We start from the raw sequence: 132,773 nt of genomic DNA on the forward strand, positions 1-132,773 counted from the left end.
AAAACTTTTCGTCCTTGCAAGCAAGAGCTGGCAGGCTGTTTTGTTTTGTTTTTTCTTTTAAAGCGCTGCGTTGCGCTTTATCGTAGAGCCGGGATAGTTGGCTATATTGACCAGGAGGGGTGGAGATGATTATGAATTTTGTTTTGAAATTTTGCATGGTTTTAAATTGTCTTTCTAATCGTTTTTACTTGTGGTATTGGTTTGCTGTTTTTCATATTGATTTTTTAAAAATTATTTTTGAACCAGCCAGAGTCTTGTAGGGAGATAGACAGCTATATTAGATAGATAGATAGATAGATAGATAGATAGATAGATAGATAGATAGATAGATAGATAGATAGATAGATAGATAGATAGATAGATAGATAGATACATACATACATACATACATACATACATACATACATACATACATACACACTGTGCTCCAGGTGCTTAATCTCATGAGGCCAGTGACCCTCCCACAGCCTTTCCTACTTCACAGACATGCTATACATCAGCAGCTCCCAACCTTTTTCTATACCCCGCATCCCAAGAACGCTTCTGATATATTCTCACACCCCTTAACAAAGGTTTGAAATAGCATATACACTATAATTTTGAAAACCCACGTTTTCCCACCCTCTGGAATATCATCTCGCACCCCGAGTTGGGAACCCCTGCTGTACATAATACTTGAATTCCTGGAGGAAAGTCAGGATATATGTTTCACAAATAAAATAAAATACAATTCAGTTGCAATCCACTTCCAACTGGGTTGCTAAGTACTGCTTACCTTAAAAGCCTTTTATTGCCAGATACTAAGAAACTTGAAACGGTGGACTCCATATTGTCTGCTGTAGATCCCTTAAGAATTCCATTCTGGTGGAAATACCACAACAAAGAAAGAACGTTTCATCATATATGGTGATCATGTAAAAAAAAAAAAAAAAACACTAGAAAGAAATGCATCAAAATATTCAGAAAATTCTAAAATTAAAAAATAAATTGAAATATTTCTGTTAGGTATAATTTCAGAAATTGAAATGGTTCCCTTATGTCAGTGGTTCTCAACCTTTTCTTCACCATGGACCCCCTTTAATTTTTGTGACCGTGAACCATAGCCATGGACCCCGGAGACATAAGTCAAGATTTTAACCATAACATTTCTTCAAGCTTGGTAAACCCCCTCTGATGACAATGCACTCTCCCAGGAGTCCGCAGACCATACACTGAGAACCACTGCCCTATGTATTACATGTTATATAGCAAGGTAGACATTTGGATTGTAATATTAAGGAAAAGATTTAGGAATCCAGTCAAAAATAACCAGTGAAACAACATGAACTGATATCAACAATAGCCTCAATGTGCAATATAAAGTACAAGTATTTAGATCAGCAGTTGGGAAACAATGAACGGGAGAAAGCATCACTAAAAATCTTTCTACAATGTTTTTTTACTTGTTTTTTTTAATCCAATAGCTGTCTTTTTCTTAATGTTTTATATTTTTAACACTGTAAAAACTTAAATTTTAAAAAATGATAAAAAGCGTTTCTCTCTGAATCTGATCTATTTTATGTTCAAGGTACAGTAGTACATAAATAACCATTGCCCTATGTTAGTGGCATAAATTCCATCAGTTACCATGATGCAGGAGTGGGGGAACACATTTATTTTAGATTATAAGAGGGCACGATTCCCAGTAGGAAACCTGTTTGGATTTCCTTCTCATGGAAGTGTTTTAGGCAATTTGGAATGAACGCTTGGACATCAGACTGAGCTTTTAGTTACATATTTATTTCAAAAACCTTCACAAGCTTCTAGCTGCACCTTGATCCTTCTTCCTTGCTTCCTTCCCAATGGTGCTTTTAAATTTTGTTTTACTGCATTAATTCATGGCTATTTCAATGTGATTATGGACCCCATGTATAAATTCATAGGTTATGGTGAAATAAGTCCAAGAGTTTTCCTCTGGAAGACATTACAATAAAATAAAATGGGCTTCTCCCAGTATTGGAGCATCTGTGACTTTTCAGATGTACCCTGAATTGTAAGGGCCAGCTTGACAACCTCACTCATAGTTAGCAAAGCTGACAGTTCCACTAAAGTTGTCAAAATGGAGCACAATCTCTTCAACTACCCTTCCAAATGTGAGGTAAAATCCTTTGTCTTTCTCTGAAGTACCTGCATTTGGGATCAGTGCAGGAGCATTTAATGAAGGCTCTTCCTAAATAATGAGGACACATGAAACTCAATACACTCTCAACAACCTCAAGTAGCATGGATATGCATATAAATGCTGGGAGTTGTAGTTCAACAACACATAGAGAACCACAGGTCCCCTCCTCTGACCGATCCTATAGCTCTGGCAGTGGATGGCCTAGGCCAGGGAAAGGCAACCTTGGCTCTTTTCTGACTCGTGGAATTCTGGGAGCTGAAGTCCACGAGCCATAAAAGAGCCAAGGTTGCCTACCCCTGACCTAGGCCCTAGGCAAAGCTTCTGAAGGAAGAGAATAGTTCTCCCATTCTGCCCTAAGGCAGGCATAAGGAATGAGTGAGAACAGGAATAGAGAAACGTAAACAATTCATTACCTCATGGAAAAATTTAATGGTGTAAAGGTGTATTTTGTGCATAGCCTGATGTATTCTAAGAAGATGATCATCAACAATCAACATTTTATCCATGGACAGTGATAGGATGCTATCTGGTTATTTCTCAGTTTTCAAATGTCTTTTTTGTCAGAGCTTAAGAAACATGGTAGGGTTTAACAGTAGGGAAGAAGAGAAACAGGAAAAGAGGAGGGAGGGAGGAAAGGAAGGAAGGAAGGCAGGCAGGCTGATTTTAGAATTGCAATTTGGTTGAAAGGATTTGCTGTGTCCATTTGCTTTCACTATTATATTTGCAAGCCCATATCACAATATCATCATAAGCCTTCAAAGTTGTGTCATTCAAAGAATCCAAACATAATAGCATTTCTTCTATATTATTTGCAAATAATGCAAATCTTGTTGTGGTGCAAGGCTTTCAGTCTTTCCTCCCTACCCTACCCCACCCCAACTTTTTGTATCTCTGAAAAGCATGCAGACATACACATTCACAGGCTATTTTTTTTTCCTGCTGGGTCCCCACAATCTTGACTGCATCTCATTTTAGCACCAATGTGTGCGTAAGGGACAGGCCACCGATAAACATCCACTTCTAAACATAGCGATACCAAAACAATGTGTGCTGTTATCATGTGGGACGTTAGGGCACAAGCTGCACAAATACATAATGAGTGGAGTTGGCATTGCAAGGTATGTTTTTTCATTTGTTCCCCCCCCCCCAAGAATGCCTATGAGTAACCGGTGACTATATTGATGTGATAGCAGGATTTTCTTCTTCATTCAGACATTGTTCAAGATTGCTCAAGGTATATAAAAGCTGTTAGGCTTTTGTTGCCAATTAACTGTGGGGGAGAGGAGTTAAGTGACTGCAGTAAAATAAAACAGAGGCAATAGAAAAATTATTGTATTAGGTAATTAAAATAAGGGGTTTAGTGGCTTTCATGTTATCTCAGCTAGTTTTAAATATTCCACTACTTCCATTTAGAGCTCTGTTCCCAAGTAAAACAGTGTTTAGCTTTTGCAATCAACCTCGCCCAGACCTCTAACCATCCTGTGGCAAACTTCTGTCCAATTTCCAAGCCAAAAAAGGTTTCCAGAACAAACCTCCAAAATGTCTGAGGTTTCCCCATCTCTGCAAACGCCTCTTTCCAAGAGCACACTCCCAGTAATTTTGCATGCAGCCTTATAAATTAACCATCGTGTAGTCTGAAACATGTCTGGTTATTATATTTTATAATTAACTTCTGTGTTTTTGGGAAGTATTAAAACTGTGATGGGCAAAGCTTCAAACACATTCAGGGGCTTTTTTTTCCCTGCCCTGATCTGAAAAATTCACAAAATGGCAGTTAGGTGGTGATTTCTTGCATGCAACATGGTTTTTCAGTTGGTAAAACTGAAATACTATATTCAGGAGAGGCTGTCAACGAGTCCTTTCCACATCTGGCTAGTGCCATCCCTTAAAACAGTGCAGGAGCACAAAATGCTTTCCCAGATAGATGTTTTTTAAAGATGTGAGTGTGTTTTTATGTGACTTTCCATAGAATGCTCTTCCTGTAACTTCCAAGCATGATTTTGTGCATACCCTGCCAGGCATTGTTATTTGACCTTTGACCTTGCGGAGCAACCTAACTTTTGTTCCTGAAGAGTCCTCCATTTCAAATGTCAAAAGGTTGTCAAGAATGTGAGTAAAAAAAGAGATTTTATTTGAAAATAAGATTCATTGGAGCACGGAAAGCCATATTCAACATCCAATTATGAATATCTATCCAGGACCTGTACATTCGTGTGTCTGAATCTTTGTTGGAGATGAATGAACAGATCTATCTTGATTGTTCATGATTACGTACCCTGTGGTTTGTTTTGATATTAAGCCATTAATAAAATGTACTGGTGACACTCATGAAAAGTCAGTTGTTTTCAGATTGAAGTGAATGAAGGTTAGGACTTAGAAGTTGTTCTACTGCTTTGCAAATGCAGTTTAAATGCAATAAAGAGATTTTTCAAAAAGAAGAAAAGTAAATATCGCAAAATCAGACCAAACTCTTTGCTGAGGACCCAGGTTGTTGGGAGCAATATGTTGACCCTGTAAACTGCGTAGAGAGAGCTGTAAAGCACTATGAAGCTGTATATAAGTCTAAGTGCTATTGCTATTAGAAAAGTCTTGATGCCTCCAAGAATTTGCCTTCCCTCCAATACAGCTCTGACATTCCGTAGTTGCCGCTATGGTTGGAAATGAAAATGGGCCATTATCCTCAGAAAGGATGATCAAGATTTATTTAAATTTACCCCTTCTGGTATACTTTTATTCTTCTCTAGGGTTGACAGAGAGGCCTGTGGCTAATTATTTTCTTATTTTAGCTTCTTCACCAAACCTAGTTATAGCAACTGCTGGCTTAGGCATAAATTCAGCCACTAACAGTCTCGTTAAAGGACTGTAAGAGGATTACAAATCCCATTGTTCCTTGTCATTGGTCATGTTGACTGGTGTTGGTGGAATCTGCAGTGCCAAACTTCTATTACCATATAAAGCAGATCAGGATTTAACAACTTACCCAAGAGTGCCTGTTAAATTAAATAGAAGGAGGAGCTTCTTTGATAATGACTTCTTCTTACAATTCTGCCAAAAATGTATCCCAAGTCTCAGGTACCAAATCTTGGCACATGTGAGACCATTCATTTCAGTTGTAACGTTTCCAAGGAACATTCTGAGTTCAGAGCACAGATATTCTTGCTGTATCTACACATAAGTGTTTTTTTTCAAGCACAAACTAATCTACAGATAGATATTCTTCATATTCTTATGAAGTCCAGCTGAGCAATATATGGTTTAACATCCATACTGTTAGGACTGATCTGGATGGACTGATATTGGCCCAAAACTGTTGGTGGTAACATTAATATGTGAGGAATTCAGGTGGCATTCCACAGCCTTCTGAAGCTGGTGAGGATTTATTGTTTCTCAGTGAACTCGCTCTTCTCCTGTCTGTCTCCAAAGATGGCCTAAAGGAAGGTGAAAGACAGGAGGCTTCCAAGGTCAACAGGTGGCACATTATGGAATGAATGTTGTTATGCATGTCTCTTCAGGTGAAGTTGAGGTCAGTACAGAATGTTGTTAAATGGGTAGTGTCATATTGTTTATTTTTTTTTGCCAGAAGTCAGGCAAATGTTATTTGAAATTTTACAGAACTCATACTGAACTTCTCTCTAGGGAGGTGAAATATAAGACCAGAGATGGAAAGATTCCACTATTTTATTGAAAAATACCAAGTTACAATTATACCACCCATATTCTTGAGCTAAATTCAAGAACTGTTTACCTTCCCTACTTTGTTGCTCTGCAGATACATTATGAAATGTTGTTGTCTGACCTACCTATAGGGAATCAATGTGGAGAAAGCTGCATAGATTATGATTTTGCTGTATGAAATTAATACACAGGATAATTGTGATAGGAAACCCCAACCAAATGAAGAAGAATTAAATGAACAAATATTTACAGATGTGATAATTGCCACAGGAGATATTAACTCTCAGTGATCAAACTTCAGAATGATTCAACTGGATTATGCATCACTATGAATACCTTCTTTCTCATCATAGTAATTTCCTCTACTTTTATTCCTATTCTAACTTCATCTCTACCCCTACCAAGAGGGATATTACCAGGGCTGAGGGTGTTGTATTCTGGCTTTAAGACAAAGAGGTAAGATATATCGGCAGGGATATGTCTTTTAAAAACTCTGCTTCTCTTCAAGGTGATGTGAATATCAATATTTAAAATGCAATTCTAATAATTGTTAGGACTTAAATGCGAGGCAGTATCTGCTCTTCGGTTGTGAGCCCAAACCTGTAAAAATTTTTAGATCAATGAGTCCTTCCAAATACTAATCTGATTGTTTTATGCTACCTAGTCCCCCAAGTGTTAAATATGCAATCTGTCTAAAAAAGATTACCACTACTTTCTTTGGACTGAGGATCAATTTATTGTTGGCCATTCAATTTATCCCTGCATCCACACACTGATTTGGAGAGTATCTATTGCATCTCCTAGATCAGTGGTTCTCAACCTTTTTAATGCCACGACCCCAACCGGTTGTAAGTTGAGGACTACCCAACCGGTCGTAAGTCGAGGACTACCTAACTGGTCGTAAGTCGAGGACTACCCAACCGGTCGTAAGTTGAGGACTTTCCCTGCCCGGGAGCGCCATGCATGTGTGGTGCCGCCCCCTGCGCCGGCCGAGGTGTAGCTGGCAAGCGGCAGAGACGGAGCAGGCCGACCACCGGCTGGGCACCAGCTGGCCCAGCCCAAGGGAGGTAAGGCACCCGCCAGGCCCCACACGCGCCAGCAACCCTCCCTGCACCCGCCGGCTTCCCACCTCCCACCCCTGGCCCTCTTTTACTTACATTTTTAGTAGTTGCTCAGCAGGGAGGGGTGGAAACTTCCAGACAGCTCGCCTTCGCTGCAGACAGCTTGCAGCACCATTTTCAGAATGGGACTTTTGGCGGGCTCAGCAGGGCAGAGACAGCCCCCTGGACAATTCCTATTGGCTTTTGAAAGCCAATAGAAGTAGACTCTATTCAAGAGAGTCTATTCTATTGGCTTTCAAAATCCAATAGAATACAAGGAAGTAGCACAACTAAGGAAAAGGGGAAAAAAATGGCGGACTGCATTTGGCGACTCCCGTGAAATGGTCGTTCGACCCCAAATGGGGTCGCGACCCACAGGTTGAGAACCGCTGTCCTAGATTCAGTGCAAAAAGTTAACCTTTGGAATCATCTAATGGTGGTATCTTTTTCCAAGTTGCTGGATAATCTCATCCAATGCAATGCTTTAATGCAGATGCTAAATGACATAGAAAAGAGAGCTGTGGGATCTTGAAGTACAATTGCTTGGAATGAAGCAATAATTCACTCCAACACAGCCATATGCCCATAGCTAGTAAAATGAGAGTGAAACAGGGAAACCACTTCCAAGAAATAATCCAAGCTCAGAACTGGGATAGCTTGTCCAGAAAGACATTATAATTTATCAAAGGCAGCAAAAGCTGTTGAAAAGTCTAAGAGAATCAAAGGAGCCATACTTCCCTGACTTCTTCTCTGTTCCAGAGTCAAACCTGGATCCAGATTGAAATGTGAATAGAAAATCAGCTTCCAAGCATATTTGAATTTTCCCAGAATAACCAACACAAACACCTTGCCTAAGAAGAAAAAGTAAGCAACTGACCCTAATTAAGTAGGAAGAAATACATAAAATAGATCATAGCAGAATGTTGAAAATCCAAAGCTTTGGGTGACTTTTGATCAAACAATATTTCAAGCTTCCTTTCACATGATTCAATGTTCAATCACTAGCATCTCAATACTTAGGACTTCTGTCCCTCCCCATGAAATATTCCCTCACTTGCTTTCCAAAATTCAGCAACCCCAATGTAGCTTCTGTTGTAAAGTTTGCAATTATTTATGTGGGAAGTGCACATATTTGCACAATAAACATTTAACAAAATGGTCTTGAAAATGACCAAGACTTAAAGTTGACTCTGACACATTGGGGTGGGAAGATCTGTGTGATGGTCATTACCAACCTCTAGCTGACACCTCTTTCCTAGCATGGGCAGGGTTAGATCTAAAATCTCAGATTGTCATTTTCAGCTGGCGGATATTACAGCTCCTCCCTTGAAATGAAAACTCTGCTAAAATAGAGAGGAACAAGCATAAAAACATGAAAGAGGGCAGAAAAGTGGTTGTGCAGGTGAATTATCAAGAAGAGGAAGGTGAATGATTTTCGGGGGGGGGGGATGGAGACATGGGAGAAAGCCAAGAAGTGCCTCCAAGACTAGTTTCTTGTATGTGTCTTTCCAAGTTTATCTTGTGATAGTTTATCCACCATTAGCATAGTTCTGGAAAGGAATCTGAAGCTGAGAGGTCATTAGAGATCCAGGAAATATTAAATCCAGCTACTGAGGAGAAACTGTTTAATCAACAAGGGAAAAAATCCATTTGATTTATCATGTAGACGGAGCCCAGACTAAGGCAGTGAGCAGTGCTATCATCTTATGTGGTCAGACATGGCCTTCTGTCTGGGCAATTACTTACAATGTTTGCTTTTCCTCCTTTGCTGCCTTACTCATTTGACCCCTCCCTTGTCATGATTGCTTTCGTCTCCTTGATAGACCATAATTGATGTATTGTAGGGCAAGGCTTTCATGCTTTTGTCTGTAACCTGAACTAAGGAACTGGGTTATTTTTGCCGGCTGCTTCTTGCTCATTTGGTGCTCACATCAGCTGGAATCTCACCTACGTATAGAATTTACAACTACAAAGCCATAGCTGGTAACTAAGCAGGGGTCATTTATCACTTTGCTCAGCTTCCTTCCTTCGACTTAATATGAGTATTGTGGGCACTGGAATCTTTTCATCGGACTGGCTTTTTAACTTTCTTCCACAATGAAAGGCAAACATTCGCATTTAGCTTTTCTTCTCCTCTTGCCAGGGAGTTGCATCCAGATTTATCTGCAAATATAGAACCAAATTGTAAAAGGCGTCAGAGTAGAAAACAGAAGACCGTGAGTTCTAGTCCTGCCATAGGTATGAAGCCAACTAGATGGATTTGACCTAGTCTCTCAGTCCAGAAAACAGGCAATGGCCAACTACTTTGGAAAATGTTACCAAGAAAACTGCAAGGACTTTTCCAGGCAGCCACCAGGAGCCACTGACCCAAATATATTTATGTACATGACATATGACTGAATTATGTCCTCTTACCCAGAGAGCACAATGTAATGGCATCATCTTCCATAAACTGGATCAACATATACCTTAACCCCTCCTACTTTATGAGCATTTAGGATCTCACTACAGAGCCATCAGTGCCCAAGGATAAAAATGTATTCCTGCCCTGTATACAAATCCATTCTCCCATTATTTTGTATACAAGAAAGTATCCACTTTGCTGACTTTCCTAGTAAGCGCCATTAAGAATGTTTATTCCAACGTTTAAGTTCAGTCTTAAGCTCAAGTGTGCCAAAAAAGTGAAGCCCAAAGATATATCTGAAGATATCAGTTAAAAAGATCTAGAAAGAAATACAGTAAATTTACTTAAGATTTATGTACTTGATAAACAAGACAAAACTTTGGAAATTCAGGAAAGTTATAGGGTAAATTCTGCAACACAAAGAAGTCAGCCACAGGTCATACTTGAAAAATACATGTATCTTATTCATAGATGGAGTTTTTACATATGCAGATCATAACCCAATATTTGTCAGACTAAAAATGAATTCCTAGATCAAGTAAGTGGAGACTTAATGAACAGCTAATACTACAAGAGGATATTAAACTAAAGTATCTTCAGGAATCAAAGTGTTTCTTTTGGACTAATTTTACTTCTGAAACTTCTTCGCTAGCGTATGGGAGGCTAGTAAAACAAGTTATGAGAGATTTCTTTATCTCTTTAGCAACAAACAGAACAAAAACTGGGCAAAAGCAGAGAGACATATTGAATTATCTGAAACAATTTAAGCTATAAACGTGAACCACTTTTAGAGCAAAATATAAAAGCAATACAAAACCAGTTTGAGAGTCTCTCAAAGAGAGAAGAAAGAATGGAATCTTCTAGGTGACGCCTTTTTATGTTAGATGGCCAAGATATCATTTCTTATTCTGCATTTTGATCTTTTAATCGACACAAAGGCAGCACAGGGTGTGCGTGAATGTGTTCCATATCACTCTCCAAGGCTAAGGGGTGGACACACCAGAAGAGGCAATTCCTGGAAAAAAATAGGTGGTGAAAGCAGAAATGACTAAGTTGATATTCCAACATAGGAGTTAAAACCAGAAAATGAAATGCTGGAAGGCTTTTGAGAGAGGTGTTTCAGGACATCCAGGCCTTAGCATTTACTACAGGTTTCTGGCCATGTTTTCCATTTCTACTGTATGAGTTTTAGCCAAGATATATTGTATCTGCAAATGTTAAGAGTTTCCTTGAGCCTGCTGGTATCTCCTTCATTCTGTAGACAGGACTATGTGGACAACCTGAAATGAATGTGTTTGTGATTGACGTGCCCGATGCAGAGTAACGCAATGGTTCTAAACAAGCAAACGTGATTATCATTGGGTGAGTTATCTAACGTTACACACAGAAAGTATTTTGTCCTGCTTAACTGGATTGAATAGCTAGTTGGTTAATCATTAAGGCTAGGAAAAATTAGTTGACCAATGACAAATGGCCAAGATGGTATCTTTAACAGTTACAACTGAACAATAGATACACTAAAATTTCAAAAAGATTATGGAATTATATCCCTTAACTTTTAAACTGCACTTTTTTTCAGCCGTTTTTAATTCTCCACTTAAGGATAAATGGTTGTGTGTGTGTGTGTGTGTGTGTGTGTGTGTGTGTGTTGTTTCAGTGCAACTATTTGAAGACTTTTAGGTCCATATTACCTGTGTATTATTTGGAAGATGAGGGTGAAGCCTTTCTACTGCAGGTGGATAGAAAGATGGTAAAACAGTATAGTACTGGAGATTTATTTATTTGTTTATTTTATGCACAGAGAAAGAAAGAAGCTTGGAGGCAAACAGCACTTTAAACAAAAGCCCTTTTGCTGGGTTTCACCAGAGGTTATAGCCACTGTGCTCGTATAGCAGTCATGGGAAATTTACTCTTTGGATGGTTCTTGTATATTTCTGCTAGCTTAGAAAGAAATTGCAGAAGAAAACTTAACATCTTCATATCCAGCTTCTTTGACTACAAATAGAAACAGAAGGTTAGACTGAATGGACCCTCAATTGTGATCCAACAGAACCTGAATTTAGCTTTGAACTCAACCTTCCTGCATTCATTCATTTTTGCAATATGGTTTCACATCGGCAATATTTTATTTAATTATTTTATGCTGTTTGGGGGAGGGGGAGTCTGAACATTTTAAAAAAAGAATGCTATATACACATTGGTTAATTTGTTGGAACATTTCACTTTTAAGAGTGAAAGCCTGGTATGTGTTCTTAAAAATATTTCCATATGCTAAAAGTATGCAAGCTTATGCCAAAAATACTGGCTATTAGAGCCCCAGGCCAATGGCTTTTTTTTTTTTAAAGATCTGAGGAGGGGGCAACTGCTGCAGAAACTAGGTATTCACAGAGGAACTAAACTATCCTTAACTACAGTCACCCCGAGATGACCTACAACTCCTCAAATTACAAGAATGAAAAAAAGGTTATTAGTAAATCTGAGGCCAATTATGGCTTTTTTTTTTCCTGGAGACATGATGAAATTTCCTGAAACAAAACACTTTTGCAACCTCTCTAACATATTTCTAACTTTGGTGGAAAAATAAATAATCTCTCTTTTTTTAAATCTTCTCATTCCTGAGGTGCAAAGCTAACCCTTTTCTGTTTATGCAGATGGAGGGGAAACACCCCAAGAAACAGCCAAGCAGTAGGAGTCCTGGCATAAGCAAATTGAAATGGAAAGTTATTTTCAGGGCTGCTGATCGAAGGAGAAAGAGGATGGGGGCATTGGGAGTAATGACAACTAAAAGAAAGCTGTTTTTTTAAAAAATAATAATAAAATAAACTGGATAGTTATCCACACAAACTATTTGTTGTATTTACTTTTTATTTTGCCCCATCTCCACCCCCCAATAATTATGTAAGGGTACTTGAAGTGTCATATAATTGCTGTGAAAATGGCACTGTCCTTATTTGCCATTATTTCAAAAATAAAATTGTCAATACTGTAATCATCTTGCACAAGAGTACGGGGTGATGGAGTTGGCATGCTATGTACAATTCCACTCATGGCATCATTTAAGAATTTGGGGAGCATGGGAGGAAATGCAGAGAAGGGATTTTAAAATGACCAGGAGTCATTGTGAAAAGTGGTGTTCAAGGGTTGAGAGATGTTATAGAGTAATGTATGCTATAGAGAAAATTGATTGTTTTCCTTCATCCCCAAATACTAAAATCCATGATCATCCATTAGGTGAAACGATAGAATGAGTGATTTCAATCCAATTCTACAATCCTTCAGTTGCTTAGTAAAAGTACTCCCAGATGTTGGAGGGATATGGATTCTGGGATTCCCCCCCCCCCATCAACTCATATGTAGTTTGCATTCAGTATGACCAAACATATTCTGCAATATGCAGAGGCCATTAGCTCTTCACCATGGTCTAGCTCAGTGGTTCTCAACCTTTTTAATGCCGCAACCCCCAACCGGTCGTAAGTCGAGGACTACTCAACCGGTCGTAAGTCAAGGACTACTCAACTGGTGCAGCACCGTTTGCAGAATGGGACTTTTGGCGGGCTTAGCAGGGCAGAGACAGCCTGGACAATTCCTATTGGCTTTTGAAAGCCAATAGAATTAGACTCTATTCAAGAGAGTCTATTCTACTGGCTTTCAAAAGCCAATAGAATAAAAGGGCACAGCTAAGGAAAAGGGGGAAAAAATGGCAGACTGCATGGTTTGGCGACCCCCGTGAAATGATCGTTCGACCCCAAATGGGGTCGCGACCCACAGGTTGAGAACCACTGGTCTAGCTGGAAATGTACGTTCTCTGAATGTAATACATTTATTTACCTTTCACCTAATAGCTGGTTGCCATATGATGCTGATCTGAATTCAGTTTTTATTTTAGTTTCAGTGAAGCCTGGTTAAGAAAGTTCTTGATTTCTTGTTCACCAATGTCAACAGAGCTGCTGCTACTGCTTGGTTTTCTTCAATTCCCGTTTCTTATTGCATCCATCCACAAACCAATTCTGCCTTACAAGTCCCACTGCCCATCAATTTCGTTATCAAAATTATGATAATGAGCAAATGTAGCAAAATAATATTAACTATAGAATGTAAAGGTCAGAAGGGACCAGACATCCCACTCTCCAGTGCTGCTATCTACCACTACAGCATCCCTGACAAATAGCTATCCAGCCTGTGCTGAACAGCTCTTATTGTTAGAAACTTTTGCTGAAACCAAAGCTAATTTAAAACAATTTTCAATTGATTCTGGAATAATTCTGCCCAAAATTCTACATACGATAGCAGCTCTTCAAATACAATGATACCTTGGTACTCGTTAATTGGTTCTGGGTGTATGTGTGCGATGAGTTCCAAGCAAATGTGAGAACCGGGACAAAGATCTCATGTCAAAATGTGTTTCAAAGCAGTTGAGCACCAAGGTGCCACTGTGCTTGAAGATAGCTGTCATGCCTCCGTACAGTCTTCTCCAGGCTAAACATCTTTAATGTATGCAATCACTTCTCACAGGTTTTTCCTTGTAAGCTCATTGTCTTGTTTTTCCCTGGACATGCTTGTTTGTCAATCTCCTTCCTAAATCTGTGCCCAGAACTAAAACCCAATATTCTAGATTATGATCTAACTAATGCAGAAAAAAACTTTTCTTGATGCAGCCTAGGATAGGCAACCTTGGCTCTTTTATGACTCGTGGACTTCAACTCCCAGAATTCCTGAGCCAGCATGGCTCAGCTTGGAAACCTCTCCCTTTCCCCTCAGCATGGCTGGCTCAGGAATTCTGGGAGTTGAAGTCCACAAGTCATAAAAGAGCCAAGGTTGCCTACCCCTGGCTTAGGGTTTGGTTTTTTTTTTTTTTTTTGCTTCATTACACTGTTGGCTTGTGTTCAGTTTGGGGATCACCAAGACGTCGTTTCCTTTTGTATGAGTTTTTGCTGTTCTCTAAGCTATATGTCATTTGTAAATTTGACAACTGTGTTTGGAAACCTCTTATCTAAGTCCTTTACAAATATGTTCAATAGCATTGGTTACATGTATAGAAAGATGTAAATTTAGAGGGTTTTTTTATTAAGCACATTCCACAGTACAAAGCCTTATATCATCAACAATATCTGTACATTTTAACAGTTGTCCGATAAGCTGTTCATACACAAACTTTCCAAACAGGTAACTGGCAAACATAATTACAAGTTAGAATAAGACTATCCCAGTGCTTTGAAACATTAATCTAGCAGTAACATACAGCTGTTCAGCAATGATTAGCAAAACAAAGTCCAGAGTACAGCCGGTACTATCATTCATCCCAGGAGTCAAGCTCCTCGGGTGTCAGTTACGAATTCCACGGCTACGTTACACCAAGCACAATCAAAAGTAGTTTAGGCTGCATCTTCAAATACCATCATTTCCCATGGGAAAACATGAATTTCATCTTACACATGCATTAAAAATGGATGGTTGTCCGTAAATACCTTTTATTTTCAGGGCTGCAATATCAAGTCTTTCGTGTTGCAGCTGTTAGGTGACATGGGGATGGGGGGAAGAGGCAAAACCATTTCTGTAACTGTGGCCCATCTCAACATCTGATATGGGAAAGTGTCCTCTTAAGGGTTTTGTAGATTGGATCAGATCCATGTAGTATCTTTTTTTCCGTGTTCAGAAGAAGTTAGGAGCTCAACAGAGGTGAAGAGTGGAAACCAGAAGCAGCTCAAGTTGTACCTTCTCACATCCGGCATGTGCTTTCATTTTTTATTTGACAGACAAACTAGGTGGTGTGCAAGTGAAATAGCCAACCGTAAGCTGTTCCACTAAATAAGCAAAATTCATTCATTGGTCATTTATATTGGTATCAATATTCCTTGACCCCTCAACCAAAAAAGGGGGCAGGGATAAGAGAGGGGGGGATCAGCAGTGGCAGTAAAAGGAAAGCAGATAGACTACCATATGATATCACCCACATCCATGCCAACAATTGCTCCTGGACCAACCAGTATTTTTATTTATTAATAACTTCTAAAGAACATTAAGAGAAGCTATTGAACAATCTTGCAGAGCAATAATTTAAAAACATGGAGACAATAATTTCAAAGGAGTATGTTTTTTGTATAGGGAGATACTGAATTAATAGTCATGGCCAGTCATACTTAGAAAAAAACCCACTGTGCCATTTCCTGCTAGGTCACTCCAAATAAATGGTAAGGTACACCAATCATCTCCTCTAAGGTCTCAATTGAATAACAATTCATCTTCCAATTCAGCATACTGGCATGGAAATCACGGACAATTCAAACAGATATTTATAGGGTTGATGTCTCTTCAACTTTAGACAGTGGTTTCAAGATGATTTGCAAATATTGTATTGTGGAATAGTGAAAGAAATTTTAGCTTTTTTTAAAAAATAAAAAGGTCTTATGTTTAGAAGTTAATATTAAGATATGTCCTCCCAATTAAAAAAAGAAAATCCTAATGAATGCCAACGCTCTCCCTTTCACAGAAGAATGTTTCTAATACATCCCAACTCCATATGGCGCCAGTAGTAAGAATGCCTGGGTACTTAAAAGCATCTCCCTTGGCATCTGTATACAGCATCAGAAGGCCCCAACTCCCAGCCCTTGGAGGTTACAATGTTTTATGTACATTATATCTACATGCTTATACAGGTACAGTATTGGTAAGAATGAGGCAAGCGCACAGGAAAGATCTGACTATACCAAACATTAGAGGAAGAGAAAGACAGTTGTAGTACAGAGTACAAGTTAAAGAAAAGACAATGCTGTACATCTAGTTTTGATAATCTAGCCCAATTTACAATCTTTAAATTAAAGCAAATTACAGGTGCAGAAATAAGTAAATTATTGTCCAAAAGGTTACTGAACCATTCCGAAGTATTTCTACCAGTCCAACTGAGACTCTGAGCAAACACAGCAGGATCCGCATTAATCGTGAAATGTAAAAGCTGCGGGATGAGGTGATTTTTGAAAACAAAGCTCTGTACATTCTGGGTTATGCGTTTGGCACCCACATTTCACTGAGAATGTTTTTCTTCTTCAGAGTCAGACAAAAGTGCAAAGCAAATATAAATTAGGTCAAGTCCATCCTTGACATCTGATTTACTCCTGGAAAAACAAGCCATGGGTTCAGTGTATATGGGCAATTTACTCATGAAGCTTTGGATCTTGCACTGAGGTGAGGGAGGGGCTGAACTCAGTGAATTCCTAGTCAATTCCTTAAGAGACCACTGAGTGGAGGAGGACTGGAAAAAGTTACATTGAGAGAAAGACTTGTGCTGCTTTACATCTACACAGCACCTAAAACCACTTCCAACTTTAGCTGCGGCTATTGTCTTCAGATGTGTGATAGCCAAATGTCCCGTAGTTCAAAGACTGTAGAATCCTACAAAAAATGAAAATCACGGGTTTAAAATTAAGTCAAAACAATTATGTCTTATTGGGAGATAGAAGGCTATGATCTACAGATCTATTAACAATGGAGGACAGAGTTTATTAGTTTTTGTAATTAAGTTGAGTCAGCAGGATCACCTGCACTAGAGATTTCTTTGACGCAATCATTGTTTATAAGCAATGATTTTAAATTCAATTTGGCTTACTCTGCTATTCTGACCACTTATAACAAATAAGACTGTTTGGTTCCCTTAAATCTTGATTGAAATTGTTAACTGCTGTAGGATGCCAGGTCCAACACAAAAAGACTTGGATCAAACAAAATAAAGTGCCTAGCAAAAATGTTACAATAAGATCAGTACTGATGAATGTTTGACCATACCAGGGTTGCGTTACACCTAATATGTAATTGGAGACACAAAGTTCCATACAAATAAATAAATATTTTCTCTACCAAGATGCTCAGTTTCTACTCTGACCATGGAGTAGGAAAGTCAGCCCTGCCCATATCATGCCAGAGCATTTGGATCGGAAAGCAATTAGTTTCTTTATTAGCCTATTTTCACCTAAATATTTTCCTCACCCATGTAGAAACACAAGGAACTAGCAGTGTATAAAATTGTCCCTCTATCATTAGTCTTATTTATTGCTATTTCATATGATGTGTTATTTTACAAGTTTATAATGCCTGGCTATAAGAATAACGGTATGATATCAGTGCATCCTTCTGACAACACTTCTGAACATTCCTTCAATGAAAAGAATTTGAATTTTTTTACATTTAGCCAATACTCTTGCCATTTTTATAATAATAACAGTAAAGATTTTATGAACAATTTAATTGTGATTAAAGAAGTCAAGCATTAGACTGTCTTAGGTCTGATCTATCTGGGCTGCAAAAATCACCAGATGGTGGAAAACATCAACTCTTTGCTGCCATCTAGTAGTCATCTGGATGTCTGCACTCCAGATATTTTTAGACCTAAAATAAAACCCAATATAATCCTTCAAAATTACTTAGGGTCTATGTAGGTAATAAGATGTACTGGATCGCCACTTCTATAATGCTTGATTGTTGTTTACATTGATCGAACTGCTAGGAATGGTATTCCTAAAATATCTGAGGAGTATCAATTTGCTTCATTTTGTGCACGTAAAACAGCATCCCTTTAAGGCCTTCCTTCAGAAATATTTTGATGCTGCTAAATTGAGATCGACACCATGGTTACAAACCTGGAACATCCTGTTTCAAAATATATGCATATATATTAAAATTTGCCAATTATTGGTTTTACAATAATAGAAAAGTTCACATCTATTTTTTCTTTTCTTTTCTTTGAGAAGTGAATTCACAAGTATCAATGACAATTCTTTGGGAGTGCAAGGGCCATGGTCAAAAATGGAAATAGCAGCCCACAAAAGTGCAAAGATAAATGCTTACCTTGGAGAACCGTAAATTACAGAGTGTTATCTGGAGATGTAGGTGTACGTTCTGGATGGAGAGCGGGTTTCATTTTGTGCATTGGGAGGCACATTTAAAAAATCCCAAATCAAAATGGTGTCATCGTGGGAACTACTAATAATTTGAAATTCATCAAATTGGAGTCTAAACACGCGTCCAGAGTGTTCCTGAAACATGCAGAGGTTTATAGTTAATAGGGCAGATACTCAAGTTAAACATTACTTTTAGGAGTAGCTCAAAGTTTATTTTGGGGGGGGGGGAGAAACCATATTTGCTGTAATATAATAGTTTACTTCACAGAAAAAGTATATATAAAGTGCAGATGACATAAAGTACATTTCCTTAAGCAAACGAAACTATTTGGAAGACAGAATGCCTGGAGTAATGTTCCATAACAATAACACTTTAGAACATTAAAAGTTCATAGGCACAGGGATATTGGGGTATCCTACCTCCTTAACACACACACACACACGCACAATTCTCAGGCTCTTTACCACAGCAGTTTCAAAAGAAAAGGCTCACAATTTCCATTTATATCGGGTACTTTTATAACAAAAAATATCCTGTACATAAATACTATTGTTATAGAACCGTAAATTAAGGATTTATCAAAATCTACGTACCACCAATGTACGTAAGCATAGTGTGCTTGCTGGAGCTCGAGGATCAAGAGCAGCTTGCAGGTCCCAAACTTTGATTTTGCTACAAATTAAAGAAAATTTATAAGGCGCCTTTCTAACATGTAGATACAGTTGCAAACACAAAACAAAAAACAGCCTTGGAAAAAAGCTTTGAAACACATACCCATCATAAGCTCCGCTTACAATCCTTTTGTTATCAAATCGTATACATCTAACCAGCTCTTCATGTCCTTCTAGCACTCTTAAACATGCTCCACATTCAATGTCCCAAAGTCTGGAAAAAACACAATACAGTTTGTTTAAATAACAGAGTGGACGTATATATTAAGTATTTACTTTTCTCTCTGCTACCAGCTCTAGCACACTGCTACAAGGCTAACTGCCACTTGATCAAGATGAACAAGCTACCAGCAAACAGCAAATGTTAATTCATAAAGTCCCACTGTACTAAAAGTCTGCAAAAGAAACAGGCAAATTCATTTCAATTCAGTTTAATATAATCCCAGCCTTTCCCTTCACTCATTCAAACACAGCGTAATATCTGAATCAATGGATTAATTTGGTAGACATCAACTTATTTTGAAACACTATATTTTTACTCCTATGTTTTAGTATTTAATCAGCTAAGTTGCTTGGGTATCAACATTTTGACTTGTTTCTAGTGCATTGTTTTTCCATATCCTTTCCACCAAGCTTCCCTTCTCTGTAGACAAACCAATAAGATTACCTAAGATTTTTCACTAAGACGGCCAAGGATTTATGGTAGCATAAGGGTGGACATCTAGGGAAGCATGTAGGAATTACCTTGGAAGTGAGTAAAGAGCATTTGGAGGAATTGGGCTTAGAAATATGAAGGAATGAGGGTTAACTCTGCCCCTTCCCCAAAACACTGGAGAATGGCCATTTCTCTCAAGACTGTTCTTCATTTTTTTTCTACTAGGAGAACTGGAAAATTTGGGAAGCACTGAAATGTAACTTATGAAGTATATAGATTAATCTGAATTCAGTATTGGCATAACTCTATAAAATGTCTGATTTATCACAAAGATAAATCTGCTCTTTAAAATCTCCTCCAATTATTTTCCCACTCCCACTGTGCAGACCCACAAATCTGATCCTGATTTGTCTCCAGACATCTAAGGTAAATAGCTGTGAGGGAGAGATTGGAATGTCACGGGACAGGGGAAAATTCTCAGTCCTATTGTCAGAAGTCCTATCAACAAAGAATGAACTGGGTACCATCTACACTTCTCTAAAAACACGCAATTGCTATTTTCTCTTTTATTTTTTCCTCCTTTCTACATGGCTCCCCCTCCCCCTCCCCCAGCTCTCAGATATTTAGCATGTGCAAAACTAAGGCTGCTCTCATACATCAGAACATGTCCCACTGATCTTGTTCAAATAAAAGCAATTTTACTACCTACCTAATGGTATTATCTGATGATCCACTCACAACAAGTCGATCCCTATACTGGAGGCAGGCAATACCCCTTTTGTGCCCATTAAGAGTGCGAACAAATTCACATGTGCTTGTACTCCAGACCTGTGTACAAAATAAGAGTGAGGGAATTTGGAAATTCTGTCATTTAAGGATGAAAGGCCATGGCTCAAAAATTTTGGAGAGCATAACATGAATCCTGATGAAATTTTCATTCTATGAATCTAATTCTCAATGCTGAAAAACTTTCCTTAGTATATATAACTCACAAGTGCATTTTTTCTTATATTAACAACAGCATTGGACAACATCCTGCATTAAATGAGGAAGAGTATTTCCTGTTCTTCGCCACAGCATATGCCTCCAATCTGCTAAATACACCTTCCCAGGTATCAACCAGCATTAAAGTCCATTCGTATGACAACTCTGGGTTGGACATCATCATCATCATCATCATTACTACTACTAATAATAATAATAAAAAGTTGGAAAGCACCTTGGAGGTCATGTAGTCCAATCCTCTGCTCAGGCAGGAAACCCTATACCATTTCAGACAAATAGCTGTCCAGTCTCATGTCCCCCCTCGTCCTTCTCTTCATTAAACTAGACATACCCAATTCCAGCAACCATTCCTTATATGTTTTAGCCTCCAGTCCCCTAATCATCTTTGTTGTTCTTCTCTGTACTCTTTCTAGGGTCTCAGCATCTTTTTTACATCGTGGTGACCAAAACTGGATGCAGTATTCCAAGTGTGGCCTTACCAAGGCATTGAAGAGTGGTATTAATACTTCATGTGATCTTGATTCTGTCCCTCTGTTAATGCAGCCTAGCACTGTGTTGGCTTTTTTGGCAGCTGCAGCACACTGCTGGCTCATATTTAAGTGATTGTCCACTAGGACTCCGAGATCCCTCTCAGTTACTACTATTGAGCAAGGTCCCCCCTATACTATACCTTACATTTGGTTTTTCTTGCCTAATGTAGAACCTTGCTTTTTTCACCACTGAATTTCATTTTGTTAGATAGCGCTCAGTGTTCAAGACTTTCCAGATCCTTCTGTATCTTAAGCCTGTCTTCTGGAGTGTTGGCTATTCCTGCCAGCTTGGTTTTTATTGCACCCATAGATGCTGTCTTACTGGTGAAACAGAACCTTAATGTTCTTCACCACCAACCCATAATAACCATTCTCCCCACCGTCATATCCAATATTTTGCTGGTTTGGAAGACTTTGCAAAGCATATTTGGTGGTGAAGATACTGTAACTATGGGAATCTGTGCAAGCAGAAATATGTTTGCTTAACATTGTGAAACATTTGCTGTCTTTCTGAAGTTTATCCCACTGCCACCATCATTTTCAAGCTTTTCAGGGATTATCATTTGGAGAAGACAATGAATCTTGACTGCACAACATTATATTACCTATAGTTTGGAAATACTCATTTGCCAGTGGTCTTTAGCCAACTGAAGTGTGGCTAAAACAGACCGTTTGTTTAAAATTATAATCACAGATTAACTGCTGCTGCTGCTGCTACTACATTTGTGTCAGGAGCATGCAAGTACTTCTGGGTTGAAAGGATTGAATAGTGACATCATCATCACCATCATCATCACAATAACTTTATAATGACATCACTGTTCTCTGGGAGACGCCCAGTTGGGGGCTCCTTTCATTTCCCCGTTAAGTTGCCCATCAAAGTGGTACCCATGTATCTATTTGTGGTCACCAGTTTTCAAACTGCTGGGTTGGCGGGAGCTGGAGGTGTGGTGGGAGCTCACTCCATCCCGTGGAAACAACTAGGTCTGGAATGTGAGCCTACAAATTGTCAGCCCAATATCCTAAACATGTGAGCCACCACAATCCTCAAACAAATTAACTAATCCAAATGTGCTGTATTTAATCAGCTGCAAATATCAAAGTATCTTCCAAGGACATTATGAGAATAGTATTATAGAAGTCACAAGCCATAAAAATGAATTTAAAAATCTGGATAATGTTTTAAAAGCAAAAGTAATTGAGCGTATAGCTATAGAAATTAATTTAGAGAGATTTCAGACGTTAGATGTGTGCTAAATAGATTCATCACTGCTTTAGAAACTTATTGCCAACTTACTTTAATGGTCCTATCTCCAGAAGCAGATACAATATATTTATCATCAAAGTCCACAACATTAACAGCAGCCCGATGGCCAACTAATACTCGGCGCAAAGTGATGTCAGTTGCTGAAGCCATGTCCCAAACAGCAATAGACCGGTCCTTTGAACAGGTCACCATTAAACCATTACTAAAGCGCAAGTGAAGCACTGCTTCATTATGATGAATTAAAGTGTTCAAGACTTCGCCTGTATTCACATCCCAGACTCTGAGGAAAGAAAACTTGGTCAGGTGTTATGAAGCTGACAATTAGTGGAGAGTTTTTCTCTCTTTTAGGCTATACCAATTTTCAGAGTGCTATGATTACGCAACTGATTAAATGCTGACTGATGTACACAAGTTATACAAAATGTATCTATGAAATCATATGCTACCGGCATTGGAAACTAACTTCTTGTACATCGATAGTGCTTCCACATTCATACCCAGACATTGAATGAAACCATTTAAATTTAACAGAAAAGCCATTCTTTGTATAATTTTATTTTTAGGATTAATTCTGGCACAAGTCAGCTTTGTATCGGGCAGAATAGATTTCTGCCTACAACAGTAACTAAAGAAGTTAAATTAATTGAAATAAAATACTAAAGTGTTTCTTAAATAGGAAAAGGCATTCCCGCATTTTCTTTACTCCATTTCTCTTTCTGCCATATTCATGACTATAAAATGCTCACCTGACAGTAGAGTCAGACGATCCAGTTACAATTACTCTTTCATCATATTGTAGACAAAGAACGGAGCCAGTATGTCCTGTTAATACTTTCAAACATTCCAATCCGGTTTTATCCCATATCTACCATACAACAACAACAAAAAAAGAATTATTTAAATGCTGAGTTGGTGTGACGAAGATCGCAGGGCAGGACACAGACTTTTCTGGGGTTTTTTTTCCTGTACTTGTGCAATTTTGCAAGAACATAAAAAAATACTTGAGTAAAGATTAAAAACATATATTCAAGTATTTTGTTTTTTTTTTTAATGTTGTTCCAAAATGCCTTTTGTTTCTTCCCCTCCTTTTCTTCACAACTTTTTTGTTTTCCTTTTTCTACTGCTATTTGATTTTGTATTTTTTATTTTATATTATAAATGAATAAAATGAAATAAAAAAGATTTAAAAACATATATTTAGATGCCTCGGTGCCACAGTCTGGCATTTAACCGAATAATTATCCTGAATTTACGGTTATAGATCTATAAAAAATGCTTAAATAAAAATAACACATCTCCCTTTATTGTCATGTCTCCATTAATTTAAGCCCCTCCCAGTTGGGGAGGGACACCTTAATGTTTCAATTAAACATATAGGTTCTAAGATTATTTTTTTTATTAGTTCGGTGCTGCATATGTTTTTGGAGGGATACAGGTAGATTCTACAATAGGATAGCACCCTAGATAAAATGATAAAAAATGATCTCCCTGCGAATGTCCAAAAATCCCTTTACCTTAATGGAGTTATCCCTTAGGCCGCTTATAATCTTCTCATCGTCATATTGTAAACAGTAAACACCTTTACTATTTTCAGAGCGGCACTGGATTCTTTGTAAGTTGTGCCTTCCACATCGCCAGTTAGATTCTATTGTCTGCAAGAGAACGGAACATGTTCGGGTGATACACAATCCTACCAGATACCACTGAAATTTCATCACAATGGTACTCTGAGGAAGCCTTTGCCAGCCAGTTTGCGCTTCAATTGTGGCCACAGTTACCCTGGTTCATTCTTGCCTCGTTAGAATCCTCTAAAGCAGAGATCCCCAACCTTTTGAGCACGAAGGACCAGTTCCGTGGAGAGAGATTTTTTTGTATAATGGAGGGTGGGGGGCATAGTTTCATCTACTGCCTGCATCCCGCAGATGGAGCTTTGCTTGTTTGCGTGGACTTGTTTCTGGCATGCCGCGGACCGGTGCCGGTCCACGGACCCGGGGTTGGGGACCCTTGCTTTAAAGTGGCTCCTTCTGAAGCTGGTTTTGGAACAAAATAGAATAGCCTACGTGTTAATATGGGGGACCCAGTACTCAGAGATAACTTTTGCATCTGTAGGTTTCCCGATACAATTCAAAGAACTGGTATCATCCTATGAGCTTACAATGCTTGGTGCCTGCAGGAAGGTTTTTTCAAAGGGCCATGCTAATAATAATTATCATAATAATAATTATAGAGTTGGAAGGGACCTTGGAGGTCTTCTAGTCCAACACCCTGCTCAGGCAGGAAACCCTATACCATTTCAGACAAATGGTTGTCCAGTCTCCTCTTAAAAGCTTCCAGTGTCACTTCTAGCATACTCTTCTAGTGCACTTGTCCCAGGCACACCTGTTGCAGTTCCTGTTCTATGAAAGAGGCACGATTCACAGTGACAGCCTCCCCCCTTAGGAACTCCACAGGAGAGCTGGCTGTGCCTTTGCTTTCAAATTTTAGATAAGGTCTTGAAAACAGAACCATTCAGAAGGACATGGATGCTTATTACCAGGCTTTTAATGCTGATGTACAGCAAGGTTTCTATAATTTAATGTTTTATAAAAAAATATTTGCTTTAACATTTACTTTGTTCAGTTTGGAGGTTTTATATTTCTTGCTGTTAAGTTAAACAGAATAGAGGGAACAACAAACCTTGGCTATGGCGTTTTTCCATAGAGAGTCCGGTGCTCATTTTTGAACCAAATGATATATTCGAGGACACAATTAATAATAAAGCTTCCCAAATTTTTCTGTGCACAGGACAGACGATTTTAGATGACCCAGGCCAAACACGGTTTTACTTCATACATGGAACAAAATGAAGCTGTTTTGATTCGGGCAGAATGATTTTGGGCAGGGGTAGGCAACCTCGGCTCTTTTATGACTCATGGACTTCAACTCCCAGAATTCCTGAATCAACATAGCTGACTCAGGAATTCTGGAAGTTGAAGTCCATGAAGTCATAAAAGAGCCGAGGTTGCTTACCCGATTTTGGGGATGATTATAGAGAAAAACCAAGACCATAAATGACTAAAGGTGGTCAAGGAAACAAGATACTGTGGATTGGGGGGGGGGCAGGGGGTCAGCAACTATGTTGTGCCCGGACATCAGTTGAAGGGAGGGAAGGGAGGTACTGGAAAGAATGGGAGCAAGGACTGATGGGTTATGCTGGGTGAAAGCTGCTCCAGGGAGAAAGTAAGAGGCACCGACTAGTCTTGCTCTATTCCCCTGAACAGTTCAACGGAAACCCAGCACAACCAAGCTATCTACATTTTGTTTCTGCCTGATGGCGGCTGATCCGAAATGATTCAGCAGAACATGACAATTTGATTTGGATTTGAAAGGGAAACTTTTTTATGGGTAGATATATAATTTCTTTCGAGAGCAGGCAAGAGAATTTCATTTTTAACGTGGGCCACTGTGCTCATATTTTTTTAAAAAATGACAATAAAGGTTATCTCTTCTCTCTTTCCCCCCCTTTTGGGTACACCTTATTTACTACTGTAGCAAATTAACATGATTTGTCATTTCAAACACTAGGGCCACTATTTTCCTCATTTATAGTTATTGCTCACAACTGCAGATTAAGCATACCTAAATCCGTAAAGCAGAGCTGAGGAATGTGTAGTTTGCTAACTGTTTTTTTTCCAATTTCAATCACTATCATGCCTGTTTGCCGTACTAGCTTGTTTTCATTCTTAATGTACAGGGTATGAACACAGAATTAAACAGCACTTTCACAGCATGAAGTATTACAGGCGTTATACTCTTAAAGTTAAAAAAAAAATCTGAATTTGGGAAACCTCATTTAATTTGATTCCCCTCACCCCAACATTTAAACTGATTAGTATCACATACATTATATGGGTCCTCCAGGCCCCAATTATTTAATTTTTAATTAATTAAAATTCCTGTTTATAGTACTTCACACTGGTCATGTGGGCAATAGTTGAAGTGATCCAAATATTTTGGAAGTTCACTAATTCTTGAGGTGCAACATGTAAGAGGACACTCGTTAATCCTAGTCAAATCAATTCTATCGAAGTGTTTAGAAAGAATTTGCTTTCCATGTGTATATTGAAGATCAAAGCAACAGGAACGTGCTATTTCTCTTTAAACCAGAGAGCTAGGAATAAAGTCCAGGCAGGTGCACCATTCCATTCTCTGGGTAGATGAGATTTCAGACACACAGCAATGTGGTACTGCTACTGTGGAGGAAAACATTTCGTATTTTTGAGAATTTCTAAAATCCTTTTCACTGTGACAGTTGCCAATATACTGGGAATGTAGCCACAATCTACAGAAACATTATAGCTGCAAAGAAATTGGCAGGAATAAATACGTATGAAAATGCAAAGAGAAAAACATCTGAAAGAATTAAATAGTAGTCAGGTGGGTAGATAGATACACGGATGACCAGGTATTCGGGGTTCTATTTGCTATCAGGATTCATCTATACCAGTGGTTCTCAACAAGTGGGTCGGGACCCCATTTGGGGTCGAATGACCATTTCACGGGGGTCGCCAAACAATGCAGTCCGCCATTTTTCCCCCCTTTTCCTTAGCTGTGCTACTCCCTTTTATTTTATTGGCTTTTGAAAGCCAATAGAATAAAATCTCTTGAATAGAGTCTAATTCTATTGGCTTTCAAAAGCCAATAGGAATTGTCCAGGCTGTCTCTGCCCTGCTGAGCCCGCCAAAAGTCCCATTCTGCAAACGGTGCTGCACCAGTTGAGTAGTCCTCGACTTACGATTAGTTGGGGGGTCGCGGCATTAAAAAGGTTGAGAACCACTGATCTATACCCAATATGAAATATTTGATGATACAACAGAGACCATGTAAAACTGCCCAATACAGAATCCAGGCTTGGGAATCAGAGCACTGGCTATTTCAAGCACTTCTTGCCTCTTACGTAAGCTACCACTATTTTCCTAATTCAAAGGATAACTACAATTGCTCTGTTACATCTGCTTTGCTAATCAGAGCATGAAAACCAAACCCTGAGCAAAGTTTCCTCCCTGCTGACGATGCTAGTTACTCATCCAATTGTAGTTCTTCAACAAATGGCTATCTGTGAATTCACACAGGCTAGTTATGCACCAGTTAAATAAAGCCCTATCTGGAATCTTCCACAACTGTTGTTTAGCAGGAGTTCCATACTCGTGCCTACCACAAAATTTAATCTAATTTCTGATTGGCAAGGTAGATCCAAAAGAACAGTCATGAACTGCAGATTGTATGAATTTACAGACAACCAAAGAAGTGAAGCTACACATAATTAACCAGGTCTTTGTTGTGTTCTCTGGGATTCACATAAATAGGTGAGTTATGCTGACCAAACCGAATATGGCTTTTCCAAAGGCTGCAACTCTCTGGGAATGGAGATAAAAGTGCAGGATGAAAGTGGACAGCTTAGCCCATAAAGTCATCAAGCAGATGGTGTTGCGTTTGTAGAGAGAGCATGAATCAGAAAAGGGAATGGCAATTTGGCCATCTCATAGTTGTTCTGTCCCAGCCTACATGAGTCCTTGTTATGCTCACAAGGAGAAACCCCTCTTCCAAGAAACAGGCAGGAACTTCAAGAAAAAACCAACCCCTTTTATTCTCACAGACCTGAGTCAATGTCCAAGGCAAACAAACAGTCTACAGAAACTCGATCCTCAACATGAACGGTTGCCTTCAGCAACCAGCACCTCCCACACCTTCGCTTTTCTTGCCTGCGCTTTCGTGCATCCTGGATCTGTCCCAACTGTTCTTCATCACTGTCCAACTCAGGCTTCCAGCACAGCTGTGTCTCATCCTGAGAGTGAATAGAGGGGCTAGGCTCCTCGTCCAACTCTAAGTCTTGGAGCTACTCAGAGCCTTCTTCTGACTCTAATGTCACTCCACGGCCCTCCTTCTCATCTGATTCCTCAGACTCAGCTGCTGGATCCACTGACTGGCGAGGAATCACAACACTAGTCCGCACCGCAGGACCCTTCCCCCGGGTCTGCTGGGCCAGATGCGGTCGTGAAGGGAACTGTTCGTGGAACGCTGTCACCAAGGCAGGAGCATGGACAGTGGTCGCATCTTCCCAGGTGAACTCCTCCGGTCCATAGCCCTTCCACTCAATCAAATATTGAAATCGCCCTTTCAGCCAACGGGAGTCTCGAATACTGGTGTCCTCATACTCGGGAGCGCTGTCTCCGTTATGTTGTTCCGGTGGGGGATGTTTTGATTGTCGGAGTGGACATGCCAGCTGTTCTGGGACCAACAGAGACCGGATGTACCCGTAGCGACCGTGGCAAAGTTAACTGATAAGCGACCGGGTTGATGACAGTTTTGATAGGGAATGGTTCTAAGTACCAGTGGTCTAGTTTCTTGGCAGGCCAGTTTGATGGCAGGTTCCTGGTTGACAGCCATACCCGATCTCTCACCGTTAATGTAGGCATATCTTGCCTCGACCAATCGGCAACCTTCTTGTAATCCACCTTGGCCTTATCTAATTGTCGCTGTACCAATTGATGGATAGTACGTAACTTGGTTAGATATTTGTTAGCTGCAGGAACTGGTGTGTCGAGCTGCGAGAGGGGAAAAAGCTGGGGATGATACTCCACATTGGCCAGAAACAGTGTCATATGCATGGAGGTGTGCTGTGAGTTGTTGAACACGAACTTGGCTACCACAAGATAGTCCAACCAATTATCCTGTTGCTGATTCACATAACAGCGCAGGTATTGTTCTAGGATTCCGATTACTTTCTCAGTCCTGATTGGCAGATTTTTACATCTAGGGCCTTCATCAACCTCTTCCAGAAACGGGCCGTAAATTGAGCCTCTCTATCTGAAACAGCAGCCGGAAAACCTGCTGGACAAACATGCGAATGGTGGCACAGGCTGACAGCAAGCCACGGCAAGGAATGAAATGCGCCATCTTGGTCAGCATGTCTACCACAAATACCGTTGTGAAGCCAGAAGATGGGGACAAGTCATGGACACTGCCCCTCAGGGTCTTTCAGGCATCGGCAAGGGCTGAAGTAGACCTGGTGGGGCCCCCGTCGCTGACTTGGCCTGCCTACACTGTACACAAGATGTGATGTAGGCCTGGACGTATTCGGGGCCACCAGAATGTACGGGAGACCAAGTTCAGTGTCTTGAACAGACCAAAATACCCCACTGCCAGATTATCATGACATTGGCTGAGAATGAGCTCTCTGAGTGGCCCTCCTGGAACATAGAGCTGATCACGATATTTTAGAAGTCCATCTGTGACGGTCCATGGGGAGTCTGGCTCCAAATCCTCCCTTTGCTGAGCCACCCACGGATCATGTTGTTGTGCTGCCCGAATCCGAGCCCATATATCTATTGGCTCCCAAGCTGCAGAGAAAGACTCTATGGGGAGAAATGTCCTGAGCAGAAGCTTGTTTTCTGTACGGGAATATTCTGGCTTCCTTGACAGACCGCTTGGTATGTAGGTAATATAGAAATTGAACCTAGCGAAGAAGAGAGACCACCGAATCTGTCATTGGTTCAATTTCCGGGCGGTCTGCAAGCTTTCCAGATTCTTGTGGTCCGTCCGGACTTCAATTTGATGCTGAGCCCCTTCCAAATGATGCCTCCAGGACTCAAATGCCACTTTGATGGCCAGCAGCTCCTCCTCCCAGATGGTGTAGTTGCGCTCAACCGGATTCAGTTTCTGTGCATAGTATGTGCAAGGGAAGAGGGCACTGCCGGGCGCATTAGCCTGGAGTAACACCGCTCCAATGGCAATGTCGGAGGCATCTGCCTCCATGACAAACGGCCGTTGCGGGTCAGGATGTTTCAAGATGGGTTCTTCATGAAGGCTTCCTTTAAAGCCTGGAAAGCCTATTGCTCCAGGATATCCCAATGAAACCAGGTCTTTTTCTGCAGGAGCCGAGTGAGGGGCGTAGTCATGGAAGCAAAACCGGGGATGAAGGTTCTATAGTAGTTGGCCAACCCAAGGAGTCGCTAGACATCTTTAATGCAACGTGGGGGTTGCCAACCACGCAGAGACTCGACCTTGCTCGGCTCCATGGCAATGCCCTCAGGAGAAATGCGATGACCTAGGAAATCAATGGTCATTTGATAGAATTGGCATTTCTTCAGTTTGGCATACAAACGATGATCTTGGAGCCGTTGCAGGACCTGACGGAGATGCTGGTGCGTCTCCCGCGAAAGGGAGTAGATCAGAATGTCATCCAAATAGATCATGACAAACTGATCTAACAGATCTCGGAATATGTCGTTCATGAAGTGTTGAAAAACTGCAGGGGCACTGGTCAGCCCAAACGGCATCACTGTATACTCAAAGTGCCCGCACCGGATGCCAAACGCTGTCTTCCACTCATCACTCAACCGAATCCTAATGAGATTGTAGGCTCCTCTCAAGTCCAATTTTGTGAAGATTTTTGCCTCCTGGAGCCGTTTTAGAAGTTCGGAGATGAGGGGCAGCGGGTATCGATTACATACCATAATGACGTTTAATTTTCAATAGTCACAGCAAAGCCTCAATTCTCCTGACTTCTTTTTTACAAAGAGCACTGGTGCAGACAATGGTGAAGACGAGGGCCGAATAAAACCCCCAAGTCAAATTTTTGTCCAGAAAGTCCCACAACGCAGCCTACTCAGGGTCCCACTGGGAAAGGCGCATCAGGAACTAAGTCGATGGGGGGGGAGACAATTTATCCGCCTCAGTCTCGTTGAACACATCAGCATAAGTTGCCAGTTCGGAGGGCAGGGAGACCCCTGGGGGACTCACTACCTGGCCGGCATAGACTTGGTGGGTGTGGTCCACACACTGTAAAGTTGGAAAGGTGACCAAGTTCTGGGACCAATAAATCTGCGGATCATGCGCCTGGAGCCACGCTAATCCCAAGACCACGGGGAAATGCAGGTCAGAGGTTATGTAAAACTGAATAGCCTCCTCATGCGAGCTGATGGCCATACCAAACAGTTGCGTGGCAGCCTTAATTGGCCCGGATAGGAGTACTTGGCCATCAATAGTCTCTACTAACAGAGGCAGTTCCACTGGGCATTGGGGAACAGCCCATATGGCCACAAATTCTGCGTCCATAAAGTTTGTGGTGGCCCCAGAGTTGACCAGAGCATGTACCGGAATCCCCTGTGGCTTCCCGGGGAGGATCAAGCGTGCTGCCAGTATCAAATGCCATGGAGGTCCGAGTGCAGCATCCGAAGGATGGACATTGCTCGGTGCTGGGGGAAGCCCAACCCAAAACGTCTTTTAGGTTGGGCTCAGGGCATTTCCCGACAGATAAGGTTGCTTTTGCGGGGCAGGGCTTGGTAGCTGACGCCGCTTGTCACTTCTTGGGGCAGAAGGCGGCCAAATGTCCAGGGTCCCCACAGTAGAAACACAACCCCCCCAAACGTTGTCTATTCATTTCTGCCACTGATAAGCGAGGTCTGGCAGCACCTAACTGCATAGGCTCCTCCCGCAGAACCGGAGTCTCACGCACAACTGGGGCTGCCTGGGTCTCTGGGGTGGCACGACAACTCCTACGCTGCTGCAGCCAAGTGTCGATCTGCAAACAGAGATGGATCAACCCATTGAGATCTAGGGGAACATCGACACGGGCCAGCTCGTCCAACAGCTTCTCTGACAAGCATCTATGAGTGCAGCTTCGTTCCAGATTGAATCAGCTGAAACTGGCTAAGCAGCTGAAACTCATTGATATATCCCTGTAAAGGGTGTCAGCCCTGCCTCAGAGCTTTCAGGCGTCAGGTAGCGGTCTGCATCTTAATGGGGGTCCTCATACATAAGACGCATATAGTCAAAAAAAACCCAAAAGTATCCAACCATGGACTAGGCTGGGCTAGCAGGGGTGTGCCCCATGAGCTGCAGCACCAGAGAGGAGGCTGATCATAAACCCCACTTTATCATGGTCAGTGGGGAAGACAGCCGCTCTTAGGCTGATAAAGGGCTGGCATTGGCCCAACAAAGCTGGAAACATCTCTGGAGTATCATCGAATTTGTCAGGCACTACGAATGGACACTTCCTTCAGGGTTGTGGAGCAGCAGGAGCGGAGGCTTGAAGCTGAGCAACTTGCCAGCAAAGCCAGTGCTGGGAGAGCTGGGCATTCTCCGCATGTAACTGCTCCATGGTAATAGGGGATAGAAGGCCGAAGGAAACTGTTCTGTCCCAGCCTATGTGAGTCCTTGTTATGCTCATAAGGAGAAACCCCTCTTCCAAGAAACAGGAAGGAACCGCAAGAAAAAAACCAACCCCTTTTATTCTTACAGACCTGAGTCAATGTCCAAGGCAAACAAACACAGTCCACAGAAAGTCGATCCTCGACACGAACGGTTGCCTTTGGCAACCAGCACCTCCCACACCTTCCCTTTCATAATTCAGCCAAGGCGTGGCTTCCTAATGCCTTCTCCTTTGCCCTTGGAGCCGCCTCACTGCATTCCTCTGTCCTACTCGCTTTTCTTGCCTGCGCTTTCGTGCATCCTGGATTTGTCCCAACTGTTCTTCATCACTGTCCAACTCAGGCTCCCAGCACAGCTGTGTCTCAGCCTAAGTGCGAGTAGAGGGGCCAGGCTCCTTGTCCAACTGTAAGTCTTGGAGCTCCTCAGAGCCTTCCTCTGACTCTAATGTCACTCCAGGCCCCTCCTCCTCCTCTGATTCCTCAGACTCAGCTGCCGGATCCACTGGCTGGCGAGGAATCACAACATTAGCTTCCCAAAATGTTTATGACAATACAGGGGGGCCGGGGGGGAGGGAGAAAGAGATATCAAACAAACAACCAAGGTAGGATCTGTAGACACCTACAGTGCATTCAGAAAGTATTCAGACCCTCTTCACTTTTATCAATTTTGTTATGCTGCAGCCTGATTCTACAGTTGCTGAAATTTATTTATTTATTTCTCATTAATCTACATTCAATACCCCATAATGACAAAGTGAAAGCAGAATTTTAGAAATGTCTGTACATTTTTAAAAAGAAAAAAAAAACCTGAAATATCACATTGGCATAAGTATTCAGACCGTTCACTCAATACTTTGTTGAAGCATCTCTGGCAGCAATTACAGCCTTGAGTCTTTTTGGGGTATGATGCGACAAGCTTTGCACACCTGCATTGGGGGATGTTCTGCCATTCTTCCTTGCAAATCCTCTGAAGCTCAGGTTGGATGGCGTGAAAATTCTTTTTCGCTTTGTTATTATGGTAATAATAGCAAATAATAATAAGTGTAGATTAATGAGAAAAAATGAATTTCAACCTGTAGAATCAGGCTGCAACATAACATAATTGACAAAAGCGAAGGGGGTCTCAATACTTTCTGAATGTATTGTATGTCTGATTATTTGCATCCCTCATTTCCTCTTCAGGGAATCTAAATTTTAATTTTCAAAAATTCCTTTAAATTGTAACTTCCAGAAACAAGATTTCTATATTTTTCCTCTTGCCTTTTACAGTATCAAGTACATTTTAAACAAAGTAATGTTTTTTAAAAAACATACCTCTATATCTTGTATTATCTTTGGATACAGTGACCTATAAAATGAATTAGGAGGGCCATCGGTGGGTCTGTTTTTAAACAGGTACTGATCCCTGTAAAACAGTAAGAAGAAAGAGAGGTTTATATTTTCCATGCAGAAATAAAAAATGTTTGAATTGATTCTATGGATATCAGTGACATACTGACATTGTAAAGCCATCTCCGAATTCTGAATACCACTAACTTAATTAATTCTGTTACGCTGCTTGAAAAATTAGTCACACTGATTGCCCTCCAATGAACCTACCACCAAGTTTAACATTCTTACCTTATTCTGTGTTTTTTATTCTTATTTTATAAAATCTCCATTCTAAAAAGCAACACCCAAAGAGCCGAACTGAGAATTCAATTGTCCACATTTTTCTTTTAGTTAAATCCGCACATAGAATTAAAACTTTAAAAAGTTCTCCTTTTGATTCTGTTCCCACACCTGTAAAACTATTATTGCCCTAGGGCAGGGGTAGGCAACCTTGGTTCTTTTATGACTCCTGGACTTCAACTCCCAGAATTCCTGAGCCAGCATGGAAACCTCTCCCTTTCCCCTCAGCATGGCTGGCTCAGGAATTCTGGGAGTTGAAGTCCACGAGTCATAAAAGAGCCAAGGTTGCCTACCCCTGCCCTAGAGAGAAATTGGCTTGGGTAGCTGAATGCAATTGGAGATGTATTCTCAGCTCCCTGAGGCTTAGACACTGCTTTCCATGTCGTTAACACAGAGGGCAGCATGGAAGGCTATGCATGTTCTTTCTGTAATTAAATACTAATAGTTCTGTTGCCTACAAAATACAAAGCCCCCTCCCCGCATTGACTTTATTAGCAGACCTCAATGAAATACGCACTCAAAGAAGACGATCAAAGCCAAATCAAGAAGCAAAAAGACAGAGAAAAAAACTGGAGTACATACTTCTTAACTAAGAATTGCATTGCATTGTCTTCTACCTTTACCACCATTACTGCCCAATCAGACCAGGTGTGCTCAATACATTAGAGAGGTATTTCCGTTCCTAAGGAGGAAGAATTGTTTATTCCTTTTGCACAGATACGTACCAGCACCTCCTTTCTGAGAGCCCCTTCCAGAGTGGATCAGTTCGTACCATTCTCTCAATAAGCTTCTTCCAAAGCATTCCTTCTGAAATAACCCGCTGCCATTCCTTACAAACCAATTCAGCTGCACAGAGTGATCTGGCATCTAGGTAGGAGAGGATATTTTCTGCTATGTGATCTAAGCCTTGTTCTATAGAGAGAGACAGAGAGAGAGAAGAATTGCCAATCCTTGTGAAACAAACACTTTAAAATCTGCAATGCTTTTCAAACCGTGAAACTGTTGGAATTTGGGGTTGCAGATAAATGCCATGTCATGCACATAAAGTACTCCACAGAATGCTATGATTCAATATTATAAAGAACTGACGGTGCCTCCACCCCCAAATAAGATCTTTTTGGACCCCTGCGTGTTACCTGAAATATATGTGTGGCTGGGAACCAGAGAGCTGCTTTAAACACGATTAAAGGAAAAAAATGTTCATTATTTTTTTTCTGATGATATTTGGCTCACAATTTTCAGCCACTTTTTTAACATGTGATTTGTTGAATGAATATAGTAGCTGGACTGGAGTACCACATTAAAATACCAGTGCATAAAATGAAAAGTCACACTGGGCTTTGTTTAGCATGCTGGGAAATGCTCTCCAAAGCTGATCAAGGCCAACTCCCAAAATAGGCCTGATTTTTTGGGGGGGAGGGGGGAGTAATTAAGGATTGGGTATCTTAGACTCCCCAAAGTCTCCCCACCTTTTTTTTTTTTTTTTTGGCCTGCTGATTCTTGGGAGAGCTGGGATTACCCTCCAAAAGCTGCCGATGACTGCACCTTTTCTACCCTATGCGCTAAGCTGTAATAAAATAGTTGATATATTATACTAAGCCAAAAGCAAAGAACATAACACATGGAGCACCACTGCACAGTTCTCTGAATCTTGGCCTTTTATTTTTTAAGCACATGGGTTTTACCAAGTAGGGGAAAAGTTATTATCAAAAATGAACCCAATTGTTTATTATTTAAAAAAACCTTACATCCTTTATTTATAACTAGAATAATCTGTGATACAGATTCTTAATTTGTTATAAAAATATGTTTTGCTACATCATGGTTTTCCTACAGAAATGACAAAGATAACAAGCATTTAGGTCAAAAGTCAAGGAATCTCTGTTAGAAGGGCTTGCATTGCAAAATTAACATTTCAGAGCACGCACGCGCAAACACACACACACACACACACTGCAACCAAGTAATCACATTTTGAATTGCTGTGTGGTTCAATCCAATACTAAACATGCCAATCTCAAACATTAATTGGGCAAGGGCACTGATCAAACAAAAAGCAGCTCCTAAAGTGCTCTCAGAATCCATTCCTAGAAATACTGTAATAAGGCGTGATCCCAACACTATTCAATGAAGATACAGGTGAATGTTTGCCTTACAGCAGTAGTGGCAAACCTATGGCACACATGCCAAAGGCGGCACTCGGAGCCCTCTCTGTGGGTACATGTGCCGTTGTTTCTGCCTTGCCTCCCCCCACGACCCCCTCAACAGCAACCCCCCTGGAGGAGAGTCGGCCCCGAGCGTGGCCCACACGGAGGAGGGCAGCCAAGGACATGGCAGCCAGGCAGCGTAGACAAGACTCTGCCCTCATGTCCCATCCCGCACAGTTGATACTGCGGGGTGCGGGCAGAGGGCATGGCCGCCATGGTGCTGCTGGGCTGCCTGGGCAATCTGCGGTGGGCCCTGGAGGTGGTGAGTGGGGGTGGGGTGGGGCGGGGGGTGGAATGGGGACGGGGCCAGTTTTTGGGCACTCGGCCTCTAAAAGGTTCGCCCTCACTGCCTTTTAGAGCATTATTCCTTGCCCAAATTTGCCAGGACAAATAAATCCTGCATTAATCTTGGCCAGCATAAAACAGCTCTTGGGAGCTTTGCTTCTTTTCATCTGACTAAGGAGATCATTTAAAGCAGATCAATTTGGCTGCTAGTTCAAAAGGGATTTATAGCTTTAGCTGCATGAACGTTAGAATTCATGTTTATTACCCTGGGCTCCAAAACAAGCATTTGATCAAAGAATTATATATCCCTTTAAAAAAGGCGGGCAATTTATGATCCATAGGACCCCACAAAAACCTTAGATCACAGAGTCAATATCTGGCAGCAAAATGTCAAATTTTCAGCAATGCCATTCTCTCTCTACCATCTATATAGGCTGAGAAGGGGCGTTGTCTTACCTGAACGCCTTTTCTCAGCAGGATGATGTAGAGTCCAATGGATGGGTTCTATGACAGTCTTCCTGCCCGGCAGACTGGGTAAAAACTTTGGCCACACCCTTCCTTTGGGCGTGACCCCAGTTTTGACTTAGGCGAGAAACTTTGTTGGAATTAATACTGTAGCTCTTTATCTTATACCTGCCTAGACCTAATAGCTGGGTGGGCTTGGACTCTACATCATCCTGCTGAGAAAAGGCATTCAGGTAAGACAACGCCCCTTCTCCAGCAGGATGGCTGTAGAGTCCAATGGATGGGACATACCAAAGCCCTCATGTCCCCCTGGGAGGGAATGTCTAGGCCACCGAATCCTGAGCAGATACGACTTGCTGTAGCACTCTTCTACCAAAGGCAGCATCTGCTGCGGCAAAGGAGTCTAAACGGTAATGCCGAATGAAGACAGAAGGCGAAGACCAAGTTGCGGCCTTGCAAATTTTTTCTACCGACGCTTGTGTCAGCCACGCTGCAGATGTGGCTGCGCTCCGTGTTGAATGGGCAGTCACATGTGTGGGTACTGGCAGTTCCTGCGAGACGTAGGCTTGGGCTATGCAGGCTCTGATCCACCTACCTATGATAGAAGAAGACACCTTCTTTCCCATAGTTGATGGTTGAAAGGAAACAAATAACGCTTCCGTCTTGCGGAAGGCCGAAGTGCGTTTCACGTAGAAACACAGCGCTCTACGCACGTCCAGCTTGTGCCATCTCTGCTCTAGCCTATGTTTGAGTTTTGGGCAGAAATCAGGAAGAGTCAGTTCCTGAGATCTGTGGAAGATGCTGTTTACCTTCGGAATGAAAGCCGGATCTGGTCTAAGAACGACCTTGTCCTTGAAGAAGGTACACAGATCCTTCCTTACTGACAGTGCTGCTAGTTCTGAAATTCTCCTTGCTGAAGTAATTGCCATAAGGAAGGCTACCTTCAGCGATAGGTGATGAAGAGAACATGATTCAAGAGGCTCAAAGGGTGCTGATGTCAAGGCTAGAAGAACTTTAGGCAAGTTCCAAGACGGGTACCTGTGTATGACGGGAGGTTTTGTGTTGGTCGCCCCTTTTAAAAAGGCGCTAATCGCTGGATGCTGCGCTAGGGAGGTTAAGTTGTTACAGGAGAGTACAGTTGAGAGGGCCGATACCTGTCTGCGAATAGTGTTGACTGATAGGCCTTTATTAAGACCCTCCAAGAGATAATCTAGGATATTGGGGATAGATACTGCGGCTGGATCTAGGCGAAGAGGGACGCACCACCTGCAAAAACCTTTCCATGTAGCATCGTAAATCCTGTTAGTGGACGATCGTCGTGACGCTTGTATGATCGATATCACCCCTGCCAAGTAAGATTGCTTGGCTAAACTTTGCCGCTCAAACGGCTAGTTGTAGCCACTGGGGATCTGGGTGCAAGAACTTGCCCTGGCTGAGACTTACTCTGTCCGGGGGAATCCTCCATGGGGGTGATATCGAAAGGTCCACAAGGTCGGCAAACCACGGGCGCTGTGGCCAATGCGGGGCAATGCAGATTACCTCTGCGCCTTCCAGGATCAACTTGCGTATGGTTGCCGGTATTAAGGGCAGCGGTGGAAAGGCGTACAGGAGTTGCGCCGGCCACCGATACCTGAGAGCATCTGTTCCCTCCGACCCCGGAGACGGGAATCTGGAGAAGAACCTGGGGAGTTGTGTGTTCTTGGGGTTGGCAAATAGGTCCAGATGCGATTGTCCGAACCTCCTGGAGATCTCCTCGAACAGAGCCGGATCCAGACGCCATTCCGACTGGTCCATCTTGGCTCTGCTCAGGGAGTCTGCCTGGGTATTTGTCTCCCCTGAGATGTGTTCCGCTCTGATGGAACTCACGTTGGTTTCTGCCCACCGAGCCAGAGCTAATGCCTCCTTCATTAGTTCCGCTGATCGCGTTCCCCCCTCCTTGTTTACATGTGCCTTGGCTGCTACATTGTCTGTTAATACGAGGACGTGTCTTCTTGTTACTAGGTGGGAGAAATGACGTAGAGCCAGGTGGATGGCCCGAAGCTCTAGCCAGTTGATGCTGTGTGAAAGGTCCTTCTGGTCCCACTGGCCCTGTGCTATCTGGGTTCCCAGATGGGCTCCCCATCCGAACAGGCTCGCGTCTGTCGTGAGCGTGACCCTGTTCGGCTCCCTGAATATACTCCCCTTGAGTATCATGGGGGATATCCACCATTTCAGTGATCTCCTCACCTGTACTGGTACCAAGACCTTCCTGTTGGAGGTACTGAGATTCCTCCTCTGGTAGGGTAGGAGGAACCACTGCAACTCCCTCGAGTGGAGCCTTGCCCATGGGACAATGCCCATGCAAGATATCATCTTTCCCAGGAGTTTCGAGAGCTGTATCAAGGGCACTCTCCTGATTCTCTGAATTTGGTGAATTAGCTTGGCAATGCTAGTCTGCCGCTCCTGGGAAAGGTATACCCTGCACTGCGACGAGTCTATCACTGCGCCTAGGTGCTGCAGTCTCCTTGAGGGAGTGAGATGGCTCTTGTCTATATTGACCGAGAATCCATGCCCTTGTAGGGTTCGGATTGTGGTCTTGAGGTCTGCCTTTGCTTGCTCCTGCGATCTGGACTGAATCAAGATGTCGTCCAGATAAAACTGTACGCGTACCGGCATCAGCCTGAGATGGGCCGCTATTACAGCTAGGATCTTGGTAAATACCCTTGGGGCTGAGGATAGCCCGAAGGGTAGGGCCCTGTATTGGTAATGCCGGCCCGCGTACGTAAATCTGAGGAATTTCCGGTAACTGGGGTGAATGGGGATGTGTAGGTACGCCTCCGTGAGATCTATTGAGGACAGGAGGTCGCCCTTCCTGACGCTGGCTAGGATGGATTTCAAGGACTGCATCTTGAACCTCCTGTAATTTACATAATGATTCAGGCCCTTCAGGTCCAATATTGCTCTCCACCCTCCGGATGTCTTCGGGATCACAAAGAGGATGGAATAGAATCCTCTTCCTTCTTCTCCCTTTGTTACTCTCTATGGCCTGGATTGACAGGAGGTGAGCTATGGCCGAGGTTACCAACCTTGCCTTGTGTACCTTTCTGGAGATGGGACATCTGATGAACCGGTTTGGTGGGGGAGAACAAAAGTCTAAGGTCAGGCCATGTCTGATCGTCTCCAAGACCCAGGCGTCGGTAGTGGTCTGCTCCCAGACCTCGGTGAAATTCCCTAACCGACCCCCTATGGGTGTGTCCTGTCTGGCGTCACTTGGTGCGCTTAAAGGATCTGCCTCCTGATCCCCTATATGGACGTCTGGACTGGAACTGGCCTCTGGCTCCCATGTTTTGGCGATCCTGGAGCCGATCCTGCCTCGGGTAGAAGGATCGTGAGCCTCTGGGCCAGTCCCAGGATTGCCCTGACCGAAAGGGCTGTCTCCAGTCCCAGGGGCTTCCTGGACGGAAGCCCTGCCTCCGGAACTCTTGATTGCCTCTCCTATCTAACTTCTTTGATGGGTGTACTAGAATCTTTCTCTTATCTCTGCCTTCACTGACATGTGGGTCCAGTATGGATCCAAATAATGCTCCACTGTATTTGGACGTTGAGAGACGCCACTTGGACCTCAGGTCTGTCTTCCAATTTTTGAGCCACAGTAGTCTACGCGAGGCCACTGTGGCCGCGATGGATCTTGCCGCGTACTTTGTTGCGTACAGCGAAGCGTCAGCCATGAATTGAGAGGCCGCGAGGATCTTGGCCAAGGTTTGTTGTATTCTGACCTGATCTGGAGGCACGGTGTTTTGCAGTTCCCTCAGCCACATAATACAGGCCCTCGCGAAGAATGATGATGAAGTAGCTGCTTTGGCCGCCCAGGCTGCAGCCATGTGTGAACGACGGAGGGAGTGTTCAAATTTCTTTTCTTCAGGTTTCAAGGCCTCCGCCATGTCTCCTGGAATCGCGGAGGTAGAAAATAATGAGATCAAGGGGTTATCTACCGTAGGAACCTCTAACATATCCGAGAAGGAGGGAGAGAGATTGAACAGCTTTCTTTCCAGGCTGTTGGGTGCCGGTGGGCTTGCAAGGGAAGACCATTGTTCCTCTACCGTGGTCAGGAAGACCTCAGGACAGGGAATGTACTTGTCCTGTGGGACTTTTTTGGCAAATAGAGGATTGGCCTCCTTGCTTGTAGAAGGCTTCTCTTTCTGTACTGATGTCAGGCTGACCGTAGAGACTGCCTTTATCAGAAGTGATTTGAGGAGCACTGGATCAAAGAGGCCAGAGCTCGTCGCCTGCTCAGGTGCGGTGCCCTCATCCTCCGAAAGGGGCATGTCTGACATATCCAGGTCTAATGAGTCGCCCTCTCCTATTTGAGAGGAAGTCTCAGAAATGTTAGTAGGGGGCGGCCTACTTCGTCCCTTATGGGGTGTGTGAAAGGCCACTTGCCCCTTAGAAGCCATGAACTGGGAAAAGGCATCCTGCATGAATGCCTGAAATTGTGCCGACCATATGTCCTCCTGCGCTCTGTCACTGGACGTGGCAACAGTGGGAGTATGGTCGGGTGAAGATGCTGGTGAGGAGGGATTGGAGGAATCCAACTGTTCAGTTTCCCCGGGAGGAGACCAAGTTTTGAGAACCTCCTGGGCAGTAGGTTCTGGGGTGGGTGCCACCAAAGGGACAGGGAAAACCATACTTGTCCCATTGGAACTGGACCTCTGTGCCCTGGTAAATTGTCGTTCTAGAGCCAAATGTCTCCTCAAGGCCTCTCGCTCAGCCATTTTAGATTGTCCCTTTTGAGTAAGGTGCTTTGTTTTAGCCTTCTTCTTCCCCCCCCACCTCCGGCTCAGAGGATCTGCGTTTTTGTTGTTGTTGTGGGGGGGGACAATTGGGGGACCTGCATGGCTGAATACGAGACATTGTCTGCCATTGTGCCAGGTACCCAGAGTAGGCAATACCTGGAGTGGGGAATTAGGGTACGCAGATCAGTCGCAGATAATTGGGACTGAAAGTCCTCCTCTGCACAGACAAACAATGGCCGGACAGACAGGATCCTTTGGACAAGAAGATCCTGTAAGGCGGTGACTAAAGGTCACAATAGGAACAGTTAGATAAAAATTATTCCTCCTCACCTCCTTACTTAGGTCCAGACCCAATATAGTCAATATTTCTCCCCAATCTGTGGCTGTGGCAACAGACCACGATCAGAAAAGGCAGTTCGTCTTTTTTCCCCTCTTCCTTCCTCTTGCCACAATGTATTGTAGGTAACCTCCGTCAGGCAATTTGTACAAAGGGATTCTTTCTTTATGAGCAAGGGAAACAGCTCCGGATGGTAGGCCCACCCACAAAGGAAAACGGCGGGTTAATCCGCTCGTTTAAAATGGCGAATGGGAGGAAGCCACGCCTCCCAATAGTAGCCGGTGGAAGCCACGAGGCTCAAAAAAATGGCGGATCCTAACTGCCGCTCTGAACTCCTTAATATCCTTCCAGCAAGAAGGGGATCGCCGGTTAGGTTGCTCTTTCGGCCTTAAAGGGGCTGGGCCTCTCCGCTCAGGAGAAGAACGGCGCCGTGGCTCTGCCGGCCGGTCAGAACTTCTCGCGCCGCTCAGCTGCTTCAATGCCGAGCGGCGCCGCGGCTCTGTTGGCCAATGGGGCTGTTATTTCCCGTGCCGCTCGGCTGTTTAGCGCCGAGCGGCGCCTCCGTCGGCCGAATGGAATCAAACCATCAAGCAATCAAACATCAATCAGCTGTTTGGCGGGCCGGAGATCGGCGAGCGATCCGGTGGCCGACCCGAGCCCCCCTGGCTAGCCGCCCTGCGGATACTCTCACCACTCCGACGATCCTGAATGGGTGTCCGGTAATGGCTCCGAGTTAGTTGCCAGTGATCCTAGCTTGCCAATTTAGAATGTGGAAGAGGAGATTGTCTTTTTTGGGTGAAATTCTTTCTTTTTCTAAGAGCTGATTCTCGCACTTCTACCAGGCTTCGAGACTGAGTCAAAACTGGGGTCACGCCCAAAGGAAGGGTGTGGCCAAAGTTTTTACCCAGTCTGCCGGGCAGGAAGGCTGTCATAGAACCCATCCATTGGACTCTACAGCCATCCTGCTGGAGAACTGAAGCCTCTACCTCCCATTCCCATTCTCAACCACTCTCCACATTACAGTCCTGATGCTTCAGGAGATGCCTTCACAGACTACTGTGATCCTCAAAACGTTTGGCTCCGATTTCCTCAAATAACTCAAATACCTAGGGTGGGGAGAAGGCATCAAAAATACCTTCGTAAACTTTAGTCAAGAAGTGTCATGGGATGAGTAGGGCAAGGCTAAAGTACTGTGAGAGTTAAATCTTATATAGTTATTGAAAAACAAGATCAGCACAAATCCAGCTATTGTTAAAACAAAGAAGAAAAGATAACTGGGCATAAGTATATTCTTATACAAAATCATTTTCTCATGTTTCCACAAAACATGGTCCTCAAAACAGACCATATGCTAAGCACTTTCTTTGTACCCGCATTTGCATGTATTAAAGTTTCTCCATCCACTTTCTCTCTCTCTCTTTTTTTTAGTAAACATCCCATCAAGCAACAAACGGTTATATACCTGCTCTAGGTTTTTTTTTGCCATTCATATTTAACATGCCGTCATTGATTCCATATTCTCTATCAAACACAATTGCCTTAGTCTTTGATATAGAGTTCAGATACCTATTACCTGCTGCATTGAAGGAATCATCGATTATTCATAAATAAAGTATCCATAAAGTATCCCATATAAAGATACATTGGGAATGTTCCTAGCATGTATTTTATTTATATACATGTAGTCCTTGTTTAGCAACTGCTTTTGATAGTGACTGTTCACAAATATGACAATAATAAACGATAGTAAAAAAAGTTATTCTGACATGCCCAAATTTCTGCGCCTGACAACATGCATGCCAGGGTGTTGCTAAATGAGATAACTTTGAATGCGATAGACAGCAGCAACTAACAATGTTCACAGTCTGTCTCTCTCTCTCTCTCTCTCTCTCTCTCTCTCTCTCTCTCTCTCTCTCTCTCTCTCTCTCTCTCTCCCTCCCTCCCTCCCTCCCTGTGTGTTTGTGTGTAAGAGAGAAAGAGACAGACAGACAATTCACAAGGACTGCTGTATTCAATTTATAAGCCGCTTCAATCATCTAAACCAGGGATGTCAAACTGCCGGCCCGCGTGCCAATTGCATCATACGGAGGCCGCGCCCACCCCAACAATGTAAAAAAAAGTTGCGATTCGCGAGTTTGATACCTGTGATCTAAAGCTACTCTAGGTGATGTACAACATAGGGCTCTGAAGCCTGATTACCCTTTTATATCTATAAGAAGGAAGATATAAACAGAAAGAGACAGATAGTCAGGTTCTGAGCTACCATCTTTTCTATACCTTCCCCCAAAGGGAAGAGTGAAGACCAGAACATTCAATGGCAACTTCTTGATGGGAGGGGGGGGGGAAATCACCACCAGTAGGACCATCTTGAATAGTAGTCCTCATTTAACGACCGTCATTGGAACTAGAATTTCTATTGTTAAGTGATATTTTCATTAGGCAAAACTTCATATAACCGCTTCACTTAGAGACAGCAGTTTCACCAGTCCTGGTAGAAGTTGTTAGGCCAGGGCTGTGCCACGTTTAGATGAGGACCTCATGCTTCTCCTGCCCTACCACACTTGCCTCTGCTTCAACTCCTCCCCCACCAATTTATCTCTCCCTATCTCTGCCCTTCTGGCCACCCTGAACTCCACTGCCTCCAACTGACTTTGCATCTTCTTCCTCCTGCTACAGATGAAACATGCTTAGCTTGGCCTGGCCTCTTGCAAGGCTTGCAAGACCTTCCAAAATAGACCATACCAACTTTAACTCCACATTACTGGAAAATTCTATAATTCAGGCCTATTCATTTTATCATGCTTCCCCCCCCCCTAAATCAACAATATGCTTTCTCACATTCATCGTTCATTCAGTCTTGGGGTCTGAATGGCCCCGTTACTTACCTTTATTTATTAAATTCATTATTTTATGCTAGATCCACAAGGAAGAATATCAGGGATCCGTTAAAACATATGACTTGATGCAAAATAACTACAAATTAAACAGCCCACACAAACATTTACATCCATTTATAGCTTTCTGATTATATAGGAAAAGACTGGGTGGAGGAAATCTGTGACTGTATTCTAAGATACTGGGAAAAATATGTTTGGTAACCCCCCCCCTCCTCTTTCTCTGTAACCAGCAGGCCAAACCCAAACTTGACACTTATGAGTCTAGGAACAGCCACAACTCTAGCAACATCATCTAAATCATGTGACACTATAGCTTGCCTGAAGTTTGAAACAAATGCCTTCGCCACTAACATGCTAACTGCAACTAACTTGACAAGAACAGTCTATGCAGACTAAACATTCTACTACAATTTTTTTTTGAAAAGTTCATATTGTAATTATCACTTTTTCCATTAAAAAGAAGCCAGAAACCACAAATATTTTCCATTTTATGTGTATGTAGACAGGTGCACTTTTCAGGAAGGATGGTAGCACGAGGAAACTAGCTGAACTATTCTCAGTTTATATAAAACTATCTTTTTTCAGAACGTTTTGTTTTTATGTTACAGTGAGTAGCCAATTATAAGATTAATTCAGAACAGCTGAGAGAATGAACTGTCACGGCCGTTTATATGTCCTTCAGGATTATGCAAACACCATCCCCCCCCCCACCCCACCTTCCCCATTTCTTTACCGGTAAGATTTTAAAAATTACAATTGAACATAATTTTTTCTAGGACGATTAGTGCTTGTTATTGGGGCTAGTAACATAATGCTTAAGATTACAAAATTAACCAAGTAAGCCAGAGAAGATGGAAACAGCTCTTCGAGCATAATGCATCTTTGTTTTGCACTGCAAATGGTTCCCCAAACAATGCACCCTTCTATAATTGCTCTAGAACACAGAAAGCAAAGCTTCTGTGGAATGGCTACGGGGGTGCCTATTTATTCAAAATATTTTCTATCTCCTTCCTGAAAAAACCACCTAGGACAGGGGTAGGCAATCTTGGCTCTTTTATGACTCGTGGACTTCAATTCCCAGAATTCCTGGATCAGGAATTGTGGGAGTTGAAGTCCACGAGCCATAAAAGAGCCAAGGTTGCCTACCCCTGTCCTAGGAGGTGGTATGGTGTGCAGGAATCCAAAAATAAAATGGTAACAAGAAAAATATCAAGGCTTGGACTTCTATTAATAGCAGCACTATTGGGGGGGGGGGAAATCTTTCACGTAAAACCTGACTTTAGCATTTTTCTAGGTAGCTTCCTTAGCAGCAATACGTAAGTAGTTTGGTATAGCTTTCTATCGCCTGGTCTTCCATCCTAATCAAGTATTAAAGAGGCCTGACCCAGCTTAGCTTCTGAGCCCAATAAGAGAGTTCTGTGCTGCAATTGGTTTTAGTCAAAAACAGCATTCAAACCTTAAAAAAATAGATATGTTCTACAGTTCGGAAGTAACATCGAGGAGACAATTTCCTGTGTTTCCAGTAAAGAAGTTTATACTTGCCACAAAGCCCACCCACCCCCCCAAAATTGAGAGTTAATAATAGAAAATGCTTGCGATCAATGTGTTCCAAATACTTTAATAGGGAATTAAATGTTTGAATAACTAAAAATTAAATAATACTAATGGCAACATGGGCAAAGTAGCCCCCAAACTATCAAGAGTTAGTGTGTGTGTGTGTGTGTGTGTGTGTGTGTGTGTGTGTTCATTGCCTGAACAAATGAGTTCTCCTGATGTAGGGAGAAAATCACAAAGAAGGACTTTTTAGAAAAAAGAAATACCACTAAAATAGCACTGAAATATTGACAGTAACAGGTCAGTTAAGTAAGCCCCCAGGAAGCCATGTTCTACAGCAGTGTTTCCCAAACTTGACAATTTTAAGGCATGAGGACTTCAACTCCCAGAATTCCACAGCCAGCAACGCTGGCTGTGGAATTCTGGGAGTTGAAGTCCACATGCCTTAAAATTGTCAAGTTTGGGAAACACTGTTCTACAGCCTCTGTGGAACGAGGAGGGACTGTAGGAGACCTGTAGGTTTGCCCATCAGAGGCTTGGCGACAAATATGGCACGAGATGTAATTCTTGACTTCTACTCCGACCCAAGGCCAGCAGAAGTCACGAGGAGGATTGTAAAAACATAGTTCCCAAGGCACAATTAGAGACCTCAGTCTGTAAAGTGGTAGGCAGAAAATGGATGGAGACAGACTGAAATGGATTGTCAGTTTGGATTGAAAGCTCACTTAAAGGGGATATCCTTCTTCATGAACAAGCCAACAGTAGGGTCAAAACCAGGGTGGATTTTAAATCACTAGTAAAGAGGCTTGATTTAAATCAGTGATTCTCAACCTTTTTAATGCCGCGACCCCCAACCGGTCGTAAGTCGAGGACTACTCAACCAGTCGTAAGTCGAGGACTACTCAACTGGTGCAGCACAGTTTGCAGAATGGGACTTTTGGCGGGTTCAGTAGGGCAGAGACAGCCTGGACAATTCCTATTAGCTTTTGAAAGCCAATAGAATTAGACTCTATTCAAGACAGTCTATTCTATTGGCTTTCAAAAGCCAATAGAATAAAAGGGAGTAGCACAGCTAAGGAAAAGGGGAAAAAAATGGTGGACTGCGTTGTTTGGCGACCCTTGTGAAATGGTCGTTCGACCCCAAATGGGGTCCCGACCCACAGGTTGAGAACCACTGATTTAAATCGACTCAATTTAAATCATAATTTTAAAAGAGCAACTGTCATCTCTGTCCCACGGCGGCTCCTCCTCTGGCCCACTGAGGACTCACTGACAGTCCCATTCGCTTTAATGCAGTGATTCTCAACCTTTCTAATGCCGTGACCCCATAATACAGTTCTCCACGTTGTGGTGACCCCCAAGTGGATGTGGCCACCAATAAAAGGGAGTAGGACAGCTAGGGAAAAGGGAAAAAAATGGCAGACAGCATGGTTTGGCGACCCCCGTGAAATGGTCATTCGACCCCAAATGGGGTCCAACCCACAAATTGAGAACCACTGCTTTAATGGGATGGCTGGAGATTCGGCAGTTGACACAACAGGCGCTGCCATGATGCATCTGAAATGACAGGTGCTCTTTAAATGTATGGACTCATTCCTGCTGGTAATTGGAATCTTTAATATTATTATTTGCAAACAAAATGAAGGTTTCCTATTTAGAATAATAAGCTGTCAAGGTTAGTAAAACAGCGATATCAGAACTGATTTTAGGTTAATGGGTTAATCACACGTAGTTGGAGAACTACTCAAATTCTTTTATTTAATTAAAATACTTAAGAGCCTGGTACAGATTCATTTCTCTAGATTTGCAAAACAATGGGATAAAGGAATATTCCTGAACTTTGTTTTATGATTTATCTCATGATTACCATGAAATTGTATGAATGCATCAATGCAGTGCATGTTATCTCAGCTTGCAGAGCTTGGATTCACTGAATATGTTCACAAAAAATGTAAATATTGCAAATAAATTTGATAAAAATAAAAAAAATCCAATTTAAATTTAAAAAATCCATTTTTTAAAAAATCATTATTATCCAACCTTGTCGAAACCATAAAGTCATGAATTAGCTTATGGTAAATGTGGGAAAATCTCAGGAAATGCTATATATGTCTTTGATAGTGTAAAGAGTCACTGCCAAGATAACATTGAGTATATTTTAATCAGCTACATCCAAAAACTCTAACAGCTTTAATAAATCTAATATAGTTAAATGTAAGGCATATTTCTCTGGCTTAGCATAGAGATTGTTGCCATGAAGGCATTAAAGAACTGCTCAAGCTTGATTATGGAGAGAATGAGCCTCTAACTAAGTCCACAAATCATCTAAATAGGCTATCAACAATTCGTCCAGAAAATCATAGCAAGCATGATTCATATGTCTTTCAAAGACTGACAGATTGTTTACCAATCCCAGGGGTAGGCAACCTTGGCTCTTTTATGACTTGTGGACTTCAACTCCCAGAATTCCTGAGCCAGCATGGCTCAGCTTGGAAACCTCTCCTTTTCCCCTCAGCATGGCTGGCTCAGGAATTCTGGGAGTTGAAGTCCACGAGTCAGAAAAGAGCCAAGGTTGCCTACCCCTGACCAATCCTAAAGGCATTACCGAATATTCAAACTTTCACCGGACATTTTTGTATAAACCAAACTGTAAGCTTTTCTGAAACACTCCATAGTAAAAATTAATACTTTTCAAGAGTTCAGAAATTTGGAGAAAGAGATAATAACCTCCATGGATTATCTTAAGGAACTATCCTACTTCTTTTGTCAAGAAAAGGTGAGTGCACAACCAAGGAAATCAGAAGGAGAGATAAAACCTTCTTGTTAAGTCTTAATATTTTAAGAAACATAACTCTGTATTTGACAACAATTATAGGTGTTTCATAGGAATTTGGGCTCCAGGAATAAGATTGAAGCTATCATAAATAAATATGTGGTATGGGTGGTGGACAGCCCATTCTCAGGACAACCAGTGAATATCAGGAGTTGTAGGAGTTCCTGATGTTAGCCAATAGTGAGATGGAAAAATTGCATATAACATGTGATAGGAACTGAGCATAGATGCCAATCATCAATTGTCTCCACTATAATAAGAAGGTCGACAAAGTAAACTGGAAGCATGCTCACGTGACCTGCCAGAATTGTTAAAAAGTATGAGAGCTGGGTATCACATTGGTAAAAGGCTACTTCACACAGCTAGCAGGTGCAATCTGCCTCTCCTCCATTAAAAAGGATAAACCTTATCCCCTTTATACAGCAACTGTGTAAAGAAAAATAGCACAATCTTCCTCTCTTAATCACCGTGTGTGTGTCTGTGTGTATGTGTTTCTCTTTTGAAAATAGAGTAACTTGCTGGAATTCTTCCGCTATTCCTGTAATTTCATTCTTAATAAATCTTGGGATTTATTATTGTTCTTAATAAATATGTTCTTTGGAATAACTGTTTCCAGGCAAGGCTTTCCAGAAGATTGAACATTTAGACCTGTAGTTGTACTCTGGTACTAGTCTGAGTAGGCAGTGCAACCAGAATGACTTGAGGTCAATATATTCTTTCTGAGTTTGGACTCCACTTGGCTTCCAGACCCTAGGGCAGACATGTCAAACACAAGGCCCAGGGGACAGATGCGGCCCACAAAGTGGTTTCATGTGGCCCGCGAAGCCATCCTGGAAATAGTGAGGGAACGGCCCCCACTGCCTTGGCCCTGGCCCAGGCCGGCCAGCCGGGAGCCAATGTACAATTTTGTGATGGCCCTCTATGCTGAAATGCATTCAATCTCCCTCTGACTTTGCCCTGGTACCCATCATGAACAACCTGGCTAAGGAGAGCAAGCACAGAAGCAGCAGCCTTGAGGAGGAGGTAAGTACAGCTGGGCGCCCCCTTGGGGAAGTGGGGCTGGGCTTGGTGCAGTGGGTGCTCGAGGCCAGGCTGGGCATTTGGCCTCTGCTGCCCAGGGCTCCAGGCAGCCCGCATCACCATCCAGCCTCCCCACATGGCCTGAGAGGAACAATGAGGCTCCTCCAGTGGACCATGCCTTGGCACTTGCCCTGGTCCCACCCCCTTCTGCCAGAGACCCTGAGATCTGTCCCACTCCTGCCCACGCCTCCACAGGCAACTGACATGAACGATGTAGAGCTGGCCATGCCCACCCAGTATGCCACACCCACTCCCACGCCCACCAGTAGGCTGCACCCATCCTGGCCATACCCACCCGCCCCCCCCCAAGGGCAATTGCAATGCTGATGTGGCCCTCAATGAAATTGAGTTTGATACCCCTGCCCTAGGGGGTGGAGACTGCATTAATTCCCAACAATCCAGAGCTAAAGCATTTAGGGCAAGGGTCCCCAACCCCCGGTCCGTGGACCAGTACCGGGCTGTGGCATGCCAGCAACCGGACTGCACAAACAAGCAAAGTCCCGTCCTCAAGATGCAGGCAGCACACAAAACCGCGCACCCTCCAGTCCACGGAAAAATTTTTCTCCAGGGAACCGGTTCCTGGTTACCAAAAGGTTGGGGATCTCTGATTTCGGGAATCTGCTGGTAAAACGCACATTCCCTGCAATACTTCAGATAAGGGGAATTAGCAAGGCAACCTTGTGCAGAAGGGCCAGGCTCTCCTTAGTATAAACACTGGCCTTATATGCAAGGCTGAAATTTCTCTCCAGCAGTTAAGTGCAACTCTGCTTACTTTCAGTTGTACAGAGGGAGTGGGGGAGGGAAAAGAAAGGGAAAGGAACAGGGCTGCCTTTCCTTCCCAACTTGCAATTTTACAAATGTTTGAAAAATGTATATGGAAAAGAAAATCAAACTTATTTTTGAAAAATGCAGGTGCATCGTGGCTATAAAGAAAATTAAATGCATTTCATGCAAGAGATTATGGGTGTACACATTCCAAAATGGAACCATTTTAAATAAAAAAAAGTACTGTATCATGTTTCAAGTTTGAAACCCATTTTTCAAATTCGGAACGGTTCCTCTGCATTCGAAACAAGCTGTTTAAATAATGTTGAATGACTCCCAAATTCGAAACAGAACCACTTTGAAGCTGAAATACTTCTAAAGTGACCCATCCCTTAGCAGCAATTTGAATTCAGGACATGCATTTTGAGTGTAAGATAAACACCAAATGGTGTGTATTCAGTATTGAATTTAAAATATTTTGCACATCCTACCAGACAGCTAATAATACAGAGAGGAAAAAAATAGAGAAGGCCAAGGAAAAGAAAAGTAAGAAGTTAAAAAGACGGATAGCGGGGATGAATCTGGGGAACATCAAGCAGCAGCAGGTCAGGAAAAATGTTTAATAAAAAATTATAGACTGCGAAGGAAATGGATCATTAAGAAAGTACTGAAAATAAAAGAAATGGCTCTGGTTCCAAGTGATGGAAAGAGCACTAGGGTGGGGGAAATAAAATTAAGAGTCAAATATTGCAACCATGAATTAGCTAGTTTATATATGATAAAGAGAAAAAAAGATAAGCAAGACAAGAAGATAGCATAGAATAAAGAGACCTGAAGTCAGAATCAAAAGCTAAGGACAACCATCATGAAAAACCAACCCACTAGCAGAGGGAATGAATCACTAGCATAGCTGTCATCCAATTATCATTCTTACACATTTGGCTGAATATTACAAAAAGACAATAAAAACAAGGTTCTCTTCAGTTCTCTCTCTCTCTTTGAAGCATCACTTGAAGGAACTTAAGAGTGATAACAATATTAGTGATAAACTGATATTTCAGGGGTCAAAGGGAAGCCATTTATTTAAAATCATTTCTACAAACGTAAGCAAAGAATATCAAACTGCCTGCCTGATTGATTACATGCCATTGGGTTGGTGTTGAACCACAGGCACTCTCCAAGATGAGCTATCCCTAATCTGTCCTTCGTATCTTTTAACGACGCTTTTAGGATGGTTGATCCCCAAAAGCAGAAGATGTCTATCATTTCAATATCTTCACTGACAATTCTTAAGGCTGGTTGTTGTGCCTATTATGATGTGTTTGGCCTTCTCTGCGTTTAACTTTAGTTCCATTTTTACTGTACTTCTTGGTTCTATTATTATGGTTCATTGCACAGTCAGCCAGATGTTCAGATTGCGTCTGGCATTTTTATCCACCTATCGAGTCCTTTCCAAGGACTTAGGATAGGCAGATGTGGATGTTAATGGTTTTAAGAGATATTGTTGCAGGATGTAAGCTGTTCTGAGTAAAGTTTGCTTTTTGCCATTGACCGATGGTGAATTTGTCAATGCTGATGGAGTTTAAATGGTGCTCCAGTTCTTTTGGGATTGCATCCAAGGTGCCTCTTTGTCTGAAATGGTGCAGGGTTTCCTGCTTGAGCAGGGATTGGATTAAAAGACCTCCAAGGACCTTTCCAATTCTGTTATTATCTTTGCTTTGTTTTGCCACAATCATTCTATTTCTATTTGCAGATATCTGTATTATTATTGGTGTTGATTTAATCTTCAGTTCGATGCATTATTATTATTGATTTAATCTTCAATTCGATTCATAGTCTGGGACTGGTAAGAATTTAACAGTTCAAGTCCTAACCAAGGACCTAACAACTGAATATGTAGGCCAGTGGTGGCGAACCTATGGCACACGTGCCAGAGGTGGCACTCAGAGCCCTCTCTGTTGGCACACGCACCACCGCAAGCAGCAGGTCCATCAGGCTGCCATCGCCGCCCAGAGCAGGAGACCCACCCAGCACAAAGGAGGCGAAGCGGCCGACTAGCAAGCTCAAGTAGAGGTGGTAAAGCAGAGGTCACCAACCATTGCTGGACTGGAAGAAAAGGGAGGGGGAAGCATTTTGCACTGCAAATGGGGTGGGGCTAGTGCCTGCGTGATACTCACTAGCCCCGCCCCATTCCTGCATGATGCAACACCTTGTATCTGCACCCTGTGATACAGCAGCGGCCGTTTTTGCACCTTGCAGCATGGTGGCCCATTTTTGCGCCCCCCAGTTTTTGCATGCCAGAGGCGGCACTCAGAGGTGCCTTCCTACCCCCCCCCCCAGGGTACCACAATGCTGATGCAGCCCTGGCACTTTGTGATAAATAAGTGGGTTTGGGGTTGTGGTTTGGGCACTCGGTCTCTAAAAGGTTCGCCATCACTGATATAGGCAGTCCCAAGTAAGATTTTTTTTAGGGGGGGATTGGTTTTTTTTTTTTTTTTTTCAAAGTCAGAATATTCAGGTCTAATAAGTTCAAAATCTCCATGTATCTAGGCAACCCTTCAGGTACAGAAAAATCTGGGTTAGACAACATTACCACCAGATGGATTTGTAACTGGCTGACCAACCACACTCAATGTGGTCCTCAATGGAACTGCATCTACATGGAGGGAAGTATACAGTGGGATTCCCTGAGGCTCTGTTCTGGGCCCAGTGCTTCTTCAACATCTTCATCAATGATTTGGATGAGGAAATAGATGGGGAACTCATCACATTGGCAGATGACACCAAGCTGCCAGCAATAGCCAACATTTCAGAAGACAGGCTTAAGATACAGAAGGATCTTCACAGACTTAAACATTGGGCCCTACCTAACAAAATGAAATTCAATGGTGAAAAAAGTAAGCTTCTATATTTAGGCAAGAAAAAACAAATGCACAGGTATAGTATAGGTGGCACCTTGCTCAATAGTAGTAACTGTGAGAGGGATCTCGGAGTCCTAGTGGACAATCACTTAAATATGAGCTAGCAGTGTGCTGCAGCTGCCAAAAAAAGCCAACACAGTGATAGGCTGCATTAATAGAGGGATTGAATCAAGATCATGTGAAGTGTTAATACCACTTTACAATGCCTTGTTAAGGCCACACTTGGAATATTGCATCCAGTTTTGGTCACCACGATGTAAAAAAGATGTTGAGACTCTAGAAAGAGTACAGAGAAGAGCAACAAAGATGATCAGGGGACTGGAAGATAAAACATATAAGGAATAGTTGCAGGAATTGGGTATGTCTAGTTTAATGAAAAGAAGGACTAGGGGTGACATGATATCAGTGTTCCAATATTTGAGGGGCTGTTACAAAGAAGAGGGGAGTCAACCTATTCTCCAGAGCATCTGAAGGCAGGAGAAGAAGCAATGGAGGGAAACTAATCAAGGAGAGAAGCAACCTAGAACTAAGGAGAAATTTCGTGATAGTTAGAACAATTGATCAGTGGAACAACCTGCCTCCAGAAGTTGTGAATGCTCCAACACTGGAAATTTTTAAGAGATTGGACAATTATTTGTCTAAAATGGTGTATAGGGTTTCCTGCCTGAGCAGGGGGTTGGACTAGAAGACCAACAAAGTCCCTTCCAGCTCTGCTCTATTCTGTTCTATTCTATTTGTGGTATTTTGTTAATTTTTTCCAGCTGTTTCTCTTCAATTCGAGCATCACCTGAGATTGCAATATCAATGAACCAGACTTTTTTGTTTTCTACCATAATGATGTCAGGCGTGTTGTGGGCCAGATGTATGTCTGTTTGGATTTGAAAGTTCCACAAGGATCTTGACCTGTTCATTTTCAAGAATTTTGTCAACTTAGTGCTCTCAGTAATTTTTGCTGCATTCGAAACCAAACTTCTGGCAAACCTTCCAATGTATGAGTTTGGCAACTCAATCATGATGTTATAGATAATCAGTTTGTGATTATCAGCCACTGATAAGATGATTCACTCTTTCATCTTTCTCACTGCACAAGTGATATTTGCTGTTGTTACTGAAGTATTTGAATTTTTGCTTTAATGGAATTAGTCAGCAAGGCTTGTTCTTAAGCAGCCAAATTATTATTTAAGATTTAATCTTCAATTCAATTCATAGCTTGGGACTGGTCTTCTTCTTCTTCTCCTCCTCCTTCCTACTGCCTTTAGGACCGCTGCGTGCTTCTGGTTTAACCCAAACCCTAGTTTGCCAACAGAGCGGAGAGGGAGATGGAGAGAGCTTTTTCTTGTTTCTTGTTTTCCTTGTTTCCCACTTTTTCTTCAGAGCTAGCTTTCACTTTGAACCTACCAAAATGATTCTGCTCAATAAAGATCACATTAGAGGACTTAATGGCTCTGGTGTTTTTCTTAGTTCAGCTTTTCAACTGGAGGTTGACATTATTGTTGTTGTTGTTATTCACACAGTCAGCCTGATGTTTGATGGTGTTACAGAGATCATCACAGGATGGAAGCTAAAGCCACCTTTTGCAATTGACTGATGGCAAATTTGTCAATGCCAATGGTATTCAAGTGGTGCTCCAGTTATTTTGGGATTGCATCCAATGCACGTATTACTATTGGTACTACCCTTGCTTGCCTTTGCCATAGTGGCTCTATTTCTATTTGTAAGTCTTTGTATTTTGTTATCATTTCCAGTTCTTTCTCTTCTATTCTGCTGTCTCCAGGCACTGCCACATCCACTATCCAGACTTTTTTGTCTTTCTTATTGACAATTGTTAAGTCTCTGGTGTTATGTGGCAGGTGCCTGTCTGTTTGAATTCTAAAGTCCCAGAGCAATTTAACTTCTTTTAATTCTTTTTCTATGACTTTCTCTATTTTATGGTCCCAGTAATTCTTGCTTGCAGGCAAATGATATTTCTTGCAGAACTTCCAATGCACTATTGTTGCTACTTTGTCATGTTGTTGTTTGTAGTTGGTCTAGGCGAGGGGTAGGCAACTTTGGCCTTTTATGACTTGTGGACTTTAACTCCCAGAGTTCCTGAGTCAGCCATGGGAGTTGAAGTCCACGAGTCATAAAAGAGCCAAGGTTGCCTACCCCTGGTCTAGGCGATCTTGCAGCAGCTTACCAGGTGGTCTACTATTTGTTCAGCTTCTTTGCATAGGTGGTGCTTACTGTCTGTTGCTGTCTTCTCAATTCTGGCTTTGTATGCATTTGTCTGGTCTCTCCAGTAGTCAGTAACCCTTCTTCGTTGTCTTTCAGATATTTTTCCAAAGCCATTTTTTCTTCTTCAACCATTTGACATACTTGCAACATTCCACGCCCACCTATTTGCCTTGATAGAGTCTGTCAATGTCACTGCGAGGATGAAGGACATGATTCATTGTCATTATTTTTCTGGTCTTCGTATCCATTGTTTTTTGTTCTGCTTGACTCCAGTCTACTATTCCAGCTGTGTATCTAATGATTGGAATTGCCCAGGTGTTAATTGCCTTGATGTTTGGACTTTTAAGATTTTCTTCACTCTCTTGATGTATTACCTCTAATCTTTTCCTTGATTTCACTATGGTTAATGTTGTCAGTTTGAAGGATACCCATATATTTGTAGTAATCACCTTCATCCAGATTCTTAATGTTATTTTCGTGAGGCATCTTGATTCCTTCAGATTATTATTATTGTTGTTGTTGTTGATGATTTAATCTTCAGTTTGATTCACTGACTGGGACTGGTAAAAACTTAAAAGTTCAAGTCTTAACCAAGACCTAGGAGCTATTAAGGTAGTGTCTGAGTTTTTAGGTATTATTATTATTAGCCACCCACATTTTTCAGTTTGAGACAACTCTATTACTAGAGCTTATAAAATCTTTGAATTTTTCAGCTAGCAGAGTAGTGTCATCAATATACCACAGAAAATTGATGTTTCTTCCTCCATTTTAAAAACATGCTCATTTTCTTCCAATCTAGTTTCCCTTAATATAAGGTCAGCATGTAGGCTGAATAATTATGGGGAGAATATATAGAGAGAATATATCTCACTCCTCTGCAACCTGGAACCAGTCTGTTTCACCATCTTTTGCTTGTAATGTATCTTTCTAATTTGTTTATAGATTTCATATGAGGACAATGACACGTTTTAGGATTCCCATTTTCTAAATACATTCCACAGTTTGACCAAGTTGGAGGGTCTACAATGAACTTATTTCCAAGTAACTATTTAGAATCGGGGTGTTAGGGTGTTCTGAACAACTAATCCCACGCGCAACATTTTTTCTTCAAAGCGCCGAACAGACTACTAATGACAACAGATGTAAAATTTTTAAGTCAGAGGGAGAGAAAAAACCCTAAGTAGATCAGCTGTAAGAGCAGAGATATCACCTTACTTCCAAACAAGATTCCAATAGCAGCTAGAAAAAACACAGATAAGTACAATAGAGTACAATCCTTTGTGGAGGTTCAAAATTAGAGAAAGCCTTAATATAGTAATTTGCAACAACTCAATTTAAAACACAAAAGTTCAAAATGTATCTTTAAATGGAACAATACTGGCATCCAGTGGCCGTCACAATTATTCAGACTGGAGTAACAAAGCATGTAATAATTCCTTTAGTGATTAATAACATTTGTTAAGTTTGTAATCTAATCTAACCGCTTTAGTTTATATTTTGTTACAACTTGCAACAAAACCTACCTGGTAAAGCAGTGATAAAATCCCTTTGCAGCATGGGCTTTAAGTAGGAATTAATATGTCCATGCTGATAGTGACACATTCGTGAAATGAGGTGTTCCACAAATTCAACCTGATCTGATTCAGACCACTGGTCAAAATACTTAATACACAAGTCTTTTTCCTTTTCGTAGTTTCCTTCAGATGGTCGCTTCCTTGAGACTATTACAGATGAAGTTCCATTGCTTATCTGTTTTATAAAAAAGACAAATAGAAAAAAATTAAGTTTCCTCTTCAACTTTTAGATTACTGTATTACAGATATTCTATTATAGATATTAATAGCAATAGCCTGGTTATCCACATTTTGCATGTGATACATTTAGTCTAAACAGTTTGATTCACTTTCAACAAATACCAACTGGTACGCTCCCCCCCCCCAATCCTGAATGAGAAAATTTCTTATCACCTAATACATTCTTTTTTTTTTTAATTGAAAATTTTTATTTTTTTAAAACATACAATCATTTATAAAAATACAATAAAATTTTAAAATAGAGGACCCCCCCCTTACCCTCTCTCCCTCCCACCCCCACCCCCCCTCCCTTCACTTCCCAGAGCAGAATACAGGGTTAAGAAAAAGAAAGAAAAAGAAAATTATAATAATTAAAAAAAAGAAAAAAAAAGAGAAAGAAAAAAAAATATCATAATTAACCTTTAACTCCATAACTTATAAAACAATTCTCTATAATATTTGATATTCATTCATAAAATAAATAAAACTTTTTAATTCCATATTTTTTCTGAATATAATCTATCCACCTTCCCCATACAGTAATATATCTTTCTTGACCTAATACATTCTTATATACTTGTTTCCATCTGGTTTTCGTTATTAAAAATTAGCAATTGAAATACTGTCACTAGATTTATTCTAATCCTCCTCTCCCAAATACAGAATAAATACTATCATACAGCATCACAGTCTGGTTTGGAGGCATCACTGTTTCAAACAGGAAGGCAGTGCAGAGAGTGGTGAGAATGGCTGAAATTTGGCAGTTCCCTCCCTCCCATCCAGAACATAGCACAGAAGCGCTGCTTGAGCAGGGTCCATAAGATTATCTGGGACACTACACATCCTCTTCACCACCTGTTTTCCTTGTTCCCTTCTGGGAGGAGGCTCCGTGGTATCCAAAGCAGAACATCCAGATTCAGCCAGTTTCATTCCATACAGCATTAACCTTGCGAACTCTCAAGCTTCCTCTTATATATTCAAGATGGACAGTATTTAATATTTATTTGCTACGTATATGTAGGGATGTGAGTCTATAGATATGTTGTTCATAGTATGTTTAGGTGTGTGTCATGTATGTGTTTCACTTTGAGAGCAACTAAATTTCATTTTTGATGTGTGCCGTTGTGCCCACAGCATAAAAATGACAATAAAGGTTATCTTATCTTATTTTCTACATACTTAATAAAATTCTTGACAGTAATTAAAAGTCTTTATCTATTCATCCAGTAACTGTGGCTAAATAAGTTGTTACTAACATTCACCACATACTAAAGTACAAATTTCAGACATATTGTGCAAAGTCTGGACACATTGCACAAAGTTTCACACACATTATGTGAAGGTGCAGCTTTCTGAAAAAGGCTCTGATGCTGAGAAAGGTGGAAAGAATGCAAAGAAGAGGACAACCAACAGCAAAGTGGATGGTCTCAGTTATGATGAAGATGAGTGCCCCATTGGGAGATTTGAAAAGACAGGTTAGGGATGGAGCTATTGGTTGCTAGAAACTGAAAAGGACTTGGATGGCAGATAATCATTCAAAATACAAATATTTGCCGCAATATTTTACAAATTTTATACAAGCAAACTGTTGTTAAGAACTGCCAATTGTTACAAAAAAAGCTCTGATTAAAAAAAAACAGGCTTGAATGGATTAGGTGATGTACCAAATCAGTAAACGTTTCTTTGTCTAACGTATATAAAGTCAAGGACTAATTAAGCATCCTTGTTTGGTATTGTACTGTCTGGGTAGACAAATCTCTACAGCGTGAATACAAGATAAAATAAAAATCAAGCATCAAGCGAATGTTTATCTCCACAGCTATTAATCTTAATGTCAAAAAGGTTCACGATCTCTTCTAGAGATATGTATCTCGATTTTTGTACCTACAGCACCACCTAGTGGCTATAGAGAGCTATGAGATCAGCTGCAAAAGAAAAAAGATCAAAGAGAGTGAAGGGAATTCTGAATATGTAAGCAGAGGATCTGGAATGTAAGGAAGGTGCGCATAAAAAAAGAGGAACCCATAGTATGTATAAACACATCAGATAGTACAGCAGACTAATAAACAACTCTAAAGAAATTTGGTTGAGCTTCTTGGGGCCTCAAGTGATCAAGCAAATATCTTTAGCAATTCTACCTTGTTTAGTATTAGCAAAACAAAAGCTCTTACAGCTGCTCCCTATTCAATAGTGTACTAAACAAAATCAGCATTAAAGAAAACATTTCCACAGCAACTATGCAAATTATTAAAGACAGTATTAAATCTAAGGAAATTTGAATCAAGCCTACCTGCCACAATGTGTTTTTCTTTGGAGACTCATCTTCATTCTGATCCTCCATTACTGACGTGTTCTGGAAAAAAAGAAGAAATACAAGTATGTTTTCTTCTGTGAACATTTCAATATGTCATATCTTTTCTCAGACACACCTGCACACTATACAATCCTACTTAATAGCTATAGTAGCAGCAGAATTGCTAACCACTAGTTAACTTCATCACAAATACATGTATTTATCAAGGGGGGGAGGGAACATTATTTTTAATAGCTGAAATCCAGCATTTCAGGAGAATCCATCTTAAACGAGAGCCTAAAATAAAGTCCTTGATGTCTAATAAAAGCTACTAAACTGCCTATAACACTATCACATTTATCTAACCTTCTCTCCAGACATAAGGTTTGAACTTCAAGTCCAACTTTTCAAAATATATCTATAGCAATAATCAGTACATGAAGCTATACACCAAAGCACGGAAGAAATATCTCATTTGGGGGAAACGAGAGAACAGGAAACATCGAAAAAGTAACAGCAGAAAATAATTCAGACATACAGTCGTGTGAAGAAGTAGCCCCACATAGAGGTTTTTTTCAAGCGTATTTGGATATAGTAATATATTAGCTTCGTTCAAACAGTATATAAAAATAAAAGTGATGTAACTGGACAAAAAACCAGGAAGAATAGATGTTGCAATCATTTATTTAACAACAAATAAACAGACATGCCATTTCCTTCTGTGGAAAAAATAAGGACCCCCTTGGCAGAAACAGAACGTGGCACTGCTCCCTTTGGCAGAAACAACCTAATCTCCTCATACCAGGGGTGGACAATTAATTTTCCCCATGGGGCCACATAACAAACTGGGAGTGTTCTGGAAGGGTGAACCAACAGGGCTAGGTAGATGCATAGGCACATACATACACAAATTGAGGGGGGGGGAGCAGTTTCCTTCAAAATAAAAGCAACCATGGTTGTACTGCATGCGTTCACTTATCCACATTTGATTTCTAACTTCCGACTGACTTCAGGCAAGCTGGCCAGGGGGGCCTGGGGACTGTAAAATACCCAGGTCTGTCTTATACTGTTAACTGTCTAGCAGTCTTTGACATTGACTAGGACAGTGGTTCTCAACCATTTTAATGCCGCGACCCCCAACCGGTCGTAAGTCGAGGATTACTCAGCCGGTCGTAAGTCGAGGACTACTCAACTGGTGGAGCACCGTTTGCAGAATGGGACTTTTGACGGGCTCAGCAGGGCAGAGACAGCCTGGACAATTCCTATTGGCTTTTGAAAGCCAATAGAATTAGACTCTATTCAAGAGAGTCTATTCTGTTGGCTTTCAAAAGCCAATAGAATAAAAGGGAGTAGCACAGCTAAGGAAGAGGGGAAAAAAATGGCAGACTGCGTTGTTTGGCGACCCCCGTGAAATGGTCGTTCGACACCAAATGGAGTCCCGACCCACAGGTTGAGAACCACTGGACTAGGAGGATTTTTTTCCCCCTCCACTCTACTATGTAGGATCTTTTCAACTATGTAATTCATTTCTAGCAACCCTCCATTCCCCAGCCATTCCTTGGTGGATTAACCAGAATGTTTAGGATCATAGTCATGTTGTAAGGCCCACTTTCAGCTGAACTTCAGTCTTCTGACAGTTGTTCTCACATTACCCTCAAGCGCCCTCTGATACAATTAAGAATTCATAGTGGAGTCTGTGATGGAGCCAAGTAGTCCCAAACCAGAACATGCTTTTGGGTTGGTATCAGGTTCTTCTAGTGAAATGTGCTATCTTTGGTTTTCACCAAACATGTAGCCAAATAAATTTTATCTTTGCCTCATCTGTCCAGAGCACGCTGTTCCAGAAGTTCTGATCTTTCCTAAAGTGTTTGTGAGCAAATTTGCCTTGCCTTGATCTTCTTTCTGGATAGCAAAGGTTCCTTTTTAGAATACCTCCCATGTGGATCCAATTTGCACAAATTCTTTATGATGGTAGACATGCATTTAGATTATCAACGGAAGCAAGAGCTCCCGTAGATCCCAGCATGAAATTCTAGGGTTCTTATTAGAGATTTCTTTTAGCATCTTGTCTTCTGCTCTTGATCTGAACTTGCTGAGGCAGTCTGGGCAAGTTGACAGTTGTTTAAAAACTTCTCCACTCATAGAAGACCTTCTGGACAGTGGAATGATTGATGCCCAATTGTTTGGCCGTCTTTTAAAAACCTTTCCCAAGCTCAAAGGCATCTATAAACTATCTGCAGGTCTCGGAGAGCATTTTCAATCTAAGTCTGGTGATACCACATGCTTTAACAACAAAGAGCCACTCCAACTAAATGTCTTGAGGTTTCAGCAAAACAGGTTCCTCTCTAATGATGTTCTAATCATTTGCACTTGATGTGGTGCACTTGATTCTAATTTTAGATATTTCAAGCAGTGATAGATGTACAGGTAGTTCTCTATTTATGACCATTATTTAATGACCTCTCAAAGTTACGATGGTGCTGCCATAAAGAAGAGGGAATTAAGCTATTTTTCAAAGCACCTGAAGGCAGGACAAGAAGCAACGGGTGGAAACTAATCAAGGAGAGAAGCAACCTAGAACTAAGGAGAAACTTCTTGACAGTTAGTACAATTAACCAATGGAACAACCTGCCTCCAGAAGCAGTAAATGCTCCAACACTGGAAGTTTTTAAGAAGAGACTGGACAGCCATTTGTCCGAAATGGTGTAGGGTTTCCTGCCTGAGCAGGGGGTTAGACTAGATGACCTCCACGGTCCCTTCCAACTTTACTGGAAATTATTACTAGTGACTTAAGACCAGTCCTCATACTTTCAACTGTTGCAGTATCCCTACAATCATGTGATCAAAATTGGGGGGGGGGGTTTGGCAACCAGCATGTATTTAATGAGGGTTGCAGCAAATGGCGATTGCCATTTTCAACCTTCCCAGGAGACTTCCAACAAGCAAAGTCAACGGGGGAAGCCAGATTCTCTTAACAACCATGGGATTTACTTAATAACCATGGAGATCCATTTAACAGTTGCAGCAAAAAAAAAAAATGACTGCATTGCTTAATGACAAACATTCAATTGTAGTCATAAGTTGAGGACTATCTGTAGAGGTATACCTATTCTTCCTACATGAAAAAATTTGCATCTAGATTTACTTAAGTTACACAATGGACTACAAAATTTAAGTGGTGCGTGATAGTTATTATATGATATCCCTTTATCTATCAATATTGCTGAAGATCAAACCCCTGTATGTTGAAATACGGTGAAAAGGTCAAAAAGCTTTGACCAACCTTTTCTTCATATGACAAGCGTTTAAACGTGTTTCTACAGTGCAATGGCTTAATTGTGCATCACGTGCTATCCCCTCCTGACATGAGACCCCAATATGAAGGGGAACAAAGATCAGGTTCAGTGTCCACAGCTGCTTCCTCCCTCTGCCATCCCCAAAGAGAAGCAGTAGGTTGTACATAGTGGCTTGAACGTATGCTGAACGTCACATGCAGAATGGCACCAAAGGATTTGAAAGCCAGCGACAAATGAAGAAGTTTCGAGGATATTATAACTGAGTCTTGACTGCATTCCAATTTCCAACAGCATAACAACAGTCACAGAACATCAGCCCTCCCGGGTAAACTAGACAGGAAAAAGGGCTACATGAACAAATTCTACTTTATTATAAATCTAGAGCCGAGGTGGCGCAGCAGTTAGAGTGCAGTACTGCAGGCCACTTTAGCTGATTGTGTTCAGCAGGTCAGCGGTTCAAATCTCACCGGCTCAAGGTTGACTCAGCCTTCCATCCTTCCGGGGTAGGTAAAAGGAGGACCCAGATTGTTGGGGGCAATGTAAATATATATATATACACATTGCTTACTGGTGTACACCGCTTAGAGAGTGCTTGCACTTAAAGCGGTATATAAGTCTCATAAATAAATAAATAAATAACAGAATCTTTCAGTTTTGGAAGCACCAACTTCCTGGCTCCAGTTTCAACTGCTTCAGCTGTTAGGGCAGGTCCTTCCTAAATTTTGTTTTCTGACTGTTAAGCCGCTGGAGGCTTCTGTCTCTCTTGTCTGATTATTTCCTAGGCAGCATCTCTTCCCTCTGTTCCCCAACGTAATTCACACATTCCATTATATAGACATACATAAGACTGAAAGAAACTATTATTAAAATTGGTTTGCTAGTTGCTCCCCCCCAAGACATACCAGTCTGTTCCCCAAAACCTGTGGGCATTTTTTTTTTAAATTGCACCCAGTTAGTCCAAACTGAAATTTCTAACTATGCAAACCACCATTTACTTCTACCTATCTAACAAATAACATCTTAACAACTGGTATTAGGAAAAGCTGTGAGATATGAAACCTCTATTTTCCAAGTCACCAGAAATCACACCAACTCTGACAGCAAACATTATCCACACTTCCAAATCGATTTTCATTTGCAGTCACATTTTGTATGTGGCAAGTGTTTCACGACTAGTGAGAAACTGTTTAAGGAAAAATGCAACCTCAGGTGACAACTCTACACCTAGCTTTTCAGTTAGATCCACAAAACACGATTTCTTCTACACTGCTGCTCCCATTTTGTTTTCCTCATGAGAAGCAACTGTCTGGGGCACTTGTGGGTGATCTCAAGATCTCTCTTTGTCTGGAAGGAAGATATAAAGAGCAGCCTACTCAGCTCTTCATTTCACCACAAGTCATTAGCTTCACTTTTAGCACCGCAGTCTTTATTTCTTCCCCAGAAGTCTGTCTACAACCTATCTTAAATGACTACTTTACTCTGGAGCTGAGCAGTCTCTTTCTAATGAACCTGACTGACAATAAATTATTTTATAAGTCATTTATTAACATCATCAACAAACACAAAAGATAAAAGTATAATTAAAATAGCAATTTGCAGAGAGGGAGAGAGAGGGAAAACAAACACATTAAATCAGTGGTTCTCAACCTGTGGGTCGGGACCCCATTTGGGCTCGAACAACCATTTCACGGGGGTCGCCAAACAACGCAGTCCGCCATTTTTTTTCCCCCTTCTCCTTAGCTGTGCTACTCCCTTTTATTCTATTGGCTTTTGAAAGCCAATAGAATAGACTCTCTTGAATAGAGTCTAATTCTATTGGCTTTCAAAAGCCAATAGGAATTGTCCAGGCTGTCTCTGCCCTGCTGAGCCCACCAAAAGTTCCATTCTGCAAACGGTGCTGCACCAGTTGAGTAGTCCTCGACTTACAACCGGTTGAGTAGTCCTCGACTTATAACCAGTTGGGGGATGCGGCATTAAAAAGGTTGAGAACCACTGCATTAAATGGAAATCCAGCTAAAGGCAACAAGAAGAAATCATATAGATATTATTGCAAGTAGATTTTACAAGTTGATTGCAAAAATATGGCCACAATAAGTGTTAACATAAGAAAACTTGCTGAATGCTCTCCAGAACTATTGAGAGTAAGATGTCAAAGAATAGTAACACGAAGATTCAACGGTACTTAGGTACTGTAAGCTTAAGACTATTAACTGTATGACTTCTTTACTGTACCTAATAGTCATAAAATTATTAAACTGGCTCCCTAATCCAACTTCAAGGCTTGTTCTGTTAAAGTCTGAATTTTCATATCCAACACCAACAGTAATTCACTAACCAACCCACTGACCCCCAACAGAAAGAAAATAAAAAAAAACCACCAGCTCATTTGAAAAGTTTTAAGATATACGGGTATTATGCTTCCCTGTGGCTTTGAAAACCACTTCCTGTCTTTGAAACACAGCATTTGCTCAATCCTATCAAATTCTAGATTTTTCCTGCCTTTTTGCAAAGTTCATGATCTTCACGAGTCCATGAAAGAATAACCACATTAACAATTTATAAAAATGTTTATTTGCTAGGTTTTTTTGGGGGGGGGGGAGACATTTCATTAGTCTTCTATTATGCCCAAAGAGCCTTCTATAGCAGTCACATAAAAATTAAACATCATTGTTGCATCCATGAGGTATTTTGTATTTATTCTTAAGCTAGTGTTGACACATAATCTATACATGGAAAAATTGCTGATTACCAACAAAAACAGTGCTAAAATGTTGCCCAACATAAGCATTTTAAGTGACTCATCACTCTCCTGCTTCTTGAGCAGTTTACATCCCCAGAATGATGATGTTGTATTCATTAGCTCCCTTTTTAATACTTTGCACCACTCAGAAGAGTAGAACTTAAGATTTCTTCAGGCATTTGTCTGAATGTATAAACTCTGAAAACTGGGTAGAAAGAATGGAACTTTCAATGCCCCCTTATTTTCCTTAGCTTCAGCACAATTGGATTTACTTGCACTTAAGTAAGAATTCTGCAGGTGATCCAAGATTTACTAAAGGAAGATCCTGGATGAGACTGAGAGATATACATGAGTGAGAATTGCTCCTTTAAGACTTTTTACATGAATGGAGTACATAGATGGTGAGAAGAATAATAGCTGGGATCAATGTGCATGTGCCACTTTTTTTTACTCAATTTCAAGCCATTACATGTACAGACTAATGTCTAAGAAACAATGTACCAGACACTTAAGAAACCACATTTGATCTTGAAAGAACAGGTGGACTGAATAGAAAAAAGGAGAGGGAAACGGAATACAAGTTCTAAAAGAAGCCACTGAAATATTTATAGTGATGGAATTGTTTGTTCACAATTTTTAAAAGCAAAATCCAAATTAAGTGGCTGCTTTCATTCTCTGTGTATGTATGTTTTATTGATTTACAAATCTCCATTCCAGAGGCCTTTATCCTATGCTGGAATAGGATAAATGGGAATGGCTATATCTACTGTTGTGGCGTTTTACACAACCATTCGAACCAAATCACCTGCAAAGAGAAAAAGGGACACTGAGAAACCTTAACGGCACAGGAATCAGAGGTAGATATTTGCTCATAATAAATTGTGGTATGGGAATAACCAAGACAACCCCCCCCCCCAAAATCTTCTATACTAAATTCATCCTGTTCCCTCCATAATGACTATCATGAGCCTGACAGGAGAAAGGAATTCAACTGCTCAATGCTTTGTTCTAAAGGCTAATAATAATAAAGAAGATGCTATTTTAGTTTTGAATTTAAGCTTGAACTGGTGCTGACAAAAAGTATTCAGAGCCCTTTAAAAAGCAATTTCAATTTCAAACAGACCTTAAGAAAAATTCTGGATTAACATTAGCATCTTTGTACCTCAGATAGCATCTAAGATTTCCCACCAGTCAAAACACATGTAGTACAAGTTCTGATATTATCATGTTGTTGATATCAAAGTCACACTATTGAAATATAAAAATCATTATTAGGTCATGTACTATGGGAGATATTTATGTGAGACTGTGCAGAAAACAAGATTTACTACAGATGCCATTTCAAATTATGAGTCAATTTATCACAGCAATAAAGATCACAGCCCACTAAAATAACCTCATCAGCTACACAGAAGTTCCCCTTGTGAGAGCTTTGTGCAAGAGTAAATTACTAAGTAAACTGTTCAAAACCAAATTAACTGAAAGAGCAACAAAAAGGATTCCCATGCTCAGGATTTGAGTACAGTGCTGAAGTACCATTTTCAAATGCATATTTTTTAGACCCCAGATAGCTATTGAGTATGTGGACATCTGCACTATTTCTAAATGGTATTTTTGGAACCGTGAAACAAAATGACACAGTTTGCTGCTCTTCTTTTTTATTAATTCATTAAATTCCGACAATAATGCTGAATACCTATAAGATTTGGGCAAAAAAATATATATTACACAACATACTGGCATTCTGAACAATGAGAACTGCAACTTTCTCACACTCAACACTTCTAAATTATATTTTTTTTAAGCAGGTCAACATGTGCCTGAGGATCAAGCAATTCTGCACTCAACAGCTTCTGAAATATAGGCAGCTGACCATGGAATCTATCCACTTACCTTTCTCCCCCCCAAAAATAAGTAGAGGGGGGAAAATCCAAATGCAAGAATAGTAATGGCTCTTAGCTGGCTAAAGGAAATATTTGAAGCTGTTATTTTTGCCACTGGTGCTAAAAATGACTACCTGAATGAGGGTCCAAACTTCTGCATTTCCCATATTCACTATAAACACTAACTATGCAGTCAAATTTGCAGAAAGATGTTGGGCTTGACTTTGTACTGAAGTTTCATTTAGCTTCTGCTCGCTTAGGCATTTATTTAAACATATAATTTGGCCAGGGATGCTTGATTTATTTCATATAAATTCTGATATCAGTAAGGTTCGCAGGATGGCTGTTGTGGGAAAAATAAGGAGGAGGAAGGTATGCTGGATAGATTCACTGCCTTGAATTATTTGAAAAAATAGGAAATGCAGGATACAAATGAATACGTAAGACAATCCAGATAAGCATTTTTTTTCGAATTGGTCCCATAAGAATATGATATTTGGTCTAGTGGTTAAGGCATCAGGCTAGAAACCAGGAGATTATCAGTTCTAGTCCCATCTTGGGCACAAAGCCAGATGGATGACATTGGACCAGTCTCTTCCTCTCAGCCCTTGAAAGGAGACAATGGAAAACACCGGCTGAATAAAAACCATGACAACAAAACTACCAAGGTTTTTCCAATCTCTGAGAATTGAACACAATTGAATGGAAGGGGGGGGAGGAGAAAAAAAAAGCCTTTAACTAATTGAAGGTGAAGGGAAGCCCCTACAGACTGTTCTGGTTTAACAACCACAATTAGTAAGCATGGAGCGTTGTTGTAAATCTTTGTGGTCATTAAGTGGGTCACCAAGCGACACAACTTGATTTTATGACTGTTTTTATTTTATGGTTGTTAGCCAAACATGGTCATTAACTGTATCCAACATATCCAATATGTGCTTTTTGACGTTTTGCCATGCTGGAAAACGGCAAAAATCACCACAAATCTGCAGGATGCTGCAACTGGTTGTAATGTGTGGGCCAGCTGCCAAGTACCCAAAATGCAATTATGTGCTCATGGGAAGGGGCAGTTATAACTCCGAGGATAGGTCATAAGTAACTATTTTTTTTCCAGTTGGAATGATTGTTAAGCATCCGGTCATTAAGTGAGGATTACCTATATAACTTGAATTTTTTTTGGCTAACAGATTTGTTTTAAAATATCCACAATAATATATGCCAGCCGTAGATTTTCTCAGCATCACCCATTCTTTTTCTTTCATCAGCTTTATTATATTTCCCACAAAATACAATGTGCAAAAATAACAAAAAGAGAAAAAATGGAGGGAGGGGGGAGAGAATAAAAAATGGAAAAAGTTAAAAAGTGAACAAAGAAATTTTTTCCATTTGCTTGTATTTGTGTTACAGCCCTATTACAAGAAAACAAGCCATACGTCCAAATGTGCTTCCGGGCTGAAATTTTGCTCTCAGAAAATAAGAATTGCTATAGCCCAGTCTCAAATGGTAAAAGCTCGTTGTCCATCCAATATGATATTGTCAACTGATCAAATGATGCCTAGGCAAAAAAAAGGTTCCACCAATCTTACTCTGTGAATCTAATTCTAGATTACCTAAACAATACAGAACAATAAAAGACCATGTATTACAAAACAGAGTAAAAGGCATAATTGAAAAAAAATACGAATTATATTTCTGTGCCATCTTTAAAATTTACCCCAATCAGATTCACCTATGCGATTCTCAATTGTACTCAAAAGAATAAGGAGCTATATTTTAATGCAACAGTTAAGTTTCTGACCATACAAGAAATATGTTGTTTTAATATAAGGTGCCCAATAGGCCATTTGTCTAAAGAGTGGTTTCACACATGGTCATAAAGTGAGTCATCATGTGACCTGATTTTATGATCATTTTACTGGGTTCATTAAGTGAATCTCATGGTCATGAAGCAAATCCAAGTAACCTAATTAACTTTGCTTGTCAAAGGTTAGTTAGTTGGTTGCAAATTGTAATGTGACCATAAGATGTTACAAAAGTTGTAAATGTGAACCAGGTGCCCAAATTGTGATCACATGACCATGAGAATAGTGCATCAGTCACAACTTCAAGGATGAGTCATAAGTCACTTTTTCAATGGCCACTGGAACTTCAAACATTCATTAAACAGTCCTCAGTCTAGGACAGTGGTGGTGAACCTATGGCACGGGTGCCAGAGGCGGCACGCAGAGCCCTTTCTCTGGACACGCGTGCCATTGCCCCAGTCCTAGGCCTTCAGCTGGGTTTTATAAAACCTTTTCACTTTAGGCCTCCGCTGTGCGCAAAAAAAAGGTTCAATCAATCAGTCAATTTCAACTTCTCGCGGGGAAAAAAAAGATCTTGCAAAGTTGGAATTGATTGAACTTTTTAGTCCCACCCAGTCTGCAGTTATCACTGCAGCCACGCCCAGCCAATGAGCCACACTCACCCGGCACCCGATGATGGATAAGTGGGTTTTGGGTTGCAGTTTGGGCACTCAGTCTCTAAAAGGCTCGCCATCACTGGTCTAGGATCATGGTGGTGAACCTATGGCACGTGTGCCAGACTGGGCACGCAGAGCCCTTTCTGTCATTGTGCACGCCAGAGGGACGCTCCCTCTCCTCCTCTCCACGTGTGCCTGACTAGTGGGAACTGGAGAGGGCAGGGAAACCGAATCCAGCAGCGCTCTCATGGGAACAGCTGCGAGAGCTGGGCAGGGAGAGGGGAACCCATAAAAGCAGGTTTTAGCGGGAATGCAGCGAGAGTGAGCAGATGGCCTTTGGAAGCGATGGTGGGCGTGAGTTTGGAGAAGACAAGTAGGATGCGGTGTCCATTTGCACTTTGTAGAAGGCTAGCGGGGGAAGGAGGACACGTAAGTTTGGACTTTGGAGAGAGAGGGAGGGAGGAGGGGGAAGGAAGGACCACCAGCGCCGTTGGGCAGATGCGCAGCTAGGCCTGCCCAGGTGACGCTGAATCCAGCCAGCCCTTCTGCGGGAGCGCGGTGGGAGGGGGAAAGCGTCTACCCCCGAGCACCACGCCTGCCTCCATTTGGGTTCCCTTGGCCTCCCACCCCCCGAGGCTGAGGTTGATCAGATTCCCTGTGTGGGCAGCACTGTGCCTATCCCCAGCCAGTCCTCCTTCTCCATCCTCCTGCGGGCAGACCGCGGCTTACTGAGCCGGGCAGTGCCTCTCCCTGCACGCATCTTCAGGCGGAGGAGCCGGACAGCCACGGCTCTCACTCCCCTCCGGCCTCCATCTGCCCGAGGCCTGAGCTCGGCGTGCCCGGACGGCTGGCAATGGGCTGGAGAGCACAGGATGTATGCTGCCCCACGACGAGAGGTAGGCGGGATGGGCACTCCTGATGTCCGCGGGGGAAGAAGCGGCGTGGAGGCTCCGCATCCAGCCCAGGCATGGCAAGCAAGGCAGTAGCCCCAAGTGCACCCCGCTCTGCCAGGCAAGTAAATGGAGGCTGGAGGGGAGCGAGAGCCACAGCTGCCCGCCTGCACTCTTCTACTGCAGATACCGCAGCTCCACTTGCCTGGCAGGGCGGGGGCGCACTTTGCATATGGGGCTGTTGCCTTGCTTTCCGTGCCATGGCTGAACTGGGTGCAGAGCCTCCTTGTAGCTTCTTCATTGGGAGTGCCCACCCCACCTATCACTCGTCCTGGGGCAGCTGCCGTCCTCCAGCGCTCTCCAGCCTGTCGCCAGGCGTGCCGAGATGCCTCTCTTCGGGCTCCCTTGGCCTCTCCCCCCCCTCCAGGCTAGGGCTGGTCAGATTCCCCCCATAGGCAGCACTGCACCCAACCTCAGCCAGCCCTCCTCCTTCATCCTCCTCCTCCTTCTGTGGGTAAACTGCAGTTCTCGCTTCCCTCCGGCCTCCATCTGCCCGAGGCCTGAACTTGGTGTGCCCAGCTGGCTAGCGACAGGCTGGACAGCACCAGATGGCAGCAGCTGCCCCAGGACGAGTAGTAGGTGGGATAAGCACTCCCGATGTCTACAGGGGAAGAAGCGGCGAGGAGGCTCTGCGCCCAGCTCAGCCCCGGCATGGCAAGCGAGGCAGCAGCCCCACATGCATCCCCAAGCACGAGCGCGCCTCCGCCCTGCCAGGCAAGCAGAGCTGCGGCATCTGTGGCAGAAGAGTGCAGGCGGGCAGCGGAAGGCACAAGGAGCCCTGATCCCAGAACAGCCCCTCCCCACTCACCTCCCCACCTCGGAAGAGCTGCGGGGCTCAGGAGCCTCCCCTGATGCCACCCCCGCAGGGAAGAAACCATTGCGAGACACTCCTGTTTTAATTTTTTTTCCTTGTCGCTTTTTGGAGTTTTCATCCTGCTTTCATGAGATGGCAGCATTTGGGAGGACGTGTAGTTGCCCCCTTCCCCCCAAGCCATCAGCTGAGCAACACGGCCTCCTGCTCACTGCCCCACCCATCAGAGACCCCCTGCATCTCCCCCAACCCTGCCCAGCCCCCACAGGCATCTCTCCCCAGGAGCAACATCGAGCTGGCCACACCCACCCGGTCTGCCATGACCACTGTAGCCACGCCCACCCAGCGGGCCACGCCCACCTGGCACCCCGCAATACGTAAGTGGGTTTTGGGTTGCAGTTTGGGCACTCGGTCTTTAAAAGGTTCGCCACCACTGGTCTAGGACTACTTTTATGTTTTCTATCTTTTGGGCTGCACAAATACAAGTATATTTGTCAGAAGGAACTTAAACTTTCCATATTTAATCATTGTATTCAGCTGCTCAAATCTCATTTGATAAATACCACCTTAAAATGCTTGGGCATTTATGCGTTTAAAGATTTAACAATTTGAACGGTATGTTTACAGTGACTCATCCATTTCAATGTGCCAGCCTTAACTAAAGGTAATTATTATTCTCTGAACTTCTATATCCATTCTTTATGTAACAACCTTTTAAACTTGTTTTATAAAGACAGTTGGACAAGAAACAAGGGAGACCATAGCTCCTGATATAATTTGTCAATTGTGCAATCCAAGAAGTCTCCTGAGATTTAATGTTAAACACAATTTGGGGAGTCCATCAGTTTTCATAGCATTGATTTTGCACCAATAATTGTACATCCTAATTTCCCAAGAACAAATTATATTAATTCCCAATTCAGCTCCAACTGCAGCAACTGAAATCTTGTTATTCAGACCTAAACTACTTCTCAGATGCTGTGATTGTATTTGTTTTAGTAATGGTATTTTAAACCTCAAACTCAGCTCCATATAAGAGCATAGTGGTAACCCTCCTAATAATGTCTGAAACAGTTTCCATTCATGCAGAAGGGTCAGGGAATGGAATGAGAGGCTGCATTTTATTCAACAAATTCCTATCAACAATACATTTTACAGCAAGAAAGAACAATTTTGGAAAATATCTTGATCTTGAAAACTGTGCGTTAAGTACCACCTGCTCTTTTCAGCTTCTCTCATACTAGTCCATTTTTTTACCTTGCAAAGTTTTGTAGCCATTAGCTTGTGTCTTGAGGTTATGCTGGCAACCAGGACTGCATGGATTGTCATTGCTAAGCAAAGTGGTCGTGTGATGTTGTGTAATACGAGTGTATCACTTAGCAATGGCAATCCTGGTCCCACTGTTGTTGTAACCTGATGACTATCTGTATCTCCAGTCCGAAAATGGAGGAAGGATGTCAACATCATAAATTTTATCTTTTCAACTACAATACAGTTATCTGTATCATACTTCGCCAAGGAAGCACTTTTATACTATCTTCAAGACAGGTAGCAGCCAACCATATTTAGTAGGAATTTTGTTTCCCCGCATGACTTTGATTCTATACTAGCTTGATAATTACCAATAAAGTAACTAAATACCATTTAGGAATATTTTCTTTTAAGCTAAGTTTGAAAACTGATATTTTCCACATTTTTTTAAAATTATAAGCTAACCATAGTAGATTTTCTTGAGCAGTTTGTTACACTTTCTAATTTGTCTGAATTCAGAAAACAAGAGCCAAATTGACTTAGAAACAAATATAAAACAACATCCAGCTTTACAGAATTATTGCAGCTTTGCTGCTCTTGCACTGCACTGGAAAGTCAAATTCAAGGAAAAGCCTGTGAGATGGGACAAGCCTATTGTAGCACATTCATTTTATATTAGCATTTTCTGTCTAATCAAGCAATTAAGACAGGTTTAGCACCAGCAGTTGCCTTAATAATAGGATACGGGTATGATCCACAAGGCTTTACCATAATTTCAGGAACAAGAACCTATTAAAAATGGGAGTAAAAGTTGGAGGTTTGGCCAGTCAAAACATGATGTATTCGATTCTGAAAGGGGGAAAATCCAGTTTTCGTATCTGTAGATTCTGTACTGCTGTGTATCGAACTATGCATCTGTAACGTTAGAGATTATGTAAGAAAAAACAGCATAGGAAGATTCACACAAGTCCGTTCACTTTCATATGGTCTAAAAGGGATAAGACATAGAAATTGAAACAATAATTGAAATAGAAGTTGACCTAGTTTTGTCACACAATGACTATGGGCAAATGTAGGTCAGTGGAGCAACTACCCAATATTCTGGCAGTCATACATTTCAAACAAAGTATTTTCTTTGGATTTGATTTGCCCAATGTTTAGCTATTTTAACACTTATTATAGTGCTGTTTATTTAGCAACATCTAAACTCTAATTTTAAAGAGGGAAGAAGAGAAAATTAGATCAGGAGAGGAGAAAAAGTATGAGAAAAACAAAAAATAAAATTAATACACTTATTAATTATTAATAATATTAATATTAATAATATTAATAATTATTAATAAAATTAATAAACTTTTTGTACAAGAAACCTTTTTTCTAATACTGAAATCACTTGCCTAGTTTAATATTTCATCAATGTTCAGGCATCTTTAAATATTTCCACCAATGTGCATTATCAGAGTTCAGAATACATTTCCTGTTCTAAAATTAATTATCATGCTGGAAAAGACACTCCTTCCTCTATTCCCAATCAAAAATGCAAGTACCTTCAGGCTGGAGTGAAGTTATTCCTCTAGTTTATTTCACTGTCATTTTCAGTTATCTCACTGATCTACTTTGCTGTCATTTTCATCGCTGATGTTTCTATTCTTTGACGAAAAGTACGGAAATTAAGGAGAGAAACTCAGTTTCATCGACATCTTCTCAAACATTTTCTTTTCAAAGGATACTATTCAGCAGTGAAGTTTTAAAACAGAATCTATATTCATTGCTGAATAGTTGCAAAGGGATTGGAGGAAGTTTTGCTGACCTCAATGAAACTGACCGTTGCCAGCAAATTTAGTTAGTTTTACCACCAAAACTGATTTAGCTGCACCACTATAACTGAGCCAGTTTAGTATAGTGATTAAATTTAATGTAGTGGCTTGAAACTGGGTGATCGTTGAGTTCTAGTTCCACCTGAGGCATGAAACTGGGTGATCTTGGACCAGTCACTCTCTCCCTAGGAAGAAGGCAAGGGCAAACAACTTTTGATAAATGTTTCCAAGAAAACAGCAGAGACTTTTGTCTAGGCAATCACCAGGAGTCAAAAACTGACTCACAGGCAAAATAAATCACCATCAAAAGTAGTTTCTCTGGTGAAACTGATAACTGCTGCATAGAGAGATTAAGCATATGAAAAACAGCGTTCAAACTTCTCTAGAGAAAAATTACGAATATTTAAACTAATGGAACTCATCTGTTCACCCCTAAGGTGGCACACACATTCACACATGTAAAACAGAACACATCAAGAACCCACTTGTTGGTCTTCGATATATCATGTAACAGCAGGGAAGAGAGATTCAAAAGCACCTTAATTGGCACAAATGAAATTGATCCAAAAGAATTTAAATCACATGAAAATACTACACACAGAGTGCTGCTCGTTTAGATGGTCTCAGGGAAATTAGAAGAGAGATAACGAACCATGATTTTTGGAGGGAGAGGATAATAAAATAGAACTGCAATAATTTCCTTTTCCAATATAGCATTGATGGCGAAACATTTAGAGATCGAGTGCTCAAAAACTGGCCCCGCCCCTGCTCCACCCCTGCCCCGCCCCCACTCTGCCCCCCATCCCCTGCCCCACCTTTCCACAGGACCACTCACTGCCTCCAGGGCCCGCCGCAGATCGTCCAGGCAGCCCAGCAGTGCTATGGCGGCCACACCCTCTGCCCGCGCCCTGCAGCATCAACTGCATGATGGGGTGTGAGGGCAGAGTCTTGTCTACGCTGCCTGGCTGCCATGTCCTTGGCTGAGCTGCTCTGCGTGGGCCATGCTCAGGGGCAACTCTCCTTCAGGGGGGCTACTGGAGAGGAGGGGGTCGCGGGGGAGGCAAGGCTGGGGCAACGGCACGTGTGCCCACAGAGAGGGCTCCAAGTGCCGCCTCTAGCACCCATGCCATAGGTTCGCCACCACTGCAATATAGCATCCAATTCTATAACCTCTATGACAAGGCAAACAAGACTAGGCATTTGAAGAGGGGGAAGGCATTATTTTTGCTAGGGTGCCTTTAACTTAAGGCCAGGAGGTTTAGGCAATGTAGTTCAGTTAGCAAGTCTACTGCAGAGTTTAAAGAGGTTGACAACAAGATCATTATATATATAGTGTTCTAGGACCGTATAACTATAATTTAAAGCTTTATATAACCTAGCAGCCACATACAGTACTTTGAATAGTGCTTTGTTCTATGTCAGGGATAGGCAACCTTGGCTCTTTTATGACTTGTGGACTTCAATACTCAGAATTCCTGAACCAGTCATGCTGACTTAGGAATTCTGGGAGTTGAAGTCCACAAGTCATAAAAGAACCAAGGTTGCCTACTCCTGTTCTATGTCATCCTCCATATGGATTGAAATAATTGGCCAAGTTCCTTCTCTAAATGCCTTCAGTAAAAGTATATAAAGAAATCATAAAACAGACAGCTCTTTGTCTGGTGGTGTCTTAATTCACAGCCTAATCAGGAACCACAAAGAACACTTCCCCAACGTTGACAGGGCAAGCCACTTGTATATTAACATTCCCTAGCCCCACTCCCTAGAACCTAACACTGCTGATGTTACTTAATTGGGAAATGAAACTTCCGCAAGAGAATCAACTCAGAGAGAATCAAGGACCTCACTTAATTCATTTTCCCAGCATCAAACTGTTCTTTGTGACACCAAATTAATGTTCTTATTTCACCTGGCTTCTGAATATATTAACAGAGGTACACAGTATTGAGATCCAAAAGAGGCTAAATGCTTCAGATCCTGCACGCTGCTGTATTTGCCATTAGCTCCCTGAACTGCTGGAAAGTATAGCAATGATGCCCATGCTTTGCATCCAAACATGGCATATCTCTAGTTAATAACTTTATACACATCTGTTTTTTTATCTGAGTTGCTTTATTCCTCTTAAGGGTAAGGCTTAAGTTAACAGGCAGTTTCTGCTAAAGCTCCAATCTGCTGATACGTTCAATTATACCTCACAGTTCTTAAGTAAACTGATTGAGCCTATTATTAAATGGTATGCAGTACAGTGGTAACGTGCCCCATGCATTAGCAACCTAGACTATATCCTTCATCAATAATGTGCATAAAATATGACGCTGCCATATGGCGGTCAATCTCCAAAGCCTAATGGCTGCATATTCCAATTACAAGCCAATCTCAGAGAACAGTCTTTCCCAACCAAACAGCCTTGAAATGAGCAAGTGCAACTTGTTGCTTTTCAAGGTAAAGCAAGGTGAGACTGATTCCCAAGACAACACTATGTCAGACATATCTGTTACTTTTTCTAGTCTTTAAAAATTGGACAAGCAGATTGTTTGATGCTGCATCATCTCCTTTTCTAAACATAAGGCAAAACACTCCAGAATTTTATATGATTGTTTTCTGCATAGCATTATATCCAACTGGTTTTTTTTTAAAAAATAAAATAAAATTCTTCCAACTATAAAACCAGAAACTATCTACCCTGACAGTGGATAGCAATGAAAAAGTGGGATGGGATGGGGCAGAAGGGGCGTTGTCTTACTTGAATGCCTTTTCTCAGCATGAGGAATGTAGAATCCACGAATGGGTTGATTTAGTCTTCTAGCCCAATCAGACCAAACAATCAAAGTTGCCACGCCTCTGCAGGGTCTGACCATGCCCCAGTTTTTAAAGAGCGAAGTGAAGGATTGTGTGACGTGATGGCTCCGAACTGCTGACACTAACCTAACTGCTAGTAATGATCAGGGAGGGGTGGATTCTACATTCCTCATGCTGAGAAAAGGCGTTCAGGTAAGACAACGCCCCTTCTCCAGCATGTAGAGGAATGTAGAATCCACAAATGGGACATACCAAAGCCCCTATGATCCCACGGGTGGGAAGCAGGTTGGTTAAGTGTCAGTACTGAAATGGACCACTTGTTGTAAAACCCGACGGCCAAAAGTGGCCTCTGCGGAAGCAAACTTGTCGAGTTTGTAGTGGTGAATGAATGGTGAAGGGGACGACCACATAGCCGCCTTACAGATGTCCTCTATGGACGCCTGAGTCTGCACGCAGCCGATGTGGAAGCGCTACAAGTAGAGTGCGCTGTCAGGTGGCTTGGGACAGGTAAAGAGTAAGCCTGGTAAGATTGAGCAATACAGGCCTCGATCCACCTGGCTATAGTAGAGGAGGAAACCTTCTGTCCCTGGAAGCTGAGTGGAAAGAGACAAACAATGCCTCCGATTTGCGAAAGGAAGCTGTCCTCTTAATGTAATGATGCAATGCCCTACGTACATCTAGGTAATGCCACTGCTTTTCTAGTGTGTGAGAAGGATTGGGACAAAAGTTTGGTAGTACAATGTCCTGAGCCCGGTGAAACAGTGTATTCACCTTGGGAATGAAGGATCTAACCGCAGCACCACTCTGTCCTGATAGAAGGTACATAGGTCTTCCCTAACTGAAAGAGCAGCCAGCTCTGACACGCGCCTCGCCAACGTGATGGCTACTAGGAAGGCCACCTTGTGGGACAAAATGTGAAGAGGACAAGACCTTATAGGTTCAAAGGGAGACCTAGTGAATGCCTGCAGAACCGGAGGTAGTTCCCAAGATGGATACCTGTGTACTACTGGAAGTCTGGTGTTGGAGACTCATTTCATAAAGGAGTGAACCCTGGGATGATGGGACAATGGAGTGGCGTTGGCACTGGTGAACACCGTGGAAGGAGCGGCCACCTGTCTACGCAAGGTGTTGGGCGCTAAGCCCTTATCCACTCCATCCATGAGGTATTCAAGAATCACTAGAATAGAAGAAATAGACAAACCCTTACAGGTATACCAGTCACAGAAGTTCTTCCAAGTGGCATCATAGATCCGGTTCGTTGCCGGCCGTCTGGAAGCTTGGATCATAGCTATCACCCTTGAAGAGTAAGAGCCGCACATCAGGAACTGGCGCTCAGATGCCAGGCAGCTAGTTGTAGCCACTGTGGGTCCAGGTGGCGTATGGCCCCCCGCGTTAGAATTATCATCTCTGGAGGGATTTGCCAAAGGGGGGCTACGGCAAGGTTCATGAGATCTGCGAACCATGGACACCTCGGCCAATATGGGGCCACAAGGATTAGCTCTGACCATTCCTATAACAGCTTCCTGATGACGGCCAGGATCAAGGGAAGGGGTGGTAATGCATATAGAAGGCCCGCCAGCAAAGGGCTGCAGAGGGCGTCTGCTCCCTCCGATCCCTGGGATGGGTACTGAGATAGAAACCGGGGAAGCTGGGCGTTCGTCAGGGATGCAAACAGGTCGACTTTGGGCTGACCGAAACGGTGAGTTATCTCCCGAAAGAGACGGGGATGTAGATGCCACTCCGAATGATCTATCGTAGATCGACTCAGAAAATCCGCCTGGTCGTTTTCCACCCCTGAGATGTGCCTTTAGGGACAACAGATTCTGTTCCGCCCATGACCCCAGACACTGGGCCTCGGACATTAGAATCCGCGATCGAGTGCCGCCCTGCCTGTTGACATGGGCCTTTGCCGCCACATTGTCTGTCAGAATCAGAATGTGGCGGCCTGCCAACTTCTTGTGGAGATGGTGAAGTGCTAGGTGTATGGCTCTGAGCTCTAACCAACTGATATTTTTCTTGAGATCCTGTTGGGACCACCGCCCCTGGGCGAATTGGGATTGCAGATGTGCCCCCCATCCAAACAGACTGCCGTCTGTGGTCAAGGTTACCCGAGTTGGTTCTCTGAACAGGGATCCTTTGGACAATGCTGGGGACAACCACCAGATGAGGGACGTGAGTGTCTGTGGTGGGACTCGCACCCTCTGTGGAAAACATGCTACACCCCATTTCTGGTAAGGGAGTAGAAACCACTGCAGTTGTCTCATATGAAGCCTGGCCCAGGGCACTATGGCAATACATGAGATCAGTTTCCCTAACAGCTGTGACAGTAGGAGCAGGTTTACACGTTTCTCCTTGCGCACCCTGGTGACCATCGTACGTATGCTGAGCTGACGCTCCTGAGACAAGAAAACTCGGCACTGGTTGGTGTCTATTATTGCGCCTAAGTGGAGCAAACGGTTTGCTGGGATCAGATGGCTCTTTGGGAAGTTGATCATAAATCCATGATCCTGGAGTGTCTTGATTGTCAGTGCCATGTCTGATCGGGCGTTCAGTGTCGAGGACTGGATTAGGATATCGTCCAGGTAGCACTGAACGCGGACTGGTACCAACCTGAGCTGTGCGGCGAGAACCGCCAGGATTTTGGTGAAAACCCTTGGAGCTGATGATAGGCCGAATGGCAGGGCCCTGTACTGATAGTGATGGTTGGAATACCTGAATCTGAGAAAACACCTGTGATTTGGATGTATGGGAACCTGCAGGAAAGCTTCTGTCAGATCTATGGATGTAAGAAAGTCCCCTGACCGAATACTGCCCAGAATAGAATGAAGAGTTTGCATCTTGAATTTTTGATAAATTAGGTACCAATTTAGAGCCTTGAGGTCTAGGATCGCCCTCCTTCCTCCTGAGGTCTTTGGTACCACAAATAGGGTGGAGTAGAAACCTAGTCCCCATTGCTCTGGGGGTACCCGCTCTATTGCCTCAGTGCTTAACATATGACGAATGGACTCCTCCATGAGACCTTGTTTCATGGGATTTCGAGATAGGGGGCAGATGAACCACCGAGGGGGGAGTGTGAGGAACTCCAGAGACAGTCCGTCTCTGATAGTGGTTAGGACCCAATTGTCCGTAGTGGTGCTTTCCCATTTGTGGAAGTATAGTGCCAGTCTTCCGCAAATGGGGGGAATCCGCCTCAAGTCACTTTGACTTTCGGAAAGGATGACCTCCTCTGCCGCGAAATGGCCGCTTAGCTTGGAATTGTGCCTTTGGCTTGTCTCTGTAGCTGGACCGGTCTGATGAGCGGTCCGGCCCTGCTTGAAAGGGCCGATACCCGCTCCAGGTAGTTCGGTCTGAGCCAGACTTAAACGACGAATGCCGGTTGTATGGAGAAAAAGTCTGCCCATTTTTTTGACAATATGAGTTAGTACCTTTAACTTTTCTTTGTTTTCAGTCAGGTAAGGAGTGAGAGCCTCTCCAAAAAGGCAACCCTTTTGATATGGTGCCGCAGCTACTCTCCATTTGTGCCTGGTATCGGCCTTCCAATTTTTTATCCAGAACAACCGGCGTGCGGCCACGTTAGAAGCTATGGCCCGAGCCGAATATTTGGCCGACTGCAGAGACACATCCGCCATGTATTCCAATGCGGCACTTAGTTTAGTGACATCCTGGTGAACCCTTACATCGTCTGGGGATATTCTGGCCTGTAATTCCCTGAGTCAGATTAATGCGATTCTGGCGAAGGAGTTAGATGTTGAGTCTCTTATAGCCCAAGCCGATGCCTCATGGGTCCTTTTGAGGGAAATCTCAGACTTCTTGTCCTCAGCCTTAAGGGCCTCCGATATATCTCCTGGGATTTTGGTGTCTGACAGTATGGGGGCAAGAGCCTCGTCTACACCCGAAACTTTGAGGCCATCATTGAGGGAAGGGACCGTATCTAAGAGCTTATGATCTAATCCCCCAAGAGCAGAGAAACTTCCAAGAGATCCCCACTGATCCTGAATGGATTTGAGAAACATGGGGGGGACAAGGTATCTGTAGATTCTTCTTGACCGGTTCCAGAAACAGTGGGTCAGAACTCTGTCCAGAGCCCTGATCGGTCGTCTGTGGTTTCACCGGTTCAATTTTTCTGGTGACATAGGCCTTTTGTAAAAGAGAATAGAAGGAATTTGGATTAAACACCCCTACCATAGGAGTGGCCTCTGCCTGAATGTCTTCCCTATCTGACCACATGCCTTCTTCTGGAATCTGTGCGGAATAATCCCTTCAGATTGAGGTGGAGAACCGTGATCTCACATACTCCCTGGGATGCATAATTTCTGTGGGCGTTTCTGTGGTAGAAGCCACCATTGCCTGGGCCACCGCCTGTGAGATCACGGCTTGGAGCTGGACAGTAAATGAAGGATGTTCGGGGCCCTGAAGACCCGCCGCCGTCGGCATGAAAGATGCTGATGGGATTGGGGGAAGGATGACTGTAGTAACCTCCCCCTGAGACCCACAAGACACTGAGGAAGGTCCTGGCTCAGCAGCTGGAATTGAATCTTGGACCTGTAATTTCAATTCTCGGTCAAAGAGGGACAGATGGTCCCGTTCATATCCCAGCAAAGAACCCTGGTCCAGGGTCTGCTCGGGAGACCAAGCTCATGTAAAAGGGGAAGGTCGATGCTCCCCTGATGTGGATGCAAGAGGAGGGGTGGGGATAAGCTGCGTCTCTCCTGCCTGTTGCTGGGCTTTGGAGAATTGTCGCTCCAGCGCCCTATGTCTGCTATCTGCTTGCTTGTCATCGGCCTTAGAGGTCCGTTTGACCTTGGCCTTTGCAGGTGTATCCTGACTGGATGGCTTGTGTTTTATATTTCCGCTGGAGGTGGAAGCCTGTGAAACGGTGTTATCCGCCATATTGAAATAAACAATAGGAAAGAAACAACAGGTATTCACCAGGAGATCCCTGGATCAGTCCTGTTCTGCAGGAGAAGAAAGGGCAGGTTTTCACCAGGAGATCCCTGGATCGGCCCTTGGTCTGCAGGAGAAAGGAAGGCCACGGCCCACCTGGGTGGTACAGGCCTGCACGAGAGTCTGTGAGGTCTGGCCCGCCGTTAAGCACGGAGTCACTATGTGATATAAGCCGCGCTATGCTCAGGGGCTGTCCTCCCCGTTCAATTTTTCAGGCCCACTGTAATAGAGAGACAATTTGGCCGAAAAAGTATCAAATGTCAATTAAAGATAAGTCTATATATGAATATAGATATATATCTTGTTTATTTTAATTCTGTTTTATTTTAATTAATTTTCAATTTATTTATTTATTTATTTATTGACCCTCATGTCTCACTTAGTGACGGCTAGGACAGTAAGTGCCGACCACTATGTAGACAGCGGAAAACAGGCAAGGCAAACAGCAGTCCAATCTGTTGGCACTGGATATTTGAAAGGTACTGGTAATAAGTCACACAGTCTGGAATATTACCAGTAAAATGGAGTGAGAGACTCAAGGTATTTTCCCTATGTCCACTAGGTAACCTAAGATGGTGCCTATTAAGCAGCTGAAGCATGAGGTAATGAAGATCTAAAAGAGTGTAATTAGAACTCCTATTCCCCCCCACGTAGGGAGAATCACCAAATAAGTTGCTTTGTGACTGAAAAGGCTGTAATTAGGTCAAAGTAGTCAATTTAATGTGTGTGATTGGGCGGAGCCCAAAATGGTGGCCGCAACGATCTAATGAGAGATAAAACAAGCTGAGAGAAAAGATCCTCTTCTGCAAGTAATCTGGTAATAAGTTCTTTTAGTCAAACAGTTCACCTGTGGGTTTTGGGGGGGGGGCTAATTTACAGCTGACAATCAACAGTAACAAGGAAGTACTTGAGTAATATGAGGCTCGAGCCTTCTAGGCTCAAAATGGCACCTGCAGGTTGTTTGAATTGGTAATGAACCCAGGAAGGTGAATTCAGAGTTTTCAGCCGAAAACTAGTAATTTAAAGCTTCGCATTCACAGCGAAGATCCTGGGAGGGGCTGGGGGGTGGATTGTAATGAGGAGGCAGCTGTCTGTAATGAGCTGTCTGCCTCTGAAAAACTCAACAAAGAAGGGAATTGATTAAAGAGAGAAGAAATGGTGCAGCACTGAGCCCAGAGCTGAACCAATCCCCCCCCAAAGAAGGAAAAAAAAGGATAGAGAATCCACGAATGGCAATAACTACCTTTCTGAATCTAAATTGGGAGCCAAATTCTCACGTCTCTTCAGGGCTGAGACCAAACGAAACTGGGGCATGGTCAGACCCTGCAGAGGCGTGGCAACTTTTATTGTTTGGTCTGATTGGGCTAGAAGACTAAATCAACCCATTCGTGGATTCTACATTCCTCTACATGCTGGAGAAAAGGAGGGATAATTTTCTTCTACTTCAGTGGTTCTCAACCTGTGGGTCGGGACCCCATTTGGGGTTGAACGACCATTTCACGGAGGTCGCCAAACAAGGCTGTCCGCTATTTTTTTCCCCTTTTCTTTGGCTGCGCCCCTGGCACCTGGTAATGTATAAGTGGTTGGGGGTCACCACAACATGGGAAACTGTATTATGGAGTCGTGGCATTAGAAAGGTTGAGAACCACTGTTCTACTTATTAACGACATCTTTATCTTCCACATTATGGAATTTTAATAACTGCTTATACCACTGTCTTATCATAATACCTGAAAGTATTTTGCTTTGTTTTCTTAGAGTATCATTTATCATTTATTATTGACAGCGATTGTTATGATGGCAGAAAATACAATTGACATTGTTGGGGAGAATTTGTGAGATTGAATTTTTTGCACAGAATGTTATTATTGTCTCAGGCAATATCTGTTTTGACAATTTATGTACCAATTAAACACTGGCAGAAAGATATACCAAAGTTTGTGTGGTGAGGGAAAAAACCCACAAGTTAAATGTGAGATGTTACAAGGTGTAAAGGAAATGGAGGATCAGAGTTATCTGATCTGTAGCTTGTTGTTTAGTTTGGATGAAAGAGTGGATATTGCTGAGAAAAAGAAGGCTTTTGTAATTAAAAGGTCCTGACTTGAGATTTGGGCGACATGGATATTTATGGAACAGCACAGCTAAGATTAATGTACATATTATACATTTCATTTACTTATTTTTATTTATTAAATTTCTAGGTTGCCTATTTCACTGATACACAAAGCCAGGTTATGTCTGAAAATCCCTTTGAGGTGCCCAGCAAAAAAAGGCATTTTATAGAAAAGAAATGATAAGCAAACACAAATGGCTATCTTATTGTGACACATTAGAATTTTGACAGGGAGAACATAAAAGTAACAGAAGATCTGGTGGCAGAAGGAAATACTTGTCAATGGTTCTCCAATGTACAATTATTAGAAAGATTTTAGTAAACAAAAGACCTTTTGGGGGTTTTAGTAGTATAAAACTGAGTTTGAAATAGAACTAAGTAAAAATGATGAACATATTGCTAAAATGCATAAATTTCTATTGAAATTTAAAAAATAAAAAGCAACTTTAACCTTCATCATAACACGTACAATTTTAGTAAAATTATCACCATCTCTTAAAGTACAACAAATGCACTCTTCACATAAATTATAATTTAACTATTAACAAAATCTTAAAGCCTTGTTGGTCATTCCTAATTAGCAAAAAGTAAATAATTTTTGCACATCGTTCTTATAGCATGCCATATTTAAATCCACATTCAATTTGATTTCAATTTTATCTGGTATAAGCTGTTTTTCCCTACCAGTGTTTGCCCATCATCCACCCATGATTTTATTCTTAATTTCTCAGTCTATGAGTCCCAAATCACCAAAAAAACAGCCAGTTAAAACATTTTATTCCATTTTGTATTAATGTGTCTAATCTGTGTATTTGTCTCTGCTAAGTAATCTTTCATTTTCTGCAATTCCCTCTAGAGTACCGTCTTATCATGTTATCTTTCCACTAAACCAAAACAATCAGAATTTTCCAAGGGCAAGATTATTATATTACAAATTTCAAAATCATCTAGAGCCTTAGTTCATTTTTAATTCTTCAAAATCATTACTTTAAATTTTCTATTACTGTTTATTAAAAAAAACACGTTTCTCTAATTCCTTAAACTCAAATGTCAAGCCTCTTTTACAAGGAGGAATTCACCCTGCATTTTGTACATCAAAAAGGCTGTGTTAAGATTGTGAGCGAACATGGAATCCCTGACTCCTACTCACTCAACTCAGAAGCTGATCACATATTCCTGCAATCTACTCACAAAGGAGAAGCTATATGGAGTACACATGGGATATCTCACACGCTCCCCTTACTCTGGAAAGAGACTTCTTGTCAATCCAGATCTTATATCCAATTACAATCTCCACTGTCGATGTCATCCCATTCAAGAAGGGACATATAGCTTGCCATAAATCCTCTCTGGAAGAGTATTTATCTTTCTTTATTAAAATCGTAATATGCCTTTTCCATACCATACAATTTTAAAAGCATTTAACATTTATATCTGTGTGGGCGCATGCCTTTGTATAAGGCTTGACTCCTGGTAGTTGCCTGGACTAGTCCCTGCAGTTTTATTTGAAGATTTTCAAGAGTAGTTTGCCATTGCCCAAAAAAAACAGAGATAACTTCCAATCTACCTGCAAGTATAAATTTGACAAAAACTGGTACCCTATGGCTTCTTTAACTACTGAGATACCATCAAGCAAAAGTTCACTGGAGAAGAGGATCCTTGATACAGGCTAGCATTAGCTTAGCACTAAGGCTTACCAGAAAGCCAGCTGATTATTGTCAGTCTCTAATAAACAACAGATCTCACAGAGCATTTGCTCTCACTAGAGCAGACATGTCAAACTCGCGACACCACGTGACATCGTGAGACATATCGGGACAGTTTTGCTATTGCCAGCAATGCGGTGGGTGCGGCTTCTGGATGATGCGTCCGGCCTGTGGGCCGGCACTTTGACACCCCTGCACTAGAGTCAACCCACTCCCTTTAGCAGTTATTGATAGCCAATATCAAAATATTCCCTTCCACAGCTTGGGACTCCCATGACTCCAATTCCATAAAAGATGTTTAGCTATTATCTTTTAGCAGATCTTAAAATCCCTATTACCCATAATGTTGCCAAATTCGGTCTTGCTGCTGGAGTGAGGCAACCAAAACTGTCCAATGAAACTGCATTTCTGTGATATGCTTACAACTCTTCTCTTTTCCCCCTCTTTAACTTATATAATTTATTTAAACTGCCATTTTTAATGTGCTTTTTAGTGTGCGTGGGTGTATATGTACATGTTAGTCAAGGACTGTAATAAAGGTTTATCTTACCTTTACTACTATCTCCATCCTAGGGCTGAGAAAGAGGAAATGGGCCAAAATCACCCAGCTGGCTTCATGCCTAAGACGCAACTAATAGTTTCCTGGTTTCTAAGCCCATTACCTTAACCATTAAGCAGTTCCCTTATCATTCATACTTTTCTGCATTTGCAATAGATGGGGCGTTCTTACCTGAACGCCTTTTCTCAGCATGTCATTCATTTCATTTATTTAGTATCTATGGTCTATAGCCCATCTTTTAGTTAACAACTTTCTTTCAAAGTAATTTACAAGCATATAAACAATAAATATTCTTGAAAAATAAAGCTAACTAATTTCTAGGATTCTTCTCAGAGGCAGATAATATCCATGTGGTAGTAGAATGAAGGATTAGCTAAGTAGGATTTTATTATTACTGTTACCACTCTTTTTCTATACTGATCAATCCCTCCAGGATAATTAATAGCAATATAACTTCAGGTCAATAAATAAGCTGTCAAAAAAATTCTTTAGGCCAATATTGCTTTTTTTTTTTCTCATTACATTTCATGGAGATGAAAGTTTTGGTGAATTCTGGATCATAATCCTGAAGCCTCCCTTTCATAGTTCAATTAAGAATATGTTAGACTTCACCTCCCGTAAGTAGTCAGTAAGAGAGTAAATTAGAGAATATCAACATGTAGACTTAGGAATAACGATCCCAAGTGAATTTGACTTATCCAATAACTTCTTCACAACATGTAGCTTCCGAAACATTTGAATTAGGCGCCAGAGTCCATTTAAAATTTGTTGGTTAGAATCACCAAGGTCCATCAAAACTTCATATTTTGAGTATTTCCCCTGACTTTGAAAAACACAATGCTCAGTATCTCAGAAATGTAGCATACCCATTTAAAACGTCATTTTATTTCTGATATTATTTGCCCAATTATTCATTTTGAAGGGATTTTTCTTTGAATTTTATTTATGTGAGTGTCTTGGTGTTCCATTATACAATTTCTGATTCTACAGTTCATTTGTGTTTAAGCACAGATATGCAGTTTTTTATACTATACCAGAAAAAGCTGTTTTTTAAAAAACAAAAAAACTGATATTATTGTCAGACTCATTAAAAAAGAACTTCCCATCCTCCTTCTCCAGCATGTACTTTACATTTGAATAGACTCCCAGCTTCAGAGAATTTAACTTTACATGTTATGTTGGGGATTGAAAAGCGGCTTAACTGAACAGAAGTCAGCAGAACTGTATCACAATTATAACCATATAGTCTATTTAATAAATTGTATTTATTACAACATTCAGGATGAACTACTAATATATTTCCTTTCAGTTGAGAATGGAGAGCATTAACAAGGATATAAAGTCACAGAAGAAAATGAGTATTAACTGAGAGGGTTTGCTTTGCTTAAGAATAGAATTACAAATACCTGGATGTAATTCACTCATGAGAAAGAAAAACTCTCTTACTATTACTAGTCACTTTATTATCTGCAGAAAACAGTTACAGCCAGCACAGAGAACTTCAGGTTCACCTTATGAATCAAATCCCTTATTTTTCTGAAAGCACTGATGCATTTTCAGATAACTTTAGGAAAATAATTTTTTAGATAAATTGTTGGGACAAGTATTCTTTTCAATAATGGAGGAAGAGGAAGGAGTTCTTCCTCAAATTTAAGCGTATGTACACACTATATTCACAAACTCCAGGTCAACTTTCAAGATGGGGCGTTGTCTTACCTGAACGCCTTTTCTCAGTACGGAGATGGAGAATCCACCAATGGGTTTTCTCTGTCTGCCTGCTCTTGAGACCAGATTGATTTAGCACTGAGGCCAGTGCTTGTGGGGAAATTTTGTTAAAGGGGATTCCAAATTACTGTTTTAGTCAAATATTAGGATAACTAAAGGAAAGGAGAATTCACCAATGGAGTTTTCTAACCTGCTATCTGCTGAGAGCCAAACCTGATACGTCTTCAAGAGCTGAGACCAAGTTAAGACTGGGTCTCCTAGCAAGAGAGGGTGTGTCAAGTTTGGCTACTTGGTCTCAAGAGCAGGCAGACAGAGAAAACCCATTGGTGGATTCTCCATCTCCTGTGCTGGAGAATGACAATTTCTTTGCCTACTTAAATAATGTTCCATTCTTTGGCACATTGTGGAAAGACTCAATCAGTGCAGTGAAATCTAAATAAGTGAGATCTATGCAATTCGCAGCAGATAATGCTTACTAGACATATTTTAAAATAGCCCATTATTACATAAAATGATCAAGCATTTTCAGTTCTTTGCAGAATTGTTTAATAAAAATCAACCATGGATGAATGGCTTTAGTTTACTGAGACATGTATGTCTGTAAATGCATGTTCTGTATGTTTTTATTTTTTTTAGCTTTACCCCTTCGTTTCTAATTTTAGGCATTTTTCTTTGTTTTTTGTACTTAGCTAATTAAGAACATTTCTATGCTACCCTATCATTAATTCCATTGCTAAAATTACATGTATAAGATGTCAAATATATGAATAAGACAAAATATTTTACTAATTCAGCTCTTTTTATAATAACCTAAATAATCTAATTCTATACAAACCTTAATTTGCAACTTAAAGCAAAATATCTAATAAGTGTATTGTTTGTTCAGTTTTTATTTAATTAAAAATATTTTCCCATTTTAAAGAAATTCAGGCCAATTAAGCAGATTTCATGTCATTATTATGTTATATGGTTTAACATTTAAAAGAGCTAATTTCCTTTCTTTAAAATCTCTCTCTCTCTCTCTCTCTCTCTCTCTCTCTCTCTCTCTCTCTCTCTGTTTGTGTGTATGTACATTAGAGAGCATATTGTCAAAAGCAGTATATATTAAATTGATTTATACCTGCTTATTTATATGTAAAGATTTTGATACTTCCTTTCATCCATTATTCCAATAATTGCAGCATGTAACACACAAAATGAACATAGGCAACATGCATTCTTCATTTGCACTGAAGAAACAGGTAGAGCAAAAATGCTTACCGTTTTTAGTTAAGACTAAGAGTGCATCCTACAGAGCCCTCTTAAGGAAGACTCCTGCATAAACTAATGAGAATCATACAGAAAACATTCAGAAGACTGATACAATTTAAATTGAATCCAGAGAGATTTTAACAATGACCACAGCATACGCATAACACATTTACAACAAGAAAGAAGAAAGGCACCTGGAGACATCTGACACTGGGCATGCTCTGCAGGCATCTCAGTGCGCACATGCTCTCTACCAGGTTGGAGCAGCCTAGCCACAAAGACCTTGGCACAGAACACTGCAGGATGACAAAAAGGAAGGAAGAGAAGAAGCAGTTAGAGGCCACAAGTTACTGAACGCAGGTAACTTATTAGTATACTAAAATGCATACGTAATTAACCAACAGTATGCAACTGGCAACATTAAATCAAAAGGTCCTAGCCACAGAACCCTGCTACTATATTGCATGCATGAACTACACATTCCAAACCATATTCTAAGCTGGGGTTGGATTCTATGTCAGTCACACTCTGAGATCTATATATCTTCAGTTGGTCATAATTAGGGGTGTGAAAAACTGTTTTTTTCAAGGAACCGCAATTCATTCGGAGGCTAGAATCTCTCATTTGGGGCTTAGAAATTCCATGAGAGAAAGTTCTTCATCCTCCCAGTCTTGATTAGCTTTTCAAATGGACTCTGCTGAGGCTTAAATCTAACTAACACCATGCAGGGAGCCCATTGATGTTTCCTGGCAAAATAGAAAATGCCAAACAGCAGTTTTTTTAGTAAACGAGGCTCCCCAAGAATACCTAATTGTTTTTCCACTGGGTTAATCCCCTTCAATTCATCAGCTCAAAAATGTAGTAAATGGAAGTCCAACTTTGGAAAATGGAATTCAGGGCATTCTTCTGAATTCTAACTTTTTGTACAAAATTATCGTCTCCCCTCTTCCCCTTCCAATATGTCTAGCTAAGGATCTGATTCAATGTTTCGTGGATAAAATATCTTTTTTAAATTTAATACTAAAAATTATTTGCTGGTGAACCAAAAGTTCAGCTGAGCGTGATTCTTTTAACCATTTCTATTAATCCATTTCAAATCAAATACACTTAATCATAAATGCTTGACTACTGAAAATATTTATGACTACTGGATTGCATAGGTGCTATTAAAGGTGGAAAGGTGATCTTTGAAAAACACCTTTAAATAATTCTAGTTGGATGTCTGGTATTCTCATTATGAGGAACTGCTTTTTCTCATTTAAAGAAAAATGAGTTATTGCAACTGACAATTGGATCTGAAATATCCAGAAATATTAGCAATATATGGCGTACTGACTTCTTATCTATTGTGTATGGGCAAAACAATTTTAACTGTTGACATTTATCTGTCAGTTTTAAATCTCTACTGCGATTTAAAAGATGATATATGTTAAGACTTGTATTATCCTACCATCCTATTCAAGTTCTACAAACAATTTATCAAGAGCACAGTCCAATATTTCAAAGCATAACAAGATGGTTTATGGGTTTCTTAAAGATAACATGTGTGGCTCCTTAACTATCTTTCCAATTCTGTACTGAACTTTTACAGCATCTGAAATTAAGGTGATACTAAAGAAAACTATTTAAATTTGAGTTTCTTCCCAAAACAAGTTGCCTGTTTTTCCTGTTTTTAAACCACTTAGGTTTTAAAAAAACAAGTGTTTGTGCTAATGCAAGTTGCAGCTTGAGTAGCATAAACCAAAAACTGCTTTGCAAATGATCTATGCATCTATTTTCTTTTCAATATCATCCCCCAGCTCAGTCCTCATATAAGTCCTAGAACAGTGATGGCGAACCTTTTAGAGACCAAGTGCCCAAACCGCAAAACCCACTTATTTATTGCAAAGTGCCAGGGCCGCAACAGCATTGTGCTGCCCTCGGGGGGGGGGGGCAGGGAGGCTCCTCTGAGTGCTGCCTCTGGCATGCAAAAACCAGGAGCACAAAAATGGGCTACCATGCTGCAAGGCGCAAAAATGGCCACCGCCGCACCATGGGGTGCAGATACAAGGTGCTGCACCACTTAAGAACAGGGCAGGACTAATGAGTATCATGCAGGCACTAGCCCAACCCCTTTGCAGTACGTTGATGCTCGCGGCCCTTTGTGCGCATGCACGCAAGTAAAATGCTTCCCCCTCCTTTTTCTTCCAGTCCACCAATCGACAATGGTTGGTGACCTCTGCTCTACCACCTCTACTCAAGCTTTATGCTGGGCGGTGTTCCTGCTCCAGGTGGCGGTGGGGGCCTGATGGATCTGCTGCTGGTGGCAGTGGCACGCGTGCCAACAGAGAGGGCTCTGAGTTCCGCCTCTGGCACGCATGCCATAGGTTCGCCACCACTGTCCTAGAACTTGAATTTAAAAAGGAGTTTGTTACTGGTATAAAAAAAGGGCATCTTGGCTTTATATAGGAAATAGCAGCATATGAATATAACTTCAAAAGTTCCATAAACTTTTTTATGTATTAAAAAACAATGAAGGATGCAGTACAAATGTCAAGACAATCAGGAGACTCTCGGTTTCAGGATAAAAAAATGAGATAGCATTAATATAGCATCAATGTTATGTAAGGGCTTTGCCTCTGTAGGACTAAAAAATATTAACAAATTGGCTCTAATAACTGCATTTCCAAAATTGTTAACGTGGAAATTACCATACTGTCTAAATTTGTTTAAAAGTTTGATGCAACAATGTACACTTCACTGATAAAGAATATATTCTATATTCAGAAGATCCCAGACTCTTTTAGCTATGAAGCTTTATTAATCAGTGTACAAATTGATTTGGCCAATGAGACAGGCTAATAAAGAATAAATAAACTGTAGAGGGTTGCATTAATTTTTTTTTTTTACAGCTGGCACTGGCAATTTGATAAAAGGGATCAAAATGAAGCAATAGATGTAGGACAGGGGTGTCAAACTGCCGGCCCGTGGGCCAGATGCATCATAGCGAAATTGCGCCCACCCCATTGCCGGCAATGACAAAAAAGTTGTGATACGTCACGACACGTCACGTGACGTTCTGCGTTTGACCCCCCTGGTGTGGGGGAAATATTTTCTGGTTTCTCCTTTCCTCTCCAGTGCAACTTTACACAGCTATTTCAAAAGGCCTCTCAAACCTTCATAGCAGGTCTGGGAGGGGGGGCATGAGGAGAATGCAGGTGGCAAAAGAACTGACTGAAAGAGCATTCCCTTTTTCCACTAGACATCTGGCAATCTGAATCCAATCCAATGTTTTTATATACACATATATACCATAGTACTATCACAATCTACAGGAATGCTTGTTTTCAAATTATGACAGTTAAATAATAGTTGTGCTATCAGATATTCAGTTTCTGCCATCTGGTTGGCAATATCTAAATATTCAAGAAAAAAGTCTCTTTTAAATCGCAGTCCAACTTCATTCTGCCCTCAATACAGAAACAGGGATCTAAAGGAATCAAACATCCTCCCTTAAAGAGCTGCAACCGGAGCAGCGTAATCTAATTATAGAAAAAAAAACAAAAAACTCAAGTTTATCCATATAACTTTTGATACCTAAGTATCTATTTTAATTACTTTTTAAAATATTCTAGATAATTACCTGAAAACATCCAAATCTTCTTTAATAAGACAGGGGCAATTGCCCACCTGTCCAGTCTTTCCCAAATTGCTATCCTTGGTAGTATTAAACTGAAATTCTTTCCACTCACACTTGGGAGTATCACAGCTGTAATCCTGCCCAAGAAATCTAAAGGATACCAATCTAAAGGGTCCTTCCTTCAATTCATCCAGATCACAATGGGCCCAAAACAAAGGTGCAGTGAAAAGGAAGAAGGAAGCCATAACATCTTTGCTAGTCTGACCTAGGAGAAAATTCCAGATCCAAATACAAAAGCCAACCAGTGTGTGTGTATGTGTGTGTACCTATGCTGTTAAAAATGGTGAAACATATCATCCCCCTGGTAGCAATAAAGTGTTCTTATAAGCACTAGAAGCACTGTTGATGAAAAAAATTAAACATATAAGTTCTAGAATCAAGCTTTCCCAATCTAATTCTACCCGAAAAATCTATAAACAGCAGAGGAACGTAATAGTATCTACCTACGTATGTCCTAGGGCAGGGGTGTCAAATTGCTGGCCCATGGGCCAGATGGGTCAGGCGGAAGCCGCGCCCACTCCATTGCCAGCAATGGCAAAACTGTCCTGATACATTGCGTGACATCACGTGATGTCGCGTGTTTGACATATCTGTCCTAGGAGCTAGTATAGAGAGGATAGTATGTGAAGTTCATCCTTCCGTCAAAAAACTATCAATGCTGAGCTTTATTCTGCAAACAGATCATCCTCAGCTTGCAAGCATTCGTTTAGCAACTGTTCAAAGTTACAAAAGCACTGAAAATAATGGCTTATGATCAGTCCTCACGCTTACAACCATTGCATTGCCCCTGCAGTCACATGATCAAAATTTGGGGTTTTTTGGAAATCGGCATGTACTTACAATGATTGCAACATCCCAGGGTCATGGGATTGCCATCTGCAATCTTCCCAGCCAGCTTTGGACAACGAAGTCAATGGTGCAAGCTAGATTCATTTAACAACTGTCTGATTCACTTAACTGTGGCAAAAAGTCATAACACTGGGCTCCACTCATTGAACAAACCCCTTGCTTAGCAATGTAAATTCTGGTCCCAACTGTGATCATAAGTCAAAGACTACCTGTATCTAAATCTGTTTGATCAGCTTCTGTAATTCCTCACCAATTTGTATTTTATTTTGTTTTTAAGATTTCCCAGTCGTATTACTTCCACAACTGATGACCGTTTCAGATTTCTGGTTGCTTTGGTAGCAGTTTTCTGTCCCTCTTCTAGTTCTGTAACAACATTCAATGTTTCAAGTATGGTAGCTTATTCTTTTCTTTCCTGGAAATATATTTACAGGCTGTCCTCAACGTACGACCACAATTGAGCCCAAAATTTATGTCGCTAAATAAGGCATTTATTAAGTGAATTTTGCCCCACTTTATGACCTTTCTTGCCACAGTTGATAAGTGCATCACTGCAGTTGTTAAGTTAGCAACACGGGTTGTTAAGTGAATCTGACTTCCCCACTGACTTTGCTTGTCAGAAGGTTCCAAAAGTGGACCACATGATCCCGGGACACTGCAACCATCGTAAGTATGAACTAGTTGCCAAGTGTCTGAATTTTCATCATGTGGCCATGGGGATGCTGCAATAGTCCTAAGTGTGAAAAATGGTCATAAGTCACTTTTTTTCCAGAGCCATTATAACTTTGAATGGTCACTAAATGAACTGTTGTAAGTTGAGGACTACCTGCATTTAGCTATTCATCCTACCCTCCAAGATCCCTTATCTAGTTAGCAGCTGATAAGACTGCATAACTCTTTCTGTTGCACCCACATAAGTGTGGGTATATGTGTTTTGCCATTTCAATTTCATTCTCCTAGCCTGGGGAGATCCTTCTGGAATTACCCCTAGTCCTTTTTTATTTTAATTCTGTATAATTTGGAATCAAATTTTTTGGCCATCCAACCGTTCAAATAATCTAAATTATATATTAAATTATATATTAAAAGAGAACATTATTACACTATAGCAGTCAACCTATAGTATCTATACTACAAACGTTTTATGGACTGCTATGTCCTCTATATAACTGGGAAAGATTGAGGGCAATAGAAGAAGGGGATGACAGAGAATGAGATGGCTGGATGGAGTCACTGAAGCAGTAGGCGTGAACTTAAATGGGCTCCAGAAGATGGTAGAGGACAGGAAGACCTGGAGGAACGTTGTCCATGGGGTCGCGATGGGTCGGACACGATTTCGCAATTAACAACAACAACAATGTCCTCTGGTGTACAATAATGTGTATACTTTCTTTCACATTAGTCAGCCAATACAATGGATAAATATAACCAGTGCTTTTTTTTTTTTTAAAAAAAAAAAAAGGGTGCCAGAACTCACACATGTCATGCAACCCGCCTTGTCTATCCTACAAGGTTCCATCCAAAAAAGGTGCCGGAACTCCGTTCTGGGCGTTCTATGACAAAAAAAGCCCTGAATATAACTACAGTTAATAGGTGCAAGCCAATTTCAAGCCATATACCACAGGTTGTGTTACCTCAGTAAATCTGATTAACTGCAGTTAATTTAAATGGAAGGTTCTGATCCACATGTGAGCTAAGCTATATAAACCATATGCGCTGGTTTAGTGTTATTTCCAAATGCTGCTACTTCTCCTCTCCTTTTACATACTTACATCATTAAATTTTAAAAGGCACTTATACCTGCTGCCACAAATCCTTCAATATGAATATTTTAGGCTATTTCCTGCAAAAAGCATTTTAAGCAGTATATTTCAATATCCGTCTTGCATTTAGCTTCCAGTGTGAAAAATCCAAGTATATCTATCAAATCTATCAAAGTGTACTTAAGACTATAAGAAAAATACACAAAGCCAACAATGTACTTTGTTCTATTTTCAGTTTTCATCTAATCTAAACTTTTGCAACATGAATACCGTAGATAAAGAGCTGTATTAATCTGTGGTAGCCAAAAATCAGGTGCCTGGTAGCACCTTTTTTGTTTGACAAAAGGGATTCCAGCCCCTTTATTTATAAAAAGGCATAAGCTTTGGTGAACTGAAGCTAAATTTATCAGATGCATAGAGTGATTTTTAGAGAGGTTGAGGCAAGGCCAGGAAAGAGAGGATTATTGTAGATGCAGGTGACATGTGAGATAAATTATAAATACATCAATTGGCAAGTGCAATTTGTTAAAAATCCATCCTTTTTTATAACTTCTACTCTTAATTTCTACTGTCTTCCCATTGAGTAACTATAATTTATTAATAGTTCCCTTTAGTATCAAAATACCAGGTCTCAACGATAAAGACAATTCTGGCAGGGTTCATGTGTCAAATTAAGCTATATTTGGTTTCGATTTTAATGTAATTTTTGAAAACAGCAACGTCAGTATCCATAATCTGTATTTAGTCAATTTACAACCAGAGTTATGCAACGAATTATTTAAGCTTCTGAGGACCGAAGTTGTTTGTTCAACAAATCATATTTTAAACAACCACAGCTGCACATACATGAACCTAGCCGGTGGGATTCCAGCCCCTTTAATTGCAGTTCTTAATTAACCACATAGCTAATTCCAATGGAAAGAGTACGAGTATCATTTATTTGTCTAAATCTAAACCAAGTTTTATCAACTTCTCGGGAATCCAATGGCACAATTATAGTTGATCCATTTCTTTAAGATTTCACCGCTAAGTCTCCTCTATCAGTTTCTTTGAAAAATTATTTTTAGTGTTCTTCACTTACTCAGTCCTCTACTCCTAAACTCATTTTCAGTGTGTAACTCTTTGCCTGAACAAAATAGTTAAAATAAACTGCACTGATGCAAAGTTATGGGAAGCTCTAGCCCTATGTATGTACACACATACAAGCATTAATAAATATCTTTGACTCTGATGATCAGATCTCTCAACACTAAGCAATGGTAAGATTTGTAGATTGGGGCTTAATTTGTTGTGTGCTATCTAGATATAAACTGGATAAATTAGATATTTCAGGAAAGTCGGCCTTCATGATTTGATTTCCGATAGGGCCATGAAGGCAATAATAATCTTAAAAATTCAATTTTAAAAAAGGTATGTGAATAAGTGGAAGGGAAGAATAACTTTGGTATTATTCAAGGATTGGAATGGAAGGAGTCCTGCTATCAACACCAATTATTCATATAGGAGTTTCCTTGCCGTAAAAGTCAAGTGCTGGAATACTAGTAGTCCAATGACATGAAGGTGGCGCATCCATAAAAGCAGCGATATATCCAAAATTCATAGCAGAGACTGACCAAAACACATATTTATGACTTCAAAACTGGCTGTCAACCATTATATCAGAGAGAAATACTGCTCTACTGAAAAGATGACACAGCAAATTTATTTGTTTTTAATATATGCAGTTATGAGGTATTTTTATTCAGTAAAACAGCATGAGAAAAATATTAAGTATATAATGTATATACACTGCCTTGTTCAATTTTCCTTTCTTCAAAAAGAAATGCCTACAATTTAGATTTATACGTGTTCTTAAGTTTCAACTAGAGATCAACAGAAAAGCCATATGCTGTACTAACATCAATACCAAGTATGTAAGTAATCCAGATGATCCTTGTAAATACTTTCAATACAGGTAGCAGTTTCTCCTGTAAGCATTAAAATGAGATTATGAGTAAAACTTCTAAATGTTGTAACTGAGTTAGCCCATTTAAGCAAAAGAACTTTCATTTTTAAATAATGAAATGTGCCACCTTTCTTATATATTAGAGCTCCCAACCTTTTGTTTATGCTGTCTACTACATGAATATCACATAAGTACACTAACTCTGTGGACACAAGAGATGTATTTGATCCGCTTCTACCTACCAGAGATGAACTTCCCTAGTACCTTTAAAAAAAAGAGTTAAAAGATCTATTTTTGATAACTGAAATTTAATGAGGTCATCAATCTCTATAAGAGTATAATATTCCTAAATGAAATATTGTGAGATTTTGTGGAAAAATGCCAAAACTTCGTGACTATTCAAATAAGAAAAGCTTTTTTTTTTAAAAAAGAAGATTCAGCCATTAAACAACTGCCCAAACCAGTGAAAATAAAACAATATAATTATATTGGAAAATCTTTCAAGAGAGCAGCATAAAATGTAAAAATGCTATGTGCTATGAATTTTGGGGAGTTCTTGTAAGCTTGTATTAAACCAGACTCACAAAACAATGAACCAGCATTATTTAGTAAAACTAAGTTTTTTTTTCTTCACTTCCTTCGGTTCCTTACAGAATCATGCAATCCTGACTTGCAATTCATTTACACGCATATAAAATTAGTTATTTTGTTGCTTCCATCAGAAAATAAAAATATACAAAGAGCACTTATGCACATTCTTATTCTTTTACTATAAATTCAGCTCATCTTTACTCTAACAAAGCCATAAAATAGAGCTTTCTGGCAAATTTTCCTTTGATCATTTTAAAAAAAAGCCATATATTTTACTCAGAGCCCACAAATAATTTTTTATGCGTCAAGAGATATGTTAACTGATAAACTCCACCCATGTGGAAAAGTGCATACTGTGAACACCTGTCACAATTTAAGTTTTAACATTCTGAGAACTTGATGCAGAAGAACATTTTTGATTAACCAAAAAAAAGACATCTGTAACACTATTTAGTACAGGGAATTTCTTACCTGAAACTCTGTTTCTGTGCTTCAGATCCACCAATCCAGAATGAATGGGAAATCGAATGGGTTTTCCTTTTCACACTTGTCTGTCAAAAAAGAGCAGCCAATCATCTTCAGCTTGGTGTATCTACTTCTTTTCTTGAACGAAATCCCAATATGCACACCTAATGCTGTTAGAAAGACAAGGAAACCTGTACAGCTAGCAGGATTCCAGTAGTCATTAGATCAGATGAAACAACGGATTGGTGGATCTAAGACAAGAAACTAAATTAAAGACAAGAAATTGCACTGTTCCACACCTGAATCAACCAATCCAGAGCAAACAATTGTTTTTTTTCACCATCTACATGAACTGAAACAAACAGCTAACATAGTCCCAATATCTGTTCCAGCCTAGTACAATAAACAAATCTGGTACTACATTTGAGATTAAAAATATACACGTCACTCTTCAAAACTACCAGATGGCAGCACAATAGTGCAGCTATTATAGCAAATCTGTAGCACATGCCCAGGATTCAAAGAGTTAACTTGTCATTTTCAAAAGAGATCTGCTATAATTGAAAAAGCCAAGGAGGAAAGGTGCTGCTTTTTGAACTCATGGAACTAATTCATATCATTCTCAAATAGTACAGAAGACATTTAACCTCGGTGTTGTAAAAGAAAGCCTAAAAAAAGAAAACTCTTATTTAAATCAGGATTGGACCGTAGAGAGAACTGGAAGCTACTATTAAAGGTATAGCTAATTACTCCAACTTAGGAGTTACTCTGTACACCATAGTTAAGATGGGACTGGGCTCCTAACTATTCTCCTGATCCGCTGAAGAGTCACAAATGGCCATATAGGGATGCAGACATATCATTGGAAACAGTACAGCTGTGGTTTCCTTTTTTTAACCATTTTGGTATTTTTAAAGGCTGAAATGCCAAATCGTCTTTCTGCACTTAACACCATCAAAAGAGCACTATCCAAAATTCATCTAATTCCAATTTCAGAAGGGGCGTTGGTCTTACCTGAACGCCTTTTCTCAGTACGGAGATGGAGAATCCACCAATGGGTTTTCTCTGTCTGCCTGCTCTTGAGACCAAGTAGCCAAAATTTGACATGCCCCCTCTTGCCAGGGGATCCATTCTTAGCGCGGGCGAAGTGGCTGAAGGTTGACGAGGTATTGGCTCTCAGTTCCCTAATAACGGCCTAACGGACCTTAGGGTGGGTGTGGATTCTCCATCTCCGTACTGAGAAAAGGCATTCAGGTAAGACCAACGCCCCTTCTCCAGTACAGGAGATGGAGAATCCGACGATCTGGATTCAAATTTGAATCCAGGTCTGGAGCTTGCTATTTTCCCCCAAATTGGGGTGAAAAGCTGGGAAGGCTGGGGAGAAAGCACAGCAAGCAGTCTCTGCTAGTGCCTTCTTCCCCTCTCCCCACCCAGAGCCCTGGGAACGGAAAGGGAAGCTGGAAGGGATTCCCCCCCACACCCCACCTTTTAACTGATTTGAGATCCTAAATTATCTCAGTATCTATGGGGAATTTGGTAAGGGAGAGTAACTAAATTTAAAGATAGCCAATTATTTAGAGAGAATCCACCAATGAATTGCTTGTCTAACCTGAAATAGCTGAGAGCCAAGCCAACACGAGTCTTCAAGAGCTGAGACCAAGTTAAGAATGGATCCCCTGGCAAGAGGGGGCATGTCAAATTTTGGCTACTTGGTCTCAAGAGCAGGCAGACAGGGATTGGTGGATTCTCCATCTCCTGTACTGGAGAATGTCAGAGGGCCCATAAATTGCTCACACCTTTTATACATAATAATTTGCTATACTCTAAAGTTAGCACAGGGATAGTCCTTATCTTCCACTGTGACTAAAGCAATCAAGAGAAATGAAAGCGATAGCAAAATTTCTCATAATCTCAACATCTGGTTCTGAGAGAGACAGAACAGGAAAAAGAAACATCAAAACGTATTTTTCATACATTTGATTTTACTATCATTTAAATTATAGAAGTTATATGGACACTTTGAAAATCTTTCTCCAGTATGATTTATTATGTAGCAAAGAAACCAGACTACCAGATGCTTTCTTCTCGTGAGGTCTGTTAATATTTATGGAGGACTTTTAGCTATTCACAACCAGCCGGTATCTTCATGTCATTTTAAAGTAGTTTGAACACATAACATGAAACTAATATACAAGGCAACATAAATACTACTAGTGTCCAGCTCAGCCACGGGGCCTGCTTATTCTAAACCAGACTCGCCTTCTTCTCATAGGGAAGCCAATCATTTGTTTTTCAGCAGTCTTACTGCAGAGCCTGACACCGATTTGGGCCGAGAAGAAGCCATTAGCCCAACATCATCAAGCTTCCCTCCATGCCTAAGGGAGGAGCTAGAACCTCTCTGCTCTTACTCCAGCACCATAACTACTAAACCTTGCTGGTTCTCATAACTACAATACAGTAAAACGTCAATTTAGCAGGTCCTCAATTCAGCCCCCCCCCCCAAAAAAACACCTTCAACCAGACATCTTCCTGAAATAATGTATAAGTCCTTAGTATCCAAGCAGTCCAGATGATTCATGCAAATCGATGTTAAATTACATTGTATTTATATACAAGTAATGTAATAGTTGCAAATAATGTACTTTCAGATGTAATGGACATTTTGGGATTAATTGACACCTTCACTCCCTAACAAATGATCCATTAAATCAAGGTTTCACCATGCAGGCATTACTTGGGATAGTCAAAGTTAGACAATAACTTTCTTTCCTGCCCTACTGGGCTTTCCATGAATAAAAGTAAGCCAAAGTTAAAAAGAAAAAGTTCCACCACAATTTGGGAGAGGGGGGAGTTTATGGTCTTTTTTTACTTTTAAATTATAAGCTACCAAAGTAATTAGAGGTAGGTGGCCTCTAAATTTGATAAACAGTTTCAAAGAAAGTGAAGGAATTGAAGACCTTTTAAGAAGCAAGTTAAAGGGAAAACAAAGAAACAACCCAACACAAAACTTCATTTGTCTTTATTTACACTCAGATAGAAATAAATAAATACTATTAGAACAACAATTTCCTGCTAATTTAATAATTTCTCTTTTCAAATTAAAATAACCTTTTGCAGAAAGTTTTAGAGGGTTCTGTTCAATAAATTTCTTGGATGCATACAATCCAAGAATAGCTAATGAGAGTGCTATTTTAACTGTGCAGAGTTAAATGATCACTGGAAAAAAATACAGAAAGAAGCAGCAATATATCTCTCTTCCTTTCTTATTTCAGACTAGTAGCTTAATAATAAGGTTGCATTTAATTAAGAACTAAATTTTATTGAGCAAATGCTTTGCTAAAAAGGAAGCAGCAATGTTTCTATTTATTTAAGAAATACTATGTGGAGTGAGAGGAAAAAGGAAGAGGTAAAAGGAAATTTCACTTGCATAGCATTGGATATCTGCAGTATGCTTTAACATTAAGTTAAATATACACATTCAGAAGGGGTGTTGTCTTAACTCAGTGCTTCTCAAATAGTGGGGCGCGCCCCCCAGGGGGGGTGCGAGGCTCCATAAAGGGGGGCTTGTTTGACCTCGGCAAATACTGTCATATTGGATTTCTAGATCGGATCATCCGACTCACTCGCAAGCGGCAGCCCGACGCGGAGGACAACATGACCGCCAACGCACGTGACACATGCAAAGGACCCGATTGGATAGACATGATGCTCTATCCTGATTGGCCAAACCCGCCCGTGTGACTTTTAGACCCGGAAATCGGTCCTCTGTACAGAAAAAAAATTTTTACAGTCGCGCGGGGGGCGCGAAATGTTTTCTTCTTCCTAGGGGGGCATGACAGAAAATAATTGAGAAGCACTGTCTTAACTGAACGCCTTTTCTCAGCTCGGAGACGTAGAATCCACCAATGGGTTAACTCTGCCTTCCTGCCTATTAGACTGGATCAGCCAACTTGTCACGCTCGTCCTGGGGTAGCCACTCCCCATTCTTGACGAAGGCGAAGCAGCTGACTACAATTCAACGTGATGGCTCCTGGTTCCCTAATATGATCTTAATGATTTTAAGGGTGGGAGTGGATTCTATGTCTCCGTGCTGAGAAAAGGCGTTCAGGTAAGCCAACGCCCCTTCTCCAGCACTGGAGACATAGAATCCACCAATGGGACGTACCAAAGCCTCACTGTCCCAATGGGTGGGAAACAGAAGAGGTCGAAGGTGTGTTTGTAGAGATTACCTGTTGCAAGACCCTCCTTCCGAAGGAGGCGTCCGCGGAGGCAAAACAGTCTATCTTGTAATGTCGAATGAAAGGGGAAGGCGAAGACCATGTCACCGCCCTGCAAACCTCCTTGATAGAGGCCTGAGTGGCCCATTCCGTGAAGGTCGCCGCACTGCGAGTGGAATGCGCTGTGATTTGTCCTGGTGGTGGTAGAGAAAGCGATTGATACGCTTCCGCGATGCAGTCTGAGCCACCTGCCTATTGTTGAGGTGGACACCTTCTGTCCGCTAGAGGTGTGGTGAAAGGAAACAAACAGAGCTTCCGATTTGCGTAAGGGTGCCGTTTGTTTGATATAATATCGTAGTGGCCTCCGGGACGTCCAGTGTGTGCCACTGTTGTTCCAGGGCATGAGATGGGTTGGCACAGAAATCCAGTAGGACGATTTCTTGGGCCCTATGGAATGGGATGTTAACCTTGGGGACAAAGGTTGGATCCAATTAGAGAACTACCTAATCCTGATGGAAGATGCAAAGGTCCTCTCTGACCGACAGGACCGCGAGCTCGGAAATGCGCCTCGCTGAAGTTATGGCGACAAGAAAGAATACTTCGAAGGATAATGCCCTCAGAGTGCAAGACTTGATGGGTTCGAATGGTGCCTTGGTAAGAGCCCGAAGGACCCGTGGTAATTCCCATGTGGGGTATCTGTGAACCACGGGCGGTTTTGCATTGGAGGCGCCCTTAAGAAATGCACGAATCCTGGGATGCTGTGCCAAGGGGACCGAATTGGTGCAGATGAGTAGGGTGGATAACGCCGTGATCTGTCTGCGAATAGTGTTCAGTGCTAGGCCCCTGTCCAGACCGTCAAGCAAATACTCTAGTATGTTTGGAACTGTTAGACCCGAGATCTCGAGTGTTCGCTTCTCACACCAGTTGCAGAAATTTCGCCATGTGGAGTCATAAATGTGATTTGGTGCCGGTCGGCGGGCTGCTTGGATCATGGAGATTACTCTTGGCGGGTCCCCCCTCCCCGAAAGGGCCGCTTGTTCTGGGTTTGGTGCCTGGGTTTGGGTCCGGACCTGTCCGGTTGGCGGTCTTGCCTGGGAGTGAAAGGAATGTAAGGCCAGAATGGCTGGAAGGGCTGAGAGAAGCTCGAACCCGATCCCGCCCGAAAGGACTACCTTCGGGCATCTGGGTTTGGTGCCTGGACCTGTCCGGTTGGCGGTCTTGCCTGAGAGTGAAAGGAATGTAAGGTCGGAATGGCTGGGAGGGCTGAGAGAAGCTCGAATCCGATCCCGCCCGAAAGGACTGCCTTCAGGTGTATGGGGTTGAACATCTGTCGGCCCGTCTGCTGGAATGGACCAATACTTTTCGCTTGTCCTTATTTTCAGTCAGGTAAGGGTTCAGAGCCTCTCCGAATAATAGCCCACTCTGGTAGGGGGCCATGGCTAGTCGCCACTTGGCCTTTGGGTTAGTTTGCCAGTGCCTGAGCTATAGCATCCTGCATGCTGAGACGTTGGATGCTATCACTCTGGATGAGAACCTGGCTGCATGCAGTGTGGCATCAGAGACGTACTCTGATGCTGCAGCAAGCTTGCTCAGGTCCTGTTGTGTCTGTACCTCCTCCTGAGGAAGTCTGTCTTGGAGTTCCAGAGTAGGGAGGTCCTTGCAAAAAAGGATGCGCAGGTGGCAGCTCTTACCGCCCATGCTACCGCCTGGTGAGTCCTGCGGAATGTGAGCTCCCACCTCTTGTCGTCGGACTTCAATACCTCCGCCATGCCTCCCGACACTGCAGACGGGAAGAAGAGGAATCCAAAGGGCTTGTCTACCTTTGGTACCTTGAGGTCCTCTGACTGTTCTGGTGTTATGCTGAACAACTTCTTGTCTGTTTCCCCTGGAGTGCGGAAAGTGCCCGGTGAAGTCCGTTGTTTCTTAATGGTACTTTGGAAGAGTGTTGGATAGGGGATAGGGGACCACAGGTTCTAAAAACAATGGATCTGAACCGGGCGGTGGTTCTGGCTGAGGGATGTGGTCCGGGCCAATGTTTGCCGTTGAGCTGGCTCTCTGGAGCAGAGGCAGGAAAAAGGCAGGGTTGAATACCCCTCCGAATGGAGGGGGGTCTGGAGGAGAGTCCTCCTCCTCCCACCATGACATGTCGTGTTGGTCATCCTCTGTGGGGGAGGATTCCCTACTGAGGAAGGACCGTGACGGGGAGGGAGAATCCTGGTACGCGGCATGCCCTGGTTGGGGGCATGGCCATCACGGACTCGGTTCTCGGTTAACATCATTCAGAGGACTGTCTGCTCAATTAGAGTTTGCAGACAATCCTCGGATGGGTTGGTCTCGGACTCTGTCCCCCTGAGTCCTGCCACTGTGGGTGTGAACATGGCCTCAGGTATAGATGTAGAGAGACCTACCTCAGAGATCTGGAAGGACCCCTCTGGGAACCATACTTCTTGGATGGAAGGTCCCAAGGGAAGGTCAAAGGCTGTTTCCTCTGTTTGCTCCATTTTTGCCTTGGCTTAATTTTGTGCCTTGGAGAATTCTCTCTCCAGGACCTGGTGCCTTCTGCTAGCCTGTTTCTCAGCCAACTTGGAAGGTTTTCTTCCAGAAATGGACTTGGCCTTTGCTTTGATCCTGCCTGCTGCCTCCTGTTTGGAGGATTTTTGTCTTTTGCAGTTGGTGGGAGGGGAGGCGATGCTGAAGGGCTGAGACACCGTGGACTCCTCCATCCTAGGTGAGCTATCCCAGTGACCCGAGAGGGAGCTCTGGCACGGGATCAGTTGGCAAGATGGGTGAGCAGGTGTAGCAGGGAGTGGTCGTCTTGCTCTCCTGACAGGTAAAGGGATCGCTGCTGTCCCACCCCTTTGGGGTCTGGCCCTTCTTACGTTCACCCAGTTGCAGCGGATGGGGCTGAAATATAGGGAGATGCGGTCAGGGTAGTGTGCACCAGGGTTGGGCAATGTATTAATTATCAGGGTATTATTATTATTATTATTAGTATTATTATTATTTAATTATTTATCTGATTTTTTTGTGTTAATATTGGCAACCGTTTGTAGGGAAATGAGAATGTACGAAACAACGGAAGGGGGAGAAGTGGTGGCATAATGGGATCGCTAACGCTAGCCTGAGCGACCACACGGTCCTCCCCTCCCCCGTAAGAAGCCAGAAATTTAGGTAAGCCGGTAAGAGCTTTCCACTGCTACAGATGCCTTTTCGCTCCTAAAGGAAGCTTAATCTTAACTTTAACTTCCTTACACTTGTCCCGGTCGTTAAAATGGCAACCGGGCTAGATCCATGTGACCCAAGAGGAAGAAGGCAGACGTGTCCCTTTCGGCTGCCAGAGATTCGGCGCAAAAGGGAGGAGGACTTCCGCCTTCGTGGTGGGAGATTTGAGGGAAGAAGACAAGAATCGGATGTTCTTTGTTTTCACGTGCCCCGGCTTTGAAAATGGCGACCGGAACATCGCCACCAAGATTGGGACGCTTAAATAGCTTAAATAGCCTTGGTGGGGAACCATTCGGCTCAGGGATGACATAAGCTGAACTTCCATGCTCCCCCCGGCTCCCCGCCGGTTCTCCGTCGTCCTGTAGCAACGGACACAGGAGGTAAGATGAAAGCGGAAATCCTCACCCCCTCCCCGTTCGGAGAAGCTCCACGGCCACACTGAGCAGCTGGAGAGAGAGATTTCCCTTAGAGGGAACTGAAAATGAAGGGTGGAGGGAAAGTAGAGGGAAATTCCCCCCCCCCCAGGGGCTGGGTAGGCTATGACTATAGGGCTGAGCAGCTGGAGAGGGGTTTCCCTTGGGGTGAGTTGAGACCTCAGCTATAACGGCAGGTCTGAGAAAGAAAGACCCACCTCCCCAAGCCTTCCACAGTTATTTTACACAGCGCTGTTCCCAGCGCTGTAGAAATAACTGTGGTATGGGATGAGTAGAATCCACCAATATTTTAGCCTCTATTACCTGCCTTAGACCGGGAGCCAAAACTATCACGTCCACCTGGGCTGAAGACCGAGTCAAGAATGGGGAGTGGCTACCCCAAGACGGGAGTGACATTGGCTGACCTGGTCTAATGGGCAGGAAGGCAGAGTTAACCCATTGGTGGATTCTATGTCTCCAGTGCTGGAGAAACTGACAGAGCTTATTCCTTAAAAAACCTTATAAACAAACAACTTGTAACAAAAATATTCACAAACAACACTAAATGAGTTTACAAAGCCATATACAAAAATTAGAGCTCTAATTCTTTTTAGGTGTGTAAATATTCACTTATGCAATTGATTTTTTCCCTCTCTCTTCACTCCCACTGCATATCCTGCAAATATTGCCTGGAATATCCCAACAATTAACAACTCTTTTTATTATTCTTATATAATGGCTTTATTGTTATGTATTGCTAACTGGATGAATGTGGTACAGATTATAAATAAATAAGACAAAGAAAACAGACTGAGAAACATGCAAAGGTGTAGGATTGTCCTTTCCACTGATAGATGCAGTTACAACATTGAACATTTACTATTATTTTAATAGTAAAAAAAACCCTAGGAAAATAAAATACAAATTTTAATAGCTTTCATCCAAATTATCAGGTTTGTATTTATACTAGAAAGTGGCACTTCAAATCTGAATTTACAGTATGATTATTCTTGTAGAACCTTAAGTATCTTAAAGTGTTCCAGAAATATCTGAAGAATTTCAGAATTATGTAATGAGAAATACAATGGAATGAATCACAAGTTAAGAAAGAAAAGATGAAATATTGCTTTTCTTTAATGGTGAGGCCTATAGAAGTTATCAAACCTTGCTATAATTTATAGGCTATATATTAAATCATATTTTACAGTGAACATTCAAGTTTGAAGGGGCAAAATATTTTACAGACCCAAGAATATGATCAGTAATGCAATTCTTCTGGAAAAAAATAATTAGAAATTGTTACCCTAAGTTGACAGACCAAGTACACCTGATTTATATCGGGTAAAAAAGAAAAGGGATTAAAATATGCCATGTCAGTTTAATGTAGGCTATAAATATTTGAACGTATAAAATATTTAATATGAAAGAAAAATTCAGTAAAAAAATTCAAAAACAGTCCATTTATATTATATTCAACACTGCAAAATACTTTCATGGAAATATTTGAAAATATTTTAAGACTTGGTAATAACAAAGGTATTTCCTATCACTGAACTTTTAAAAGGAAAAATGAAAAAGCTGTAAATCTACCACCCATTTACCATGCTTAAAATGCTGTATAGATTTTATAATACGTATATACGTCTGTATGCATGAATAACAATTTTTATTTTAGATAGTATATCCATCTAAGTTGTAAAATTGAATAGTATTATCCCCAATGATATATTAATTATATGAATCTAATCTACAAATGAAAATTTGTTTCTACAAATGAAAATACTGCAATACTACAGAAGAATATATTTTATCTTATATTAAATAGTATTTGAGTGTATAATTCTACTTGTAAGTAAATCTCACTGATTTCGTTGAAATATTTATCAAGGTGGAACATATTTAAACCTGTGTAGGCTAAGATGATGCTTGGCTTTCCTTTTCTTACACTCTATATCAGGGCTTTTCAACCTTTTCACAGATTGTACCACTTTTAGGACATGACAATATTTGAGTACTACCAGTGCTTAGCAAGGTGTCAAAAAAAGGGGGGGGGGAATTTTGGGTGTTACTGATTAGATTGATTTGTTGTTATAGAATTGGCCAGTTTATAATATTATGGAAAAGTAAAAAGTTGAGGTTCAATGTTAATGTTTCCTTCTACTGCAACAGAGGAAGTATGTTCTTTTTCCCTTCTCCCCCTCACTTTCCCCCCTTTTTCCTCCCCACAGTGTCCTATTTGCTTTTGTATTTCTGTATTTTATTCTATAATCTAATAAAATATTACAAACTGTAGAAAAAAAGTAAAAAGTACCAGTTTTAATTTCTTCTGTGGCTATTCCTTTGCTGAATCACTTTCCCTTTGCACTGACAAATGTATGATGAATTCAAACTTGGCACTTTTGTGACTTGTGGACTTCAACTCCCAGAATTCCTCAGCCCTCATGGCTGGTTGAGGAATTCTGGGAGATGAAGTCCACAGGTCTTAAAGTTGCTAATTTTGTAGACTCCTGAGCTAGCTGGTTGGCTCTTCTGAGGTTTTCCAATTCCTTCCCTGTACCCTTAATGACACAGGAATCAAGTGCAAAGCAAGAAAATAGAGAAACACAAACTACCTGTGGTTTTTTTTTCTCTTTAAGCTGCCTCAGGCGTGTCACATGTCACAATGTTGCCATTCTTGACTGAAAGGCAATTGCGAAAAGCTTTAGCTTTAAATTAAGCCCATTTACCTTCAAAGAAAACTTTCTAAAAGCCACAGACAGACTCAATTAAAGGGGGTAAAAGTAATTACATTTATTTAAAGGGATTAAACCTTTCCTGATGTCTTTTTCCCCCTTCTCCCACACAAACCAGGTTCTTTTATAGCCTCTCCTCTCCCCCCCCCCCATTTTTCTTCAGTTCACCTCCAGCTCCAAGCTGCTTCCAGAAGCGCCAATCATCTGGACCAATCATCTGGAGCCCTGCCAGCTCCTGGGGCTTCTGCCAAACCCAGAAAGTCCTGCAGCTGCAGCTGCCTCTCCCTCAGGCTTGGCTCACTTTGGCTCATTCCCCTGCCCTGCTACACTTGGCTAGCAATCACGTACCAGCTGCCATGTGGCAAAATACCACAAGTGGCATGTGTACCACCGGTTGAAAAGCCCTACTCTATATCACTACCAAAATCCCATGGGCTGTATTAATGTAATAAAACAGTATCACATTTATAATTTGCTAAGGGACACACAGCTAAACCTCTTCACTTTTAGGGTCATGTAATCTGAGACATTACAAACATCACCAATTTCTGTGCCAGAAAAGAAGCATTGTTTTGTAATTAATATCTGTAGTTTACCTATACAAAATGAGTAAATATGAATATAAATAAAATGAGGTTTTTTAAATAGCTACTGACAAATTGAATAGGAACCTGAGTGGAATGCTCCAGAAACTGCAGATAATGATCCTTCATACCAGAACATTAATATCATTCCAGCATATTTCTTAAACTGATATTTTTGTTCCTGCCTACTATATTGACAATTATTATAAAATTCAAAGGAAACGGCTATAGAACACACTTGGCAGAAAATATATATCCCTTCATACTGCATATTTTCAAAACTATTAGGTAAAGAAAAATGGGTGTTTATACAATTATAATTTCAAATACTATATATATAGCTTCTGAAAGGATCCCAAAATGGTATGAACTCATTTGCTGTCTCATGAATAAATATACTAACATCTTACTCTTCCCTTTCAGATGTGTAGGTCATAATTAAAACATCTATGTTTATGATTTGTACTGCCCCCATTTGATTAGAACATGTTCTAGAACATATAGGCTTTTTGACATATGTTTCAAGGACAGCCGTAACCTGCATCCCATGAAGTAAAGAAATCTACAAAATACCAGCCCCTTGACAAAACAAATCATCTCTCCCCTCACTAAATTTCTTATTGAACAGACAGGTCTATTTCTACAAGGCAATTGATAAAATATTGGTCTGAAATATACCTTCTTTTTGGGTTTGGGGTTATTGTAATTGACAAAACAAATTTCTCATATAAATGTCAGATTTATGCACAGGACGTATACAGGGATGAAAACATTCCAGTTATAATTCTTGGATGGTTGGTTGGTTTGGTGGCAGAGCATTGCATGTTACTGTTTACTTAATTTCTGCAATGCAAAAGAATTTAAGAGAAGAGGCTAATGTCAAATAAACATTTAATGGAATTTTGGAGGGGGTTGTTTCCAAAAATATTATTCCTTGCTGTATTTTTATAGGTAACCAGATGTTTAGGAAATCAATAAGATTTTGTGCACCATACAGAAAAAAAGTTATACTGTAAATATTGATTCATTCTATTAACATTCCTGGCAAAATGGAAGGTTCATGGTTTCAAACCCTTGAAATTAAAATTGATAAGTGTTCAATGTGTATAGTTATTTACTTAACTATAATTATAAAACTTAGTAGTATTTCTATACAGTTAGAGAGCCTTTAAGAGGAGATACAAACAGGAAGAAAATAAAAAATACATATTATAAACAACTGCAAGAATAGGAAAGTGAAAACTGATACTTTGTTGATTAACAAAAAATAAACATAACATAGCCAGATATAATTCAAAATTCAGAACCTATAAATCTATCTAGTTGATAGATTTATACTATCTAGTATTCAGAAAGTATTTATACTATCTAGTATTCAGAAAGTAGAAGATAAAGTAACGTTTAGAAACACTTATCAAAGTTTTGGAGAAAATCAGATGGGGCGTTGTCTTACCTGAACGCCTTTTCTCAAACAAACAAAACCCATTGGTGGATTCTCCATTCGTCATGCTGGAGAATCACTAGCTGGTCTCTTAAGAAGTTCTAAGTCACCTCATATCAAGTATCAAAGCTAAAAAGTTGTATGTACAAAAACATTTATACATATATACATATATTTACAACCTATCTATTCCCTCAGAGCTCAAGACCTACATACAAATATCTTCCCCAATTATATCTCCACTACATGCATGCCAAAATTGATTGGGTCAAAGCCACCCAGCCAATGAGTTTGTCTGAGTGGAAACTGGAATCTGAATCTTTCTCCTTCAAAAGATTTTTGTAAGTAATCAGGTATAGAGTGCTTTATAGTTTGATAATAGTTTGAGAGGTTATGCTAACTATTCGATTATAAAAGTATATATAAATATATAGATCCAAGAGGAGGGTGGATTTGGATTCCGATGTATAAAAATAAGAACATTAAATTCAATCCATTCATGATCCTGACTCAATGAAAAGATAATTAACTCAATAATTAGTGCTTTATAGTTTGATAATAGTTTGAGAGGTTATGCTAACTATTCGATTATAAAAGTATATATAAATATATAGATCCAAGAGGAGGGTGGATTTGGATTCCGATGTATAAAAATAAGAACATTAAATTCAATCCATTCATGATCCTGACTCAATGAAAAGATAATTAACTCAATAATTAATTAGTGTCTCCATAAATTTATCAATTGGTGTATCAACTCTATATGATTCAGAACTTCTGCCTCACTTTCTTTGTCTTGGCACTGTAACAGACATTCAGTGCTAGTAAGCAAGCATTCCTATAAGATAGAGAGTATCAGAAAACAGACTGTCAGTATGTCACAGGTGCTAAAAAAAACATTAAGCAGTTGCGATCTTTCCTCTACAGTACTTCAATAATCAGAAATGAATGGATGATCCAAGAAATTCCCTGTAATTCAGTGGTTCTCAACCCTGCTGAGCCCGCCAAAAGTCCCATTCTGCAAACGGTGCTGCACCAGTTGAGTAGTCCTCGACTTACGACCGGTTGAGTAGTCCTCGACTTACGACCGGTTGGGGGTCGCGGCATTAAAAAGGTTGAGAACCACTGCTGTAATGATATCAAGAGCCTTTTGAACAAACTTTTAGGTACCGTAAGCAGGAATCCCAGATGGCAACAGGGTGTGACTCATTTGCCCTAAAAGACATTTGATAAGATTGATTTCATTCCTGTTGGTGTCTGTCATCATTTCAAACTGAACTCAAAAAGTTAATGAGATTTGTTTAGACAAGAACTATGCAAGACAGTTTGTAAAATTCAGGGGGGGAGGGGAGGAGGAGGGAGCTATTCAATACTGGAATAGGATGTGATAAAAAGTATCTGGGCAATTTTTTTTTATTAAGGAGACATCTAACTAATGACACAAATATGTGATCCCACTCTCCATTGGATAAATTTCTGTAATTGTTTTTTAAGAGGCAATTAAATCTTCATGGATGAATTCACTGTATCTTCACATTTTCTGTATTTAGTTTGGCCAACAGCCTGGCCATCATTCTCAGTCAACAAACATATGGGTAAAAATGACAGCTATATTCAAACGTTGTCTTGCAACTCTCCCACTTTTTTCAGCAGTAGTTCATGTTTTCTATACTAGAAAAGCCTTTTTAAAGTTTATCCTTTATTCTCCTCGTAAAGCATGTTTAACCAAAGCAACAAAGCAAACACAATTCAATGTTATCTATATAAAAATAACTTTTTTAAAAAAAAAAAGTCAATACTTCAATTGAAGAATATTCTTATATATCCTAGTAGAGCAATAAATCATGTCTGATTTTGGTCGATGAAAGTAGACCAGCTTTTTCCACAGCTAGCTAAGTTGTAGGATGCAAATACAGTGAAACAAGGGCAACAGTTATCTCCATTTTAACAGACAACCAGCAATGGCAAATTATCTTGCCTAGTATCTTCTGCTAGAATAATTCTTCTTATCTGACTACATTTTTACACAAAGTAAAGCCTGGTGCTTTAAAGGGTAATAGATTATTCAATTATAAAACATAGTGTTTCATATTTATATAGATTCATGCTGACATCATACTAGCATAAATTCTTTCACAAGCTTTTTTTCATATACACAGAGCCTTCCACCACTATAAACTAAGGTCCCGAGCAAAACAACCATCTACTAAGGACTTGGGATAAAGACAAGATAGTAAAATCTAGTAGCATGATCTATTTAAATTATTTTCACTTGGCATCAAAAAGAAATACAAATCAGGTATCAAAGCATTATCTGTATTTTTTTCACTGCAAAATCTGGGCTCTTAAAATTTTTTCCCAAAATATTGAAATAAATCTCACCAAAATGAAGATGGAAGAATTCACAAGAGGTCTTTCCAGGCTGCAGCCTGTTGGGAACTGGGCCACCAAAGCAGCGGGCGAGTGTGCAAAGCTTCATTTGCACATGTGCGGGATTTAGGATGCATGTGAAATCATTTCCCCTGCCGCTGAAACCGCTGCCGCTGCAGATCCACAGAACCAAGAAGGTTGGGGATTCTGGTCTATACTACCCATATACTTATTTTAAACTTTCAGTTTTATTTTGTAAGGCTAAATTTACACATTTTTTTTTTTTTTACTTCTCAATGGACTACAAATCTTTTCCTCTCATGTCGTAACCCGCTTTTGGGAAATCCCTCAAAATGGGAATAATATTCATTAACACTTTTAGTATCATATGAACATGAGCATAGGTCTTTATCCAAGCTATAAAACCCAACTGTTTTGTAAATGCAATCCACAAAGCAGAAAGGAGGAGTGTTGGATTTTATGAGAGCTATTTCTCAACTTTCAGAATTATGTATTATAATTTGGCTCCCAAGGGGAAGGGGAGGAGAGGGGAAATTGAGTAAAACTAGTCTCTGCAATATAGTTGACTGAAAAGGAGAAAGGAAGAAATCTGTTTGTATCAATGACTGGTGCAATAGTTCAGTGCCTGACATGTCGCTCCCAATGACCAGATCATAGCCTTTTGGAAGATCCAGGAACTTTCTTCAAAGATGCTTTCTAGCAACTTTCCCAGGACTTCTATTATGAACAGGTGTTAGCTGGATTCACATATACCATAGTCATAGAATTATAGGGCTGAAAGGGACCTTGAAGGTCTTCTAGTCCAACCCCTTGCTCAAGGCAGGAATCCTTATACCATCCCAGACAAATGATTGTCCAATCTTTCATAGAAAACATCCAGCAATGGAGCACCCACAACTCCAGAAGGTAAACTGTTCCATTGTTTAATTGTTCTCATTGTCAGAAAATTCCTCATTTCCAAGATGAATCACCCTGACCAGCTTATAACCATTACTAATAAGGCAGTCCGATTAAATGTAGTTTATGAGTATACTAGGTTCCCACACCATGCTCAGTGAAACTAAATCAAGCCATATAATTGTTTGAACAAGTCCAATATATTTATGTATACTAAAAGCATATTCTTTACCACAGACTTGTAAGTACTGCATGAATATGCCATCAGTTTGTGGTATAAATCCTAAAATATAGTTATTATTTGATCTGTGAAACTCATACTGATCAACAATAAGGGAGGAAGAAACAGAAAAATAACACAAGAGAATAAGTTGAAGCACAATGAATAGAATTTTTGGAGAGTTCATGTTGACAGTTTCTTTGGTAGCTCAAAATAATTCGCAAGTAATGTCATTATCTAGCAATACAGTGGCTACAAACAATCATTCAAGGAAATGTTTTTACAGTGTTTTTACAAAGCTATATTAAAAATGTACATTTAATTTCCACCTGAAAATCAATATAGTGAATATTTTAACAGTAGAAAAACATCTTCAACATTTGCTATAGCCATATCACCCTTAGGCCATTTTACCTACTATGGCCTGGCTTCCCCAACAATATAGAGTTCAGTAATACTGCACTTCACTAATATTATGCCAATGATAGCAAGCAGCTGTGGTAAACAAATTCATTATATGTAGATTAAAACAAGTTGATTATATTGTAATTAATTATATTTTTATGTGCCTTTTAACCCACAAAATTGTTTTTGATCTACTGATATTTGAAAACTTCCACTGAAAAGAAAATAAACTTACAAAGTATAATATAATTCTATTTTAAAATTATAAATAGCATCCAGCCATATTAAAACTGGAAAAATATCAAATGTGTAATATTCAATCTTTGCCGATTTATCATGCTTTATTGAAACAAACTGAAAATGCCATCATACAATACTGCCACCTATGAATCATTGCATTTTTGGCTTCAGTTCATAGTTTGGAGGAATATCGTTTTTTTTAAAAGCCAGGATGATTGCAAAGAAAATGTCAGGAAAAAATGCTGTGTGGTAAAGTAATTTGTTTTTACATTTAAATTGTTCTGTTCTAAAAGTGCCATTTAAAATCTGTCTGAAGGAAAAGTATTGCAGCATTTTATTTACTCAACACTTTAATAAAAATAAGTAGGGACTATCACTAATGTGTGAATATGCAAATAAAATTAATCAGGAATATGTTAAACTCTGGAAGACTGGATAATCTCATTCATAGAACAGGCATTCCTTTTTCAGATCATGATACATCCAAAGATGCATTCGTGACAGATGCAATACTCATTATGAAGAAGTCCAAATTTCAGACCATTTGCAGGTTAATCTAAGGCATTCCCAAAGAGTTAAATGATTTAAAAAAAAAAACACTACTAAATCTGCGGTTAGAAAATTTCAGCTCTCAATCAATGCTCTGAATTTGAAACTCAATTAAATCGAAAGGCAAGTGGTTCCAGATACATATTCCACTACCTGAAAGGGAACTTCTAAGTCCAAGAGACAGATTTGGTGAAAGAAGTCGCTGGAAATTAACACAATGCAAGGAGTAAATTCCATCCTGAAGCAGAACATTTTATCTTATTTATTTACTGGAAGCCTGCATGGCACGTTAGGCCACTCAGCAGTACCAAGACACCAAATCTCTGCTTTTAATGGGCAGAAAAAGATGGGGGGGGGGGGAGAAAGCATCTGATAGCTCCAAATGCAATAAACGTTCAATGACCCTGATTGGCTCTCAGCATTTGCAGAGAAGTATGTCACCCCTCCCCCCAAACTTTTTTTTTTTTTTTTGAGGAAGTGGGCGCCTTATCACGCGGTTAACTCCTCCCGCTCACGGCATCCCTACGGGGAATGTCACCTTCATTTTGCAGAGCGGGAAGATGAAGGAGGAGGAGGAGGAAGAGGGGAGAGCGACGCCCAGCCCCCGGCACCTACATGGGTCAGACACCTGCGCCGCTTTGTCTCGGCCGTTTAGGATGCAAACAGGCCAGCCGGAGACGAATGGGAGAAGGAAGCCAGCAAGGCCGGACCTCCCTCTCAGTCTCTGGGGCCCAAGGAACAGGAAACGACCGGAAGAGAAAGAGAGAGAGAGAAAGGGAGCCGGATCCAACGCGGCTCCTTTATACTCTTATGAGGGAAGGAGGCTCTTGTCCTTCAAACGGGGGGGGGAGGGAGGGAGAAATGCGCCTCAGCGCGAGACCCGCCCCCTCCAGCAAAGGAAGAGGGAGATGGAAAGGCACCCTCTGTCGAAATCGAGGCCTACAAAGACCAGCTCCCACCGCGCCGGCGCCTCCCCTTCCTTTCTCTCTCCCCCCTCCTTCCCCCCCCACGCCGCCGTTGTGGCGTCCCCCTCCCCCCCTCAGCGAAGGGCGCCCTAAGGGAAAGGAAGAGGATCTGCAGCGGCTTCGCACCGGCTTCCTGCGAGCCCCGCACACTCACCATCAACTCGATGGTCTTATCCTCGATCACCGACTCCGGCTCCATCGCGCGCGGCGGCTGTGGCGAAAACGGCTCCTCCTCGGCAAGGGGGAGAGAAAACCCCGTAGTTGACCCCCTCGGCCCGGAGAGGAGGCGGAAAAGGAGGAGAGCCGTCGCCGGCTCCGACAGATCGACCGACTGACCCGCCGTCGCCGCCGCCACCACCACCACCGCCTCCTCCTCGGCCGCGCGCCCGGAAGAGGAAGTGAGGTAGCGAGCCGACGCGGTTACAACAGCCGCGGCCCTCGTCGGCTGCGGAGATGCGACAACCGCCGCCACAGAGGAACGAGGAACCACCGCACCCGACATGCCCTGCGGCCACCCGGCGCGAAAAGACTACAAAGGCCGGCATGCTGGGCGGCCCCTGCAGGGTGAAAAACGGCCAGAAAAACCAGTTCTGGATGGAGCGGCCTAAGAAAACTCCGTTTCCCAGCATGCATAGATCTGTCTGGCTCTCCTCCCCCCTCCCTTGGGGGGGGGGTTCGGAACTTGCTGGAAGAATAAAGCCTCTGCGTGCTTCCTTCGATGGCTGCGCGGGTCCACCCCTTTCCTCCCTGGCGGCCTTCCTGGAATTGGCCGCGAGAGATGACAAGGCTGCGGGAGTAGCACGCGGGGCGCTACCGACATGCTGAGTCACTCCCTGGGTCCGTCTTGCCGCTTACGGCCCCAGCCAAGGGCCAGCCCAAAGTGGCCTAGCGGGTTTCGGGCCGCTGATTAGGGGGCGGCGGGGGTGGGGGGAGGGAAGAAACTCCCGACCGCGGGATTTGGGATGTGGGTGGGGTGGAAATACCTGCTGTGAGCGAGTCTCCTCTTCATCAAAGCAATCGGGGGCCAATTCTAGCTTCAGAGAGATTGTAACTGCCGCGCTCTAAGATGGCCCGGTTTCTAAGGCTTTGAAATGGAGGTGCTGCATGAAGTTCCTATAAGGATTGCTGATGTTTTTATAGAGTGCTACCTAAATGTGAAATGTATCGTTGCTATTTTTTAAAAAAAATATTAAAGACAGATAATCCACAATTTAAAGAAAGTAAATAACGGTGCCTACATTTATTAATGCGTGCTTTAAATTTAATACTGTATACCATAACATATTTCAGAAAACAAGTTTTCTTCCCCGGGGCGTTTGATAATATGCAAAGGAAAATGCTTAAATGTTCTTATTAGGGAATCAAATCATATCCGGTATTAGTTATAATTGCTTCTGAGCTCTTTGTTTCTCTCTTTTTCTTTTGCTCTTTCACTTTTGACTTGTAATCTGTGAGATGGAGAATTGTCCCTTAGAACGACTTTTTGAGAAGTTTTGGAAAGCTATTTTAAATGTCCTCAAATTCCAGCTAAATGTGCCTTTGACCCAGTGATTTCTCGGAATATGTTGAATCAAATCAGCTGATCCCACCACAAGCATGTTTAAAAACATTGTAAACAACAAAGTTGGTTTGGTTCCAGATGGCTACAGAAAATGGTGTGATTGTTTCCATATAACAAAAGAGTTATTTGATAGATGGAATTGCTGGAAAACCACACTTAAAATTAGGGCTTCTCAAAGTGTAATTCAGAGTGTCTACAAAGAAATGCTTCTGGAAATTTTGCATTTCTTGTGTGCCTAGTCTAAGACAAGCTTTATAAAAATTCATATGACTATATAAGTACAATCAGTATAATGAGTCATCTATTAGAAGAATACAGATAGTGGGAGAGACAGGTCTAATTGAAGGCAACCCATAATGACTCCTGAGTGAGCTGGGATATCAACTCAAGTCATCAACTTTCAAAAAGTATCTTTGCAGTATAGCAGCATTGTTGAGCATTTGTGCATAAACCATTGATAACAGCATTTTATGATGCAGTATGGCTATATCTGGATTTAATCATTTGGGGGGGTCTTGTTTTTCTTTTTTATGAATACTGTACCTATTCTCAACTTGCTCCACTTGATCTTTTTCCAAACTTTATATTTTAAAATGGCTGATCCTTATTGTTTCTATGGACTGGTGACAATTGGAAGGGCAAATTTCATTTTCTTTGAAGGTAGAATTGTATCCCTGAATAAACAAATGAGTTCTACTTTCAATTTCAAAAGAATGTAGTTTGAGAAAAAAGCATCTAGAAATAAATATTTTTTAACGGGTGTCAAACTGCTGGCCCGCAGGCCGGATGCGTCAAGCGGAAGCTGCACCCACCCCATTGCCGGCAATGGCAAAACTCCCGATATGTTGTGCGACATCATGTGATGTCACGAGTTTGACATGTCTGTTTTAAAAGGAAAAATAATAAAGAGATTATAAAAGTCTAGTGCTTGAAATATCACTTTGGAAATTTAAAATGCTAAGGTATGGTCTTAAAGAGATTTTTGTAATCATTAAAAATGGGCAACCTATTTTGAAACTCAACATTGAATAAAAACAATTACTATTAATAATTCGGCAAAGAATGACTGTAGATGCTAATAACATAATAAATGTTATTAGCATCTACAGACATTCTTTGCTGAATTAAACTCCTGAGGATGTCTAATGTCTTAGTGTGAATTGGTGATCTGTCTACCATTTGCCAATTTAAAATGTGAAATTAATGTTCATGTTTTAAAAACATACCAAAACATATCCTGCCCTGAGGGAATTCTAGAAGTACTTCTGTGTAAATTAAGCATCTGTAGAGAATTGATTGTCATGTACAGCCTATGCCTGAAAGTAACCATGGCTAAATGGCACCAGATCAGTGGAATCTACCCAGGAGTGGGGGAGGTCATGGGGAAGGGCTTGCTGAAAAAGAAATGGTCTCCATGGTTTAAGAGATTAGTTTGGATTATTTGAGGATTCCTCCTATCTGGAATTACTTCAAAGATATGTCTCCAATTGTTCATCTCAGTCTTTTATTTTATTTCTTTATAAAGGATATACAGCCTTGGCTTTTTAATTTTCAAATTGTTTTTTTTATTAAACTGAAATATTCTAGCATCAGTATCTGAGAAAACCTGGGTCTTGTTTAACATGTTTCTTTTTTTCATTCTTTGATCTAAGCAAGTAGGGCTTATTCTCTTGTCATTAATGAATATCATCAGTGCTTGGACAAAATATAATTTAAATTGGTTACATTTAAAGAATTTACTTTCTGTCTCTTAGTTTTGGGCCAGCATTCCTGTTTTCTTAAAAAAATCTTCCTGCTTTGTTAAAAGTTCTTTGTCTAGTCTCTTATTATAGTAAGATTCCTAGGAGTTTTGCAATATGGAGCTTTGGCTTTTACCCCAGTGTAATGCATGAGAAATATAGATCTTATTTTCCAATGCATTAATATTCATCCCTTGGGAAATTAGCATCTCAATTTTATGCTCCCTTTGGTTCATATTTTTAGTTTGGAGGAAATATCATATTACACTGAAAAATGGCATTTTAATATAAATGTTAAAATGTGGGTTAATATTCCAAACTACTTTTTTAAACATATTTAGGAAATGTTGACATTCCTTTAAAAGACTTTACAGTCATCATATTACTGTTTTCTGTAGAACAATTAGTATTATTTATGAAAATTTTCTTAATGATCTCTGGATAACTTACATAATTACTTATAATCACAGTTTAAATTCACTCAAAGTAGGCAGTCACCTTGGTTTTTTTGGTGGTAACTTCCACAAGTAAACTGAATTCCAAAAGTAAACCATAGGCTACAAGCAGTAATATCGTACTTTTTTTTGTCTATCCCATGGTTCTCAACCTGTGGTCCACAGACCTCTGGGGGGTTGCAATATCATCACAGGGTCTGTGATTTAAATCTTGAGTTAAGTCTTGGGACATATTTAAAGGGGGTTTGTGGTGAAGAAAGTTTGACAACCACTGATTATATCTAGGTGTTAGGAAATGGTATAGTCACTTTGTGGGTAATTTCTATTTTTTTACTATAGGTTGAAACGAGCTACACTTATGGCTTTTCTTGCCCAGGTGTGTTATAAGCAGTGGTATAGGCTGCCATTTTTATTTATATAATATGAACATATTATTTATATTTATAGTATAAATATTTATGTTTTCTTGCTTGCTTAAACAATATTCCTTCCCACGCAACCCCATAATGAAATCCATCAGTTCTTTCATAAGAGACCTTTTCATGCTGGCAGTGACAATAAACTATCTGTTAAACCAATGAATGAAGCAAAAGGTTTGTAGCATTACAGCTTTTTTTCCTTTTCATTTGTATGTGTGTACAAAACATGAAGGGTGACCACCTGCAGCTCTGAAAGTTAGAGGCTAGACCAGAATTAAATGTTCTATTTTTCTTCCAAAGGAAAATGACTAAATCTAGGAGGTGATGTAACCATTTTTTCAGAAGTAAACTGAACATAAAGTGGATTTACTTTATGAAAATTGCTGGGCCACTCTTGAAACAGATTAGAACACTATGGCAGAGAAACAGCACTTTCTGTGGTTTCCCAGGATGTTTTTCACATCTCTTATAGCAAATACTTCCATATAATTGCCAAGAAAATTACATGGACTTTCCCACATAAACACCGGAGGTTGAGCTCAGCTTAAGAAATCTTTGTTTACTACACGGGTGTCAGACTTGCTGTGTCATGTGACATATCGTGAAGCTGGAGCTGGGGTGGGCGCAGCCTCCATATGATGTAAACTGCCCAGGGCCGGCAGTTTGATACCCTTGGTCTACTATATTTTTTTCATGCAAATCCCAAATGAGGATAATGCTGTATCTAATAAAACTGCTGTGTCTCCAAATAAAGCCCAAGGCCAGTATGAAGCAGGGTAGTTCAGAATGATTTTTAACTCCTTTGAGGCAGGTGGAATAGCTTTAACTCATTTTGTCTCCAGTTCAAAATGTAGACATCTGCCTCTATAAGTAGTCTCGAGAGACAGTGCCTTAAGCCCAATGAGGCTGAAATCCATTAAAATAATTCCTTTTGGCACTTGCTGACTTTATATCTTGATTAAAAAGAGGGGAAATGTTAGATTGTCAAATCAACATTTTCATCTTAAAATCGGAATCCTATTTGTAACTGGTCACTGCAGTATTTTCAATAGTTGGTAAATGAGATGGAGGGAATGGAGATAAAAGTATATAGCTGCTGCTCTCACATACTCAGTTGTCACCGGGGTCTCCCTTGAATTCTTTTTGAATGCGACTGTTCTCCTACCAACAAGGAGTTGATTTATTTTCAGGTTGTCTAACTTGTATTTATCAAATTTCATCTCTTCCCTTTATTTTAGGTAATATTTTCTAAGGTTTCAAGGTAACATTCATTCAGTATACTAGATTTTTTTAAAATTTAGCCACCATATCTTTCTCTTGAAACTCATTTCTTAATTTTGTTTTTGAAACAAACCCTAAAACTATTCCCCATGATGCTATACTACAGAAAAAGTACCAGATCACAATGACAATGATCTGATGTAAATAAAAGCACTCTTGGCCTTACCATTTTGAAATTGTGGTAGTGCCATCATAAATTTTCTGTAAGATAAACTTGGAACAAACTCCTAAATTTATCCAGATAAAACCTAACCTCAGGACTTGTAATTAGGGTGGACAACTTGCATTATATATAAAACCAAAATAGACAAGCTGACGACACAAAGTAGATGGTGGCAAGATTTGTTTTGTTTAGGTGGATGTTTGGAGATTTTATCTTTTAAAAAAATTAAGAATATATTTAATGACTATTACTATATTTTATGTTTGTGTCCCACTTCAAGAAGATAGGAAACAGTGTTGCAGCATTTGAGTAACTGGGTCAAAAATGGCTCCATGGCCCCAAAAGAGGCTTGGGGATTCCCAGAGGCCTCAAACATCCAGTTAGGCCTGTTAGCGGTACTGATACCATCCCATTCTGGAAACATTGCTAAATGTATATGCACTCCTATGCATATAGGAAGTGACTATCCAGAAATTGGGAACAAATTGAATTGGACTACTCTATGGTAGGTTATTTTTGGAAGCATGACATTAAATAATGTAGATTCCTAAGTAGAATCTGCAGCGAAGAAAGTCATTTAATGTGAGATGAATCAATACACAAAAGCAAATGACCTGTGAGGAGTTATAAAATAATTGCTTGAATTTTAATAGAAATATAACAGTAACGTAGTCAACTCTAATTATAATTGATACACTGAGAACATACGTTGCCTAAAGCAGTTGCAGTTATACTAAATAATAATAATTAGATTTTTATCTAAAATTAAATGTTTTTGAGTATTTTCTCATGGAAAGATGATAATCTGCTCTTAACTATAACCCTATTTATGAGATCCCAGAGTTGGATATAACAGTGGCTACTTCAGCCTTTACACACAGTTGTTGTCCATCAGTCAGCTTACTAAAAACTTTGCCAGAAATTATATAATTTAATATTCTTCCCTTTTATTCTCTATTTGGCCACCTTTTAAATCAGGGGTTCTCAACCTTGGCACTTTAAGACTTGTGGACTTTCAACTCCCAGAATTCCTCAGCCAACAATATTTAAACTTGATATATGGGTTTGTAGGAAGCAAATAAACTCCTGGAAGCCTTTGCTTTAATATCACTACAGCAGGATGAAGTTGGACCGTTTCCCAATAAAAATGCTAGGGACTAAAAAGTCTCCAGCCATACCCCTATGAAAGGAAAGGTTCTGAAGCAAATGGCATTTGATGAGCTCTTCTGGTTCTTAACTTTCTACCTAATTTACCCCTGGCATTTGTAGCCAAAGTGCTTGCAAAGTATTCAACAGGTTTACTAGTGACTCTCAAATGTAATGAGATCTTCATTTGTAAGTTTACCATTCACTGCAATAGATGGCTGATAATGGTCAACAATATACATTAAAAGAGCATCCAAGTAATAAAAGAAGTTGAGGAATATTCCTGCTGGAATCTCACCAAAGGCACCCTGTACAACTTCTACTGAAGCCCTAAAGCTGAAACTCAACCAGGAATTAAGATCAGATCTAAGATCTAAATGGCTGTTATCCTGCACAAGGTTAGAAAGTAAGCCCACGTCGCCCTTTTTCCTGTTAAGTACAGTTTGTTAATCTGGGATACCTCCCCCCAATCAAAATAATTTTTTCTGTTTTATGCAAAATGTCCATAAAGAGGTTCCAATTAGCCATAAATGCAGATATTTTTTCTCTGTAATCAAAGAAGTTAATCTAAGCATCTCGGCAAGTTCCATCAGCTTCGCCAACCGTTCCTCCATTGTGGGTAGTGCTGGATCTTTCTATCTTTGTTCATATAATAATCTGACTACAATAATTATCTTGTACAAAAATAAAGATCCATGACTTTCCCCTCAACTGCTGGCCCATTATTCCCAAAAGAAAGATGTTTAGTCTCAATCGTATATTACTCTTTAAGGTCCCCTGTGTCGGTTGTATTGTATGTGTTTGAGTCCAGAATTGTCCAGCTTTTTTTCCCTTCTACCAACATGATAATCAAATGTCTCTTCTTCACATAAATTTGAAGTCCCTTTATATATTCTTGAGGATTTCTCTGATATAGCAACAGTACATAATTTTATTAAAAAATTATCACATAAATTTCAATACTTTCAGCCACATATTTTCCCTTTGTGCCATCTACATGTTACAACCAAAAGTTTTATCTGATTTTATCATACATTCTTTCACTTCTCCTGTTTCAAATTTCAGTAAGTGTATACATTTTAGCAACCATATATCCATCATTTGTACATAGTTCTAGCTTAAATTCTTACAATATTCAAAACCATAAACTATTTTGTCTACTTTAAATCTTCCTAATAATTGTAAATAACAGACTTTGACAACTACATCCCTCTGTCACCGGGTCTTCTCTTGATTTTGTTTGACATTCCCCTTGACAAAATTACATTATCTCTGGATAAGATGGCCATTTGTGTTCATTATTTCTTGTCTATAAAATGCTTCTCATACTGACAGCAAATGATATTTTCAGGCACAACCTGAATATGATTTTTTTCCATATCCCCAATATGTTCCATATTCTCTTAAAATCCGCATTAACTTTAGCGTACCACAAAAATCTATGTGAGCCAAAGTCATCTCAAGTCATTTTAACTCACGAAGCCTTCGGTTTCCTACTCTTTCATCTAAACCAAACAGCAAGTTGCAGAATACAATTTCAAATCTGGTAAACCCATGCCTGCCATTTCCTTTGTAACCCATTATATTTTAACTTACGGGTTGTTTCTCCTGACACACAAATTCAGATATATCTTTCTGCCACTGTTTAAATAATGCTTCAGTTGTCAAAGCAAGTATTGTCTGAAATAAAAAGATCATTCTAGGCAAGAAATTCTCCCCAATGACAGTTGTAGTTTCACTCATCTTGACATGTCTTTTCCGACTTCATTCCATGCTTAACATAGTTATTCTGAAATAACATACAATTCATATTTGTCATTGAGATGTCCCAATCGTTTACCTTCTTCTCAATCTTAAAACCCATTTTATTTATCATTTATCTATTTTTCATCTTGTTTATTAATGTTGAAGCCAGTTAATGCACAAAGTCTTTTAATTTGCTCATTCATTTTTCAATTCCCTTTAAAGGATCTTCCACATTCAGCACCAAGTCATCTGCAAAAGCTCTTGTAATTTTTTTTTTTAATCTTCCAGAATGTTTTCATCTTGTATTTCTGTTCAGTATTTCAAGAACCAGGGTAAACAAGAGAGGCGACTGTGAGTATCCCTGTCATGTTCCTTTTTGTATTTCACAGGGTTTAGTTAGATCTCCATTAACAATAATACAGGATATTTCTCAAAAACACCATGCCCTACCTTGTTTTTGTTGGCAAAGACATGTCACTCCTTGCTGTGCTACTTTGTTCATTAAAAAGAGTTGGTTTTATAATTATTGTCATTCATATGGATTAGTCCACTCTCTCATGTTGGAGGCTGAATACTGCTCTATGAGTAAACTAGACCACAAACTGGACAGGTTGACCACAAAACAGTTTTTAAGAGAGTGAGACAGTTGCCTCACGTCTAATGATAGGGCTGACCTACATTTAGCTTATGCATGTGCCTCTGGAAGCAGAAAAACACTGCTTAAAAATGTAATAAATAAACAATGGGTTCCCAGGAAATTCTGACATGCAAATGGACAGGAAGATAGTAATGAGGGATGCTATTTGGTTTTAAGCATCAGTAATTTATACATTATTTGGTAACTTTCAAACAGCCATTAATATCCATAGCTGAGATTCTTGCTCCCAGACTGGTAATGTTTTTTTTTTTTTTTTTTTAAATCACTTGAGTCACTTGGAGACAGATTCCACTTGCTCTTTTCAGAATATCAGAGAAAAACTGTTGGCAGAACAGTAAAAAGAATTGGAAGCATCCTCAGCATTTTTAAAAACTTACCCTTAGCTAATGACTGTACTAGTTGAGTGGAAGAGTCATGTTTGCATTCCTGTTCAGTCACGACCACGGATTTATTAGTTCTTACCGTAACTCACCAGATAGGGAGTTCCTGAGAGAAGTTGGTTACAAATAAAATAAATCAATAAAGATGATTTTCTAAAAAAAAAAATCTTCTGAAGAGATGATGAAAAAACGGGATCTGAAGTGTGGATTTTTATTATTTTGCTCAGAAGCCTCATTGACAGGAACTACTTGCTCCTTTGGTTTTTTTTTTTTTTTTTAAACTCTTTCTCCCCATTTTAGGTTTTAAATCGATGAATTGTATTACCCAATATACATGTATTTTTATAGGAGTTTGGTGAGTTCTTTAGTGGCTGCATTACAGTTAATTTTAAGGATGGGGAGAAAGTCCATTTCCCAAACTTTCCACTGGTGTATAAACCAGATGTGTATATATCTTTCCAGGCTTAAACAAATAAAAGAACTTCAGGAAGTCACCCATGTCTGTGACAACTATCTGGCTCATGAGGTCAGAGATAACTGAGTAGCAAGAAAGAATATCTCTCACCATTTCCCCTCACCTGATTAAAAGAGACTCCAAATGTGTATAAGAAAGGGTACCTAATTTTGACACTTGCCTTTTAAGACGTACTAGAATGATTGTCTGCTGTAATAAGACAACCCTACACACTTATAGGTCATTACCAGCACCTTGAAGCAAACTGGCACATGTAACTGCCTGCATTTTGTACCAGTTATCAATTCCTGATATTTAGAGCAGTCCCTTATAGAGAGCACATTGCAGTAATCCATTCAGGTGATCAGGGCATGAGAGTACAACCACCAAAAGGCCTGGCCAATTATTTGCACAGCTCTTAAGTTGTACAAAAGTCCTCCTGGTCATAACTGCCACCTGCTTGCGAAGTTGAGCCCACAATGCACCTACTCTTGAGGGATTTTAGGGCAGGGAGTTGGAAGACTTGCTATTTTTCTGATAGTTTATAGGTCCGTGCTAACTTTTGCCATGCTTGGCATAGATGTATCCATGAAGGAGAATATTCGTAGCTCAGGGTTGAAATGAAGGGTCCTTGGTGCTCTCTGAGCTTGCTTGTTTTCTTGCAGACGTTTCATTACCCAAACTAGGTAACATTATTAGTGCTAGTGGTCACATCAGCACTGATGATCTTACCTAGTTAGGGTAATGAAATGTCTGCAAGAAAACAAGCAAGCTCAGAGAGCACCCAGGACCCCTCGTAGGTGTGCCCTTTTGGCAGAGCCTCTAGCGCGGATAGGCCATAAGGTCCCAGGCTTCTGAATTCACTACTTAAAAGTTGAGATTCTCATTTGGCTTCATGATTTATTGTAGCTCAAAGCTCTAAGTGCTGACAAGCTTCAGATCAAAATAGTTATCCTTTGATGATCAACTCCTGAATGGATCCCTGTTGGTTGATTTGGTAATGAAGGAGAGTTGTTCCAAAGTATCTTTTTCTGATTCTGGTACTCTATTTGAAGGGGAGTCAGGATGAGATCCTTAGAAGTAGTTCTTTTACAACAGTGGTTCTCAACCTTTTTAATGCCGCGACCCCCCAACCAGTCGTAAGTCGAGGACTACCCAACCAGTCGTAAGTTGAGGACTTTCCCTGCCCGGGAGCACCATGCATGCATGGTGCCTCCCTCTGCGCCGGCCGAGGCGTAGCTGGCAAGCAGCAGAGATGGAGCAAGCCAACCACCGGCTGGGCCACCAGCTGGCCCAGCCCAAGGGAGGTAAGGCACCCGTCGGAAAAGGGGGAAAAAATGGCGGACAGCCTTGCTTGGCGACCCCCGTGAAATGGTCGATTGACCCCAAATGGGGTCGCGACCCATAGGTTGAGAACCGCTCTTTTACAACATCTTTATACAGCCCAGGTCTTTGGATCTGGCCAAGAAATTTGAAAAATAAGAAAGAATATTTAGGCAGTCACAGAGTAATAGCCTGCCATTGCTGGGGCTTCTGCAAGGTGATAGGAGGTATTTGGAATAATCGCATTTGGCTCCGTTCTCTCGTATTTTTCAGCATGTTTTATGATATTATCCATCCTCTTTCCTCAGACTAAGGATGTTTTTCTGGAAAAAAGAGGCTTGAATTGTGCCATTTGGGAAACAGGCCCAAATACTCAATTTCCATTCATCCTTCTCCCAGAAACACCTAGACTGAAGTTAATGATATGGCCTATGGCAAAAAGCACTCAGAAGCCAGCTTGGTGTAGTAATTAAAGTACCAAGCTAGAAGTTGGGAGTCTAGTTCTAGTCCTGTCATAGGCACTAGGCCAGGGGTAGGCAACCTCGGCTCTTTTATGACTCATGGACTTCAACTCCCAGAATTCCTGAGTCAGCTATGCTGACTCAGGAATTCTGGGAGTTGAAGTCCATGAGTCATAAAAGAGCCGAGGTTGCCTACCCTTGGCCTAGGCCAAAAGGGTGACTTTGGGCCAGTCCCTCTCTCAACCCTAGGAAGGAGGCAGTAGCAAACCACTTCCCAAAATCCTGAAACTAGTTCAGGCACTCACCAGGAATCAAAGAAACAACAAAAAAATAATATTCCTTTGGTTTAGACTCTAGCTTTTTTTTTTTGTTCCTCCAAATTAACACTAGTGTATACTCTTAAGTCAAAGAAACAAAGTTATTGAGCAGCCTATCTTTCCCTTTGCTGTTGAACAAACATCATTTTCAGTTCTATTATCATTTTTTTACTTTAATATATTGCCTGGATTAGACAGTAGGAACAACTACACTCTTACTCTACCCCATTGTTCCACAGCGAGTAAGGTACTGAGTAGCCTCCTACTCATTTCAAGCTTCAGCTAGTAAAGGTTCCTTTCTGAACTAGATCACTGGAAGAGGTGTCCCACCAAGCCCTAACCTCTGCTCAGTACAGCACCACATCCAGTCCAATTTTACTCAAGGCCAGATCCAGAATGAAATTAAGGGAAACATACTTCTGTTCTCCTGTACTTTAGCGCAGTACTTTCACACTATATGGATGCATTAAATCTAATCAAGGTAAACTATCACAAGTTTCAGACTTTGATACAAGATTTTTCAAACTATTTTTAAGCACCCAAAGTTTACAATAGTAGCCTCTAAAATGGGGAGTATCCTTGCAAAATTTCAGATGGATAGTGGGTTGTTGGTTTTTTTTTGCAATGATGAAACACAAGTAGTTAATGATACTTAAAGTGGAAGTATAAGGAATTAATTTATTGGTACTGCTATTCATAGCGATTGAATGAATTCGTAAGTCTGACCAATTACCAGCACTCACAAAACATAGCTAAAAGAGCTCAGATGAGGCAACCTTGAGGGTAGAGCACACATGTAAATGAACACTCTTCAGATTGTGCCACCAAGACTGGCTGTCAATCCCAAGATGCAATGACTAGGAGGAGAACTAATGTTTTAATCACTGGGCTTCTTGATTTGAGGCTACACCTCTGTGTGAATGGAATTTGGGAAAGTCAGCCCTGGAACAGTTATGCGAAGATCAAGAATCAAAATGAAGCAAACTCAGAACCATTTGCTCCATTCCACGTTAAGAGAAATTTGTTTCAAATTCTCTTGCTGCATCTTGCAAATTTTTAGTCAGATAAACAAACACTGGTATATTAAATCACACAAGAATTGTAAACTGCTCAATGATTGAAGTAGTTTAAGTAAGTAAATGTGTCAATATTCCAAATCCAATGGTTTATGGCTTAGCAAGGTCACAGAGGATAAAAAAAAAATTAAAATACAACAAAATCAATGCAATAGCTCTTTACAGCTAGCAGGAGTAACTTCAGTGTTTAAAAGACAAAACTGAAGTAGTATCTTGCTTTCACCTGCCAAGTGTAAGCATGAAAGAACAAGCAGTAACTCTCAGCCAACTCTGGAAATCTCATGAATGCTATTAACAGCCACTGCTCAGTCCCGATTCCTCATATTTTCCCCCATACACTTTTCTAGTTGAGGCTCTAAATTGGATTTTTAACATGGCTATACACTGTTCAAGAATGATTTGGAAGTGCTGTGGATCATGCAAAAAGCACAGTCTCTCTCTTAACACAAGAGCCCATTTCATTTCAGACTTCTAACTGAACCTGATTGAAGCCATAACCATTTAGATTATGGAACTTTTAAAAACAGCTACCATTAAAGTCAGGTATTTTTACGAATAGCAAAAGATGCAAAATAGTATTTACATGAAGTCCAGATATTTCTTCCAATAATTTTCAAAGCCTGCATAGTGTTATTTCCTACCATCTTTGGGGATATTTCCCATCCAATTTTTCTAATACTTGGTGTGCAGATACCTTCCCCACCAAAAATGTTGCTAACACTTCTTGTCCACAAGCACACCTGAGGTGGGGAACCTGGGAGGAATAATTCAGATATGACTACTCATATTGATTAAAGATGTCTGGTTAATTTAAAAATATTGTTACAGCTATGGATACGATATATCTTCTTAATTAAATATGAACAGTGCTAATTCTTAACCACACAGGAATGCTCTGACAAAGGGAGTTGAAAAGGACAACATTATATTTTAATTTTCAGGTTTCTGCATTAATACTACAATAACTCTTTTCCTAACAAGCAAGAGATTAGAAATATGTTAATCCTAGGCAAGAAACCATAGTAATGATGGAAAATCATATAGCTGTAGGCCTTGTACTTTTAGTTCTCAAATATTTATGCTTTTGCATAGTAA

The 132,773-nt window shown here is 40.9% G+C and overlaps 1 protein-coding gene across 7 annotated transcripts; it reads right to left on the reverse strand.

Moving 5' to 3' along the window:
- Window positions 1-14,383: 14,383 nt before the first annotated feature.
- On the reverse strand, window positions 14,384-119,418 carry FBXW11 (F-box and WD repeat domain containing 11). Of its 7 annotated transcripts, none has more exons than XM_039329455.1 (16): window positions 118,654-118,787; window positions 100,230-100,309; window positions 99,129-99,189; window positions 91,129-91,230; window positions 60,632-60,694; window positions 58,072-58,297; window positions 34,944-35,130; window positions 33,862-33,952; window positions 23,872-24,009; window positions 23,104-23,222; window positions 22,388-22,637; window positions 20,265-20,383; window positions 19,004-19,114; window positions 18,823-18,901; window positions 18,176-18,363; window positions 14,384-16,726 (listed from the first exon to the last, which is right to left on the reverse strand). In XM_039329455.1, exons 4-15 carry the CDS (start codon window positions 91,177-91,179, stop codon window positions 18,202-18,204), a joined length of 1,596 nt encoding a protein of 531 aa, XP_039185389.1. In that variant the 5' UTR covers window positions 91,180-91,230; window positions 99,129-99,189; window positions 100,230-100,309; window positions 118,654-118,787; the 3' UTR covers window positions 14,384-16,726; window positions 18,176-18,201. The 7 variants fall into 7 exon arrangements, with proteins under 7 accessions (XP_039185389.1, XP_039185388.1, XP_039185390.1 ...); XM_039329454.1 differs by having other exon boundaries at window positions 99,121-99,189; XM_039329456.1 differs by lacking the exon at window positions 99,129-99,189 and having other exon boundaries at window positions 100,230-100,393; window positions 118,654-118,788.
- Between the last annotated feature and the right edge of the window lie 13,355 nt (window positions 119,419-132,773).

The sequence above is a fragment of the Crotalus tigris genome, unplaced genomic scaffold, assembly GCF_016545835.1.
Source record: "Crotalus tigris isolate CLP2741 ecotype Arizona unplaced genomic scaffold, ASM1654583v1 scf7180000024397.1630199, whole genome shotgun sequence".
Classification (NCBI taxonomy): Eukaryota; Metazoa; Chordata; class Lepidosauria; order Squamata; family Viperidae; genus Crotalus; species Crotalus tigris.

Excerpts from the sequence above, each read along its gene's own strand:
- FBXW11 (XM_039329451.1), bottom strand. The coding sequence starts at position 119,001 with ATGTCGGGTGCGGTGGTTCCTCGTTCCTCTGTGGCGGCGGTTGTCGCA. Across the intron at positions 60,695-91,128 it reads CCAGTGTCAGATGTCTCCAG|AACACGTCAGTAATGGAGGA; the intron begins GTGCCTTTCTTC and ends CTTTTTTTCCAG. Across the intron at positions 22,638-23,103 it reads TCGTCTGACTCTACTGTCAG|AGTCTGGGATGTGAATACAG; the intron begins GTGAGCATTTTA and ends TTCTTTCCTCAG.